General features: G+C 46.4%; 10 protein-coding genes across 19 annotated transcripts in view; 3 read left to right on the forward strand and 7 right to left on the reverse strand.

Moving 5' to 3' along the window:
• Positions 1-2,832: 2,832 nt before the first annotated feature.
• Positions 2,833-48,777, reverse strand: vps13c (vacuolar protein sorting 13 homolog C). Of its 3 annotated transcripts, XM_028402045.1 has the most exons (86): positions 48,667-48,777; positions 48,361-48,563; positions 47,048-47,091; positions 46,725-46,767; positions 46,519-46,614; positions 46,068-46,100; positions 44,077-44,178; positions 43,054-43,163; positions 42,915-42,974; positions 42,777-42,836; positions 42,598-42,678; positions 42,371-42,428; positions 42,081-42,208; positions 41,892-41,998; positions 41,641-41,815; positions 41,461-41,523; positions 41,239-41,374; positions 41,060-41,160; positions 40,816-40,958; positions 40,540-40,732; positions 40,317-40,431; positions 39,883-40,019; positions 39,243-39,372; positions 39,046-39,163; positions 38,201-38,333; positions 38,035-38,107; positions 37,778-37,878; positions 37,504-37,657; positions 37,347-37,426; positions 35,988-36,047; positions 35,717-35,867; positions 35,519-35,635; positions 35,337-35,440; positions 35,081-35,248; positions 30,054-30,358; positions 29,646-29,793; positions 29,455-29,563; positions 29,198-29,328; positions 28,932-29,088; positions 28,717-28,796; positions 28,580-28,639; positions 28,330-28,483; positions 28,140-28,259; positions 27,960-28,063; positions 27,629-27,796; positions 27,147-27,451; positions 26,899-27,046; positions 26,356-26,494; positions 26,122-26,243; positions 25,846-26,012; positions 25,407-25,660; positions 24,880-25,106; positions 24,680-24,772; positions 24,374-24,607; positions 24,141-24,272; positions 23,928-24,017; positions 23,623-23,778; positions 23,199-23,463; positions 22,959-23,119; positions 22,755-22,876; positions 22,043-22,340; positions 20,256-20,645; positions 20,059-20,163; positions 19,803-19,958; positions 19,484-19,609; positions 19,282-19,415; positions 19,068-19,194; positions 18,738-18,973; positions 18,509-18,653; positions 18,259-18,399; positions 18,111-18,192; positions 17,958-18,027; positions 17,750-17,861; positions 10,650-10,763; positions 10,431-10,561; positions 10,251-10,332; positions 10,060-10,173; positions 9,896-9,971; positions 9,652-9,815; positions 9,422-9,467; positions 9,195-9,318; positions 7,735-7,849; positions 3,634-3,725; positions 3,433-3,556; positions 3,252-3,335; positions 2,833-3,175 (listed from the first exon to the last, which is right to left on the reverse strand). In XM_028402045.1, the coding sequence occupies exons 2-86, from the start codon at positions 48,458-48,460 to the stop codon at positions 3,074-3,076; spliced, it is 11,115 nt and encodes a 3,704-aa protein (XP_028257846.1). In that variant the 5' UTR covers positions 48,461-48,563; positions 48,667-48,777; the 3' UTR covers positions 2,833-3,073. The 3 variants fall into 3 exon arrangements, with proteins under 3 accessions (XP_028257846.1, XP_028257848.1, XP_028257849.1); XM_028402047.1 differs by lacking the exons at positions 46,068-46,100; positions 48,667-48,777 and having other exon boundaries at positions 48,361-48,585; XM_028402048.1 differs by lacking the exons at positions 2,833-3,175; positions 3,252-3,335; positions 3,433-3,556; positions 3,634-3,725; positions 48,667-48,777 and adding an exon at positions 5,420-6,791 and having other exon boundaries at positions 48,361-48,585.
• Positions 48,778-53,622: 4,845 nt separating this feature from the next.
• On the forward strand, positions 53,623-54,300 carry agrp (agouti related neuropeptide). Its single transcript, XM_028402049.1, has 3 exons — positions 53,623-53,761; positions 53,942-54,039; positions 54,109-54,300. Exons 1-3 carry the CDS (start codon positions 53,623-53,625, stop codon positions 54,298-54,300), a joined length of 429 nt encoding a protein of 142 aa, XP_028257850.1.
• A 293-nt stretch (positions 54,301-54,593) lies between these two features.
• On the reverse strand, positions 54,594-56,142 carry LOC114433378 (chymotrypsin A-like). Its single transcript, XM_028401910.1, has 7 exons — positions 56,052-56,142; positions 55,755-55,858; positions 55,597-55,676; positions 55,444-55,522; positions 55,184-55,364; positions 54,899-55,032; positions 54,594-54,818 (listed from the first exon to the last, which is right to left on the reverse strand). The coding sequence occupies exons 1-7, from the start codon at positions 56,101-56,103 to the stop codon at positions 54,657-54,659; spliced, it is 792 nt and encodes a 263-aa protein (XP_028257711.1). The 5' UTR covers positions 56,104-56,142; the 3' UTR covers positions 54,594-54,656.
• A 2,977-nt stretch (positions 56,143-59,119) lies between these two features.
• Positions 59,120-60,769, reverse strand: LOC114433377 (chymotrypsin B). Its single transcript, XM_028401909.1, has 6 exons — positions 60,615-60,769; positions 60,348-60,451; positions 60,190-60,269; positions 59,768-60,030; positions 59,492-59,625; positions 59,120-59,408 (listed from the first exon to the last, which is right to left on the reverse strand). Exons 1-6 carry the CDS (start codon positions 60,664-60,666, stop codon positions 59,247-59,249), a joined length of 795 nt encoding a protein of 264 aa, XP_028257710.1. The 5' UTR covers positions 60,667-60,769; the 3' UTR covers positions 59,120-59,246.
• A 2,170-nt stretch (positions 60,770-62,939) lies between these two features.
• On the forward strand, positions 62,940-68,414 carry galr1b (galanin receptor 1b). Its single transcript, XM_028402185.1, has 3 exons — positions 62,940-63,753; positions 64,311-64,376; positions 67,705-68,414. The coding sequence occupies exons 1-3, from the start codon at positions 63,040-63,042 to the stop codon at positions 68,020-68,022; spliced, it is 1,098 nt and encodes a 365-aa protein (XP_028257986.1). The 5' UTR covers positions 62,940-63,039; the 3' UTR covers positions 68,023-68,414.
• A 2,633-nt stretch (positions 68,415-71,047) lies between these two features.
• Positions 71,048-88,260, reverse strand: LOC114433057 (transient receptor potential cation channel subfamily M member 1-like). Of its 3 annotated transcripts, none has more exons than XM_028401333.1 (28): positions 88,177-88,260; positions 85,004-85,080; positions 84,311-84,503; positions 84,022-84,235; positions 83,819-83,943; positions 83,460-83,631; positions 82,333-82,507; positions 82,017-82,140; positions 80,141-80,213; positions 79,447-79,547; positions 79,161-79,331; positions 78,906-79,040; positions 77,968-78,018; positions 76,349-76,489; positions 76,219-76,248; positions 75,841-76,133; positions 75,311-75,539; positions 75,086-75,214; positions 74,863-75,003; positions 74,628-74,756; positions 73,837-74,088; positions 73,523-73,715; positions 73,114-73,134; positions 72,889-73,033; positions 72,610-72,809; positions 72,384-72,516; positions 71,889-72,237; positions 71,048-71,781 (listed from the first exon to the last, which is right to left on the reverse strand). In XM_028401333.1, exons 1-28 carry the CDS (start codon positions 88,258-88,260, stop codon positions 71,137-71,139), a joined length of 4,725 nt encoding a protein of 1,574 aa, XP_028257134.1. In that variant the 3' UTR covers positions 71,048-71,136. The 3 variants fall into 3 exon arrangements, with proteins under 3 accessions (XP_028257134.1, XP_028257133.1, XP_028257135.1); XM_028401332.1 differs by having other exon boundaries at positions 71,874-72,237; XM_028401334.1 differs by lacking the exons at positions 85,004-85,080; positions 88,177-88,260 and having other exon boundaries at positions 73,541-73,715; positions 84,311-84,457.
• A 3,180-nt stretch (positions 88,261-91,440) lies between these two features.
• On the reverse strand, positions 91,441-97,550 carry tppp3 (tubulin polymerization-promoting protein family member 3). Its single transcript, XM_028401950.1, has 4 exons — positions 97,261-97,550; positions 93,372-93,574; positions 92,989-93,142; positions 91,441-92,366 (listed from the first exon to the last, which is right to left on the reverse strand). Exons 1-4 carry the CDS (start codon positions 97,318-97,320, stop codon positions 92,172-92,174), a joined length of 612 nt encoding a protein of 203 aa, XP_028257751.1. The 5' UTR covers positions 97,321-97,550; the 3' UTR covers positions 91,441-92,171.
• Positions 97,551-99,301: 1,751 nt separating this feature from the next.
• zdhhc1 (zDHHC palmitoyltransferase 1) lies at positions 99,302-104,560 on the reverse strand. 3 transcript variants are annotated; one of them, XR_003670356.1, is made up of 11 exons: positions 104,155-104,560; positions 103,371-103,693; positions 103,002-103,177; positions 102,653-102,754; positions 102,239-102,363; positions 101,813-102,159; positions 101,648-101,736; positions 101,236-101,344; positions 101,078-101,156; positions 100,289-100,778; positions 99,302-99,434 (listed from the first exon to the last, which is right to left on the reverse strand). XR_003670356.1 is itself a non-coding variant. In XM_028401997.1 (11 exons), exons 2-11 carry the CDS (start codon positions 103,602-103,604, stop codon positions 100,375-100,377), a joined length of 1,590 nt encoding a protein of 529 aa, XP_028257798.1. In that variant the 5' UTR covers positions 103,605-103,693; positions 104,155-104,560; the 3' UTR covers positions 99,782-100,374. The 3 variants fall into 3 exon arrangements, 2 of the variants coding, with proteins under 2 accessions (XP_028257798.1, XP_028257797.1); XM_028401997.1 differs by lacking the exon at positions 99,302-99,434 and having other exon boundaries at positions 99,782-100,778; positions 101,813-101,928; positions 102,004-102,159; XM_028401996.1 differs by lacking the exon at positions 99,302-99,434 and having other exon boundaries at positions 99,782-100,778.
• A 4,508-nt stretch (positions 104,561-109,068) lies between these two features.
• hsd11b2 (hydroxysteroid (11-beta) dehydrogenase 2) lies at positions 109,069-127,736 on the reverse strand. Its single transcript, XM_028401278.1, has 5 exons — positions 127,463-127,736; positions 116,765-116,977; positions 113,026-113,211; positions 111,719-111,856; positions 109,069-110,503 (listed from the first exon to the last, which is right to left on the reverse strand). The coding sequence occupies exons 1-5, from the start codon at positions 127,734-127,736 to the stop codon at positions 110,097-110,099; spliced, it is 1,218 nt and encodes a 405-aa protein (XP_028257079.1). The 3' UTR covers positions 109,069-110,096.
• A 4,759-nt stretch (positions 127,737-132,495) lies between these two features.
• Positions 132,496-138,744, forward strand: part of LOC114433497 (uncharacterized) — a 22,593-nt gene continuing 16,344 nt past the window's right edge. Inside the window, exon 1 of one of the 4 annotated variants that reach the window (XM_028402099.1) lies at positions 132,496-132,517. The gene's annotated coding sequence lies outside the window, so the exon portion shown is untranslated. The other 3 variants (XM_028402098.1, XM_028402101.1, XM_028402095.1) reach the window with 3 other exon arrangements.

Genomic DNA, 138,744 nt, shown 5'->3' on the forward strand with positions numbered 1-138,744 from the left:
TACACATGACAAACAGCAGGAGAACACCCACTCCAGCCCGAGAAATAAAAACACAAAGTTAGGAAATTAAAAACAGGAAGCAGGCCTGTGTTTCCTCATGTGTGACGTCTACATGTATGTAACATGTATGGCACACTGGACACTGATAAACCGATCCTAGTCACATGACGTCACTGCTGAGAAGGGTACTGAAGATATGGTAGCACCTTCAGTACAGGACGGAGTTTGATCCAATAATCCGAGTGTGTTTTCTAAAAGCTCTGTAACAGTTTGATAAAACTAAAGTGGAAGGTTTAACACGTTGGACTCAGCAGGTCACAGTTTCTCCCTCTGACTGTGTAGAAATCAAACATCCTCCACCGCTCAGCCGCAGGCAGCTGGAAATCATTACCCCCACCCCCCACCTCCACCCTGATGCAGCCAACTGTGTTTTTACCACATTATAAATCCATTCAGGCCTCTGCCAGCAGACTCTCAGCCAGCTGTGCCGACTGCAACAACAACGTTCGGTCAAAGTAGCGACACACACACGTGACAGAAAGCATGCACGACCACTGTTAGAAACACTGACACATCTTGAGGTGTGTGTTACTGATGAACACATAACTCTAACCCTGCAACAATCACACTGAGGGTACAACAAACATGAGGTGTTGCTGCTCGTCTGCTGTTGTCTTCAGCTTCACTCAGTAACACTGCAGAGAACGACGTGTTTCTACAGAGACAAACATTAAATGCTTCAGATGCATTAGAACTGAAAGTAAACCAGTGATCGACAGGTGACCTGACCCCTCTGACCTATTGACCGCTGGGACAGGCTAAGCCCCTCAATGGATGGATGGATGGATGGGTGGATATAATTGAGTTCCCATCACGTCTGTTTTTCTCTGTTGTGAGCTGAATTCTTACAGCCACTCACTAAGTTGCTTCTAGAACTGTAAAGTTGGCACAGAACATGAATGTCAGCAGAAAAAGTCTAAAATAATTGAATCCAGCTGATCCAGGAGCAGATTTAATGAATGAAGCCTCCAGCAGAGAACAAACACCGTGGCTCCTGTTAAAGTTTACACATCAGTTAAAGCAGCAGCAGTCGGAGCGTCTGCAGGATAACATGCTGCTGTTCCACAAGTGGCAGACCGCTTTAAGACCAGTTTAAATGTCAGAAACTGAAGTCATCATTTGGAACAAACAAAAACTTGGAATGAAACCCTGAGATTTGCTGGACCTTCCTCAGAGACAAGAGGTTTGGTAAATCTCTCTCCTCAGTGGCTCCACCCTCATGAAACGGAGCAGTCAGGTGACGTGAGAGGTCACGGCAGGAACAAACACATGATCATAAGAACACAAACAACACATTTACTGTGGACAACAAAGGAGATAAACGGTGTCGTATTCAGAAAACATGCTGGAGCTGATTAATTGAATGAAACTGGATCAAACTGATTGGTTGAGCTGATCATTCAACGCAGCGATAAAAAAAAAAAACAACAATCAATGCATGTTGGTTCATGTGTTCATTCACCGACACCAATCTGATCCGGAATGGAGAGATTTTAACCACAGAACAGCTCAGATGTTTGAGGTGAATGAAGGTTAAAGTAAACAGGAAGATCTTCATCTCCAACATTTAATTACACTCAACACATCTCTGCTGTAAACGGAGGGCGGTGAAGGGCTCACTGTGTGTTAAAAGACTGAAGATCAAAACATTTCACCGTCATCGTCTCCATGCATAAGAACCGGAAGGCATTAAAGAAATCCCTCCTCTCAGCAGAAGGCGTACAGACGCTGAGGATAACAGGAGTTGTCATGGTACAATGACCTGTAGAGATGTGACGAGTCTTCCTGTCTCAGCTGCAGGAACAGGAAGTCATCAAACTGTTGTCATGGAAACCATAAATCAGCTCATGTTCCTGTGGAGACAGGATGACAGACATCCCTACATGTCATCTCACAGAAAATGAACAAACATCACAGAGATTATTGGAAAAAATATCTCACCCTCTGCTGACAACATCGCCCCCTTCAGGAGAAAAGGGCTAACCAGCTGTCCACCGTTGCTCCATACACTTCATGACACGTGCTTCAAGTCTCAGCTGATAACTTTACATAAAAGCAGCTCTCGGTAGTTTTCCTCTTTTGGCTGAGCTCAGGTCCGTCACTGCACTCTGAAGAATCCATTCCAGATGTTTTCACAGCAGCAGAGGTCAGATTACAGAGAGGATATTACCCATGATGCACTGGGAACTCCCTCATCATCTGTCTGTCTTCAGGTTTAACAGAACTGACTCCGGGTCAGGTTGTCCTGCAAACACATGACAACAACAACCTAAGAAACATCCAATCAGATCACAGCTCAGCTTGAAAACACACCAATGAGCAGCAGGAACATCCTCCATCGGGAAATCATCTTTATTCTGTTGTTATTGCCATGACAACAACATAGAGACCTCCAATGGTGTGTAAACAGCTGGTACATACATCACCCTCCATGTTTCTTCTGGAGTGTGAGCTTGTACAGTCCAGTAAACCCCCTAGATGAATGAAACTGATCTCTGCTGCCTCCTTCTGGTCTGACCCAGAATCTCATCTGAAGCAACACGTTTTAAATTTTACAATAATCCTTCATGTATAAAACCAAACCCCCAAAAAAAAATAAAAAATCCACACGCTTTAGATTAAACACACACTTTAACCCAACAGAACAAACACAGACTGTCTGCTTACAGATGAAGTCTGAGCAGATCTGAGTCAAATGTAAACAAACAGTACTTTTCAGCAAAGATCAAGAAGTGAAAAAATATATTAGATAATTAATTAGCTAACTGAAAATAACAGCATTGATCGTTTATTAGCATAAACATTCTTTTAGTGCAACGATTTTTTATGGCTTCATCCTTAAACACAAAGCAGCACAAGCTGAGACTAAAACTAAAGACAGAAGTCATTCTTCCATAATTCATAGGTTTGACAGTTTAACATCATTTCCTTATAAGTGAACACATTTCGCATCTTTAATGACAGGAAGTCATCACAGCTCGTTCCTTGAAGCTGCTGCTGACAGGAAGTGACATCACTGTTTGCTGTTGGATTTCAGGAAACGCTGCGACTTCTGCCGCACCATGCGGTGCTGCTGCTGCGCTACCTGCGCATCATACACAGCCGTCTGCAGCTTCTGTGGGTGATCATAGTAACCAGGTGAGAGCAGGGAACACAGAAACACACACACACACACTGACACTCACACACACCTGAGCAGTGTTCGGATCTCTGAGCTGAATGCTCCTCACCGACTCCTGACCGTCTCTCTTTGGAAGTTTCAACTTCTGCTGCTCCTGAAATACAAACACACAAGCGTAAAAATAAACCAACATCGACACACAGTGAAGCAGCACACGCCGACTGTGGCAGATTCCAGGACTGTGTTGGTACCTTGCAGTAAATCTTCAGCTCACTTCCTACCACAGCTGGAGGACGGAGGAAGTTCTCCAACAAACATTCCCACTCTTTGTTAAAATGGCCCACAAAGCCAATCTCCTTCACGCACAAAACCCTCCTACACAACGACGACAACAACACAATAATTATAAACAGGAACCCTCCTGTTAAACAGCAGGTCTCTGAGAGTCGTACCTGTTGGTGACAATGATGTTGGTCTTCTTGTGTCCAGGGTACTGACAGTGATCTCTGAACACTTCCCCATCCAGCTGTTTGATCTCTGACCGCTGCAAACACAAACACACTCTTTCACTGCGCTGACAGCCTGAGCAGCTGTTACCACATCTTCTTCATATCACTCGCACAGTTTGAAACTGAAAAGAAAACGTTTTTTAAAAGTCAAATCCATTTCATTTTATTAGCATATTTTACCATTGTCTCACGGGGCTTTACAGAGACCCAGAGGGAGGAGGAGGTGGGGGTTTTGTGACAGATGTTAAAATGTTGACTTCACAGCAGAAATAAACATGTTTCCATCCTGGTCCAAAAACGATTCTGGTCTAAATTGATACGTTTACTTCTAGTGTAAGGGTTGTGATTCACTCTTATTTCATTTATACTATGACTTGAAGTTATGCATAGTTATAGGTGTGACTGCTTTGACTGCCAGCCCACGTCACTTGATGGACTGTGACGCTGGGTGTCCCACAGCCTCCAACTGAGCCTTCAAACAGCTCTTCAGAAACCAATGTTGCACGAAAGCTTCGTCCATAGTTTAATACTGTCGATGTTTGTGACTGCTGTCTAAAACTACGTCTATCAGTGCAGCACACTGTGGTTCAGACCAGCTGTAGGCTTTGTTAAACAGAACAGGTCTGGTCTTAAAGGTGGAGGTGGTGTCTTCTGGTCTTAAAGGTGGAGGTGGTGTCTTCTGGTCTTACAGGTGGAGGTGGTGTCTTCTGGTCTTACAGGTGGAGGTGGTGTCTTCTGGTCTTAAAGGTGGAGGTGGTGTCTTCTGGTCTTAAAGGTGGAGGTGGTGTCTTCTGGTCTTAAAGGTGGAGGTGGTGTCTTCTGGTCTTACAGGTGGAGGTGGTGTCTTCTGGTCTTAAAGGTGGAGGTGGTGTCTTCTGGTCTTAAAGGTGGAGGTGGTGTCTTCTGGTCTTACAGGTGGAGGTGGTGTCTTCTGGTCTTAAAGGTGGAGGTGGTGTCTTCTGGTCTTACAGGTGGAGGTGGTGTCTTCTGGTCTTACAGGTGGAGGTGGTGTCTTCTGGTCTTACAGGTGGAGGTGGTGTCTTCTGGTCTTAAAGGTGGAGGTGGTGTCTTCTGGTCTTAAAGGTGGAGGTGGTGTCTTCTGGTCTTACAGGTGGAGGTGGTGTCTTCTGGTCTTAAAGGTGGAGGTGGTGTCTTCTGGTCTTACAGGTGGAGGTGGTGTCTTCTGGTCTTACAGGTGGAGGTGGTGTCTTCTGGTCTTAAAGGTGGAGGTGGTGTCTTCTGGTCTTAAAGCTGGAGGTGGTGTCTTCTGGTCTTAAAGGTGGAGGTGGTGTCTTCTGGTCTTAAAGGTGGAGGTGGTGTCTTCTGGTCTTACAGGTGGAGGTGGTGTCTTCTGGTCTTAAAGCTGGAGGTGGTGTCTGCCTCATGAACTGAAGCTGCTTCCATAGTAGAGCTGCCTGACAGCTAAAGGCTCGTCCTCCATTCTACTGTGATGAATCCTAGGAACTCTGAGTCTGACTGTTCTATCAGGAACATACGGTTCTATCAGGTCCTGCAGACATCATGGAGCTAGTCCATGTAGAGCCTTGTAGAAGGATCTTGAAGTGTATCCTTGAGCCCACTGGGAGCCAGTGTAGAGAAGCTAGAACAGCAGAGATATGATCCTTTGGCTGCTTCCTGTCAGAACTCTAGCTGCTGCTTCTGGACCAGCTGCAGACTGTTCATGCAGTGATGTGGACATCCTGACCATGGTGAGCTGCAGGAGTCCAGTCTTGAAGTGACAAAAGCATGGAGGAGTTTTTCAGCATCACTCTGAGAGGATGCTCCTGATCTTAGTGATATTAGGGAGGTGAAAGTTTAACATGAGGGATAAACCACAGGATCAAGGATAACTCCGAGGTTCCTCAGAGTCGGACTGGAGGCCAAGATGACTTCAGGTTGGTCTGAATTCAACAGTAACCTGTATGTCATCTGTTTTGATGTGGAGGTAGCCATGTCTGACAGAGGACCCACTGATTCATTTTAATGTGTCACTTTGTTTTTTCATTTGATTCTGATTGCTTCATATCATGCCACACACTGGAACTTCTGCATGTTAGACTAGCAGGTCCAAATATCTTTCAGGATGTCAGGCAATAGACTGATTGGTTCTGATGTTGGTCTGATGTTACGGCTCTACTGACACATGGAAGGCTAGCAGCTGCACATCCCCGTGGATCCCAGGACCCTCCTCTACCTTCTGAATATTGAAAAGGAAAGTTTGTAAAGATGTAAAGTACACAGAAGAGTTTTATTACACACACTCTCCGACTCTTAAGTGTTTAACACACAGAGGTCAAAGGTCATGCATCACATCAGAATGACATCACAAAGACAGGTTTTCGAGATCACTCCCTCCTTCCTCCTCCCTATAAGGACGGTTCAGTGTGCAGCACTGTATAGTATCAAAGTGCCAATCTCTGCCAGCTAAACAAGCTGCGTTAATTAATAATAGTTATCATAATAATATGAATAATAATTTGTGCTGTTATAGCATAATCTGATGAGATCATCCTTTAATTACACGGCAACAACTAACAAACGCTACACATCACGTTATATTAGCTCTGCTGTTTAGCTTCTGTGCAATGGAGGATGGTACACATTACTAATGTAGTCAGCAGGTATATGCTACATTTAATGATGCATTGTGGGATACATTGAGGGCACTATATAGGGTTTTGGGACACAGCCACAGGTTAACTCAAATAGAAAAATGCTGGTAGAGTGTTTTAGTGAAATCATTTCTACTCCTCTGGATAATGACAGCCGCTGCTTGATACATGGTTAGAACCAAAACATTTTTCTAAATATCATAAACAATCCTAAACAAATAAAAAACTAAGTGTAGAAAAAGTAAACAAAGTGCTTAAAATGTTTGAGGTATGACAGACTTAGCATGCATAGAAACCTGAATAATATACACTGATTCATATGTATGGATAGACTTATTTAGAGTATATAACAATATTCATAGATCAATGTTTATAGAACAGTCTTTACAGATAAATATAAACCTTAAGTAGACACAATTAATAAAAAGTGTAGATTTAAAAAGCACTTGAACAATAAAGTTGATCAAACCATCATCATTCCTCCCCAGGCTGCATGTGACAAACACCAGAAACAGAAGGAGTGACAGAAGAAGACGAGGAAGAACAAGAAGAAGAAGAGAAGAAGGCAGCGTTAGAGAAACTTCAGACAATCAGCTCCCTGCACTGACATCTAAAAAAGTCAGGTTAGAATGAAGTGTGAAGCTCTGTCTGCAGAGCAGCAAGAACTAATCAGATGAAAGAAGCTTTGTCACTGCTGGACTGAAAGAGTGCTTAAGGCTGTTCCATACTCCGCGAGACAAAGAGCGGAGAATGCGCTCCACGGGTGGTAAGAGATAAAAAAAAAAGGTCCATACTCCGCGAGACGTGTGTGTGCAGAACTCCTCATACGGCCCTCCTACGCAGCGCACGTCACACTAGGGTGACAACACAGTTGTGTTGTAAATTGTGAGCACAGTCGTGGTTACCTGGCTTAACGAGCTGATCATGTTCAGGGCAGAGGGCGCACAGCTGACAACAGATAGAAGATCAGTGCAGCTGACTGTAGCAGACCTCTGGTCTGTGTGAGTTTAACTCTTTTATCGCCACCTTGTGGACAGACGCTCTCCTCTGTGCGCCGTGTTTCTCCTTCCAGGAGCTGTTTGCCAGCTGCTCATCTAAACTGTCCATCGTAGTTGTGCTTCCTCCTTCTGTGTGTTCTGCACCTGAAGCCCTTGCGCTTCTCCACTTTCATCACGCCCACAATAAATTCCGACCAATCACAGCATGGTTGCCGCACAGCCTTGAAAGACAAAGTTCGGCCCGGACCCTGTGCACAAGAGTGCGGAACAGCGGGCGGTCAGAGACAAAAAGTGACGTCATTTTGTGGGCGTAACGTCTGCAGGGGGGAAAAAGTTCTTTGTCTCGCGGAGTATGGATCCAGCTTTAGTCTGCTAATATCTACAGCGACACCGTGTCGTTATGGAAACGAGAAAAACAGTGAATGAGGTCAAACCTGGAACAGGTCGAAACCCTGCGACTCTGTCCGATCATACGGCCGGATGACCCCGTCTTCCCGGATCAGACGCACCGGCCGCAGTTTGGTCACTTCCTCTGTGGACTCCGCCGCCCTGACACAGACAGACACACACACAGGGCTTAGTGTCTGACAGTTATTCTGACTCCACCTGACATGAGACACATGATGTGATTAAAGTGTCACTTCAGTCTCCGCCAAGGTTAAATAAACATTCAGAGAGGAGCAGCAGACGTTCTGATGCACACGATGCTGCGAGCATCAGCTGTGATATCTCACCTGTGGTGACCTCTACAGTGACAGCATGAAACAATAATGGTCAACAGGTTATCATGAACTGGCTGATGTGTCACATGACAGATGGATCCTCCAAACAGAGGAGGAGGAGGAGTATGATGTCACTGCTGGGAAATGTGTAGGGAACAATAGATTTACTGAAGTCAATGTGTTAATAAATGTTTTATATGAATCATTGATAAAATATTCTTCAGGTGTACCAAATTTAAATGGCTGAATGTATTTAAAGTCTATATGAGTGTAACTGTTTGCATATAGTCAGCAGTATTAATCAGCTTTCATAGATTCCCTTATTTACATGTTGTAGTAACACAGGCCTGATGCAGCTGGAGCAACAAACAAACTGTTAATGCTTCTCTGCTGTGCCAAACTCAGCCTGACAAAACCGTGTGACCATTCAGTCAACCAGTACCTGAGGAGAGCAGGGGCCACGGTTTAATGTTAGGATGATTATTTTAAAATGTCTGAGTAGGATCAACACACAACACGGTGTTACAGGTTGTATGGGACATCAGGTGGTAACAGAGGTAAGCCTTCATGTCTGCAGGTCAACTCAGATCACTGGGACAGCAGTGACTGATGAGGATGTATGCCATCTGCAGCTGTGACATGGTGTCTGCATGGAGGTGACTCTCCTCAGGGGCATGGCCTATTAATACCTCAAGTATGCAACAAGCTGAGGGTCTCACAGATGGAAAGAAGCAACGAGCACTGATGGACAGTATGACGAGCTCTGTGGAGGAATTTTGACAAGATGCAGCAACTTACCGGCCGTCTGCTGCAACAGTCAACATGCAAAAACCAAAGTGCTTCTTGTTAAAGCTCAGCTCCTTCAACACTGCTTAGAACAGGTCTGATCATGCTTCAGATCAAAGGAGAATCACAAGCAGAAGTACAGACTGGCTGTGGTTAAAGGAGCTCAACTTTGACACTGGTGTAAAATACTCACACACAAAACACCAAGAAACAGAAAGAAAAAAACTCCCAGCAACATCGACACAAGACAGAAAACAAAAGCAGAGATGTAGAAATTAGAAGAACAGACAACAAACACCTTTTGACACACAGAAAACACACAAAGTCCTGCAAAATACTGGAAACAAAGTAAGGGCAAGGAGAAAACTGCTGCTACACACAAATACCTCTGAATGCCTTGGAAGGTGCTGCTGGCCATGTCAACAATGCCGCCTGTTGGCCGAGCAACCACGCCCACCAGACCTTTACCAATCCCCTTAAAGAAGCCTGCTGCACCCTCCTTCTTTGCTCCTGTGGGGAGGAAGATGAATGTGAGTCAGATGATCTGAGCCTTCAGTCAGCTTGAAGGTCTGGATCCCATGCTCGTGTCAGTGAGTGTTTTAGGAACACGTACCCTCCACAGGTTTGGTGACGATGCCTGTAACTCCACCCACCACGCCCTGTGAAAACAGAAATTGTTACCGAGCATGTTGAGCTGAGCCTAAAAAACCATTTCACTGTAAGAAAATCACCTACATGTAGTGCAGAGTTCAACATAATTGCGTTGTCTAAAGTTGTTTGGCAGCACTTCACTACCTGTTTGTAAAAGAATAAGAGGCGACTGCAACATCCAGCCCTCCTCACCTTCAGCAGGCCTTTTCCTCCTTTAGCCAGACTCTCTCCAAAGTCTTTGGGGGGTCGGTTCATCTCTTCCCGTCTCTTCTGTTGGTACTCTTTATCCATTGTAATGGCTGCCAGACCTTTACCCACTGAACCCGTGATCTTTGAAACCATACCTGCAGCACCCCCTGCAGGAAGAATCAGATGGCTCTTTTCCCTGATCACAGAGATAACCAAATCCATCACTGCTCTGGTCAGAGTTCCTTACCAACTGTGTGACCCAATAAGCTACGGACACCGATTACAAAACCTTCAGCAAACTCCTCCGGGCCCTGAACAGCTCCCTGAGAAAAGACAAAAGGCTGTCAGGGTTCTGACAAAAAGAAATATTCTGGTTCAAAATAACCAGGTCTGGACTGCACGATCTGTTACCTGGAATGGCTCATAGAAGAAGGCCTCCACTCCTTCAGACAGACCTCGGATTAGTCCAAATGGGTTTCCCAGGACATCCAGACCCAAAACCAGAACATACATCTGCTTCAAGAACTGCAGCCAGAAACCAACAGCGTCAGTGGACAGAGGGAGGTCACATGACTGAAAAATAAATGAAGATATAATGTTACCTGCTCACTGTAGTGTCTCACCACTGCCCACATCAGCTTCTCTCTGCGATAGAACTGGTACTTCACCTCAAAGAAGGCCAGCCTGCAGTGAAAGGGCAACAAAACAGTTTTCCTGTGACTGCATGGTTCCGGCAAGATGCAATATCTTTACAGACATCAATGCCTCTCTCTAGCTCTCACTTGAAAATGATATCATCGACGTCAGTCAGCGTGGCTCCAATACTTTTCAGCAACAGGTTCAGAGACTGAATGGCTGCTGTCTCCTGAGCCGAGTCGTCACCACTGGAGCCCAGAGACAGACTGAGGTGGAGCTGAAACACAAACACAACACCCGAAAGTGATCGCTGACTTCGATCACCTACGACCTGAGTTCAGTATATTTTAATAAAGACTCTTCACCTTGATGGGTGAGATGTGGAAATGTTCAAAGAAGTTGAGCCCAGATGTGTCAGTCAGCGATGCCTCCATCAGCTCGGCCTGCAGGAGCTGCAGATCTGACTCTATTAGGCCAGACTGAAACCGAGACATATGAAAGATACGTGAAAAGCTCATCAGTCAGAGAGTGGAACACAACACTTCAATTTTCATAACATCTTTTACATTAATAAGTGGTTGTAGGTGTTTCACAGGAACCCAGAGTCTGACCCTCAAGCAAGCACTTAAAGGCGAACAGTGGCAGCAATAACTCCCCTATCACAGGAAGGAGAGGAGAGGAGAGGAGAGGAGAGGAGAGGAGAGGAGAGGAGAGGAGAGGAGGAGAGGAGGTTTGGTTTTCAAAGTCCTTTTAATGACCACTTACCAAAACTAACAAAATTTCAACATGTGAGTAAAGAAAAAATACAAAAATTTTCAGGGTACACAATCAATCCTGACCATCACAAATGAAACAACTCACAAATCATAACTTAAAGGTTAACTCCCCGTTTTCTGCCACAGCACACAGCACCCCTCCCATAGTCCATACATGTACGAAGTCCTGCAGCTTGTCTAGTGTTTTGTGAAAGGTGTACTCCACCCGAAGGCGAGATTTTAGCAGTCCTTCAAAAACTGGCACTACATCCACACACCCAGAATCCTGGGTTTTGTTCCTGCGTGTCAGCCAGATAGCCAACTTTGCACACCCAGATACAAAATTCACCAATGTACACACAGATTTCAACAATGCCTGATATTTTGGGCCAAAAATAAATAAATCAAAAGAAAACCTCATCTCAAACCCCCGAAACAGCCTTTTCACCAACTCAAAGAGTGGTCCTAGCCTGGGACACTCTACAAACAAATGTGCGAGAGTTTCAGTTTGCATGCAAAAGACACACTCTAATCCCACCCCAGGGTCCATGTGCGCTCTGTATCTGTTCGTAGCTATTGCACCATGTATAACCCTCCATTGGAGATCTGCTGTTCGCTTCTCAATGGGCGGCTTATACAGGGACCGCCAGCTGCCCTTCGGGGAAGCATCTGGGCCAAAGAACTCAGTCCACCTCGACTCCCTGACTTACGAGAGGGACTGGAGATGGAGAACTTTCACACAGGTTGTGTACAGATCCTTTTTCCCTGCATCCTTGAACTTGTCCAGGTGTGGTGTTTTAAAAGACAGCAACCGACCCCCCTCCTCCTGCCACTCCCCCACTGCAGGAGAAACAGACAGAGCAGGGAAGCCGTACTCACTGCCTTCGCTCCATTGCTCACACAGGGTAGAGTCTCTTACAAAAAGTCTTAAAGGGGGTGGAAGAGCCTCACAGACCTCCACCACCCTGTTGAACAAACGAACAGAGGTGAGTTTACTCCTCTCTCTCAGAACGTCCACCGGTAAAGCAGTCAGCTTCATTAAATGACCTACTTTAGTGCAACCGGCACTTCTGAGGTTAGCCCGCAGGCTAGCAGATTCCAGGGATAAAGTCTTTAAAAAAGCACTGCAACACAGTGGCTCTTCAAAAACCCACATGCCCGGAGTCTCACTTCTTGCACGTTGAAATTTAAAAATCCTCCAGACCTGCAGTACAGAGCTGTAGAATGGTGTAAGTCCAGATAAGTCAAGAACCTCGCTCTGTATAAGGAAAAGTTGTTTATCGTAATCCAGCCGGCCAGCTCTTCTCATGAGGAGCCGAGCTGTGTCTAACCAGCTTGGACCACTGTTGTAGAGGATCTGTTGCGCTGTCTGTAGTCTGAAGGCAGCAATTTTGGACTGAATGTCAATTAGACCTTGCCCACCCTCGGCTACAGGTAGGTATAAAACTGCTGCCCGAATCCAGTGCTTTCCAGACCAGAAAAAGTCCAGGATTATCCTCTGGATGTCCTCTACGAAGCCCCTCGGCGGTGTCAGAGGGATGAGTTTGTGCCAGAGAGTCGAGGCAACCAAGTTATTAACAACCAGAACTCTCCCCCTATAAGACAGCTGAGGTAGCAACCATTTCCATTTAGACAACCGAGCGCACACTTTATCCCTGATTCCCTCCCAATTCTTAGCTTTAAAGCCCTCAGTGCCTAAAAACACTCCCAACACCTTCAACCCCTCCCTCTTCCAATTGAGACCTCCTGGTAGAAAGGGCACTGCCTGATCCCTCCACTGGCCTAACAGGAGAGCCTCACTTTTACCCCAGTTCACCCGTGCAGAGTAGGGATGGGGCCGATCCGATCCAGTATCGGTATCGGGTTCCGATACCAGCTTAATTAACGGATCGGAAATTTCCGATCCAACCTGGAGAAATTTCCGATCCAGAGTTAATGACTCACAAGTGATCCCGGGCTAGGTGACGTGTCTGTGCTCCAATGAGACACTGACAGAGATGACACGCCTCCTTTAAGGAAATCCTCTGCAGTTTGCAAGTAGCAGTTTAAGCATTGAGCGCCATACAACATGTCCGCTGTGTGGAAATATTTTACGGTCGAAACGCCACAAAGTAAGACAGCAACGTGCAATGTTTGCAAAGCCATCGTTCCGAGAGGTGGAACCTCCGTTGCGACGTTCAACACTACAAATATAATTAAACACCTGAAAAAGCACCACTCGAGAGAGCACGAGGACTTTTTAACCAGGGGGCAGAAAGAAGAGAAGAGCCGCCAAGAATCACTTCTGGAATCATTCAAAAGGCAAAATAAACTTCCAGCAGACAACGTAAAAGCCAAAGGGATTACAGAGAAGTTGCTCAACTTCATCGTACTTGATGACCAACCCTTATCAGTGGTGGAAAACGAGGGGTTTCGCAGCCTGATTGAACACTTGCAGCCCAGGTATAGTTTACCGTCCAGGAGATATTTGTCAGAGACGGCGCTACCTGAACTGTACAACAGAGTGTCAACCAAGTTAGCCGATAAGCTAAAAGGAGTTCCAGCCCTGAGCTTTACCACAGATATTTGGACTTCAGATGTCTGCCCAATGTCACTGATAAGTCTCACAGTGCATTGGGTTGATTCAGATACACATAGAATTTAAATAAATATCCATTTAAACCCTTAAAGTTGCATATTTGTTTTCAGGATGGGATTTCTGCCGTTTTCTAACCTCATACTTACCTCAAGTTGCTTTTTGGAGAGAAGTTTATTACAGCCTCGTAAAATCAACAATAATGATAATAATCATAGTGATATAAAAGCAAATAGAGCTATGGTATCGGAATACTATCGGTATCGGCAGATATCCAAATTCAGGTATCGGAATCGGATCGAAAGTGAAAAAATGTGGATCGGTGCATCCCTAGTGCAGAGGATGCCTTCTCATAAAGGAGCAGGGCATCTTGCAGACGACGAACATCCTCCTGACTAGACACAAAGACGTTCACATCATCTGCGTAAGCAGACAATACTAATGCACGCTCAAGCCTGCAGGACCCAGGTAAAGAAAAAACCACTGAGCCGATCCCTCAACCTGCACAGCAGAGGTTCAATTGCCAGACTAAAGAGCTGGCCGGAGATGGGGCAACCCTGCCTTATGCCCCGCTGTACAGAGATCGGCCTGCTCAGCCCAGCACCCATTTTTATCAAACACTGTGCATTGCAATAAAGTGTTTTTAACCACCTTACAAACCCTTCACCAAAGCCAAAAGACCTAAGCGTGGAAATCAAATACGAGTGATCCACCCTGTCAAACGCCTTCTCTTGGTCCAAAGAGACGACACCAACATTTACATTAAAACAATCACACACATCTATTACATCTCTAATTAGAAAAATATTGTCCATAATATACCGGTCAGGAACACAATAGCTCTGATCTGTGTGAATAATAATGCCTAGAGTTTCTTTTAGTCTATTAGAGAGTGCTCTAGACAGTATTTTGTAGTCTGAGCAAAGTAAGGCAACTGGTCTCCAGTTCTTTAAAAGTGCCAAGTCCCCCTTTTTTGGCAGCAGGGAGAGGATTGCCCTCTGACAGGACACCGGAAGAGATCCAGATTTAAAACACTCCAAGAAAACTCCGAGAAGATCATGACCAATGATATTCCAAAAAGTTTTAAAAAAGTCCATGGGCAGGCCGTCGATCCCTGGTGCTCGTCCAGACTCCATCTGATTGACGGCAGATGTCAGTTCCTCCAGGGTCAGATCTTTGTCCAGATCAGCCTTTTCCTCTATGTTGAGCTGGGGAAGATCTTTCAGGAGCTCTTCCCGACACTCCAGATCACAAGGTTCCGATCCAAACAGGCCTGCATAGAAGTCCATAGCATGCTTCCTCATCTCAACTGGGTCAGTGGTAGTACTTCCCCCCGGCAGCCTTAGGCATGTCATTAGCTTTCTCTCCGCCACCGATCTCTCAAGATTGAAGAAGAAAGAGCTCGGGGCATCCATGTCCTTTAGCTGGAGAAAACGTGATCGGATAAGGGCTCCCTTAACCCTCTCCTGCAGGAGTGAACTCAGCTCCGACCTTTTCTCCTTCAGCAAAGGGGCAGTGATGTCATCTGCACTCCTATTTAGGCCTTTTTCTATGTTCTTAATATCCAACTCTAGATCATTAATTGCAGCTTTAATCCTGGCAGAAGAGTAGGAGGTGTACTGCTGACAAAAAGCACGTATTTGTGCTTTACCAACCTCCCACCACAACTTAAGGGAACAAAAATTAACCTTTTGAGTTCTCCAATGATCCCAAAAGCGTCCAAAATCCTGACAAAAATTTTTGTCCAGCAGTAATTTATTATTGAAATGCCAATAAGACTTGGGCCGTGCACCTAAAGAAATCACTATTCTCACCGCTACTAAATGATGATCAGTAAAACCAACTGGATGAATACTGGAGGAGAGCAACCTTGGGTTGAGAGACTTAGAAATGTAGATTCTGTCTAATCTAGCTGCACAAACTTGATTATTGCAGACCCTGACCCAGGTGTACTGCTGAGATTGTGGATGTTTGACTCTAAAAGAATCAAGCAGGTCTAGATGTAAAATGACGTTGCTCAGGGACTGAGATGACTGCGGGTGAGGTTCTTCACCAATTCTGTCAATAGTGAAATCTAAGGTGCAGTTAAAATCGCCACCAATAATAATATGCTCCTGTTGATGCATTATCAGCTCATTTTTTAACTGGGTGTAAAAAATAACTCTCTCCGCTCCACTATTTGGGGCATAGATGTTAACAAAGCAGTAGACTACGTCCTCAATGGCTACTCTAACAATGAGCAGACGGCCTTTCACTACTTCAGTGCAAGATAAAAAAGATGTAGCGACAGCTTCTCTAAAAAGAATAGCTACCCCTGCACTAAAATTTGTTCCATGACTTAGTCTAAAAAGACCCTTCCACCATAAACCCCACTCTGTCTCATCGTGTGTGACTGTGTGTGTCTCTTGTAAAAACAACACATCAATCCTGTTTTGATTGGAGACCTCAGAGATTAATGCCCTTTTCTGTCTGTCCCTCCCGCCATTTATGTTAAGAGAACCAATGTTAAGGCTCCTCATAGATAGGTCAAAGAAAGAACAGAGACAGATAAAGACAGTTAAAAAACGGAGGAGCGAAAATAACACCCAGTGCTGCATCATCATTTACATTGTTTTACTCTTCTGGCTTTGCCACCGATTTTCCTCAGAGTAGTGACGTGTTTCTTAAGCCGGAAACGCTTCTTTTCATCTAGTTGGTCGAAACCAACTTGTCTTTTGAGGATGTTAACTGTTCTGATGAATTTATCAGTGTCCCTGAAATAATCCTCCACTCTGACAGACTTTTTGAAAGTTTCATCCAGAAACAGATTTATCTCTTCTAACGAGTAAAGGTCTGTGCTCAAGCTGGAAGAGCCAGAGATGGATGTGTTATCTGACTCATAGTCTTCTTCCATCTCTTCTCTGGTACATGAAGCCTGGCTGGCAGACAGCAGGCCCTCTTCACTGAAGACTGCTTCCTGATCAGTGTGAGGCTTTGCAGGAACTTCCATGTTCCCAACCAGCTCTGCTGCAACGTTATTGTCTGCAGCCTGAGAGGAGCTCATGACACCACCTGCAGGCTGACTTTCACTCCTGCTCAACCCGGTACTGATGAGATCATTGGACCTCTCTGACTCTGTAACAATCACCACGTTATTTACATCAGTCACCGGAGCAAGAACTTTAGCAGAGGCGGCGGCTTCCGCCGCGCCGGGGACAGACCCGCCAGCCGCGGTGTCGGGCGGATCCGCCGCCCCGGCGCGAGCGGGGCCGCCCGCACCCGCTCCCTGCTGCTTATGAGGACATGCAAACCTCTTATGCCCCACATCACCACACTCAAAGCACTTCATCTGTCCTGAGCTCGCGTACACCATGTAGGAAGCGTCACCCTGCTTCACACGGAAAGACACCTCCAGAGTCTGTGTCGGCGAGTCCAGGAACATGAACACCTGTCTCCTCAGAGACTGGACATGCTTCAGTTTGGGGTCCTTACACCCCAGGCTCACCGTCTTAAACCCACTGGCAAACAGAACCTCCTGCCGCCAACAGAACCTCCTCCACGGAGACCGAGCCGTCTGGAGGGACTATCCGCGCACCTTGCCGGATAGTTGGAGGCGGCGTCACAGACGCCATACCTCCCGAAAGCAACCAGACCCCACAGAAAAGTAAAGAAAACCGTCTTACCTGATGATGCAGTAACAGTAGAAACACCAGTTGAAAAACCGACCAGAAAACCAGTTTGAACTCCGCGCCACTCACACACCGCCACCACCACTCACGCTCACACTCACCGGAAACGGAAACGAGAGGAGAGGAGGAGAGAGGAGAGGAGAGGAGAGGAGAGGAGGAGAGGAGGAGAGGAGAGGAGAGGAGAGGAGAGCACAGGAGAGGAGAGGAGAGGAGAGGAGAGGAGCTGGAAATGGCTCACTTGAGCACACTAAAAATATACCTCTAACAGCACAAATAAACAGGTACAGAAACAAAAGTGTGCAATTTGGTATGAAGGTATAAATATAAGCAAGAATTTGAGATGGATAGGTAAGTACAAAACAAAAGTGTAGGTAGGACAGAGGATGAAGGGGAGAGAAAGAGGAGAAGAACAAACGTGCACCATACATCGTAGACCATAGAGCTGGCACCATACACCTGCTGCTCACCTTCTGTCTGTCAGCCTGGGGGTCAGCAGCTGGTGTAAACAGAGCCAAGATGGCTCCCAGGAAGCCCTGATCAACCTTCAGTGCCATCTCCTGAACCAGAGCCATGAAGTACCTACAGCACACACACATTTTAATGACTTTATCTGACTCCAATAACCTCTGACACTCAGGTGTACCAGCTCCTGGTCCACACAGACATTTTACTCACTTAAATTGTAAGACGTTACTGTGCTGGTTGAACCTAGTGATGACAGACACATCAATGAAGGGCTTTGGTTCTGTGGAGGCAGAGTTCGAGAGACCATTCTTATGATATCAGTCAATTTATGAAGGTGCGAATCACTTGAAAAAGATGTAACACCTGAGTCCAGAGCAATAGACTTTGGGGGAGGAACTGGATTGAACACAATGGGGAAGATGGCACCTGGCAGCTGGTTGTCCACCTCCAAAGAAAAAACATGTCAGTCTTTTGGCCTGGTGTGTTTTCAGACACATGTGTTTATGTTTACCTGGAGCCAGTGCAGCTGGGCTCTCAGGCTGCGCTGGTGAACTGACTGCTTGAGTTCCACCTGGATCCCAGATAGGAAGTTCCTTCTCACTGGGCAGGTGAATGGCTGCCGCATCTTCATGATGGCACCGCTGAGGTTCACCTGACAAACGATAACATCACACAGACTCAGACAAATAGCAAAGTGATGGCTGGAATCTAACGCCTGTTTTTTTAAGGGAATCTAAGGATGAAGTTTGGCGATCTCTGACCTCCAGGTTGTTCTCTAGTCTGAGCCAGCCACCTTCTAGCTTCCCACTCAGCAGACTCTGGTAGGTTTTCTCTAACAGGTTGATGTTCTTCTGACTGAAAGGCTTCCACCGATTCTTTGGCTTCATCTCCCAAACCACACCTGAGCTGTAAAACAGACACACCACTGTACAGCGGATGCACCTGAGCTGTAAAACATTCATATTGACCCCGTTGAGTGCTGATGTTTACCTTGTGATGCCAATGTAAGCAATCTCCTGCCGGCTGCTGTTGTTGATCAGCGACAGTCCAAGGTTTTGCAGTGATAATTTAACTTCCTGTTGAAACTGTTCAAGCTCCTCGGCCTGCCGAGCCTTCGTGACGATGCCGACGTCCTCAGTAAACAGCAGAATCCGCTGTCGCCCGTCCAGGAAGGACACCCAGTGGACCTGAGACTGGAGGTCATAGGAAAACTGGCCGACCTCATCCTGAGTTGACAGAGACTGTCTGTGAGCATGCTGAGGGTTTTATCATGGGGGGCAACAGATCATTGAATATTAAAGGAACTGGTGCGCATCAGACCTTCAGCAAGTCGAGCTCCCCTGAATGATCCATGTAGCTCCAGCTGAGCATTCGGACACCTGCTGGATCGTCCCACACAAACCGACGAGCCTCGCTTGGTTTCAACTTATGAACCAACGCTGAGCCGCTAAAAAAGAAACAGCAGGTAGATGTCAGCCAGATAAAACATATCATTTACAAGGAAACTTAAAATGTGTGTGTGTGTTGTTCTGACCTCTGTCTGTAGTTGATGGTGACCCAGGGTGTGTGGTTTATCAGCAGGGCAGGCGCTGCTCCTTCATAATACTCACTGAGACTGATGACGGTTGAGTGATCAGAGATGTTGACATCCACAATGATTCCTCCACACTGTAAACACACACACTCGTGTAAAAGATACATCTGGGCATTACCTGCAACTGTCAGGTGACACTAACCATGTTCAGGCTCAGGAGGGTGCCACTGTCCTGTCGGTTGAAGAAGAAAGACTTGGATGTGGAGTCAGACCCAACCACACGGACACACAACTTTTCTGAGCTGCTCTCTGGCCAGAGTGGAAGGCACTGCAACATGACAGACATGTAAGAACATTATCACTATTTGCTGTTTCATAGAAAAAAGACTCCAGCAACAGTTCAGATCTCAACCTGACAAAGGTCTACTGGAACCATCTGTGGCTGATACTAACATCAACAAATTCTCCAGCTCTACCTGCTGAAGGTGTACTCTGTGTTCTTAGCTCAGAAGTGTCCTTACCTCAGTGGAGGCGATGTAGTGCCATTTGGTGGAGCTCTGGTTGGTGACTTCCCCCACCTCCAGTTCATAGGATGACTTGTTAACCAGAGTGTAGAATGGACTCATGGTGACAATCCTGGTCAAGTTAAAACTACTCATCTGGATACTAACACCCACCTGGGCACAAAGTATGAAAACAAGTCAGACCACAGCAGATGATAGCTAATGAGCCTAAGGTGGTCTAATGCCCAGAGACAACATGAACAAAACCAGGTACCAAGAAGTCATTGTTGTTGGCGGGACAGAGAACGCAGCCATAACTTCCCACTGTGTCCAGAGAGAAGCCTTCAGACCAGGAGCTGGTAGACACGCACAGCTGGAGCTGTAACACCCAACACATGCATCAAAACAACAAAGACTACACAGCACATCGAGGGCCAGATGGTATCATTCAGTTACCAGGTCATTTCTCACCTTATTCTTGCTGAACAGGTTTTTCTTCCTGAAGGAGAACAGGATGACGTCTCGGTAGTCGGCTGGGTGTTTAACACTGACGTCGTCTGCTCTGTACTGCAGCACCCGAGATGTCTTATTGATGATCCAATACGGGCTAAAGAGCGACAGCAGCAGGCGGCTGGCTGTCCTTGTCACATGTAAACTCACATCCACTGTCATGTTGACATCCGAGTCACAGGTGAGACACATGGAGAAGAACTCGGGCATTTCCTGTTCAATCCGAACGTGCCCATGCCAGTCACGTCCCTGATACCTCATCAGCACCAATGACACAATCTCCCCTGTGACGCGAGCGTTCAGGAGGTCAGACGTGCTGCCTTCCAGAAGCTCATAGGAGTCTGCCGAGTTCTGAAGATGAAGAATAGATCTGGTCAGTCACTACCTGAAGTAACAAGTAATCTGACATGACCCTGATTATTCATGGATAACCCTGACCACCCTGTACTAGACAGAGAACGGAGCACCTTTTCCAAAAGGCTCAGACCGCTACAGGAAGTCTTTCCTGCCTCTTGCCATAAGACTCTACGTATAACACCTCGTCTTTGTGTCATTGTCAAAATTCTTGAATGTTGTAACCGACAAGTTTAGTGTATTTGTACATATATTTTCTCATTTTTCCATGTAAATAATGCATGTTCTGTTTTTATTACCTCACAGATCTATGTTTACTATGCTGCGTGCCTGTATGTGAGGATAAGATACTCCCCCACAGGAGAAAGATGCAGTATTACAGCAGCCAGCAAAGACAGAAGCAAAATATCAAAAATATAAAAGACATAAATAAATATAAAAGAATGACTGCTTGTGGTGACTGCATGGTGATGAATAAAGTGACTTCAGTACTGTGAGTGGTTTTTGGACATTATGATCAGGCATGGTGACGATTTACACTACATACATAAAAGCACATGAGACTGCTGTAACAGTCAAATTTCCCAGCTTGGGATAAATAAAGTGCTTCTATTCTATTCTATTCTATTCTATTCTATTCTATTCTATTCTATTCTATTGCCATGTTCAAGAGGTGCCCCTCTTTTAAATCTGATTGTTTGTGTTGAAAAAAACACAAACTCATCTGTTTATGGTAAAGCTCGATGTTATGCAAATACCTCAGACAAACAACAAAAACTTGTTTGTATTATTATTACTTATTTAGAAAAAAGAAGACAAAAAGAATCATGCCGAGTCCCCTGCCATGATTCCAGCTTGTACTTATGGTTTGTGATCCTCAGTCATGTGTCCATGTGGCACCCTTTCACATTAAGAACATCTTCTTAACATAACCATGCTGACTGAGACCTGTGGGCTCTGACGTGTTGCTCATAGATAGTCTGAACTGTAGACCACTGAACTCCACATTGTTTAGAAATGCTTTCATAACCCTTTCCACATCGACTCCACAGCAGCAAACTTCCAAAATATATGCTCTCATAGAGGTCTGCAAACCAGCTGATGATCAATTCACCAAGGGCTGATGATGAGAAGCACCTGCTGCTGCTCACCTTCCTGAATCACATGGCAGCAGTAAGGGAGCATTAGCCACAATTTTTTCTTTGACTTTAGTTTTGTAAAAAAAAAAAAACTAACATGTTGTAAATGTATAGGTTTTATTTGCCTTAAACTAAGACCCACAACGAGATGCTAACTATATGACTTCTATTATGTTTTTCCATGAAAAAGCAGGATTGATGTGGTGTACTAACTCTTGAACATGGCTATATGTAATGAGCTTTAATATGCAGTACCTCCATCATGTAGCGGACTGTGTAGGGCAGCAGGTTGCGTAGTGTGGCGACAGGGTGGAGATGGATGACATATGCAGGGTCCCAGTCTTCCTCTCCGTAGCTGGCAATATGCTGCAGATTGTCTGGGACAGCTAGCGTGCTGACCATCAGGGGCAGCAGGCTGCTGTCAGACGCAGGGCACTGAAGCAATGAACACACCTCTGAGCTGCAGTGTACCTGCTCCTTCCAGGCTACACAGGTGGAGGATGCACCGTACTGTCCATCCAGACAACCCGCTGGACGTACGAAGAGCTGACATCTACAGAACAAAAACACACCTGCTGAGCACCTGGTTGCACCTGCACAACTTTTGACCATAGAAACTTGTGGCTGACACATGTTAATGGTTGTTCAACATCTAATAATTCTTTTGACTTTATTCACCACTCAAAATGAAATTTCATAATCTGCCCATCCACTGGGAATAGCACTGTAGCTATCTATTGGCTGCTGTTTTGTAAACTTGCAATAGCTCATCACATGCTGGCACAAACAATCATTCCACATAAAATAAACATAAACCACATAAACACACGCGCTCCAGATTTGTGAGATTTGTGTGTCTGCAGCTGCATACAACACTGCCATTGACCTCTCCTCTTTTATTTAGTACTAGAGCAGTTTTGGAATGGGATATACCCTAATACATCCATGCTACGAGATGAGAGGCTACCTGTATGTCTCCAAGGAAACATGAAACTCTCTCCCTGGCTCGGCCTGTCCAACACTCTGCAGACTCCGGGACTCTGGACAGTACTTCAGGATGGTGAACCCCACTGAGAAATGATTCATTATCTGAAAGCACAAACAACAGTTAAAGCTGCTGGTGGTTCTTACTAATCACTGCTAGTTAAAGATCAGTGTTTGGCAGTCAGACCTGCAGTGGCGAGCGGACAGTGATGACCTTGTTGCCTTCAGCAGCATCTATCTGCAGCAGCACAGAAACAGCCTCCTGCAGCATCGGGCCCCGGATGTTGTAGAGGCGACGACCCGGTTTGTCCACTGCGATGTTAGAGATCTCACTGTATCCACTGGGCACTGCAAGTTCCGACATATTTATTAAATGTAACAGAAACAATGTGAGCGACCATGGAGCGAGAACACGAGGACTTCTCACCGATGCTAAGGTTGAACAGGCAGCTCTCTTGCCGCTGCAGAGCTGAAAGTTTTCCTCTGGACGATAGCTGGAACACGGAATGTTCCAGGTCCATACTCTGATCCACTGATAGCTCGTGAAGTTTTCCCCGAGCCACAGATCCAACCGACCTCAAGTTAGCGCTGTGCTGTACAATGAGGGGTATCCCAAGAAAGTTTCTGATGGTAAAGGGCGCCTTCTCCTTCAGAGAGTAATCAAAGCTGGAGGCCGTACCCTCAGAGAATGCCTGATTTAAACAGGAATGAATGAGGTTAAAGAGCAGCTGTGCTGACAGTCACTCATGAATGAATCAGCAGATCTCCTAGTCTAAAGATTCATTAAATCTGTTGCTGGAGGATCATTATTGGTTCTACCAAAAGATACTGAACTATGTTGTGTGTGGTACCTTGGTGAGGTTGTGGAAGACGTTGAGGCTGCACTGGGAGATGGTGATGTTCATGGTGTCTTTGGAGCAGATGTTGATGGCAGTGCGAGGTTCAGGAAGAAGAACAAAGTCATCTCCGTGAACAGGACTCCTGTCCTGAACTGGGTTGTTTTTCATCTGGACAAACAAAAAGAGCAACAATCAGCTGATTGCTGACATTTAGACTCAACAGTAGGTCTTTTCTTCAGGAGCAGTGTCCAGTTTAGCAGAAGGAGGGAGTATTACAAAACACATCACAGCTAATAGCTAACTGCTAGTGGCTTTACCTCCAGTTCTAGGTTCCATCTGCGCCGGCCGCTGTCGACTCGTTCGATTAGAGGCTCCCACACTGCGTGGACCTCATTAAAGTAGTTCACCTGAAGACAAATAAATAGGACAGCGCTCATTTTGACGACAGTCTTCTAACATATTTTTTTATATCTTTACGGTTCTGATGATGTGAAAGTGAGTCCTGGTGCTGGTTCAGGTTCACTTCTCACCTCCAGAGTCATGTTGGCTCTCAGCTGCAGAAGAGATGACCAGTTTTTGGCTGATCCATTAAAGGAGGACTCGGCCAGTAATAGAGGGACCGTGCGATGACCCAAACCGGACTCCAGAGTCACCTGGACCACCTGTTTTTTTGTGAGGCAGGGTTTGGGTGGGGGGGCTGAACTCATCAACAGAACACAGACCTGACCGTGTCAATGTAAAGTTTCAAAATTGGATGTGGTACCTTGATCTCAGCGGCAAAGCTCTCGCCCTCATTGCATCCGTCTGGCTCTCTGTAGCTCTCAGTCACCTCGGTAGCCTGATCCACTCCCAGGAACCAGAAGTTACAGGCATAGATGTTCATGACCGACCACAGGTCATTAACATCAACCTTTGTTTCCAGACTCTGCTCACCACGCTGTTTGGCTGTCATTGCTGCTGTTATCGTTATGACTGTGTTGAGGATGAAGGGAGAGATCTAAAGAAAGACACCGAAGATAAGTTCAGTGACACACGCTGCCTCTTTTTGTGGATCTATAAATGAACGGACCTTAACAATGATTTCCTCAACTGTCACTGAGCCACTCAGGGGCCTGTTAGGATGCATTTGGCTTTCCAGTGCAACAGAGCATGGCCTCAGCACCTGTGGAACAAACCCATGATGTCTAATCTCTTCTTAATTCCACTTCCACCATGATACAATACAAGTTAGCAGACTGACAGACCACACATGTGGTCATGTGACCTTACAGTGGTGACGGACTTGTCCTCCTTGCTTCGGATAAAGGGGCAGGCGAGGACTTTCAGCTCCCTTAGGTTGGCTCTCATATTCTGTGTGCCGTCATCCTCCCCCTGCAAGGTGACGTCACACTGAAATGACACCATGAGGGCTGGAGCCTCGGCTTTCATTAGGCTTGCCACAAACACCACCTCTGGGTCCACAATCACCATACGAAGCAGAGTCCTCGTCATGGAGACTGCAAAGGGGAGACACGAGCAGATGGTTTGCTCTGGGTACTGTTTCACAATACTTTACTCACTTCATTTTAAGATACGACTTTATTGATCCCAGGAGATAAACTAAATCGTTACAGCAGCAGAACAAAAAACAAGTTAAAACAAGGTTAAATAAATATATGCAGTTTGTAATTACTGTATACAGAATGACCACAAGATATACAGATTAGAAACGCCCTATCGTGAATGCTTATCATTACTGAATATAATCCTTATTTAAACATCTTAAATATATATTTTAAAATGTATTTTAGTCTTACTGGTCTTGGTGTCAGCACGCGGTTCGGTGGTCTGTCTCAACGGCAGTCCGTCACCTGATGCAGATGATGTAGTCGCAGCTAAACTCTGTGGCAAAGCCTGCAAGAAAAAATCTGCAACGGCCATTAGAAACTCCACGCTTGCACACAGATAGAGTTTTTGGAGAACAGCCACCACGTCCCGCTGTGCAGCACTTTGACGATATGTCACATCGATCATGGCCTCAGACGTGTCCTCTTGTCTCCGTCCAACCATTCTGCAGAAAGTTAGCACAGCTTTTGGTGCACAGTAATGTAATAAAGCCATTGTTTTTTTGTTCTGTGCCTAAAACATAATTACAGAACCCAGGAGTGAGCAGGAGTACCATCAACCCGCAACCAGGTGATCAGGTCATTATCAACAGCTCAGATGGACAGAAATCAGAAGTCATGAGATCTTTACCGTGAGGTCACCCTCTCGACGCCAGTCCTCAGGTCATCCAGTGTGCAGGCAGTCAGGACCACGCTCATCTCCAAGTTGCTGTTGGTCAGGATCTTTCCCGAAGCTTTCAGCAGGTGGAGGGCAAACTCCCCCAGCCTATGGTGAGAGTGGTGCTGGGGATCTGATGGCTGCAGGGACCAGGCACAGCAGTCAGAACCAGAGTCCAACAAACAGAGAGCTTAACTCTTTAACTGTAATGTAGTCAGCCTCACAATACTGCTTTCTTATCTGACTGACCTGTTTTGGGTCATTGAGGTACAGAACCAGGCCAAGAGACTCAATGCTGAAGTTAAACTTCACAGTTTCCAGCCCTTCATCTTCATCTTCATCAAAACTTAAAGTTGACCTCTCAGCATCACCTGAATAGGTACAATGAGGATCAAGAGTCAAGAAAACCCGAGACTAACCTCCATACAGAAACCAGACCAACATCACTGCTTATCTCTGTGTGTGTGTAAAATGTGCTCTGACCTGTTGGCGGGCCTTTGGCCGCTTGGACCTGCAGACTGGCCTCCTGTCTGGGCACAGTGGACTCGGGGCTGCTGGCCTCTCTTAGATTCTCTGTTAAGATCCTGAGCAGGACCTTTAGGTCATCCTGGCTGAGCGTCAGCTGCATAGACACCAACAACACTTGGCTGACCATCTACAGATGTAACTAGAAACAAAACAGTCTTCTCCATCTGTCCCATGTATGTGTCCACAACAAGGACAGGCTAAACTAGCTTTGCTAGACTGCTACTTTAGCCTGAACCTGAAAACTCGAGGGGAGTTCTACACTCAGAAGGTGAAATTAGGTCTACAGGAGGACAGCCCTCAGAGGAAACACTTTGGTTGGTTTTATATCTTAACTGGTTGTAAAAACAAGAACAGAAGTGTCAGTAACATTTTTCAGCTGGGACAGAAAGTTCAATAAGATCTCCCTGAAAATGTATATTTTGTTTCACAGAGAACGGTCACTGTATTTCAAACAACTAAATTATCTATGCTCAGGCTTCTTCTGCCTCCTCCTCATACCTTCATTGGCTTCAGATCTCCATCAATCTCCACAGTGGCCATCTTTTTGTACCAGGAAGCTGCCAGGTTCCTTTTTATGTTCAAGTGCAGGTTGACAGGTTCTAGCAGCTCAGTGCTGGGTCCTTCGGAGACTGGGTCCATATAGATCCTGGTGGTCAACGGGAAACAAAGGTTTATTTTAATTTGGTTTGAATAAACTCAGTCTTCCGTGAGCTTCATCTGGATATTTGAGGTTCAGGCTGACTGACCTTGAGAGTTTCAGCTTCGTCAGCTGAATGTCCATGCTGTCAATGACAGCGGGAAGTGGACATCCAGGGATGGGCAGAAGAGAGAAGCTGTTTCCCACTGTGATTAGACCCAGGTCCATTACCAGTGCATCATGGGAGGTAGAGGACTGGGGGATGATAATAAGTGGAGCTTTCAGCTTGATGTCCATGGTTAGACGAAAACTCTTTTGGGCAAAGTCTCGAACACTGGACGCTGCCTTCTCTGCCGCCTGGGCCGTGGCAGCGCTCAAAGCATCTTTGCCACTCTGGAAGTTATTGGTGAAGTTCTGCAAAAAGGTAAAATAAGATTTATTTATTTACGAGTTTATTTATACGAGACAAAATTTAAAATTCTGATAATTTGTTTATTGAAAAAAATGAACTGAATCTAATACATCAACATGAGAACGTAATGACTTAAACACATAAACAGCAACTTCTGAGACCTTCTTGCTGTGACTCACCAGCAGAGACATGATGAACTTGTGCAAGTAAACCACCTGGATACAGCCTACACGCAGCTTCACCCTACCATCCGTCTTTGAGGTGTCAGTGTAGCCAGCGCCCTCTGTGGCATTGGGAGTCAGACTCATGGTGAAGTTGAATACCTCATTCCCTACAATGGAGATGGCCTGAAGGACAGAGATGCTGTTAATTTACACAAGAAAGGGGCAATCCAGCCCAAAGTCTTGCTAGACTTTCAACCAGGAAACCTTGGTTTGTTGCTACAATTGGTAGCTGAAGGGGTCCATGACAGCTGATGCTACCAAATTCGCATAAATACAACTGACTAACCTTCTGGTGGATGGTTTTGGGATCAACATTGAGAACAATGAAATCTCGTAGACTGGCTGATATGTGTGTCTGCGGTCCCTGCATCAGCAAAGAACCATGAATACCTGGGGAACAAATCAGACTGGTTAGACCGGGTTTTTGGCAGGACATTTACAGAATATTAAAGCTTTCATTGGATACCTTGGATCTTGATGTCAGCCATGTTGCAGGTCTGATCACACATCAGGACATTGAAGGCTCCCAGTGTCATCATCACCTTCAGGTCTATGACCTCACTGTCTGCATGTGACACCAGGGTGGCTGACAGAGAACAATAGTTTCATTTTTAGTTAAGTTTTTTCTGTATTTGTTTTTATCTCAGGGTACTTACTGGACATGGCAGACACCGTCTTGTCCTCCGTCTTCAGTTGCACATCCATGTCTGTAGATGGCATACTGCTGGACGACAGCACCGTGGACAGGAAGTTGATGGCTGACAGCAGAGCCTCGGTGTGGAGCATGAGGTCGAGGGAGGTGAAGGTCACCTGCAGGCAGAAAGAATCACCAAATAGGTGCTTCACATGACAAACCGTTTGTGTGTATGTGTGTGTGTGTGTGGAAATGGGTGCGCATAAACTCACATTGATCATCTGCTCAGTGTTCTTGTATACAGTTGAGAAGTTTGGTCCAGAGCGGTCAGCCTTATCAACACAGACAGGAAGTTCAGCACTTTGATAATTCTAGATCGCACACAGGTTACAACATTACGCCTGCTCACCTTGAAATACTGCACTTTGAGCAGTTCAGATCCAGACTCCACTGAGGAGTTGATGAGACACAGCGGCTCGCCATTTGGGTCTGAAAAAAAACAATATAATAACTTAATTGAGATGTTTGTTTGACAGGACACACATGAAAACCACCAGCATCACAGAAACCCTGACAGGTGAGCACAGAAACCAGTGTAGTACAGTCATTAGTGAACCTTCTGACCTTTGAACTCGTGGCATTTCATGCTGATCTTGCTGATGTATGTTGTGGCGCATACGTCATACTTCCTGACTTTAGTGTTGATGCCCAGGTGAGCAACGTGAAAGGCCAGGAAGGGCAACTCCCTCTGCTCCATGGGCTTCTTCAGGATTAGAAGCACCTGACAAGGAAACAGGAAACAGAATCAGCTGACAGCAGAGTAGTGCCATGTTGAAGGATTGGAATCCACAGGTACAGAGTCCTGCATGGGGTTTCTGGTGCTTCTGTACCTCTTTGACTTCAAAATCCAGCAGAACATTGATGACGTTTTCAGTCAGGCCTCCACTGGGGACAGCTACACCATCAGACGTGGTTTGTGTTGATACCATCTCTACTAGCTGCTCAGAGATTTCAGCCTTCTCTGTGGAAGCAGTGAAATAATTTTGACTTGTTTAGTGGTAACAGCTTATTAACAATGGGAAAAACACAATGTTGGGTCTTTAGTCTGGGCATCACATGTTCTATCATGCACTGAGAGCATATTTACCTTGAACAACTCGTGTCTCAATATCCATACTGTGCCCTTTACTTCCTTCTTTGATGTTCTCAACCAGTATCTTCATCAACACTCCGAGGTCTTCCTCACCAAGGCTCATCTGACAGATTGACAGCACAGGTTTAAATCTAAACGTGAAAAAATGGAGCCTCAGATCAAACCCCAGTACAGATGGCACCTACTTTAAGGGACTGGAGAACACCCTGGACCTGAACCCCTGGGATCTCGGAAAACCAGGAAGCAGCCAGGTTTCGAGTGACGAGCAGCTCTAAGTTGATCGGTTGAAGGATCTCAATGTCTGGCTGAGAGGAGTCTTGTTTCAGTGTTGTCCTGAAAAAATAGATATGTTAAGATGCTAATAACAGAAAAAGAAACAGGGCCCAGTTTTCCATTTTGTGTTTGGATACCTCAACATTAATTATTTTTCATGATGAACTGTTGCTACTGGACACCTGAGCTAATGACTAACAGTGGTGGTCACATCATCCAAGGGTTCTGGAACACATTGCAATGATTTCTAACAAACACTTTAATGACCATCCACAAAGTCTGCTTTGTCTCTAGACAGAGTTTCAACTGTGTCTCTATACCTGGAGAGTTTCAGCTGTGTCAGATGGACGCGCATCTTCTCCACTACAGCTGGTAATGGGAAGCCTTCAGCGGGCAGCAGGGAGAAGTTGTTTCCCACAGTGATCAGGCCCAGATCCACAACCACAGCATTGTGGGAGGTGGAGGACTGGGGAATGATGATGAGAGGAGCCTTCAGCTTGATGTCCATGGACAGCCGGAAACTCTTCTGGGCAAAATCTCGAACACTGGATGCCGCCTTCTCTGCTGCCTGAGCCGTGGCAGCGCTCAGAGCCTCTTTGGCACTCTGGAAGTTGTTGATGAACAACTGAAGGGCAGAATGAAGGAGGAACATCACATGAAGAATCAACATAGTGACACCATGAGGGCAAAGAAGGGAGGGAAGACGATATGAGACATTCACTGTGCAGCTTCATTTCTGTATCATAATATGAACCTCACACTGTCAGTCATGAAACTTTTTCTACATTTAAACATCAGCTGCCTCTGATTCAGAATTTAAACAGTTTCTGAACCCTTTAGAATTTTCTCTCTGCAAATGATAAAAAACTTCAGCCGATTTTCACACATTTCCTGAAAGTAAAAATAGAGGACCCAATCGAACAGTGGAAACAGACATATTTCGGTTTCTCATTTATTTGTTCAGGAAAGTACATGGACCATAAGTTTATTTGAAGGCTAAATGGGAATCCATTTATTCAGAGGTGTTTTCAATCCATAGAAGATGTCAGTGAGTGCCCTGTTTTCAGTGATCTATCAAAGTCAACATGTTTGGAGAAGTGTACCAAGCATCTTCAACTGGAAGGAGGCTCTGGGGCAGACTTAGGTCTTTACAGCTAAGAGGTATAATCCCAAAGAGAAATTAAAGCTGCAAGCAGCGATGACAGGCCCTCGCAGTCCGCGGGACAACTCCGTCCAGCCTGTAGGTGGCACAGTGACTGTAGCCTATGAGCATATCAATGTGTGCAGAGTCAGATGTTCAGCATGACTTTAAAGTTTCATCCACATAGGATGAAGTATGTGGGATACAGCCACAAAAACACCATTTTTCTGTGCGTTGGCGAAGGGTCAACTTCGTGGCGGTGCTACAGCCAGGCCGTTTGATGAAGTGCTGCGTTTTTGATAACTTTTGGTCCCTAATGCCTTAAGAGTGACCAGACCAATTTTCAGGTGGAATGGACAAATCCTCTAGGAGGAGTTTGTGAAAGTGTGGGGAGTGAAAAATGCAAAATGGCGTAGGTTTTTCAAAATGGTGGCGTTCCTGTGCGTTTTAGAGGATGCCTCCAAGTGACTGTTTTTCTCGTCTAGAGGTGATACATATGTGTACCGATTTTCGTCTGTATAGGTCAAACGGGGACTCAGATCTTAATCTAGGGTGCGCTGCTGAGCCATGTGGCCACGCCCACATATAATGATGAGGGGATATTAAAAGGTGCACAGGGGCTGATGTCATGATAGAGTAAGAGGCAGGTAGGATTAATAAATCAAGAAACACAGCAGCTTTCTCTATAATGGCGAAGGGTCACCTTCGTGGTGTTGTCCCACCCACACGGTGTAACATCGATCTGCGTTTTTGAACTTTTGCTCAGCCATGTCTTCAGAACCATGTGACAAAATCTTAGGTCTGTCAGAGTATTTCCCTAGGAGGAGTACGTTCAAATACGAGGTGTGGAACATGGAAAATCAGCCTGAACACAATTCATACTGCCAGTAGGTGGCGCTATGAGTGTATCAGCTCATTAGCATCTGTTCATCAATCTGTTCAGAATGACAGGCTCAGCATGCCTGATTTTTTTCATCCACATTGGATGAAGTATGTGAGAGATACAGCCACAAACACATGTATTTCCTGTGCGTTGGCGAAGGGTCAAATTCATGGTCACAGCCATACAGTATGACGACGTGCTGCGTTTTTGATAACTTTTGGTCCCTGACCCCTTAAGGGCGAGTGCACCAATTTTTAGCCGTATCAAGCAATTGCTCACCCCGCACTTTTGCGAGAGGTTCGCAAAAGTGCGGGGTGAGCAAATTGGAACATGGCGGGGTTTTTCAAAATGCCCGACTTCCTGTACATCATGGAATTTTCGGCCAAGAGGCTTTTTTTTCTTGTCACAAGGCGATACATCAGTGTACAAAGTTTCAGGTCTGTAGCATTTGCGGTGAATATTTTTACACTTTAGGGGGCGCTACAGAGCCATGCAGACACGCCCGCCAATGGCGACAATGTCAAGTCGCGATTTTCGCCAGGGGACAATTTTGTGCCAAATTTGGTGAGTTTTTGAGCACGTCCAGGGGGTCAAAATGGCGATACCGGAGCCGGAACAAGAATAGTGAATAATAATAATAAGAAACGCTTGCATTTCAATAGGGCTCTCGCACGTTTGTGCTCGGGCCGTAATCATAACTCTCAGCTGGGCTGGGAACACTGTGGTCACCCAGATGAGCTGGAGGAGGTGGCTAGGGAAAGGGAGGCCTGGGTTTTCCTGCTTAGGCAGTCTGACCCAAAGAATGGATAGATGGATCTGTTCAGCTGGATTCTCTTTTTCTACATTCAGAACTTGTGTGAAAATGGGCTGATGTTTTAATTATACAGAAATATAGACCATTTTAAAGGCAGCACTGCATCAATGAGTCCAAATGAATATTAAGAAATTAGAGTGGTTGCAATGTTACGGGACATTTTTAATTTTAAAACAATACGGGTTCAAATGATGGAGTTCACACAGTGAGAAGCCGTGTGGTCGACAGGGGCGTGGCAGTGGGGAGATGGTGGTTAATGATGGCAGCTGAGTGAGTTGCATAGCACATATGGGGGGAGCGAGCTCGCCCTGTCAAATCATATAACATCCAGAATGTAAATTCAAACTCATGTGATGTATTTGAGTCACAGCTTGGGTCATATTAAGCTGGAACGTTACGTCGGCTCTTCTGCACCACTCCCTGAAAGCAGTTTCTAATGGTACAGAAATCTAGAGAGAGTTAGTGTTCACTGCAGACAATGATTATTTAGTACTGAGAATTTCACAGCTACTCATCAACAGAACCAGGATGTATTTTTTTTCTTCATTTCTAAACAGTGAAACATCGATAAAGCTGCTGAGACCTTGCTGACTTCTGATCCTGCTGCACAGGCAGGCCTCACTGTTTGTGAGTCAAACATCATCACACTGAGTCAGCCTCATCAGATCAACTCAAATTTATACCTAACAACCAGAGGTGGAGGCAGAGACGCACTGCAGTGTTTCCCCCCACAGCAGAAGTTAAAATGTGAGGTGAACCCTACTGTGGAACAGACACAGGGAAACACTGCAGAGGGATCTTAAACCAGGGGATGTTTAAGGTGGACAGAAGGTGCAGTGAAGCCAAAGCAGAAGGTTGGATGCAGTTTGAAACCGCATTGTGGACGCTGTACCTCATCAGCAGATGCATATTGAAAGCTAAAAGAGGCCTGGAAGAACAAAACACATTAACAGGAACAAAAACATGAGAGGGACAAACACACAACGTAACAGTCACAAGCACATCACATCACGTCATCATGTTTAAAATGAAGCAAATCACTAATTAGGCCATTCCTCTTTTGAAGAGGAAAAAATGAACTGCTGGAGTTTTAACTTTGCACTTATAAAAATAAATTAAATTCTACAGGTGATGAGCAGCAGTCACATGACCAACACTCAGAGAGTCTGTCTGACCTGCAGCTGATCTCTGTCTGAATACCTGAGTGATTCTGCACACACACACTGACTGCTCTCTGACTTCAGACACACACACACTCTTCCTGCTCTCTGACTGCAGACACACACACACACACTGACTGCTCTCTGACTTCAGACACACACACACACTGACTGCTCTCTGACTTCAGACACACACACACACTGCCTGCTCTCTGACTGCAGACACACACTCTGCCTGCTCTGACTGCAGACAGGATGGAGCTGACCAATCAGAGCACACTGACTGATCATGTGACAGGAGGAGCTCAGAGGTTTAAACTACAGATTTAACAAGCTTCTGTTTGAATGTGTGCGCTGCCACGGTTAACAGAGATGAAGGTAGAGAGTCACATCAGACTGCTGCGGTGAAGGGTTCTGCTTTCAGTGACTGCATGTTTATAGAGAACACAGAACACACAGAGCTGACGGAACACTTTTAACTAAAAGATTAAACACAAATGGACCAGGCTGATAGGTGCTCTTATATAAATAGGTGTATTTCTGTATGTGAGCATGTGTGTTAATATGAACCTTCAGAGACATGGGGGTGTAACACAAAGCAAGCTGTACACAGCCTGGCATTCTTTGAGTGAGCCAGCTTGACAAACCAGAGATAACTGGTATCATGATGTGGATAGAAATCGGTTTTGTAGATCCAAATCCTCGAGTCCAGTTGTCTCAACTTAGACTCTTGAAAATGACTATGACCTTGACCACAGACATATAATGAAGAAACGACAATACAGCTCTAGCAAATGATGAAAGGAAAAAGCTTGTAATGTGGATCATATGCTAATTCATTCATGTACCATGCCTCTTAACATTTAAACCACTGCTGCAATTAAAATATTAAAATGTGTTTTCAGGCAGATATCAATTTAAATGTTTTTGATGATCTACGATCTATTTCATTAACATTATATTCCACATGAGACTGACGTAAAATAAAAAATGATTTTTTTCTCTCAGTCTCACACAAGAAATCTAATGCAGGCAAGAATACTGAAAAATCACTGTGATCTCCAAACTAAACCTGGTACAGTCCAGGCCCCTTTAGGTCCACTGCATCAGCTGTGAGTGGTGATGACATATTGTCCTGAAAGTAGCGGGGCCTTTTTTGGCTGATTTAAGCCAAGGTAAAGTTGCAGCGGAACTCCATCCTAACGTAGCTGCTACCTCTGACTTTAGAGTCAACAGAACTCGCAGTCTCTTAATCTTGCTGTGTGGCACCCCCATGAGGAACCCGTCATGTGACTGTATGTGTGCACCTAGGTGTATATTTGACTGTGTTTGTATGTGAAGCTCCTGACCAGCAAAGATATGAGGAACTTGTGCAGGTAGACGATTTGGATGCAGCCTAGGCGCATCGTGACCTTCCCGTCCACCTTTGACATGTCACGGTAGCCTTCACCCTCTGTTGACCCTGGAAACAGAGACAGTTTGAAGCTGAACACCTCCTCGCCCACGATGGACACTGCCTGCAGGATGAAGAAGAGGGGGGATTCGTTCTATGAACACCATTCACAGAGAAGGACGGACAGTGAAACCATCAGATCTGTGGCAGACCTTTCTGTGAACGGTTTTGGGGTCGACATCTGTGACCACAATGTCTCGTAGTCTGGTGAACACCTCAGTCTCCTTCGCCTGCACCAATACAGACGCATCAATTCCTGCAGAGAGTCCAGTGTGATTTATCCTGCATGTATTCAAAATGTGTGTCTCGGTTTAGCTCAAATATGTATTCGTACCTTGGACGAGGATGTCAGCGATGCTGCAGTGGTCATCACACACCTCCACGTGGAAGCAACCCAGCATGGCAAACAGCTTAAAGCTGAAGATGTTGACATCTTTGGCTCCTTTAGACACTGCAAAGAACCAGAGACGCGTCCTGTGAACATCTCCTACTATGGTAAAGGCATATCTGTGATCAGCCGATCAGGACTCACCGGTCCAGCCCTGTCCTGTCTTCTCCACCTGTTTTCTAGCATCTCTCTCTTGGGCTGAGAGGAGCTGCGGAGGCATGGCGCTGTTCAAATAGCTGATGGTTGACAGCAAAGCTTTGGTGTGAAGGAGGAAGTCCAGAGAGGAAAACTCGACCTGAAAGATCCACAGCAGATAAACAAGGAAGGACACATAGAACATTTTGTCAGCTGTGGTATCTCTTTACACATGAACCACTCTCCCATCTGTTAGTATAGAAACCACTTCTCCACCCACCTTCAGTGTCTGCTCCGTGTTATCGAACACAGTCTGGAAGCTGGGACCGGCGGGGTCGGCCTGCAGGACCACAGGTGGACACAAAGCTCATGCTAGGGTTTGTTGTTGTCTCATCAATGCAGTTAAACATAAGTACTTGAAGTGCTGAGAGCAAAAAGAATGTTCTCTGTTCTCGTGGAGTATGAAACAGCCTTAACAGACAGCAGAGCTGCTATCTGAACACATTTCCTTTGATTCATGCCGATATTCTTCTGACACTTTTCTCCACCCACTCCATTGCCTGCACTCACTTCTTCACCTCTTTTCTACACTCCCTGTCGTGATGGACTTCTGATGCCGAGTAGTGACTCAAGTACTTCTGCACCCGTTTTACAGATTACAATGTCATCTGCAAACATCATTGTCCACAGACAGTTGTGACTGATCCTCATCTGTCCATCACCATAGCAACCAAGAAGGGACTCAAAGCCCCTTCATGTAGCCCCACCTTCACCTTGAACTCCTCTGTCTGATCTACAGCACATCTCACTCTCATACATATTCTGAACTACTCTGAATCAGTCCTCTCTGACTATGTGACTTGCAGACCACCGACCTAGAGCGCTGTATGTCAGACAGAGGGATCAGCAACACTGGGGCTCCACAGGGGACCATCCTCTTTACCTTCCTCTTCTCTCTCTACAGACCTCTCTCTTCGACTTCCAACAACTGCACAGAGACCTGCTACCTTTAGAAACTTTCTGATGACTCCACAGTGGTTGGATTTATTATTGGTGGTGATGAGAGTAAGTGTGACAAAGACAAAGGAACAGGCGGTGGACCTGAGGAGGAAGAAGGCTCCAGTGACCACAAACTGGACTGGTACAAGAACGTGGACACTGATTTCAGAAAGTGCCAGAGCTGTCTCTATTCTCTGAGGCAATTGAGGACCTTCAACATGTGTAGGACGATGTTGAGGATGTTTTATGAGTCTGTGGCAGCCAGTACAATCAAGAACGCTGTTGTCCACTGGACAGCAGCTTATCAACAAAATCATCAAGAAGGGCAGCCATTTGTGGGAGAGGGACTGGACTCTCTGACAGTGGTGCCTGAGAGGAGGACGTAAAATAAGGCATATACTGGACTCGCACCCTCTCCACAATGTACTCAGCTACAGTAACAGACTCCTCCTCCCACACAGCACCACAGAGACACACAGAAAATCATTCATTGTGACTTCACAAAATATATTTTTTTTCAAGAACTCACTGTGATGTCTTAAAGTTCGAGGATGGCAGTGTGATATCCCACCCACTTTAGTTCCAGTTTCCTGTAAGTGCAAAGACCTACCAGGTGACAAGTGGGTGTGTTTGGACTCACCTTAATGAACTCCACCCTCAGCAGGTTGGACCCCTGCAGCTCAGATGATCTAATCAGATGGAGTGGATGATTGGTGCCGTCTGAAACACAGAATCAAAACATTTCTAACACAAAGATGCACCCGAACAGGTACACTCATACAAACATAACATTTTACCTGGCATGTCGCAGTAGTTGAGTGTGACTCGTCGCAGGTATGAGGTGAGGCTCAAGTCAAAGCTCCGCTTCTTCCCTTCAGCTCCAAGCTGGCAGACACTAAAAGACAGAACTGTTTTCTCCTGGTCCACCTGTCGGGTCAGCTCCAACAGCACCTACACACAGCAGTTGTACAGCTGCCTCAGAGATGGACAGTGAAACCCCCCGCCCCCCTCTATCATCTAACAAGATGTGTTACATGACAACCTGATCTACAGACAGAGAAACAAACAAACCTCTCTGACTTCAAACTTGAAGTGAACGTCAGTAAGTTCCTCCTGAATTGAGCGCTGGTGGTCTTCATCTGTGGACTTCTCACTGGTTTCTTCATCTGAGTCTGAGCAGGATGTCACAACAACAACCAATCCAAACAGGACACAGATGTGTTAAAAGGACTTGTGTGATTTGTTGTTTTGTATCAGAAATAAGAGATCTGATACAAGTTTAAAGGAAATTGTTTAACAGAGCCAATCAGAACACGCAAGGTGCTGACCTGTTTCCATGGTGCTGAGGAGGGTGGAGGGAAGGCGGACTGCACGTGGCCTGGACTCACCCAGTGGCAGAACCTGCAGTGAGAAAAAAAATGTCAGACCTGCTGTCAGAGCTGAAAGGCGGCTGAGTTTTTACATCAGTGTGAGACTCAAATGTTCCAACGGCACCTTCACCGTGGGTGTGGAGGGAGAGGAGTCCAGGTTGGGCACCGGGATGCTGTTGAAAAGCTGCAGGACGTTCTGGATCTTCTGGTCAGAGATCTTCACATGCAGCAGTGGCAGCTCGCCTGAAACCTTGAACCTAGAACATTAAGAGAACATGTGGCATGTTGGTAACATGTTACCATCTTAAAATGGGTTATTTTTGGTCTGCCAAATCATCCAAATTCAACAATTCTGAGCAGACCACTGTCAGCTCGCTGTCCGCGTCACACGGTGCCGTAAGACTTGGGACATTGGTTACAGCAACGAAGAGGACACCAGTTCAGCACTTCAACACAATTAAAAAATACTCTGCTGTATTTCAGTTGTAAGGCACGTCATTACATCTCGTTCACATGCACTGCAAACCTTTGTAAACATGACAGACAAATCAAATTAAACATGAGCCGCTTGAGATCAGCACTAAATGACTCCAACGTATAACAGTGTGTGACCTTTTTACTGTCTGCTGCTGCTCTCAAACCAGACCTGACTTATATGATCAGCTCTCACCTTCACAGCAGTATCAACAGCTCAATTATCCCAATCACAGTTTCTGAATGTTTTACATTTATGCTGCAAATTAAGCTCACTTGTGTGTCCATCTGTTCATCTGAATGCTTAAATGTTGGTCTTTTGATTGCTGTGTGAATTGAAGGCATACACATCTTTGTTTAATATTATGTCATCAGGGACTGTTTTGGCCCCTTGGACACTTTGGCTTTATCAAATCCCTGAAAAAAGTCTGGACACCCCTGGTTTAGGTAATGCAAAGTTGAATAGGCAGGTGAGTTGGCAGGTATGAGCTGTACCTGGGCATGCGGGCATCCTTCTCCACCATACACTTGGCTAGGTGGAGAGTGAAATCCATCGGCTGGAGGATGTGTTGGACAGATGAACTCTGCAGCCGAGAAGACTTCCAGGCTTCACCTAGAGTTTACAACAGATTTAATGAAAAAAGGAAACGATACTGTGTGGACTGTCAAGTTATTGTCTAGCATTTGTGTACCTGACTTGCTGTAGAGTAGCTGAACTCGTCTCAGCTCCACGTCGTATCTCTCATAGGCTCGATCCATTATCTCTTCCAGAGACGAGAAGGACGAGGGTGAACTGAGGCTGCTCTGCTCAACACTGTTCAACTACAGACACACAAATGAGGACAACAAATTCAAACGTTGGATTAAGGAGGCAATCGAAATCAGGAAGCAGGCCAACGGGACAGTGAACCTGGACGAGGGGACATTTACACTGCCCCACACCTGGGACACTGTACTGAGGAGACTGGACGCTGTCCCACACCTGGGACACAGTGCTGAAGAAGCCGGACTACAGGTGGCGCTGTTCCCCTACTACCTGGAGTAGTGGAAGAATGGCGCCACAACCTGCATAAAATCAGCTGGCAGACACGTCACCGGTAACATCACGTGACTTCTGAAGAAGACTGCAGGAAGCAGTCGAAACATGTCAAGGTACAAACACAAAACACTGGTCTGATCGAAGGAATACTCTGATGGTTTAAAAGGTGAAGACCAAATGAATCTTGTTGAAAAACACTAGGAAAAGTCACATTGCCATTGTCTGTGTTTAATTAAAAATCTGTCCAGAATCAGAATGTTTGTAAAATTTAAAGATAAAGAAGATGAGCTGACCTGTAAGCTGCCAAAGTCCACAATGATGAGGTCTGACATGTTGCTGTAGAAGCCAGACTTTGGTACCAGGAGATAGGAAGGCTTCAGGTCGATCCTCAGGTCCAGGACCTTTCTGGTCTCAATGATGTGAGACAAACCTGCAAAGACCAGAAACCACCAGACATCCCTATTTTGACCTCCTCAGTCTCTGTCTCCATTTTGGAGATGGTTGTTCAGCTATGAGACTGAAAAAGCTCCTGTGAACCTCTCCAGCTCCTCCCTCAACCTCCTTAGTGAGCTGTTTTAGAACGCTTTGTCAATCAAACCCTCCACAATCAGAGGTCCTCCATTAATTAGAAACTGTTTTAGTAATTGTTAAAAGTGTGTAACGGAAAGAATACAACAATGACCTGCTACGTGCTGTATACACATATGACTGTTGTAACTGAACTGACCTGTGGCCGTTTTCTCTTTGATCTCCTCCAGTTTGGAGAGAGTGGCCGAGGTAAGGACCTCCAGATCAACACCCTTCCCAGTCTTAAAGAATTCAACCATACTGTTGACCGTCAGCTGAAGGATCAAGGAGACCGAGAAGAAACATCAGACACACCTTCAGCTATAAGGCTCAACGTGTGGTGATGGAAATGTAGAATCAGTTGAGGATGAAAACAGCATTACAGCATCATAGATGATCTCGACAGGCTGTGAGTGGACTCTAAGCAGCTGGTCGGCAGCACTCTCCTCAGGGTTCAACTCAAACACAACGCTGAGCAGAGACGAAGACAAATCCCCCACTGAAGCGATGAGCGATGGCACCGCCCCCTGCTGCTGCAAACCAGTAACATACCAGTGTTCCAGTGCCACCTCGACCCTGCAAAGCGGTGGTTTGTAAGTTTCTTTGTCATTGAAAAGTCAACTGACAATCAAAAATCAATCCAAAAAAACATCACTGACCTTATGGCCTGAGCTCCAGGCCTCTGAGATATTTTAGTGCTGAGGTCGATCATCTGGACCTTGAGAATCTCTGGAATGTTTGGCTGCTCTCTGATTGTCACTGAAGTTCTGAGCAGCTGGAAGGTGATGACCATGGCTACATACTGAAACACCAGTGCTGCATTAATAGCCAGGCTGAATAAAACTAAACCCAGGAATCTGAACCTCAATCTCATGATGACTACAAACATGCTGGTGGACCTACCTGTCTGGGTAAAGCCAGGTTGTGGGAGCTGCCACTGTAGCCGATGGCTGTGTAAAGTTTTTCCTTCTCTTCAGCTGTCATCAGCTGTTCTAGACCTGAACCTGAACCAAAGCAGAAAGGCCATCAGTTCTCAGGAAACACTGATGGGACTTTGTCAGAGGAGTCTGAACATCACTTACTCTCTGCCTCCTTGCTCTCCTCATGCTCCTGCTCCTCCTTCTTAGCTTTGCTCCCAAACCAGCTGCTGAAGAAACCTCCTCCCTGCTTTGACCCACCAACCTTCTTCCCCACCACCTTCTGTCCCGATCGGATCACCTGTGAGCAAGCACCAGTGAAAGGTCTACAGAGTGTCAAACTGGACACTACACTTAGGTCATTGAAAGTAGTTTTATCATGTCTACCTCCATCTGGGCTTGCTGTCGGGCCAAAGTGATGTTGAACACGTCTAGAACTTTCTCCAGATCCTGGAGGGATAGCAGTAAACACACATTAGTCAGCAGGTCACAGGAGTAAGCCGTCAGAGTTTAGTTAGTAGAGTGTGTTTGTTGTAGGAGGAGGTGAAGACCCATTTCAGCACTCACCTGTATTTGTTGTTCAGTGTCTGGGCCTGGCTTGCCCTGGGTCAAGAGTTTGGTCTTGTAGGCAGTCTTGTATGCCTTCAGGTTCTCCCGATGCCGTCTGATGTTGGACCAGGACCACATGTGAGTGAGGCGCCGTATGTGTACCTCCATGATGCTGTTAAAGCCATACCTCCACCTGACAGAAACGAAACCCACCAATCAAACATTACATGTTCGGACTCACTCCAAACAACCTGTTTTAACACACTCACCAGAGATTGGCATTCTTATGGACAGGGACATCAGGCCTAAACTTCCTGTAGGGGGCATTTTTCACCATGCAGTCGACAGACTCCAGCAGCTCCACCATGGTAAGGTACTACAGAAGACAGACACAGAGGACATCAAACTGAGACATCACTTGTGTCATTGTCCATCCTTTGATCTGTTGAACAGGTTACCTGAGGCTTAGTCATCTCAATGGCAATGTTCTGGACCTCCAGATGAAGGTTTGTCTTCGGAGTTTTCAACTCCACCTCAGCGCTTGGATTTAGGCAGATTTTAGCAGAAGCAAAGATTGGCTTGAAAACTTCAAGAAGAAACAGATAAGCACTAAAGTCATGTGGAGGTTACTGAGGCAGAAACATGTGAAAGCACACGCTTATACAGGGTCCTTTTACTAAAATGTTTTGACAATCAAACATCATGAAGAATGATCACAACATTGCTACAGTGTGAGCAATGAACTCACTGTATTGATAGTGAGGCAGCTCCTGGTCTTTAGTGCTGATCCCACGTTTCAGCTGGTCCTGCAGAAGGGAAAATAGAATAGAATAGAATATACTTTTTTAATCCTTTAAGAAGGTCCCTCAGGGAAAGAGGAGGAGGGTGACGAGAACTGAGAGGTTTTCTTATAGAATCTGATCAAAAAAATCTTTACAGATTGAAGAGTCAGAGAATTAGAAGTGATCTACTCACTACGATATCCTGCCATGACCCTTTGTAGAAGATGGGACTGTTAACATTCCAGTAGGCACAGAGACACTCCAGACTGCCGAGCTGACGAAAACCAGCACACAGACGTAAATAACAACAACATTCAAAGGTAACCAGGTGACTCACTGAGGTGTACACAGTTCGAGCAGAACATCTGTCACCTTGTAGATAATCTTTGCGGCTTCGTTCAAGATACAGGGTTTCCAGTTTTCATCAGTGGTCTGAAAATAAAGACAGTGGGAGAGCAAATTTAACAGGACCTGTGCAGATATGTGTTGAGGTGTGTGCATGTGTGTTACCTGCAGGCTGAGTTCTGACAGGGTCACTCCCATAGACAAGGGGTGCTGAGGGTCAGACAGCTGAAACACAGACAAGACATTAGCAGAGAGCACAGATGACATGATGTTCAACAGCACCAGGACTTGGGTGAGGACTCACATCGTCTTCATAGCGCAGGTGAATACTGCTGACCTTCACCTGCAGGTTTTTGATCACCTGAGTTGCCAGTTTCTCCGCAAAGGTGTCCTTCTTCACCTCTTGAGGTTTCTCTGAAACAACCAGAGACCAGAGACCAGATCATACACACCCGAGACCAGGATCAGACACACCTGGAACTGAACAGAGACCTTAGACTAGAATCAGATACACCTGACATGAACAGAGACAGAGACCAGGATCAGACACACCTACACCTGAACAGAGACCTGACGCCAGTCCGTCAACCTATAAGCTGACCTGGTGAGCGCAGATAAAAAAGGTTTGGTCCAGTTTATGGCTTAGGTTAATCTAAAGTGTATTATCATGACTGACACATGCATGAGCATGCCAGTTAGTACGCTAACGTCAGGTGCATTACACATTTTAAAGCTCATAGAACTTACCTGCTTTGTTGTTGTGTCTTTTCAGCTTCTTCAAGCCTTTTTTATGCTTTTTAATTTTTTTACGTCCTTTTGGGACTTTGGCAGCATTAAAGACAAAGATGTAGGAAGTTAGTGAGAGAAAAGCGAACCTGCACATAGATAGACAGCAAGGGGGCAGCATTCACAGAGTGAGGGTTTCATATGGTCACATTCAGTGGAGGGGAAAGGAGAGCAGCAGAGTGGTGCTGTGTGATGTGTCTCATGTGTCACTGTGTGTTACCATTGAGTGGCTCTTTGTAAACGACGCTCTCCAGACTAAAGAGCAGATCTCCAGTCTGAGGTGCTAACACAGCAAACGCAGCATGAACAGGACAGACAGCATGTTAGCACAGCCACCTGCAGTCATCCTTTACATTCATGCACATGTAAAGTTTTTTTTTACTAATACTATAGTGGGTCAGCTGTTGAATCTGTAAACTGGTTAGTGTGAACCTGAACTCTGGAGGAGCAGAAATCAGCAGAAATGTATAAACCAGCAGCAGAGAAAAGACAGTAGGAGTACTGGGTCAGAGCTTAGAGGACAGAGGTCCCGCTGTCTCACCTCTGCGTGCAGCCATCTGCAGCGCCTCCTCGATGCGCTGCAGCTCCCTCTGTTTCCCCTCCTGCTGGTAATGCTCCTCCTTCGCTGCATCGTACTTTATGGCTGAAAAACAGACAAAACATCCATAGTTTGAGTCATAGATGTTTTTTAACCAGCTGAGTGTACTGCACCAACAATCTGTCCTACAGGTGAAACCCTAACCCTAACCATGTGCTGTCCCTGTTTTCACTCTTCCAGGTGTCTCTCCATGGTTAAACTAAACTCAGATCAGAAACTGTAGCTCAAACGTCTTCTTAAAGTGACATCACGTCCTGTTGTACAAAAAAACAAAAAATAAAACCAAAGGGCAAAATAAGACACAGAGGCAAACAGCTGTTTGATGATTATGAAGGCCTAAATTCACTTCAATTTAATTCTATTCATACAGCTCATTTTACAGTCAGAACTGTCTCTAGGAGCTTCACAGAGAGAGGGGGAGGAGAAGACGGAGACAGGACAGAGAGGATGAAGGAGAGAGAGAGGAGAAGAAGAGGGAGACAGGACAGAGAGGATGAAGGAGAGAGAGAGAGGAGAAGAGGGAGACAGGACAGAGGATGAAGGAGAGAGAGAGAGGAGAAGAAGAGGGAGACAGGACAGAGAGGATGAAGGAGAGAGAGAGGAGAAGAAGAGGGAGACAGGACAGAGAGGATGAAGGAGAGAGAGAGAGGAGAAGAAGAGGGAGACAGGACAAAGAGGATGAAGGAGAGAGAGAGAGGAGAAGAGGGAGACAGGACAGAGGATGAAGGAGAGAGAGAGAGAGAGAGGAAGAGGGAGACAGGACAGAGAGGATGAAGGAGAGAGAGAGAGAGAGAGAGGAAGAGGGAGACAGGACAGAGAGGATGAAGGAGAGAGAGAGGAGAAGAAGAGGGAGACAGGACAGAGAGGATGAAGGAGAGAGAGAGAGGAGAAGAAGAGGGAGACAGGACAGAGAGGATGAAGGAGAGAGAGGAGAAGAAGAGGGAGACAGGACAGAGAGGATGAAGGAGAGAGAGAGGAGGAGAGGAACAAACATGTAGCAAACATACATAACAGAGAAAAAACAGGACAGGTACCTGTGGTATTCTTGAACCCACTGGGAGCCAGTGAAGAGGAGCTGGAACAGGAGAGCTATGATCCAGACCCCTCCTATGAAGGTGGTCATTTAACCCACTTACATCCACTCTTTCAAGTTTTTTAGAAATAAAGGTTGGCGATCGGCCTGTAGTTTCACAAGGTGTCTGGGTCCAGTGAAGGTTTTTAAGGACAGGATAGGAACGATGACAGCAGTTTTAAAAGCCTGTGGTACATATCCTGTTGCCAGAGACAGGTTGACCTGGTCTAATATGGAGTCTCCTATCAGAGGAGTAACATCCTTGAAGAGCCGAGATGGGACGGGCTCTAAAAGGCGTGTAGTAGGTTTAGATTTACTGCTCGGGGAGGTCTGTGGGCTGTAACCTTAGTTCAGATGAAGTGCATCAGTGCTGGGCTCTGCTGCTTCCAACCAGACATTCGGACTATTTGCACTCTATTACCAGTAAATGTCCTCCCTGCTAATGTGTGCTACATTTTTGCTTCTACAAAATTAGCATCATTAGAGAAGTCCCAGGATCAGTGTGTAGAAACCAAGAAATCCCAGGATCAGAGACCAGAAGCTAAACGAAGAGCTGCATCTAATGTCCACTGAAAGGTCTGAGCTGCAATGAGTGCTTCAGTCAGAACGAAGACATCAGAGCCCAATATGTGGCTCCTTCACATAAAAGCTCTCTTTAACCTGGCAGCAAAGAGGCTTTTATTGTGAAAAACATATTTCCCATCATAATCTATTCTATTCTATTCCATCACACAAAAACGTTTTCTGCAGACATACAAGCAGACAGGCGGCCCAGATAGATCCGATGAGATAAGACTTCATTAATCCCAGAGGAAATGCTTTTGAAGATACCAAATCAGATCCACCACCTCTGACAGCTTACCGTTATATGGACACATTGTCAGTTTAGATCCAACTGTAACACACACACACACAACTTAGAACACACTTTCCTCTTACAAGCAGCACCTGGTCTAGCTCCACCTTAAAGATTCAAGACTCAAAGCGTTTGTCATGTGCACTTAAGGAAACACGTCTCCTGCACAATGACATTCTTTTCTTGCTATTGTCCATGAACGCTGCCAGAGTAAATACATAAATAAGTAAAAAGAATAAAACAGAAATGAACTATAGAAATAAAAAGTACGCTCCTTTTAGGGAACAAAATTTCTATATCTCTGAACCTGTGATGACAGAAGACTGAAAATGACTAGTTATCCAAGATTCCTGAAGAAACCTCTCTTCCTGAAGAAGAGATCTGTGCTCAGGGCGGCTCTGCCAGGTGAGGGTAGAAGAACACAGAGTTAACAACATAAGGGTGAACCATCACTTACTGGCTCCAGGAACAACCAGCAGGTACAGACCCTCCAACGTGGCGACCACTGCATCATTGTACAAGTTCTTCCAGGGAATCTTCAATGTCAGCTTCCCTGAAACACACACAGGAAGTCTGTCCGATGACCAGGCGGGACAAACGCTCTCCATGTCATCCCCATGTAAACCCCACATGTTCCCCTCATGTTCAAACATCTGTACTCACCTATCTGTCCTGCCTTGACTTTGAAGGGAACATCAAGGTCACTCTGAACACAAACACACACACTGTTAGCCAGACGCTGATGTGAGCAGACACACAGGACGTTGTGATTGCATCACTGCAGTGATCATGTGATTTGTTCATGTTTGTAGCTGCTGTTATTTAACACATAATGGTGATGATCAGTGACTATAAGACGGCCTGAGGCTTCATGGCACTACCAGCCAAGCAGAGGCAGCAGCAACACACGGGCTACTATGACCGAAGGAAAGCTCTGTGTAACTGGTTCACACTGAAACCACAGCACAAGGTGAGTCAGGACCTACCAGTGCGTTCTCCTTCACCTTCAGGTTCTCCAGGACCACATTTCCTGCAAAGACACAGAACATCCAAAGTCATTCAAGTCATCAATACTATCACTCCGGTGATAATGGCCTCAGTACACTGTACAGTTTTTACCAATCTTATAAGACCATGCATGACACACTATGCGACGTGAATCTAATAAAATTTGGTACGCCTTCAAGTTTGATGCATGCAGACTGCAGTGAATCGCAGACGGTCACAGGTTACGACATACGTCAGCATGCGAGGAGGAGGAGGATGTGGGACGACAGGTCGTAGCAGCTGTCACACTGTGAGACAGTCGTCCTAAATTTCTGACACCGCTAGAAATTTATCTCAGCTTATCTTTGGTCGCAAGACGCTGACAACGGCCACCGTGGAACCTGCCTGTATGACCTCCCTACAACGCCTGGGCATGCTCCTGATGAGGCGGGGGATGTTCTCCTGAGGGATCTCCTCCCAGACCTGGATTAAAGCATCAGCTCCTGGACAGTCTGTGCTGCAGCGTGCTGTTGGTGGATGGAACGAGACATGATGCCCCAGATGTGCTGGATTGGATTCAGGTCTGGGGAACTGGCAGGCCAGTTCATAGCATCAATGCCTTCATCATGCAGGACCTGCTGACACATGCGGCCTAGCATTGTCATCATCAGAAGGAACCCAGGGCCCACTGCACCAGCATGTGGTCTCACAGTGGGTCTGAGGATCTCATCCTGGTACCTGATGGCAGTCAGGGTACCTCTGGCTAGCACATGGAGGGCTGTGCCTCCAAAGAAATGCCTCCCCACACCATCACTGACCCACCACCAAACCGGTCCTGCTGGAGGAGGCTGCAGGCAGCAGAAGGTTCTGCACGGCGTCTCCAGACTGTCACGTCTGTCACGTGTGCTGAGCGTGAACCTGCTCCCATCTGAAGAGAATCTGCCAATCACCCTGCTCCAAGTTGGGCTGTCACACAACAACACGGAAGTAATGGTTCCGAACACTCAACATGTAATCAGCCGACAGCCCCTTTAATGAACAGAATAATGATTTACTGAACTCTGCGGCGCAGTCACTTCCGGGAGCGTCGCTGTGTTGTGGTGAAGAAGCTTTAACAGTCAGAGCCCCGACAATAACCCGTTCATTAGAAAAACGCTGATGTGATTTCATGCTTTTAATCTTTTATACATGACTCTGTGGGTTAGCATGAAGCATGTCGACGTGTTTCGCCGCGGTTGTATGTGTGCAGGACGACGTTAATCTGTGTGTTTATCTGTCAGAGCGGTAGCCACTAGCTAACAGCTGAGCTCACCTCCCCATATCCCAATCTTGAGCTGGGACTTGTCCAGGTTCTCCACGTAGTCTCCGATGAACCTGTTCAGTAGGTCGCTGACTAACGCCTCGAAGACCATGGCTGGAAGCCCCGGCACGGACCCTGGTGGGGTTCACGTCTCAGACGAGTAAAATCAGGTTCGAGTATCTCCGTGATCGACAGACGGTCCTGACCGATCAGCACTGTGCGTGTGTGTGTGAGAGAGAGAGAGAGAAAAGGAGAGTGAGAGAGCATCGATCAGTCAGGTGACAGTGAGTCAGACCAACACTTCACTTTCACTCTGACCTGGTTCTGGTTGAAGCACAAAGATGAAGGATGTTTACAGTGGTGTTGCAGATACCATCAGATGCTTACGAGAGGTTCATCTAGGCAAGGCAAGCTGTGATCTATGAAAGATTCTGCTGCCACAAACCAACCAAACAAACACATAAACAAACCCGTGGCGCAGGTCAGACCCGTGTTTCCTGGAGGGCATGGTCCAACGCTCCTGCTGGACTGTTTATCATATTACAGTTTTTTCTGAATGCTTAAACACTATCAATGATTCTTATAGCACAATTTCTAAAACTATTAATAGTTATATTAAAATCTCTCACTGAGTTTACAAAGCTAAAAGCAGCTTTACACTCAGTTTGCACTTTTGTAACACACAATTTGCAATTGTATAAATATAATCCACTTCACAGCATCTTTGTGCTGAACTGTAAACACAACTCACTGCTTTACACACAACTTCTGATCAACACACTCCTAGTCAAACTACACACATTCATGGCTGGTATTTACACTGCTTTGCCAACTGTCTGGCTACACTGTCACATGTGAGAACTGTTTTACATCATTAGTTCACTTTGCAATCAGCACGAGCTGTAAATAAGCCACAGGTAAGCTTCAGTGTGGAGAACAATGGAGGGAGGAGGAGACTGAGAAGAGAGAGAATTAGAGGAGGAAGGGGACATGAGGAAGCAGGAGGAAGAGGAGGAGGACGAAGACGAGGAGGTGGATTTAGAGGAAGAGGACGAGGAGGTGAAGAGGAAGGAGGAAGGGTAAGAAAAAATAGAATTACTGATGTCATCAGAGCTACAATAGTGGATCATGTGATCAACCACTGAGGGAAGCTGGACAACGGGTTCAGCCTGAGCCGCTACACTGTAGCAAGAATCATAAGGACATATTGATGAGAATGGGTTAGTACAGTTCCCTCACACTGAGTTTTGTAGGTGTACCATACTCTAATGAGAAAAACAACAATACTGTACATGTAAAACTGAAACTGCTACTCCACAGAATTACTAGACATCCAGCATCTGGAAGGAGGCAGGCGAGGATATGGACCAGGCATCATGTCAGGCCTGGATACAGCACTCCAGGAGACATGTTCCCCGGTGCCTTGGACTAGAAGACATTGCATTTGGTGGCCGGACCCAGAGAGACAATGAGACTGATTTTCTCTCTCTCTCTCTCTCTCTCTCTCTCTCTTTCAGTGAAATTGTATGTTTTCTTGTGTTTGTTTTGATGTGAGTGAATAAACATTCATACTTGAAATCTGAATCCCTGTGTTTATAGAACTATTTATGACAAAGGTTTGACCTCACATGGACAGACCTTGTGCACAGAGAAAGCAGAAGCCAGATGTGTTTTCAGTTAATACCATCAGTGTGTAGTTGGCACATTGTGTGCTTAGTAATATGATGGTTTGTGTTAACTGTGTGGTACAAAAATACCATTTTTACAAAGGTTTGAAGAGTTAAGCAAGATGTATTAGCTTTTGCAAGAGATCTACAATGTTTTTCTGTAAGGTTTTTTTATTTGTGTGTAGAGTTTTGCACAAATAGCCAATAGTTACAAAATGTGCTTAAGCAATCAGAAAAAACTGTAAGGAGGAACCTTCCTGCTGCCAGTCGGCCGAGTAGAGGAGGAGAAGAAGAGGGAGACAGGACAGAGAGGATGAAGGAGAGAGAGAGGAGAAGAAGAGGGAGACAGGACAGAGAGGATGAAGGAGAGAGAGAGGAGAAGAAGAGGGAGACAGGACAGAGAGGATGAAGGAGAGAGAGAGGAGAAGAAGAGGGAGACAGGACAGAGAGGATGAAGGAGAGAGAGAGGAGAAGAAGAGGGAGACAGGACAGAGAGGATGAAGGAGAGAGAGAGAGGAAGAAGAGGGAGACAGGACAGAGAGGATGAAGGAGAGAGAGAGAGGAGAAGAGGGAGACAGGACAGAGAGGATGAAGGAGAGAGAGAGGAGAAGAAGAGGGAGACAGGACAGAGAGGATGAAGGAGAGAGAGAGGAGAAGAAGAGGGAGACAGGACAGAGAGGATGAAGGAGAGAGAGAGGAGCAAACATGCAGCAAGATGAAACAGTGATTATATTATAATGGACGACTATATATATCGTCAGTCCATAGTACTCATGTGTCTTTATGAAAAACAATTGATGATGATGATGATGATGATGATGATGATGATGATGATGATGATGATGTATGTTGTTTGTCATTAAAGGTGTCATTGATTTGTTTTTGTCCACTTCACCCACATGAATTTTAAAAACAACATGATTTACTTTCAGGTTGTTTTTAATTCAGTTCAATTCAGTTTTATTTATACAGCACATTTCACAATCAGAAATTGTCTCAAAGCGCTTCACAGAAACTCAGAGCGTGAGACCCTGAACCTGAACCCCTCTAAGAGCACTGTGGCAAGGAAACACTCCCTTTAAGAGGAAGAAACCTTGAGCAGGGCCCGTCAGCCTGTTAGGCAGATAATCTTAAAAACAAACAAACAAACCACCGTGGTAACAGTTCGGCCCTAAAACAGGAAGTGTGTGAGGGCATCTGGCAGGACAAACATGTCAATTAAAGTCATTTCCTGCTGATAGGTCATAATCAGAGTTCATATTAAAGCAGCATCTGAGCTCATTTACACAAAGTGCAGAGATGATGTCATTGGCGTGTCACTGTTCAGGGAATAGGCGCCATGTTTGTAGATAGAGGAAGTGGCAGATTGACAGTAATGGAAGAAATGACAAGCAAGCAGCTGACCTAATGTTCTCCAATCGAGGGCTTATTGAGGAGTGTACGGTGCTCTAATGAACACTCAGGTCACACCATTCACCTTTATTGATCAGCTGACCACAGAACATGTGACTCATAAAAGCCCTTCCACTAACTAGCACTGTCAGTGGTAGGAGGTAACCATGGCAATGTGTTCCCGTCAAATCCTACATCTGCCTCTCTGAGAGGGTACAGAGCCACATAGCTCCTGTCTTCCCGGAGCCCAGGTCTTTGGCTCCGATCGACTTGATGTGGTCACCTGTGGCTCACGTTGACTGTCACATCAGACACCTGAAGTAAACACATCTCATGTCCTCAGGAACGAAAAGGGCTTTTTAGGAGAGGAGAGGAGAGGAGGAGAGGAGGAGAGGAGGAGAGGAGAGGAGAGAGGAGAGGAGAGGAGAGGAGAGGAGAGGAGAGGAGAGGAGAGGAGAGGAGAGGAGAGGAGGAGAGGAGAGGAGAGGAGAGGAGAGGAGAGGAGAGGAGAGGAGAGGAGAGGAGAGGAGGAGAGAGGAGAGGAGGAGAGGAGGAGAGGAGGAGAGGAGAGGAGAGGAGGAGAGGAGAGGAGAGGAGAGGAGAGGAGAGGAGAGGAGAGGAGAGGAGAGGAGAGGAGAGGAGAGGAGAGGAGGAGAGGAGAGGAGAGGAGAGGAGAGGAGAGGAGAGGAGAGGAGAGGAGGAGAGGAGAGGAGAGGAGGAGAGGAGGAGAGGAGAGGAGAGGAGAGGAGAGGAGAGGAGAGGAGAGGAGAGGAGAGGAGGAGAGGAGAGGAGGAGAGGAGAGGAGAGGAGAGGAGAGGAGAGGAGAGGAGAGGAGGAGAGAGGAGAGGAGGAGAGGAGGAGAGGAGGAGAGGAGAGGAGAGGAGGAGAGGAGAGGAGAGGAGAGGAGAGGAGAGGAGAGGAGAGGAGAGGAGGAGAGGAGAGGAGAGGAGAGGAGAGGAGGAGAGGAGGAGAGGAGAGGAGGAGAGGAGGAGAGGAGGAGAGGAGGAGAGGAGAGGAGGAGAGGAGAGGGAGAGGAGAGGAGAGGAGAGGAGATGGGGGTGCTGCTCAGTAGATCATGTTGGGAGAAAATGTGAAAATTAACATGAATAACCAGGAATCCATCGAATAAGTTCGATTCAAAGCACATTCTCTGTGTGTGATAAAACAATGTGATCCTAGAGTGAAAGGCAGCACTCAGATCCAACAGAACATGGACAGGGACTAGTCTGAAGCTTGGGGAGTCATTTGGAACTTTAACCAGTCCTGTTTCTGTGCTGTGAGGGAAAACCTCCTTTAAAACTGTCCATGGCGGTGTCTGTGTTTGTGTATTAAACTAGTAAGACATCCTCCTGTGACATTAAAAAATCCAAAAAGTCTTCATTTACAGTGTTCATGGCTATTATTTTTTTTTCTATATAAAAAGACCCTGACATCTTGACTTTACCTTATAACGGCTTCTCTTTCATGAATATGGATCACAGCGTCAAGGTCACTGTGTTTGTGATGATGATGATGATGATGATGTCAGGAGGGGTCCAATCCATGTCAAACCCACCAGTCATGTGACCTCCTTCCTGTCCAGCAGCCTTTAAATCACCTTCGTCCCCTGAGAGAGAGAGAAACAGAGCAAGGAGTCACAGAAACAGGTGAGTGTCCATCTCTTCCTCTCTCGGTCTCCTGCAGTGTTTTCTCTGTACATGTATATTACATGTAAAGAGTTCATATAGATATTATCTATGTAGATATTGACTTTCCTTTGTACAAACTGCTGCCTTTTATAATATATATTATTACCCTGTACATTTCTGATGTGATCTGAACCAGAGTGCAGTGTTTTATGAATTTCTAATGATGAAGGTCTTAAAGGTTGCTTTTCTTTTTTCATATCATCCTGACATCCTCTTGTTCTCATATTGACTATATAGTCTGTGTAAAAGAAATTCCATCATTCTAAAATAATTAGATTTCAATTGTTGAGTTTATGAACCATGCTGATCCACAAATCCATACAAAGTTCATGTATTCAGACGGATTCAGTTCCTCAGCACTGAAGGTGTCAATGCACTGACAGAAAATCACTAAGTGGATGGTAACATGTTTAAACTGATGACCTGAAATACAAGAGCTCCACCACCGCTGCTTAGATAAACTCCCATCCTCTCTCCTCTCAGAGGCGTTCATCTGGAGAAGCTGAGGATTCTGTGACAGCAGCAAGATGTTTGGCTCGGTGCTGCTCTGCTGTTGGTCCTTTAGTCTGCTGCGTCTCTCCTCCTCTCTGGTTCATGGGAACATTCAGACAGATGAAGGTTTGGTCACCGGCCATCGCAGCGAAACCTCCTACCTGTCTGACATCGGTCAGTAACACCTGTCCAGTCTTTTTAGAATGGTGACTTCCTGTTTGAGGCTGGATTGTAAAACATGGCTTCACTTCAGTGCAGCTCTGTCTTGATTTTCACTCTTTGGGTACCACAGATCATATACATATTATTATATTATAGTCATATTTGACACTGTTAATTAAATGATGGTTGCAGAGAGAAGCCACGCCAGTGACCCTGTGCACGACCCCACCCTGCTGCAAGTTGACTCTGTGGAGGATCACTTCCTGATGGATGCAGGGTCCTATGACGAGGTATTGCAATCAGCTGTCCATCACTGTGCTCAAGGTCCACTGCTCTGAATTCCTCCATGCTTTTTTCAGGACATGTCGGCAGCATTACAGCTCCAGGGTCGCGCCATGCGGTCACCTCGGCGCTGCATCCCTCACCAGCAGTCTTGTTTGGGTTACCAGCTGCCGTGCTGTGACCTCTGTGACACCTGCTACTGTCGCTTCTTCAACGCCATCTGCTACTGCCGCCGTGTGGGCCATGCCTGTCCACCCAGACGCACATGATGGTGAGATGCTGTGGCCCAAGAAACGCTGAAACATGTTTGTGTTACATGTTGCATTGATCTTGCTCTTTGTGTAATAAAATGCTGCTGAAGAGAAGATGTGCTCAAATGTTTGTGTCAGACTTTCCAACATTATTTACAAAATAAAAAAGTTACTTTTCATTACTTTACTGCCAGCTTCAGTTGTATGTTAGGCTATGCTAAAGCTAACTGCAGTTCTGAGCTGAGCATAAAGTTTCACACTCAGCTGGCATCGTTGGTCTGCATCAACAAACAAAAGCACCAAGAGGCTCGTTTCAGGGTTTAGAGTTTTATTGAACATCAGTTACAAACAGGAAGTGCTCCTGAGGGACACGTTCAGTTGGCAGCAATGGTCTGGTCCACCCAGGCGCGCAGCTCGGTGACACGGGCATAGACGCCAGGCGTTGTGGGAGTGCAGGTGCCACTCCCCCAGGACACAATACCAACCAGAGTCCAGGCTCCAGCCTTCTGGCAGACCAGAGGACCACCGGAGTCACCCTGAGAAACAAACATCAACACATGACCAACAGGACAACACAACAGGCCTGCCCTTAGAGGTAGACCAAGCTCCCACCCACCATGCAAGAGGAAGCTCCAGAGGCTCCAGCGCAAATCATCAGGTTGGTGATCTTGTTGCCCCAGTAACGACGGCAGTCATCATTGGTCAACAGGGGCAGAGCGGCCTGCTGCAGCCGGGCAGGGGTGTCAGGAGCTGCAACACACATCAGACAGGTTCATATACACACTTCATACTACAAGTGCTACAAGTGTTTCCTCTGCTCTATCTGCTGGTCTGAACACACACAAAAAACATTGACGTGAACATTTGTCTTCGATTGGCCCTGTACTGCTGCTGCTCGCACCGTTGTAGCGGGTCAGGCCCCAGCCTGAGGTCACACACTTCATGCCTCCAGGGAAGTTGTCTCCAGTTTCAGCAACACACACAGGGGAAACACGCATGTTGAGTTGGGCGGGGCTGGCCAGCTTGATGAGCAGGATGTCGTTGTTGATGGTAAAGCCATTGTAATTGGGGTGCTTGAACACCTGGGAGAAGACACATCGTTATGGCTTTTGGACAAAGCGATCAAACGATGTGATGGGAAGTTTATCCAGCTCCACCCACCTTGCCGACCTTCATGACCTGGATGTTCTCGGCATTGGAGGAGCGGTCATGTTCTCCGAGGATCACACGATGGGAGGTCCTGCTCAGAACAGAAACAGGTGTGAGCATCATCACATCAAACACCTGACAGGAAGTGCAGCTCGGGGTATTTACTTGACGTTGCAGTGAGCAGCTGTCACCACCCAGTTCTCATTGATGAGAGAGCCACCACAGAAGTGGAAGCCGGTGTAATCCTGAAAGCAACAACAGTGAACCCTCATTCATAACACATCCGTGTGTGTGTGTGTGTGTGTGTGGGCACGTGCATTTACCTGCAGGGACACCTGCCAGGGCCAGGAGTGAGGCACTGCCTCCTCACCGTTCACGATACGAGAGTACCCAGTGATGACAGGAGGGATTGCGGGAATGCCGCAACCTGTTGACACCATCATTACATCATCAATAAGCAAGCAACAACACAAGTGTGGGCTTCAGCCCGTCCCTGATATTGATCCATAATTTCATGTCTCAATTATGGATGCAAAATAATAAGTCGATCAGTAAAATGAAGCAGGCAGGGAACTCCAATCCTGCTTCGCTCTCTCTCAGCTGGGACTCTGAGGTCTCACCGTAGGCAGCGCCAGCAAAGGCGAAGCAGGAGAGGATCCACAGGAAGGCCATGGCTCGATCATGCTGGGTCTGTCTGAGCGAGGAGCTTTTATACACTGTGGAGCACGTGGGCGAGACTGGAGGGGACAGCTTATCAGGAGACAGTGTGAGTTTTGACAGCTGATGCTGACACAAGTTTCCAGGAGGCAAACTTTCCTTTTGTGTCACTGCACATACATAAAAAATCTTTAAACCAACCGAAGCAAATTATTCCATTCTAAGTTCTGTATGAATATATTATATAAATAAAATATATTTTTATTTAGTTTGTATTAATGACAAATATGTTTTAAATTATTTATGTTGTTATTGTTTTAGTAATTTTAATGAAAACAGTGTGAAGTATGTTAAAATGACATAAATCTGTGGTTTCACTGAGGAAATGTGTATATTCACACTATTACATTGGATCATAATTGATCATTTGATAACACCATATAAGGTGTGCTAACAGGCTGGACAGACTGACCAGGCGGACCGGCTCTGTGGTCGGCATGAAGCTGGACTCCCTGGTGACAGTGGCAGAGAGGAGGACACTAAGAAAACTCCTGGCTGTTGTGTCCCCCGGTCCATCAAACTCTACAACTCTGCGTTTGGCAGGAGGGGGAGAAGGAGGGAGGAGTGCAGCCCGCCTGATACAACACACGTGCAATAATTTATATGTGCAATAATCCATCTGTACCATCTGTGCTGTGCAACGTTTGTACATAATCCCTCTCATCATTTATTTTTACTGTACTATGTTCTATTTTATTCTATTTAACTCTTGCTCTGACTGTCGGGGTTCTATTGCTGCTGGTACCAGAACTTCCCTGAGGGACCTTCCCAGGGGATTAATAAAGTCTATTCTATTCTATTCTATTCTATTCTATTCTATTCTATTCTATTCTATTCTATTCTATTCTATATATAATTGAAAATGTCATGCACATATGAATGGACAGTTGGTGCTCAGTTGAAGGTCAGCAGGCTGAAACATGTGTGTGTTTCCCAGCAGAAGTGAGTTTATCAGCAGTGACCTGAACATCAACATGTTGTGAGAACCAGGGCAGCGTCCTGTTGGCGTGTGTCTTCAGATTGAGGAGAATAAACATCAACAAGGTTTCTGTCATTTCATATCATGTGGTCCTGTCTACTGAAGAGAAGCAACATACAAATATGATGTTTGTGTGACAATGAATGGGCCAGACCAAGCTGGACTCACAGGGCACTCTGTGTGTTCTCTCAGGATCAATAAAGTATGTTGATGAAGATTCTCAGTCATCCAGGTCATCATACGTAGAGAAGATTGAAGCAAGGCGTCTGGACTTGTAGAGTTTTCTTGAAGACGTTTCGCTGCTCATCCAAGCAGCTTCATCAGTTCTGACTGTTTGGTGGGAAACATGGTTTATATGTGGTTACAGACCTCAGTGGGTGGGTCTGGGTAAAACTTAAAAACTGAAAAAACAATAGCACTAAATGTTTCCATACTTACCTGTGATGTTCTGGCTGACTGGGCCAGGTGTGTCTAACGACTGGCTAACGACTATGAAACTGCCGGAGGGGGACTGATTGACAGCCCTTTGTTCTTACTGTGAGTATGTGCAAACTTCCTGGGAATGGATGGAATCACTGCATTGTATGTGGTAGAAAGATGATGTCTGAGGCCACCACCTCTGTTAAGGGAAGGTTTTTCCAGCTTAACATAGATGGCTTCCTTGACTCCTCTTTCATACCACCTTTCCTCCCTGTCTAAAATGTGAATGTTGTTGTCCTCAAAGGAGTGTCCTTTGTCTTTGAGGTGGAGGTGAACAGCTGAGTCTTGTCCTGAAGATCAATAAAGTATCTATCTGTCATCTGCCTGTTTTATTACAACATAAATACCAATCAGTGTATTCATATGAATGATCAGAAATAACTAATGAGGTCTGTGAGCAGAACTGTCAATGATCGGTCTGGCCTTTGGAACACTGTGCCCACAATGTTGTATTCATTGTTTTTATTCTCATTTTCATGCCAACATGTTTAGATATCAAAGAGAACCACACTCTGAGGGGTTCACAGGTGGCAACAGGCAGCGACACGTGTAATCACAGTCACACCAACAGTAACGCTTCCTGTTAGCGCTGCAGTATTGAACAGTGATCAGGATGTTTGACAGTGGATGTTCTTTCTCCTCCTCCATCAGCCATTTTATTGACAACCCTTAAAGTGATACAGACACAGGGCTAAGGTACTCTAAACTCCAACTCCCAGAATGCACTGGGCTGAAACTTCTAAAGTGAGATGTATAACAAACAGTGTCACAGCTGTGCTATGAGACAGAATATAAAGTGTGTTCACAGACACTTTGTGGGGGATCATGAGGTCCTGTCCATGTGTGGACCAAAGCTGTCCTGTCAAATGTTCGTGGACGCTGCAGACAGAGACTCCAGCAGCTGTCCCTGCTGTGCACCACTCTCTTCCTGCTACTGATGTCTGACTCCTCTGAACTGTCTGTTGCTTCTATAAGCAGCTCTGAGTCCAACACTAAGCTGTGAAGTCCACTGTGTGAACAATGAGAAGTCGTGTTTTTAGTGAGAGCAGCAGATGAAGCATGTTGGACGTAAACAAACTCCACAAGCGGACTGCATGGTGGGAGGCGTTTATTAACAACGGCAGAGCTGATTCTGACAAGCTTGACTAGAACCTGGTATGGACCAAAAGCAGAGGGTTACACCTATACACACACAGGGTTTTATTTCTGTTCTGGATCCTGGATGTTTGTCAGGTTTTATGAGTGCTCTAGTGTAAAAGGAACAGACGAGTTAGACGTGAGCACTGAGCAGTCTGTCAGATGACCCTTGGTGTGTTCACACATGGTGCTGAACGGGGCACAAACGGGGCAGATATGAAGACCAGCAGGTGTGTGATGGTGAGCATTTTCTCTTTATGTTGTTTCTATTCCTGTTGTATCTGATCACTCTGATTTCATTTCTCTGACTTGTATGCTTAGCCAACGTGTGTTGTGTCAATACAAAGCACTGAAGCTGATTCAGAACACAAACTCTTTTTGTACATGTTAATGTTTTTATTGTCACTCAGTGTCCTCATATTGTGGAACTACCAGACATAATCATGGCTAAGGTTCAGGGGTCAGGGGAATTCCCGGTGACAGCACATCTTCATCCGAGTGTTTAGTTGGCGGCGAGGATCTGATCAACCCACCCACGGAGTTCAGTGACACGGGCATAGACAGCGGGAGTGGAGGTGGAGCAACGGCTGCTTCCCCAGGACACGATACCAACCAGGGTCCAGACGTTGTCCTTCTCACAGACCAGAGGGCCGCCAGAGTCGCCCTAGACATGAACAAAAACAAGACGATGTGAACGACAAGGACTGTGGCGCTCATCAATGTGAAAGGTTAAAAATGGGACCTCACCATGCAGGAAGTGGCTCCAGCTCCTCCGGCACAGATCATGACACTGGAGATGTTGCTGCCCCAGTGTTTCTTACACTGCTCGTTGGACAGAAGGGGCAGAGCGGCCTGCTGCAGCTTGTTGGGAGTGCTGGGAGCTGTGGGAGACAAACATAGCATCATGACCTGTGTCTGTGTTCACACAGTAACGGACTGTGTGTCTGTGGTTAACTAACCCTAACCCTAACCCTGGGGATCATGAAGTCTGGATCCAGCATGTGTCTGTTTGAAGGTCCTCACCATTGTAGCGGGTCAGACCCCAGCCGGATGTGACGCAGGTCATGCCTGCGGCGAAGTTGTCAGTGGACTCGGCGAGGCAGACAGGGGACACATTGGTTCCCAGGCGGGCAGGGGTGGCCAGCTTGATGAGGGTGATGTCGTTGTTGATGGTACTGGGGTTCCACTTGGGGTGGGTGAACACTTGTGCAGGCTTCAGCACCTGGACGTCCTCGCTGGAGCCGTAGCCCTTGTCGTGTTCTCCAGCAATCACACGGTGGTAGGTCCTGAGGGGAAACAGGAAACAAGGATTTAATGGCTCAGTTATCCCTCCATATCTACCCATTTGTTGCTGAAGCTGCACATCAAAGAGCGTCTCAATGAATCTGAGGTGACATCTCATATCAGCACTGCCTCTGATCACGTTTCTGTAGCATCACACCTACTTGACGTTGCAGTGAGCAGCAGTGACCACCCAGTTCTCGTTGATCAGAGATCCTCCACAGAAGTGGAAGCCATTGGATTGCTAGGAGGAAAACCAACACGAGTCAGTCACTGATGATGATGCTGATGATGAAGATGAAGAAGGCGTCAGCTGACCCACCTGCAGAGACACCTGCCAGGGCCAGGAGTGAGGCACGGCCTCTTCACCGTTGACAATGCGGGCATAGCCAGTCACCTGGGGGGGAATGGCGGGGGTGCCGCAGCCTGACAGGAGGAGACGGAGCAAATTTCACTGGACATTGTCCTCACATTAGAACAACATCAACCAAGTTGTTTTGAGTTTTAAGACTGTTTACTGTTTTAGAAAGTTTCAATTAGGTCCAGAAGCAGAAAATGAAAACTTTTAAATTTGTGGAAGTTGACTCACCATAGGCAGCGCTGACAAAGGCAAGGCAGGGGACGATCCAGAGGAAAGCCATTGTGACGATGATGGGGACGGACAGACGAACTGCTGTTTTATCCTCGGAGCCAGCTGGACCTCAGCCAATCGGAGCGGCCAGAGGTTTATCAGCTCAGCTGTCAGCTGGTTATCACGGCTGAGGCGTTGGTGGTGTTCTCACAGGCCACACGCCCAAACACGCAGCTCTCTGATTGGCTGAATAACATGAAAACATGGAGACGAGTTCATAATGTTTTATTGAACTCAAACCAACTCAGCAGAGCTATAACTAAACGTAACACGGCATGATTCCATTCTTTCTCTCGTTTTAGAAGAGCTGCCTACACAACAATAGATTTGATCAATATTAATCAATACATAATGAAATAGCTTATTTATGGTGAATATAGAAAAATGTTCAGACCCTCATTATTCATCAATCCAAACTCAGAGAGTTTAAAAACAGTTTAAATATTAAAGTCTGAACATCATCACACGTTAATGAACAGATGTTTAGAGCACAGTGACCGACAGGAAGCGGACAGTAGTCAGTTAATGTGTGACATGCTGATAAAACCTGCACACTCAGCTCAGCTAAAAACTCCTGCTGACAAATTATTAACAACAAAACTTTACAAATAATAACCTGTTATCAACAAAACATCATTTCACACTAAAGAGTGCTTAGTTTGTAGTTTACTGTGTGAGCTCTCTGACTCAGAGATCATGTGTAAATCTGTGAAAGCTCTGCACACTTCAGAACAAACAGCAGATGTAGTGTTTATGGTGATAACATGCTCATACACAGGAGGCCCTTGTTGTCTTCAGTCTGTTTGGATTTTGGATAAATTGCAGATTGCAGTTTACTCTTTTCACCACAATGAACACATTGTATAAAGCAGAAACTCTCTCTCAGCTGCAGCAAAAGTCCAGAGATAAGCCCTGAAAGGCAGCCGTTTGAAATCTTCGTGAGGATGGACTGTTGGACTACAGATTCAGTCACACATCTGAAAACAATTTGTCTAAATTATAGGCTGATAAATCATTTCTGTCCCCCAGCTGTGTTTCCTCACATTAGGGCGACTGAAGATGCAGGTACAGACACTGGGTCCTTATGTAAAACATTCTGGTAAAGGTAGGGTAGGAGGTTTTAAAACTCAGTGAGAGTCAGCCAGATTTAAAGTAAACACACGCCCCTTTCTCTTGGACCTCACCCCGAAGCCACGCCTCCAATCACATGGACGCATCACCTGAAGACGAGCTGCGGTCTGTGACTTCGGCCATCATGCACGTACCTCTCTGGTGCACAGAGCAGGAAGAGAGTGACAACCAGCCAATCCTCCTACAGGGTCCACCCGGAGGATTGATGATGTTTTTATGTTTTATAGCTTCAGATGATTCATATTCTTCATTTTAATGAGAAACTGATGAACTAATCGGTTGCTGTCGGATTGTAAATAGAAGTTACACTGATTTAACACAAAGTGCATCAGAAGGAAACCTCCTACCCGACCTTTAACATTTATCACCCCGCAGAGCATTGGAAGTTTTAAACTCATCTGTCTGCCAATACAATCACTACATCAGCTGCTGATGTCTCTAACTGAAACAGGACAAATGTCAAAGTTCCTCTGGTTGTCTCTATGGTAACCACTCTGGAGCTTGTGCTTCTGAAAGGTTTCTGCTCTATCAGCTGCAACTCTGAGACGGATCCTCTGACTTTGAACTGACAGAGCAACACACGTTATTAAATGTGTGATATCATAAACTATCAGACCGGAAATGAACTGTGTTGACTGGGAACACATTGTCTTGTCACCTTCTGTCCTCCTGATCATGCCTCATTTTATCACGTTTACCTTCTGATGGTTATATCAACAGGAAGAGTGTGAAGTCAAACCTTCAGCCAGCTCAGTCCTCCTGAGAGCATCAAAGTGTCCTAGAGCAGCCGGGGGTCTGTGTGTAGTGTCTGTGTCAGAAAAACTTTTTATAGAACTCTTTAAAATTACTGTGAAAAATCTCCCACATCTCAAAAAACTCAGAAACGTCTGTGCTGATGTGAAACAGGAAGTGACATCATCGTGAATCCTCTCATTGTGTCTCTGATTTATATCATTTATAACACTGTTGTGTTTGTCTGGACTCTTAATAAGCTTCCTTATAAATAATTATAAAACTATCAACATAACAAACTAAGAAATCAACTTCTGCCTGTCTGGATGTTTTCTTTCATTGACCGTGGTTTTACTTTGAAAGTCCCTGAAAGGAAGCAGTCAGTGGGGCTTTGCGCGAACCTGCCATGTTTCCAGCAGTTTGCTGCTGGACGTGTCTGATCCGGATCATGGATTTGGTCTTTCGCTCAGTCTGCCAACGACTTCATCTCTAACCCTCCGGGCTGCCGGGAGCTTCCAGCATGCTACTGGCGGCAAACGACTCCTCCGGCTGGGCTGACCTCCCGGTGTCAAACCGGTCAGCGGCGCCGGCCGGCGGCACAGCGGTGGCAGGCGGCGGACCCGGGCCGGAGGCGGTGATCGTGCCGGTGGTCTTCGGGCTGATCTTCGTGGTGGGGATGGTGGGCAACTCTCTGGTGATGGTGGTGATCGGGAAGGTGCGGTTCAGCAGCGGAGGAAGCGGTAGGGGAGGAATGGGGAGGCGCGCCCTCAGTCCGACCAACATCTTCATCCTGAATCTGAGCGTCGCGGACCTCAGTTTCCTCCTCTTCTGCGTCCCCATCCACGCAACCATCTACTCTCTGCCCGAGTGGGTATTCGGGGCCTTCCTCTGCAAGTTCGGACACTACTTCTCTACCGTCAGCATGCTGGTCAGTATCTTCACACTCGTGGCCATGTCCGTGGACCGCTACATAGCCGTGGTGCGCTCCAAGAACTCCCCATGCGTAAGGAGCCGCAAGAACGTCCTGTTCGGGCTGTGCGTCATCTGGACGCTTTCCTTAGTATGCTCGGTTCCGGTGGCCCAGCATCAGGTCGTCACCAACCACCCTACGGCCCCAAACAGCACATTCTGCTGGGAGAACTGGACCGGGATGTCCAAGCGCGCCTACAAGGTGACGATCCTGCTGCTGGGATACCTGCTGCCGCTGCTGCTCATCAGCTGCTGCTACGCCAAGGTTAGTGAAAAAGGCAAAATGTAAGGGCGCCATTTCTTCCTGCAGTAAAAGAAGCATTAATAACAGAGCAAAGGGCGCGCACAAAGTCCTGCTGATCGTAAAACCTGTGCGTAAAATCCTGCGGCGGTGCGCGCTCAGGCGTTTCAAAATAAAGCCCAGTGAAGCGGGTCACTGCAGAGTTGTGTTGTACATTCATATAATCTGAAGTGAATGAGGTGTTTCAGAGGGTTTATACACAAGACAACTGCTCAGTTCATTCCGTTTATAATGTCTCTACCTACACGTGTTTTCTATCTGAACAAATGATTCATTCATATTCTCCTTCAGTTCCGTGTCCATGGCAACAGTATACATCAGGATCAAAACAAAAAGATGTGTTACCTGATTAGCACCTGTTAGCTGATGAATAACCAATAGTGTTGAAATAATAGTATCAGGGGTGTATGTATAAAATCAGGAGTGTATTTAAAGACCTTTGTCTGCAGATCAGATTCTGATCACTGAAATGATTGATTACATTTTTAAAAATTAATCAGATCTCTTGTTTTTCCTTTCAGGTTTTATTTCATCTTCATAAGAAAATGAAGAACATGTCAAAGAAGTCGGAGCGCTCCAAAAGAAAGGTGGCCTTCCTCCTCCTCCTTCTCCTCCTGTGTGTTCACTGTCACAGCGTTTATCTGTCAGACGCTGTCTGTTCATGATTCTTCTGCTCTGCCTCTGTTTCCGTGGAAGCACTTAAACGTTAAATCGTCACTATAAACTTTAGTCGTTTCCTGTCAGAAACAGCTGCTACAGGGTGTGTTTCCAGTTGGAGCTGTGGGTGGTGATGGTGATGATGATGATGGATGCAGTGTGACACTGTCAGGATTATGGAGCTGCTCTGGCTGGGTTTAAAATATTTGAATCTGCTTTGATAACGGCGTGTTTTTCACATTTATATATGTATGTCTATGTTATAGAGCTGAACATTGAACAGCTCAGCATCAGCCTGCAGAGTTCTGGAGGGGTTTGGACCGGCGGGTCAGAAGCAGTTTTGTTCACATGATTACACCATATTTAGGATTTACTCTGAGCAGACTGTGCTGGCAGCAGTTCTCTGGTGTGTCCCAAGGGTCCAGAGTGTGACGTCACAATCAGATGACATGTGACATCACAGGTGTGTGGATTAGCAGGTGACGTGACATCACAGCCATGAACGACCAGGCAAAGACATCAGAGGCAAGAAGTGTTTCCTCTTCCTGTTGGCAGGCGACAGTGTGCAGGCGTGCTGCAGCGCGGCAGAAATCTGTCGCCTCGGACAGTCTGCAGCAGCAGATCTGTGGCTGCTCAGGTCAGCGGAGCGGGAACAAAGGCAGCTGGTAAATATTTAGACAGCAGGCCAAGAATAGAGGAGATTCCCTCTGAAGAGAAACTTTATTCACAGCAGGGGGGCATTAATAACACTCATGTTTGTCCTCATTCATCAGGCGTGTCGTCTCTCTATCAACACAATGAGGAAATGTTGACACGGCCCTTCATTAGTTTTCCTGCAGCGATATCTAACATTAAATCAAACTAAAGGCTTTTATGGTGCCGAGACCGATAAACCTTAATAAAGTGTTACAGCCAGCAGTCAACAACACACAAGGAAGAACGTCGGTAACAGAGGAATCCGAACTGTCCCCGGTTCATTTCAATCAGAAGAGACTAGATGTTTAGATGAGAAAGTATTTATTGAAGTACAATGAATGAATGAATTGTGCTTTGGCGTTCTAGACCCCGATGCGATGACCGACATCCGAAGGGGGAAAGGACAGGAGATGAGGCCGCTTAGACAGGAATCCCCCCGGGTCTAGACCTGGTGGTGGTGAAGGAGCAGAAGAGCAGGAGATAAGAGGCCTTGTCCTGATGAGGAACTGATGGTGCTTGGGGTGGAGGAGGGTTGCCAAAATCGATCTGAAAGACAGCTGGAGAGGAGACGGAGAAATTTTAAATGATTTGCTGAGCAGTGATAGGGCAGGAGAGGGACGGCTCGGCCGCTGATTGGTGGGGGAGTTGCTCTATATTAACCAGCTGATTAAGTGGGAGGCAGAGAGAGAGAAAAGGGGCGAGGGAGAAGGAGAGATAAGTGCGAGGAGGATGATGAGGGAGAGGTGGTTGGAAGAAGTGATGAAAGAGTGAAGATAGTCTTCCTGATTGAACTTGCGCTAAGAGCTTCATTACACAGTAGAATACGTTGAGGACAAAATAACATAAATGATCAATGATCAATGTAAATCAAAGTTATTAACCCATGGAGGTTTGGATTTGGAACCATGCTCAAAATAAAAGTGGACAATCAGGCTGATCCAGCTTGAGTGGAAATTCTCAAGACAAGTCAGAATGAGCCCTCCAAAGAAATGCCGCCCCACACCATCACTGACCCACCACCAAACCAGTCATGATGGGGAGGAGGCTGCAGGCAGCAGAACGTTCTCCACGGCGTCTTCAGACTCTGTCACGTCTGTCACCCTGCACGGTGTTGGGCTGTAAGCACAAGCCCCACTTGTGGACATCGGGCCCTCATACCACCCTCATGGAGTCTGTTTCTGACAGTCTGAGCAGAAACATGCATGTCAGTGGCCTGCTGGAGGTCCTGTTGCAGGGCTCTGGCTCCTCCTGCTCCTCCTGTTCCTCTTTGCACAAAGGAGAAGGTAGCGGTCCTGCTGCTGGGTTGTTGCCCTCCTACGGCCCCTTCACGTCTCCTGGTGTACTGGCCTGTCTCCTCCATGCTCTCCATCTCCATCCTGGATGAGCTACACTACCTGAGCAGCTTCTGTGGTTGTAGACACCACCTCATGCTACCTCTAGGGCTGAGAGAACTGACAAAATGCAAAAGTGATCAAACATCAGGCAGAAAGGATGAGAGCAGAGAACTGGTCTGTGGTCAGCACCTGCAGAACCTCTCCTTTATAGGTCTGTCTGTCAACAGCAGCTGGAACTGATCCACAATCAGTGTTGATCCTAACTGGACGGGCTGGTTTCACAGAAGTGGGACTGACTTGCAGTCACAGTGTGTTCTTTAAGTGCTCAGTGTACATATTAGACACAACTTTACACACACAGAAACAGTGAATCACACAGATACACATATAGACACATTGACAGTGAGACATCAGAACAGAGACAGCACTGCCACCATCAGGTCAGCCTGGGAATCACCTGAACAAATCTTTGAACATGTTTCAGATGAAAACATGAGGAAAACGCTGCCTTTCAAATTAAGACATATCTGGTAAGGGGGGATTTAGAAGGCTCCATGTTTCGATGAACACAGGGAGGTTTAGCATGAAGCTCCAGCTGCTCGTGTGGGAGAAGAGTCTCTTTAAACTGGATTCAATTTAGACATGAACTCATCCTGTATAAACACATAAGGGCTGTGGGCGGCTCATGGGGCATGGGTGGAAATGTGATTGTGTAAAAGTTGAATGTTGTGAGTTTGGAGATGAGTTCTGATACTGATATAATGCTAAATATACTGCCATATAGAATTGAGAGTCTAAATGGAGACAGCTGGACTCAAGAATTGCATTTTGAAGATGTTTCGTCCCCCGAATGGCTTCTTCCTACATCTGGAACTCACATGACTGAGATCCCTGTTGTTAGTTAATGGTCAGTTAAGGACCAGAAACTGCACCCGGGCCCTGTGCAGGACTAGCTGATCCAGAAGGCAGCAGCTAGAGTTCTGACAGGAATCAGACAGATGGTTCATGTCTCTCCTGTTCTAGCTTGTCTTCACTGGCTCCCAGTAACATTTAGAATAGACTTTAAAGTTCTCCTTACATATAAAGCTCTGAATGTCCCAGCTCCATCATAGGAGAACACGATCTGTTTCTGTTTCATTGCAGCAGAACAGTCACCGTTAGCTGTAAGAGAACCAAAGGAGTCTGTTTGATGCTGTTTCTGACTTAACTAATGTGTGTAACCCTACAGACGGCTCAGACGGTCCTCCTGGTCGTTGCTGCCTTCACCATCTGCTGGATGCCCCACCACATCATTGTCATGTGGGTGGAGTTCGGCACTTTCCCCCTGAACGACGCCTCCTTTGCCTTCCGTATTGTGTCACACTGCCTGTCCTATGGAAACTCCTGTGTGAACCCAATCCTCTATGCTTTCCTCTCTGAGAACTTTCGCAAGGCCTGCCGCCAGGTCTTCAGCTGCCAGTTCCTGTACCCACCACCACCCAAAGGCGAGGGGGTTCGATTTCGCATGGATAACTTCTCCACCACGCACTCCACCACCAACATATGACAGGCCAGTGACAGTGGTCTGATAAAGGACCTCCAGTGATCAGGAGAGCTGGATCATATGACAGCAGGTGTTGTGATTGGCTGTTGTGGTCAGTCTGCACAGAGAAGGGAGGTTTATTACAGAGGTTGACAACCAACAGACTCAACCAAAAGCTACAGGAAACACAGACTGTCCCTTGAAAACCGTCCGGTCAACCCTGTCTACAGTTTGTGATTTTTCAGATCTTGCTAATATTAACATACAATCAGCAACAGTTTTATTATATTTCATAAGTTTTAAAATCAGGAGTATTTTTACAAATACTGACTAAAGTTAAAGGTCAGGTAGGAGGTTTCCTTCTGATGCTCTTTTTGTTAAATTAGTATAACTTCTCTTTACAGTCCAATAGCAACCGATTAGTTCGGCAGTTTCGCTTTAAAACGTTTAAAACCTTTAAAACATCAGCCAATCCTCCAGGTGGACCCTGCTCGGAGTATTGGCTGGTTGTCACTCTCTTCCTGCTCTGAGCACCAGAGAGGTACGTGCATGATGGCCGACACAGACTGGTTGGGAGGCGTGGCTTCGGGGTGAGCTCCGAGAGAAAGGGGCGTGTGTTTACTTTCAAAATCTGGCTGACTCTCGCTGAGCTTTCAAAACCTCCTACCCTACCTTGAAGTAGCTCACACTACAGGACATTCAACTGCAGTCTTTGTTTGGATCATTAAAGAGATACCTTTATTTAAATGCAGGCAATAACAGAAACATATAACACACCAAATATCTAAAATACATTATTACTGTGTACAGTGTATGGTCCATTTTAAATGTAATTTTAACCAATGCATGCTGACTGTTGAAACAGTAACAGGTATGATATGCTTATGGCTAAGGCACTGAGAGACCGAAAGAGACAGAAAAGAGACTGTACACAAAGTCATCATGGAAAAGAACAGAAGGACTTCTGTTGCAGTTGTGAACGGCACAGAGTCTAAAACAGAAATAACTGCCAGCAGGTTAACATGGGAAGAAGCGAGGAGCGATCTGAGCATGCAGTCGTTCCCCTTTCTGGTTCTGGTTCTGGTTCCCCTTGAAGTCGCTGTAAACAGAACCCAACAGACTGGGTCTGTCTGCTTGCTCGGGGGTCAGGCTCTGTAAAGCACCACCTGTAAAAGGTGCTGTATAAATACAACTGAACATTGAATTGATTTCTACACACACTGGACCTTTCTCTTCCATCAGCACGTAGCAGCTCTCAGAGAGAAACCCGGCACAGCCACCGCAAGAGAAGAGTGAGAGGAGCACACAGGTGACCCACATATCCTGGCTTCGATTAGCGGGAGGAGCCGGCTTCAGGGCTGCACCCAAGATAACCTCATTAGGAAGTGATCAGTTTCCAGTTCTGTGACCTTGTTTGGCAGTTGATTGAGAGAATGGTAAGCGTACTTTGTGGGAGTAATTCTAATTTATTTAGATGAAACGTGCATAGCTCAGGCCAGTGTGGTTTCTGATATTGATCTTTATTTGCAGGCGATGGGGCCTTGATGAAAGGGGAAAAGAATAACAGTTGTTAAGCAAACAGGTGATGAAAAGTGGTCTCATTCATGGGATTTGGTTTGTAACTGTGTATATGACAATAAACTTCTTTAAACAGTGTGTTCAATTCAGAAAGCAGTAGCACCATAAGACCAGCAGAAAGCAGCACAAGAAAAGGACCTGGGGACCTGTCCAAGGTGTACCCCGCCTCCTGCTGTTAATTGCTGGGACAGCTTCCCTGTTATGTCCCAGAGGGGACATGCCACATGACAGTCAGAGCCAGCAGGTCAAGGTCTCCCCTCCACAACACAACACTGTTAGGCAGCACGGCGCAGAGGCTATGAAACAGACCAAGTGACAAAAGACAGGCAGTGGGCGAGAGCCACCGAAGGTGATTGGCCTGATGCCTCCACAGCAGAGCAGCCACTCCTCTACATAGCTGGACCCAATCTGTTGATTGCTACCTGCAACTTAGAAGAAAGGGGGAGGGAAGGAGGAGAGAGAAAATACAAAACATGCAGGCCAAGGCCGGCACGTCACACCCGAGTTCAGGACATGGACGGATGGATGGCAAACATCCATCTCGTGTGTGTGAGACTTGTCATCTAATGGAGTCTGTTCATCACATCTCATATCAGTGTCCAATGCATGTCCAATCCATTTCAGGAGGAACTGTAGCCACAGAGTTCACTCCTCCCTCCACACAAAAAGAAAACCTTGGAAAGGAAAATACATACACATGACAGTTCACGTCACTGCTTGAAAGCTTTCTGTTCTCCGTCACATATACCACCCCTCACAGGTTGTTCTTCTTGTTTTGCTACGTTTGGGGACCAGCTGAGGTAAATCCAGACCTCGCAGACATCACAGATATGGAGACAACACAGAACTGAACAATGACAGATCTTTAATTTTCAGCAGCTGTCACAGAGGTAGAGTTCATTCCCTTTAATCCATGTTAGTGTTCAGTTTGAATCTGGGGTTAAACCTTAGATCAGAGTCAGAGGGAAGAAATGGCATTTAGGCTGAATGTTACAGTCAAGAACAGCGAGTTAAAACAAAAAAACACTGAACAGAAAACATAGACTATATTCTAAATAATGCTACATTAGACATATGGTGATGTCTCAAACATCCAGAAAGCACTGAGCTCATCTGTAACAGCACGCCCCTGTCCAGGTTCGGCCTGAAGCACTCCTGTAAAACGTCTGTCATCCAAAAGAAACCGGACGCTGCAGAGAGAGGCTCCTCCTCCTCCCACTGATGTCTGACTCCTCTGACTTGTCTGCTGCTCATGTAACGGGCCTGAGAGTCAAACAAATGAGGAAGTAGTGTTTGTATTTTGAGCTCTGGAGTCCAGACCAGGTGTTTTATTGCCCTTATAATAAAAGTTTGCTGTGGTGAAGTATTAACAGTCGCATGGTTTAATGTGTTTAATACATTTAAGTACATTTAAAACAAACACTTGAATAAATGCATTCTTAACATGTAACTTAAAGAATAAAAAGTCTCTGTTTTCTGACTGTTTAGGGTCAATAAAGATGTGAACCATTATTGGTAAAGGGGTATGGAGCATTGCAGTTGCTTCAGTGATCCCTCAGCTCAGAGCTCGCCTCTGTCAGACTCTCTGGACTTTGGGCTGGCAGTCTCCCGGCTGAATGCTGACACCAAGTCTTTGACGCTGCCGGCCAAGCGTAGCGTTTCCTCCTCTTTCTTCTTCATCCTTGTCTTCCTCGGATTGGTGTTGAGACTCTTCGAGCGCAGTGTTGGATACAACCTGTCCTCTCCCACAAGTAGCTCTTCCGCCTCACTGTTGCCATGGTTACCATCCACAGTCTCAGCCTCATGTTCCTCAGCAGTCAACATGGACTTATCTACTTCTTTCTGTTTAGACTCCTCAACTCCACCTGTCTCCACCGTCACAATGGGTGCAGTGCTGAATGACAAAGTGGTGGCCCCTTGTTGGTGCTGTTGGGTGGGGCTGTAGAGGACTCTGCTGATTGACTTCGTCTTGGTGGAGTGAGAGCTGCTGAGGTTTGAAGAGGATAAATATTGTGTGACCTTCGACCTCTCCAGGGGAAAGGATGCTGTCGACTTCAGTCGGCTTTTCTCTAATGTGTCTGTGTCTAGTGGGTCAGCCTCAAATGGACCGACATGGGTGGAGTCACAGGGAGAGATCAGGATGTCAACATTGGACAGAGACTGGGTCCTGTCCTTCAGTCCTTGAACCTCCAGAGTTGATCCAAACTCCTTCACATCATCTGAAAACACACATTTTAATTCTGTATGAATATATACTGATACACACACCACAGCACAGTAGCTGTTGTACCTGCTGCGTTTTCTCCCTCGACATTCCCACCATGTTTCTCTGGACTCAGCTGGACTTTCTTGTCAGTTCCCTCAGTGTCTCCGATAGACATTCTGTCATCGTGGTCCAGCTGGTACCGGTACAGGCTGTACCCATCAGTACTGTTGATGCTGCCGTGCCGCAGCAGAGTAGACTCGCACACCGACGACCCTCTGGAGCGTGTGCGGACAAGCTCGGCCCGGTCAATGCCCGCCAGCTTCTCCAGAGCATTCATCATCCGGCCTGAGAACTCCTCCAGCTGAGCCAGGCGAAGGTCCACTGTCTGCAGGGACGCCTTCATCGAGTGCTCCCTCTCATTCACCTCCTCGAGACGCATGAACATGTTTTCCACCCTGAAACACGTGGCAGAGTCTTAACATCAGGATTCTACACCCACTTTTGTTGTCCTACTCTTGCACCAGTAAAAGAACCCAGCATTTAGTGTTTTTATTACACCGTTTTGTCTGAGTGTTAGCTTGATGAACATGTGTGTCCTGACCTCTCGGATGTGACTTTTATTCGTTCGTTGTTGGACGACTGCTTCTCGTCCTCTTTCTCTCTAAAGTATTCCTCCACACACTGTGCCTCAAACTCATGCAGAGTTTTCAGCTCCTCTGTGTTAAGGACCAGTTCTGATGAAACACAAAGATTACACTCAGCACACACACATATGGCTGTTCTCTGGCTAAAAGACTGAACTGGATGCTACACTTTGGTGAACTTACGAAGGCCTCTCTCCTCGTCACGTTCTCCCTCTGGCCTTCGTCTGCAGCGGCAGCACAGCCTCTTCAGGATGATGTAGACATGAGGGAAGATGATGAGCGGAGGGGGCAGGATGGGGCGGTCATGGAAGGTCATGATCAGCTGGTATCGTTGGAACTTCCACACTTGGTTAGAGATGGACTTCACCTCGAAGAAGGTGTTGCTGTGAAGGAAGAGGAGGGAGCTTTCATTGGGGCAACTCAGCGCTGGAAAGGATCTGTGGATTCTATGACTGTACTGACTTGAAGACAGCAATGAGCAGGTTGACCAGCAGGATGTTCGCCACCAGCAGGTAACAGGCCATGATGGCAGGGGTGAGCCAGGCTCCAGGGATACAGGGAGGGAGCTTCTTCCCATCCTCATCATACAAATTGTCTCCACATGGAGCTGATAAACAAACATGTTCAGTAAAGCATCTGTGCTTCTGTTGGACCAGTACAATGACATCACTGTGTCGGGATACTCACGGTTGATCTCCATTGCATAAACTGTCCATTAGCAGAGGACAATAAAGAGGGACAGAAAACAATCGAGCAATCATCATCAAGAGTGATGAACACTGAAGAAAATCATGTTTAACAAAAGTCTTGACTAACAACATAAAATAAAAGAATATTTAGTTTTTGTGTGTATAATTCTAGGTGAAGAAATTCTGGATGCACATGAATACAAATAAAATAAGAACATCTACTGAGTGTCTGAAAGGTCAGCTGGTCTGTGGAGGGTGAGGACAGGATGAGGGACAGCATGTCTCACAGCATGGATGGTGAGGATTACCAGGTGGAAGTTGAGGACAGGGTGAGAACAGGATGAGGGCCTGCAGGTGTCACACAGTGTAGATGGTGAGGGCAGGGTAAGGACCAACAGGTGTCTTACTATGGACTCTAGTCTTACGGTCTATGGAGTCTGCAAACACCTCTCCGTAGATCATCCAGTACGGCATATAGAAGATGTTCCGGGCCAGACGCCATGTGGGCTCTTCGTCCGGGTGGAGGATGGCCTGTCGAGCTACACCAAAACTCATCAACACCACCAGCATGATGACCACGAAGTACAACATGTCAATCATCTGGAGACACATGTAATGAATAATTTAAACATAAACAGTAATTAACACATGCACCTCTGATAGCATGAAGCTGAATGCAGTGATGTAGCATTGCAAACTGAGTGACTGCATGTTTTCCTACCATCTTTCCAATCATCATGACGTAGGGGCCCAGGTACTTGTTGACTCCAAAGATGTCGAGGACTCGAATGTACCAGAAGATGATGTCGACACAGTAAATGACGCGTCCATAGCCCATGTATGGCTCATTCTGCAGCCGCAGCAGGAGGCCCAGCAGGAAGACTGAGATGGCCACCAGGTCTGTGATATTCCAGTAGTCCTCCAACCAGACGTTGATCTTCTGCTTCAGCTTCCCTGGCTCGGACATCAGGATCTATCAAAGTGCATACACACTGGCCTTTACATTTATTCTTTATACCACTGGGAACCTGGTCTCAGTGCTGAGGTCAATCCATGTTTTCTGCCATTTTTAAAGGGTCAGTAGCTAAAAATCTAAATCAGTTCAGGGCCTGCAACCTTTGAGCAATGGGACAAGGCAGTCCCATTTCAAATGTTACTTCAAATGCCAAGGATGCATCAGGCAGAGTCTTCATGGTCTGTGCCAGGATTCATGGCACACATGGAATTCTTCTTATTATAAAAATAATGATGTTTAGAATACAGCAGTCAAAATCATGTCTAATGGTTAAAGAGTGAACTTAAGTGTTACTATCATCTGCAGGTTGCTGGACAATAAAAGCAGCATTATGATGAACAACAAGTTTTCCAGGACTTCTCATTTGACAACCAGGGGATGGATGAAGCGAATATCGGAGTTTTAAATATGCCTGTAATATCAATTCAGTCCAGGAAGGTGAGCAGGTTCATCTGTGACTATAGAATTTTATTTTGAAAGTCTGCCATTCTATATACCTGTCTGACTTTCTCCAGTCCCAGAGTGATGATGTAGGAGATGACAATCCACTCCTGCAGAGATGGCCACCGCTCCATCTTCACCAGGATGATGTAGTTATATAACATCAGGTACACCAGGTACGAGATCTGACACAAACCACAGTCCATGTTCTGATCAGGACTCAGAATACAAACACCCTTTGTTAACTTTAAAACAGTTTTAAGATATTAATGTATTGCTCTCTTGACTTACTGTGTTGAACCAGAACTTGGTGAAGGGTGCATTGTAGAACTCGTAGATCTTCCTCCCGATGGGAATCCTGGTGTGGTGGTTCTTCTGGTTTTCTTCTTCATCACCTTTCTTTGAAGTAGTCTCGATGTTAGAAGCACCATCCTGGAACAAATTGACAATTTGAAACTTGAAACTGATACCTGATACCAAAACAGTGCTTATGCTGCTCAGATTGTTGTCATACTTTGTTTGATTTGTCATCGTCTTTAGTTTTTCCAGTGTTGCTCTCTTTGGACGAATGAAGTGAAGCTTCATCTCCAAGCCGAAAGTCCAGCAACAGAATGGCAGGTGGAAAAATGATGCCTAAAATCACCTGGAGACAGGCACAGCAGGACACGAGAAGGGTTTAATAAGCAATCAGCATGTCCATATGTGACCTGTTGGGTCAGAGGCTCAGGGCTGTTGATACCTTCAGACTGTTGCTTTTGGCCATCCTCAGACAGCCCATCCACATGTCGGTCAGCAGCATCTGGCTGCAGGTGTGGGCAATGAAGTCTCTGTGTTTGGCAGCAACAGCCAGCTTTAGACAGGTGGAGTTGCTCCAGTTCTTCAATTCATATGTCAGCAGCTTCATAGCCACCTGCTCATCATGTTTGTATGATTGATCCAACAGCTCATAGGCCAGCTGACCAAACTCCCTGCATACAGACACAAGACCACCCCATCAGGCCACCATGTTCAAGCTAGAAAACCTCACAATCCTTACAGTGTGCTCAAAATTGACACTTTAATGTGACAGCATCAAAAACTAATAAACACATTTTAACAGAGCGTGAGGCAGAACTGAATGAACAAAGCCTAATCTTCACAAGAGAAGCCAAAGAGAAGAGCCAGACAGAACACAAAGACAACCTCAACAGAGCCCACTGCCCATCAGGAACCTGAAGAGAACCTCAGGTCCAGGTGTCCTGGACAGGTCCTTTTTTGTGTTGGACTCACTTGGAGTTATTCTCCAGATCCTGGTAGATGTCATCCACCAGCTCACTCTGGGATGATTCGTGGGCCATGGCCTTGTACAGTTTACAGGCCACAAGAGCCTTGGCCATGGCTTCCTCCCCACGCTGCCACAGGAACAGTGCCATTTTCTGGCGCTTCATTAGCACTGCCCACACCATCAGCTCATGGAAGGGGTACTGGAACCTGCTGACTTCTGGATCGTCCACGTCGATGTCCACCTCTTCTTCCTTCTTCTTGTTCTTCTTTCCCTTCCCTTTTGGGCGAGGCTCATCGTCCTGCAGAAACCACACCAGAACACGTTGGCAAGTCTTCCTCTAAGAACACATCGCCTGCACTTTCAAAACAGTAATCCATACCTACCTCCATGCCAAGAAGCTTCAGAGCTTTGGGCTGTGAGACACAGGACCACAAGACCAGTTAGTGCATCACAAACTTCCAGATTGTATTTTCTATTAAACCACAGTGCATTTACTTCTCACTCTTTACTCACTCTCTTGAGGCCATACAGGTTGTTGTACAGTGTCCTGAAGCTCTTCCTGGTGTAGTTGCAGCGGTACGCTCCACCCATCAGGAACTCCAGCACCAAACCAATATCAATCAGAGTGATCTGGTAATCTGGAGGAAGATTCCCCTGAAACACACATCAGTTTATTTTCTTGGAGCTGCTGGATTTTCCTGCTGTAAGGCTGAAATGTTTGGTCCTGTCTGACAGACTGTACAAAGCTCCAATCACCATCCAAAGGATGCTATTCCTCTGATCGGAGACTCTATATTAGGACAGATCAACCTGTCTCTGGAAACAGGATATGTACCTCAGGCTTTTAAAACTGCTGTGATCATTCCGATACTTAAAAAACCTTCACTGGACCCAGACGTCTCTGTCCTGTCTCCCTCTTCTTCTCCTCTCTCTCCTTCATCCTCTCTGTCCTGTCTCCCTCTTCTTCTCCTCTCTCTCTCCTTCATCCTCTCTGTCCTGTCTCCCTCTTCTTCTCCTCTCTCTCTCCTTCATCCTCTCTGTCCTGTCTCCCTCTTCTCCTCTCTCTCTCCTTCATCCTCTCTGTCCTGTCTCCCTCTTCTTCTCCTCTCTCTCCTTCATCCTCTCTGTCCTGTCTCCTTCTTCTTCTCCTCTCTCTCTCCTTCATCCTCTCTGTCCTGTCTCCCTATTCTTCTCCTCTCTCTCTCTCCTTCATCCTCTCTGTCCTGTCTCCCTCTTCTTCTCCTCTCTCTCCTTCATCCTCTCTGTCCTGTCTCCTTCTTCTTCTCCTCTCTCTCTCCTTCATCCTCTCTGTCCTGTCTCCTTCTTCTTCTCCTCTCTCTCTCCTTCATCCTCTCTGTCCTGTCTCCCTCTTCTTCTCCTCTCTCTCCCCTTCATCCTCTCTGTCCTGTCTCCCTCTTCTTCTCCTCTCTCTCTCCTTCATCCTCTCTGTCCTGTCTCCCTCTTCTTCTCCTCTCTCTCTCCTTCATCCTCTCTGTCCTGTCTTCCTCTTCTCCTCTCTCTCTCCTTCATCCTCTCTGTCCTGTCTCCCTATTCTTCTCCTCTCTCTCCTTCATCCTCTCTGTCCTGTCTCCCTCTTCTCCTCCTCTACCCGGCCGACTGGCAGCAGGACTGGTTCTCCCTTAAGTTGAGGTCCTGCTCAAGGTTTCTTCCTCTTAAAGGGAGTGTTTCCTTGCCACAGTGCTCTTAGGGGGGTTTTGTTGATGAAGATTCTCAGTCATCCAGGTCATCATACGTAGAGAAGATTGAAGCAAGGCGTGACTTGTAGAGTTTTCTAGAAGACGTTTTCGCTGCTCATCCAAGCAGCTTCATCAGTTCTAACTGTTTGGTGGGGAAACATGGTTTATACAGTTAGAACTGATGAAGCTGCTTGGATGAGCAGCGAAACGTCTTCTAGAAAACTCTACAAGTCCAGACGCCTTGCTTCAATCTTCTCTACGTCTTAGGGGGGTTCGGGTTCTGGGTCTCACACTCTGAGATTCTGTGAAGCGCTTTGAGACAATTTCTGATTGTAAAATGCTCTATATAAATAAAACTGAATAGAATAGAATAGAATAGAATAACATGACACAGTGTGAGGGTAGATGTTTGCTACCTGCAAACCCAGCACTCACCTTTTTGACATCTCGGACCACAAAGTGCAGCGTGTTGGCTGGTCCCAACTTCTGCAGAAACAAACCACAAAGACAAAGTGAGGAAGACTGAAAGAGCTTCCAAGTCTGGTTAACAGGGTTTTACTGACCAAGGGACAGATTGATTGTGTGACCAGTGGTCGTGATGAGGCAGCAGAGAGCTGCTCAGTAATCTGACAATAATGTTGTTTTAAGAGCTTTTTATGTCATTGAATCAGATTAAGATTAAAGACAAGAGCAGTGATATAACATTAGATGGAGTGCTGATGGATGATAAGCCACAGATGTCAGTGAGAATATAGATTTTAAAGCACAGAGCTTTTGTTTCATAACCTGCACAACAGACTTGTATCAAATCAAATGCAATGTATGCTGCTGCACAAGGCCATGAGTTCAGAACACACAAAACTGAGCAGCACCACCAGAGGTGGAGCTGCCAAAGACAGTGTCCTCCTGTTTCCTCATCCACAGCAATAAAAATGGGAAAAGCTCTGTGTTATCATTGATGGCAGGTCAGGCTGATTCTGGACATGGCTTCAGAAATAATTAGTCAAAATGACTGCAGCTGTGAGAATCAATCAGAATAACAGAAAACTGACAAAGTGAAATGTTTGTTAGTTTGATTGGGTTTTCTTTTTCTTTCAGAATTTAGTGTAAGAATTAGCTGATTTTTTGGGTCATATTTATGAAATATAGAAAATTCTACAGGGTTCACAAAGTGTCCAGCAGCACTATATTTGGATCCTGGATGACTTTTCTTGTTCACTGTTCCCTGATAACTGGAGATTCAGTCCATAGAAATCATCCAGACAAATGATATATGAAGCAGATAATTTGGATTTTATCTATCAGACACTGGGATGGAGGCAGGACCTGTAACTTAACGTAGCACCAAAATGGTAAATGGTTCTAGGCCTCACCGTGTTGTAGAGCTCTTCCAGACGGGGGATTGTGAGGAAGTGATGGATGTTGACACCATTCTCAAGCAGCAGCTTGACAAAGTCCACCCTGTCCAACACCAGAGCGTCCATCATGGCCTGTTCCAGAGAGTTCACCTGTCCAACACCAAGATCTGTGTCATCATCATCACTATTATCATCATCATTATCAGCGGTTCTTGTAGTGGTGGTCAAAAATCATACTACATGTCATGGTCTGGTCCCAGGGGTTCTTACCCAGATCAGCAGCTCCAGTTTGCGGGGATCTGTCTCTTCAGGTGGCTCTGGTTTGTTTTTTCCCCCTTTCCCCTTCTTCCCCCGGGCTTTACCTTTAGCTCCACCTCCTGACCCTGCTGGTCGCTGAGCTGTTGGACTTTTAGGACGATCACTGGGTGAGGAGCTCACCGGCTGAACAGAGAGACACCAACAAAAGCTGTGATGTGCATATCAGAGTGATGCAACCACCTAGTCCAGGATCACTGACTAACAGATTATTAAATTGATTGATGGATTCTAAACTCACAGGCCAGTGGTGTCCGTAGACAAAGATCTGACTTCGAGCAATGTCCACTCTGTTCCAGGCCAGAGCCAAACTCAGCTGATCAGACGCCGACGCATTTGTGCCTAAATCATAAACAACAATAGAAACCAATCAATAACGGTGATGGCGTCTGTTCCAGGAATACAGGACACACCTGTGACTGTATTCTACTCAATGACGCCACCACCACAAATAAGTTTGGGGACGACACAACAGTAGTGAAGCTGATCACCAACAGGGAGGATGTACAGAGGCTGTCCAACCAAAAATCACCAGAAGAAGTCACCACTGATAATTTAGGAAGACACAAGATGTCCATTCACTACTACACATCAACAAATGAAATACAATTATATCAAAAACAATCAGACACACCGAGAATTTAACAGAAAACAGATCATAGGATCACAGAACTATAACCGACAAAAGGCGCCAAGGGGCTCAACTGGGGGGGGCGGAACCAATGACCCTCCAGAGTCCACACTGGAAACCACCCAGGGCCGAGGCAAAGGTCAGGGCAGAAAGACGCCACTTTCACAATAAAACAGGAAACACAGGACACCACTACGCATATACAGATCTACCGATTTATTAACTGCCCACATTAGTAATAAGTGTATGAGTGTACACTTTCATTGTATGCTTGTATAATAAGAATAAAGAATTTTAATTTTACCTTTTAGGAGAGCTGTGAGGATGGACATCTCAATGTCCTGCTGCCCCTCTGAGCCCATCCGGAACACTGTGATCTACAAACAAGCCAACAAACAATACAGCAATCTACAAAAAACAACCACTCTGACCTACACATGTGTTCGAGTGTATAAACAGTGTGACAGTGCTTAAATTCTGATTCATTGGTTCAGACATCTTTCAGATGGTTTGGTTGGTTCTGGTTCTTGGCCTCAGATCTTTAGAATATGAGTGCACTTATCCAACTTATGCTGCTACTACGTACTAAAAGTTATAATTAGTTAATACAACACTTTTTCAGGTTGCCACAGCATTACTGTGTGACATGGTTTGTTTCTGTCCATGTATGATGTTTGCTGCTGTTCTGTTTTTTCTGTTTCTAGCTTCCTGTTAAAGGGGAGTTTTCCTGACACTGCTTGCTCAGTGACAGGCTCTGGGTTTATTGTAAAAGACACATTACTAATTGCAATTGATTTTCTTTATGAACAAAGAGACAGTGTCTGTTCTCTCATTCAGAGGAACAGCAGACGTACTACACAGGTCGTGATTTTTTGTGGAAACATTTTTTCCACAAAGTTAAATGTGTTTAAATAAACCTTTGACCATCCATGTTATACCGTGTTTATAACTGGCAGTGGCATGTTCACCCTACTCACTGCACCTTGCACACGTTTAAAATAAAGACATAAACATCTGAACCTGTGTTGTTATTTGATTGATAAGTGTAAGGCACAATAACCATATATGTTTATGGCAGTTGGCCCAGTTTAATACAAAACCCAATTATATACAGGGGGTCCATCTCCATCCATCCTGCTCCATCTCTCTGTCAGTTCCTCTGCTCTAACTTATGGAGTTAATTCCCTCTGAAACGGAACTCACCTTTTTCCTGCCCGTGAAGTCAGAACTGAGCTCTGACAGTTCATTTGTTTCAGTTTAGTGCAGAAACACTTGAACCCGTTTCAATCCAATGATAGATTGGTTTAAGTGAATTGATGTTCACATTTTTTATTTAAATTTATAGGCAGTCTGCTGCCACAGCTGTTCTCTGGAAGAACCGAGGATTGTAGGATTAAATAAACGGTGGATGGTCAGAGAACAATCTCCATTAAGTGCTGCGGTTTTGGGTCAAAGGTCAAACCTTCATCATTATGTTAATGTCACAGTGAGCAGGTTCCTTTCTGTGTGCTCAACCCAAGCCTGATATGACAGATAATCTGCAGTGATACGGAGACATATGGAAGGATGTCCTCCCCCATGTCCAACCCATACAACAGGTGGTACCGTACCATTTCATTTACACAAGCTGAATACAGCTGACTAGTCTACAGAGGAAATCATTCAAAAGAAACTGTGATCTAATGTACATGATAAAATTAAGAAAAATAATAATAGTGGCTCACGAGGTTCCCAGTGCACACATCAAATATGACATCATTACATCACATGATGACGTACAGTATGCTTGCAGTGTGATAATGACTCTACAGGAAAGGCTGCGTGTTCATTCAGGGAAACAATTTTTAGTCAGAAAGAGCTGAGCAGTATCAGTATATCAAAACAGCATAAATTCAATATTGTGCCTCACCAACAATAAAAAGACAAACATCAGAGAACCAGACAAAAGCCACAATAAATACTAATAATATACAAAATAAACTATATATAATATATATATAATAACAAACTAGATCATGAGATGAAAACAATGAGAATGAAACATCTTCCTTCTGACTCAGCAAACATTGTAAGGATGAACGTAAAATGATGAGGCAAAGCTGAGCACACAGGTGACAGGGCCACTTATCAATGAACATGTTTATTGACGTGAAAACGGGATCACTTCCTGTCAGGCCTACCAGAGTTTTCTTCTTCATGCACTCCATCACCATAAGAAAGATCTGCAGCGCCTGGCTGCGGCTATAGTTGAAGGTCTTCTGGATGGTAACAAGCAGCTGGTCTTTGACGCTGTCACTCACCAGTCTGTGGAAGACAAACTGGATGCTGACCAAAGTCATAGAGACAGTCAGAGGCACAGTGACACATTTACAGAGAACAGGCCAGTTATATCTATAGAAATACAGACCATTTATCATTTCAGTCTGCTCAAAGACTGGAGCTGACACCACAAACACTGACAGCATCAAAAACATGTCTAACTGAGACGTGTCTCACCCGTCCTCCTCGCAGTATCTGTGAGCAAATGAGATGATGTCAGAGGCTCGACCGCTGCCATCGCAGACCACAACTGGGACAGGGGGATCCTCCTTCAGACTTTCCAGGACAATAGAGATGATGTTAGGACCACCCTCCAGGATCAGACACACCACTGGGACTCCCTGACCCAGACCTGGCAACCATGCAGATACAGGACCTGTTAGGCTGAGAACTTGACCCCTGATCCCAGACGGTTACAAAAATAATACTAATCATCAACACGACCGCCTTGGTGCATAAGGACGCTTGCTCAGCTTCCTTTGGATGGTAGCTGTGATTTCAGAGAGCCAGGTAGTACACCTCCTGACATGCAGAGGTCAGCCCAACGCCACCATAACGTCCTGGCTAGAGGAAGGAAGACATTTTGGACTTTCATCCAGGAGACCTGAGATTCTTATGAAGAGCTGTGTGGTTTTAACACACAAGTTCAGTTTTTAGCCACTGCTTGTGGTAACTGTGTTTCAGGGTTATGCACAAAAATGACTTGACCCCATGACTGACTACACAATGCTTTCTTCAGCCTCATAAGGTGGCGCTGTAAGGTTAGGGTGAGGTGTTCTGGGTGAGGATTCATGCCTGATTTCATCTGGGATATATTTTGATTGTTCCAGGGTTGCTAAGCTGAAAATCTTCTTGTTTCCCCTTGTTGAGGATATATTTTTTTAGATACTTTAGTAATCCCAGAGGGAAATTGTTTAAGGCTCCTGCTAAGCAGTGTCATACAATGACAAGCAAGGTGCGCCACAGGCACAGGTGAAGTGACTTAGGGAGGAGTTGGGATTGAACCACCAACCTTCCAGTTATAGGACAACCCTGCTATCTTTTTTGCTGTTTTTTATTGGTTCTTTTGGTCCTGTTGCTTAATTTTTTATGGTTGGGTCACACTGCGACTTAGCTGGCTCCTCTGGTGTTGAAGTCAGAGGTGACGGCTGAGCCTCCCTTTGCTGTCCCTGCCTTACAGACAGGTCCAGGCATAGGATGACAAAGGGAAACCCACAGGTCACATGATTGGTCACATGGACTGCTGCTCCTTGAATGGTCTGAATACTGACAGTGATTGGCTAGTTTTTGGATCGGTCACTCACGTGTGTTGATCTTCTGCAGAGCGATGTGCTTCTCTAGCTGCCGACGGAGGCGGACTTCAGCGCCATACTTTCCGGTGGTCCCATTATCAGCCAGAATGAAGTGGGAATGGCTGCTGTTCAGGACCGAGAGTTTGCTAAGTGGGTTGGACATGGTTTGATATGGCCGGGTCACCTGAAACACAGCATTTTGATTGGTCCAGTCAGAGGTAGGAGGAGAAAGTCCGTGCTCAAAGTCACAGGTGAGTTTGATTTTGGGAAAGTTTCTCTCTAAAGAGTTCTGCATGTCGAGCAGGCTGACTGGTTTATCTTTTTTTAGAAGGACAAATGTTATGTGATCCCTTTAATCTGGTTAGTCTTACATCTTTCCCAATCAGATCTTCTTTGTTCTCAACGATCCCCCAAGGTGCGATGCCAATTGCACAGACTTTCCCTCTGGACTTTGATGAATGGTCTTTGAGTGCATCTCCAACATGGCGGATCACTCCTGAAACAGCAGAGACGAGGTAAGGACCATAGCACACCCTACAAATTTGTGATGAAGGAGGAGGAAAGAGTGCACTACCTGTACTGACTCCTCCTGTGAAGATCCAAGCCCCAGTGGTGACGGCAGCTTTGATCAGTCCTTTCCCAAAGACCTGCTTCAGTTTGGGAGGTAGGTCAAAATTCTGGAGGCCTCCATGGACAGAGATGAGCAGTGTGGGAAGCTCCAACTGCCAGTCCTTCACCATCAGGTGAAGCAGGGAATCTGGTTTGGAGTCGTAGGAGACCCTGATGTACTACAGGAAAAGAAGGAAGAATTAGTGCTGAAGACCTCTTTTATGAACCTCTAAAAGCAGCTGTTTCCTCTGTACCATGGCCTTATTGACATGTCCTCCTCCCTGGAACTCCAAGACCCCATAGGCGTCAGTGGGGGACATCTGGGTGTGTTTGAGGGGATTCCATCTCTCTGCAGGTTGGACCTCCAGTTGAACCAGTGGGGCTCCTTCTTCTTTGGCCCCCGGAGGAATGGTGGTGTGCTGCGTCACCAGCTGTCCACAGCTGCACCTAAAAACAATCAGAAGCAGGGCAGAGCTGCTGAATTAATTCCTGAACAAGTGAAAGAAAACAAATCTGTTTCCATGGCAACAGCACTCCCCGTGTGATAGACTGTCAGCAGACATAGAAGAAAACCTTTGGCCCTCTAAACATGAAGTGCCTTCTTTAAGTAAAGTATGACATGCATAGGGTAGTCCAATAACTGGAAGGTTGGTGGTTCGATCCCAACTCCTCCCTAGTCTTACTGTACTTACTGGTGTGGCGCTCCTTGCTGGTCATTGTATGACACTGCTTGGCAGCAGCCTTAAGCAATTTCCCACTGGGATTATTAAAGTATTTAATAAAAAACAAAAAAAACATTACATTACTTCATTACATGAAGACAATTAGCTCTGATCAGGTCACATGATCTGAAGAAGACGGGGAGCTAATGTCTTTTAATTTAGCAAAAAACAACTACTGCTCTTTAAGGTTAACCACAGACTGAACAGGTAACGCTGTGTCTGTACCTGGTGGCGTCTTTCCCAGGAATAATCTGGATACACTCTCTCCTCTGGAAGGTTCTCTCGACCCATGCTCTGTGGACCTGAAATACACAAGAACACACTTCACATGCTGCTGGTCGTTTTTATCAGCAGAATACCAAAGATGTTCCTATTTCCTTTGAGGTTTAATATTCATCTGACACATTTAACTAAAACATGTCTTCATCCTTTAGAGGGAAGTTACAGAGCAGCAGGAAGTGAAACAACAGGAATTCAGTAGAAAGAAAAAGTGAAAAAGCTACTGAGGGGTGGACAAACAGAAACAGGTGGTGCAGAAAGAAAAGCAGTAAAATAAAAAGTGACACTCCACAGTAAAGAATGAATCATATGTTCCAATGTTTTGTTGTTCACATTTAGCTGCAGCTCAGCGTGGAACAGCTGGAAGCCTCAAACTTCTCATGCCTGAATGGGCCTGGCTAATTACTGGGACAGCGGAGCTTTCCATTTCTTTATGCACCAAATCCTCTTATCCTCCACCCTAATCCTACTGCAGCACATAAAAACACACAGAACTGCCCTTTAAATCTCCGTTTCCTGTGTGTGTTCAAATCCATGCTGCACTAATGACTGTGTGTTATTGTGTGTTATTGTGCGTCTGCACTTTGTGAAATTCCTGCACTCTGGATGATGGAGGATTAACGTCTGAACGGCACGAGCCTCAGTGTTATTGTCTTTTTTACATGAATGGTGAGGCTCCTTCATCATCATCATCATCATCCTCCTGTCAGCTCTTGAAAAGGTTGAATCATGGAAAACCTGATCAGGCTGCTGAGAAAAAACAAAGATGCACCGACAGCACCGCAACCTTACAAATGTGTATCCTGAGCAGAGAGCATGAAATAAAGCCATGACCTTCCTGTCAGACTGAGCTCAGCCCCCTAACAAAGAAGGAAAAGCCTTTTTAAAATAAATAAACAAGTCATCATTTCTGCAGTTTAGTCCTCGTCACAGTTTTCACATTCTGGATGTCCAATAGAGAAGCTCTCAGCCAAACCTCCACGATGCATCAGCTCAGATGAAGAAGGATCAGAAAGCCGCTGCAGCGCCATCAGCACTTCTCGTGTCTACCTGAAGGTCCAAAGATCCCGCCCTAGACTGAAGCTGATCTGATGATCCAGCAGCTCCGAGGGAACAGCTCCAACCCAGCAGATCAGATTCTGGGGCGTCTTTCAGACCGGAGCGGCTCTATGAGGACCAGGTGTCTGAGGCTGCGGTGGGTTTGCAGCTCAGCAGATAAGAAAAGAGTTGATTTTATGCAGCTTAGTGGGTTCATGTGACAAGCATGTGAGGCAGCAGGCCTCTTTGTTGGAGCCAGTCTCATGACTCCTGTCTGAGGTAATCCTTCTGGGAGTCTCATGACCCATCTGGCTGCAACACAAGAGCATTTTCATCCATCGCTTAAGAAATCTGCAAAACTCAGCCAAAAACTGCCGAACCACAATCAGTCCTCCCTCCACCCATCTGTAGCAGCCACGGGGTCCCTCTGGACCCAGAAGCCTTCACTGCAGACCAACAGCCCGGGCCCAGCAGTTTGCATTGAGTTTACCAAAGTTAACTTCAGTTGAAAGTGGAGATGAATCCTGTTCAACACCAGTTCAAAAACTGAACCGGGATTCAGTCGACCACATCTGGATTTACACGTTATACTAAGTCACTACACACAGAGGACACATTTAACCTGTGTCCAACACACAGAGGACACATTTAACCTGTGTTCAACACACAGAGGACACATTTAACCTGTGTTCAACACACAGAGGACACATTTAACCTGTGTCCAACACACAGAGGACACATTTAACCTGTGTCCAACACACAGAGGACACATTTAACCTGTGTCCAACACACATTTAACCTGTGTCTAACACACAGAGGACACATTTAACCTGTGTCCAACACACATTTAACCTGTGTCTAACACACAGAGGACACATTTAACCTGTGTCCAACACACATTTAACCTGTGTCTAACACACAGAGGACACATTTAACCTGTGTCCAACACACAGAGGACATATTTAACCTGTGTCCAACACACAGAGGACCTGTTTCCAACACACAGAGGACATATTTAAACTGTGTCCAACACACAGAGGACACATTTAACCTGTTTCCAACACACAGAGGACACAATGATTAAAGGTAAAATCTCAGGTTTCCACCAATCTGAATGTCTCCTCACCACATCTGTTAATTTGACTGCTGACCACCGCTGCTCATATTGCTGCACTCTGACTGTACTTCAATTTACTTCAGCAACACTCGGGACTTTGTAAAGTTGGATGTTCGAGTTCTCAGTTCATAGTTCACACTATATCATGAATGTGTATCGTATTGTGTGTTGTGTAAATGAACCTTTGAATGAAAGTGAGACTGATTAAATAAAGAGCGGACTCAGCAGCAGCGAGCGCAGCGTGTGAGTGAGGGCAGCAGGATTTGGATTATCATGGTTTAAATGAGATTAATGCTGTTCAGAGGAACCACTTGTTTGCATAATGAGCTGTTTTCTTTTGTACAGACACAAGCAGTGCAGCTTTGGACCAGCGGGTCAAGGTTTGAGAAATCAAACTGTCACACATAGGAACGAGTTTTTACTACAAACTGTACTTGAGTGTGTTTTTGACTCCTGACCTGTACAGAACACTTTATTGACAGGTGTGCTGAGAAACTACATGAAGACAATTAGCCCTGATCAGTTCATATGATCTGAGGTAGACGGAGCTGATGTCTGAGCACCAATCAATCAATCAATCAATCAATCATGTTATCTGTTGCTGCCTTTCTGGACACTCAGGATCACCCTACATCATTGTTTAGTTCAGTATTCTCTGAATTGTTTCAAGGATTTCACAGAGACCCAGAGCCTGAACCCCCCTTTCACAGCAGGAAACCTTAGAGGACCCGGCTCATAAAGGGGGACCCTGCTGCTGAAGACCGGCCAGGTAGAAGAGAAGAGGAAGAGGTAGACAGGACAGAGAGACATCACACATTACAATAAAATAAATAAGATCACTTTAACTTTGCTCTGTCCTCTACATCTGTTTCACCACCTTCATCTGTCACATTAGGACGTACGGAGACACAGAGACAGACACAGGTCTTAGATGAAGCTGTGCCTTCTCAGGTCTCTGTCTTACCTTCTGTGATCCAGAGGACGCGCTGCGTTTGATGGACGAGCGTTTGAATGATCCGTCAGTCCCTCTCCTTCCTCTGCTGTCCATGATGACTCCGTTCAGCTGTCCTCCAATTGCATCGTCTTATCTCCTCTGTCTCTTCTGTCTCCAGTCTCCTTTTTGGCTTCTCAGTTTTTCTCTGTCTCTGGTCCCATATGTCTCTGTGTCTTCACTTTCCTCTGCCTTCTGCTTCTGGTCTCCTCTACCTGCTGTCTCCTGTCTCCTCAGTGTACTGTTGTTATCCAGGTGCTCAGTCTCTGCAGCGTTCAGGCATCTCTTGGTGGGATGTGTCAGACATAGACCCCGTCCTCTCCCCTTGTGTGTAATCAGGATTAGTGGACGCTACACAGGACGAAGGGCGGTGCTCTTTAATGGATGCAGATTTAACAAATGATGATTGAAGGTAAATCTACTATAAACACACAGAGGACACATTTAAACTGTGTCCATTACACAGAGGACACATTTAACCTGTGTCCAACACACAGAGGACACATTTAACCTGTGTCCAACACACAGAGGACACATTTAACCTGTGTCCAACACACAGAGGACACATTTAACCTGTGTCCAACACAGTCTTATGGATCGGCTCACTAAACAGAGCCGGTTCTTTTGGCTCCCACGTGGCTCCTCAGATGTTATTTATTTCACAAAGGGTTAAACTAATGTAAACTTATTAAGTAAATAACTAGTGTACAAAACATACATGATATCAACTGTATTATTTCTATGGCTTCATTTACTCAACAGAAGGCTTCAAAGATACATTTTAGAGCAGAACTTAATTTGACCGAAAGCTCCGACGTCTGACTGCATGTAGCCTGGATTACGTATAAACTTTAACTATTTGTTCGCTGCAACAACAGAGATGCAGGATCACACAGGATGGTGCAGGTGAACTGGCCTGTTTGATGTGAGTCCTGCTCATGTCCTCACCTTTCCATCGTGCTGTCTCTGTGCGGCTGTTGTCTCATTTCCTTTGCTCATTTGAGTGTGTGTGTGTTGTTTCCGTACCCCCCCCCCCCTCCTCCTGCTCGGTGCAGACACAGTTGACCAATCATGTGCAGCTCAAACAGCTCGGTCCTGTTCGAACAGACGCTTCGGTCGCGACCGACACGTTCACCTGATTATGTGATGGCTGCAATTTATGTGAAATGATTTGACTGCAGGATTAAAATAAACGTTTAACAAAATAAAAACTGATTCAGATTATAAACAGGATTACTGTTGTTCTGTCACAGTGCAGCCTCTTTATGTTCTGATCTAGAAAGTCTGATTCTGGTTCAATGACCTCTGGGTCAGTAAACACAAACATATGTGTTTATCATGATAAATGTGTCTTAAGTGTCTAACATTTAAAAGAAACCTTTAGGAGAAAGACATCAGTAAATCCATCCATCTTCAACCGCTTATCCGGGGCCGGGTCGCGGGGGCAGCAGTCTAAGCAGGGACACCCAGACCTCCCTCTCACCGGACACTTCCTCCAGCTCCTCTGGGGGGACCCCGAGGCATTCCCAGGCCAGCCGAGAGACAGCCTCTCCACCGCGTCCTGGTACTTCCCCGGGGTCTCCTCCCAGTGGGACATGCCCAGAACACCTCCCCAGGGAGGCCCACACATCAGTAAATACTGCCCTCACATCCTGGAAACAGTGATCAGTCGGAACGTTCAAGGCTTCATTCTAAGCAAACTTTTCTTTTTTGTTCTTCACTTTTTATTGATTCAAATGTGAAGTTTGGCTAAAATAAAACAAGCAAAACAATGAAAGTACGCCTATCAAAGCTACACAGGACTCAAAGACAGGGAACCAGAGCAGGGGCACACATACACTGTGAGGACAGGATGTGGAGGAGGAGACGGGGCGTAGCTCAGACCACTCTGGGAAGCATCACCATGTTGGCAGCCTCCAAATTCTGACGAGGGGGGCCGTGAGTGGAGGCAGAGGGCAACCATGGAAGCAGGAAGCCCATGCCTGTCAATCAAAGTGGTCATGCCCAAAGCTATGTGTCATTTTATTCTAAAATTCTGAAAGGATGAATGAGTGCATTAGTAAAGAATTCACCCATCAACAGAGAGCAGAATCATTTATTTCTGCTGTCAGATGACCATACTGGAGAGGATCCGTCTACAGGCTGGCAGCAGCTTGACTCCTGAGCCTCTGGATGACCACAGCCCAGGGCTGAGGCCGGAGACGCAGGCTTCCTCTGCGATCGGACAGCACACACAGCCTCTGAACGTCCGCGTGATGATGCTTTGACATTGACTAAATATGTTGCCGTTGTATACAGGAGAGTCTTTGCATCGTCTTTGTCCTCCAGCTGCTCTGCTGGCTACGAACCTGCACATTGAAAATAAACTCTATTCTATTTGCAAGAACAGTATGGCTAACATCACACTGTAATATGAAGACAGCAGCTGTCTGGGCTCCTAATTAGAGGTTCAGTGCTGAGCTCTAACCATAAGAGGAGTCGCAGAGAACGTGTTCTAAAGGCCTGACTGCTCTAAGTGAAAACACTGCCCACTCACATAGATCTGAGTCCTTTACCGCTGATGACCTGAACTCTGTTTACATCAAAGTGCTGCAGGTCCTCACAGAATCACACAAACAGGGAAAACAAACGATTAGCTCCAGAACAGAACCTTAGCATAATGCCGATCCAGACATGATCCAGACAGCAGGACTCTACTGATCACACAGTTCTCTGGTTATGCTCCACCGTCTATCAGTTATTTACTTTCTGTTCCTATGTCTTTCTGTTTCCTGACTGAGCAGCACAAACACACCTGATGTGTGGTAAGAAGCGTAAAGCAGGAAGGAGGGGGATGAGGAGGAGAACCAGTTTAAGTCTCCCGAGGAGAAAAGTGGCAGGTTTACTGCATGAGGTGAACATGGACCATGTGAACACATCACAGAACAATGATGATGTACTGCCTGGTCGTCTCTGCTGCACTTTTTGGGCGCTCAAGTGAATTTTCTGGCAGTGGACTCTCTTTAGTCTCAGACTTCATTCTGTTTGGAAACTGCGCTGCAGCATCAGAAGCATCAGCTGAGTGTTTGGCTCCAAGAATCTATAGAACAGGAAATAAGAACACCCCTATGACATCACTTCCATCAATGATCCAACAGCTAAATGTTTCTGAAACTTAACCCTCCAATCAGCTGAATCCAAATATAAACCAGAGATACAGTCTTACCTGCAGCAGACAGAACATCACAGACCATGAAGCACTTTTTTAAGCTTTTATTATTTCACACTTCACTTTCAGCTGAGTCCAGTTTCTGCATCATTTCCCTCATAAAGAGCCACAGAGGAGCAGTTTGAACTGCAGAAGAATATGAAGAAATAAAGATGTTGCACATCGTCTTTGACTTCAGGATCAAAAGAAGTGACTGAACATAAGACTGAGGTTTTATTCCTGAAACCTTCACCAGGCAGGTGGGCGTGGCAGCAGCAGGTGGAGTAACCATTCATTTTCCCTTATAAGGGAACTATTTCAACTGTAATAGCCAAATGCTCCACTAAAGGGTGCTAAAGAGCTAAAGAGGACACACACATCCAGACACTGTGAGACTGTAGGTGTCCTTTAGTCTGACAGTGGACAAACACAGCCCGTCAGGTAAAGGGCCGTGCAGCTGCTGTGCGTCATGTTTTAAAGAATCATTATTAATAAGACTCAAACTCACAGACTGTGGACAGGAGGTTAGAATGATGAACAACCTGGGGGGGGTGCTGCTGAGCCTTCCTTCACCTGGTGCTTCACTTTGCATCTCCATGTTTAATGTCAGCTCATCAGACTGAACATGAAGCTGTGTCCAATGACACACACACACGCATGCTCGCTCACACACATACAAACATCTCTGAGGGTCAAAGTTCAAGGTTTGGTCCAGACTAAGTGCTGTAGCAGGGCTGTACATCCTGTCAGCTGCCAGCAGGGGGCCCTTTCGCCTACCTCCTCACTTCTCAGCTTTCATCTTAGTGTCGTATGTCCCAGCGTTCTTGTACGCTCCCACATAGCCTGTGTTCTCTACAAGCTCTTCGCGGCCCTCACGACCTTTGCCCCTGCCGCTCTCATCAAAGCGCTCCTTATGAGACCCAGTGTAGCGGGACGTGTCAGTCAGACGGTCAACTGTGGCCGTCTTCGCCACTTTCTGATGGAGACAAAAACCAGGAAATAAATTAGACCGATGCTGTTGCCAGGCTGCGCACTGCAGAGCCTGCAGAGAGAGCATTTCAGAAGATTTTGATCTTAAGAATAAGAAAAGGATTGATTGAAGAATGTAGAAGGAACTAAAGTCTACTTTTTAAGGTGGCGCATCACATACACATCTAAGTGTTCCATTATACATCGCAGGTAACACTTCTTATGAGTTTTTAATTAAACTGCTAACAAAAATACGAACAAGTATCAGCTCAGGTCTGACCTGAAGCAGCAGGAACCAGTCGATATATCTACATGTGTTAATATGTGTTATTATGTGTTAATATATGTTTATTATGTGTTATGTGTTAATATGTGTTTATTATGTGTTAATATGTGTTTATTATGTGTTGTTACTTGTTAAAATATCTACATGTGTTAATGTGTGTTATGTGTTAATACGTCTATATGTTGTTATGCAGACGATGCAGTGTTATATTCTTTAATCTCAAACTGAAACGTGGATCTAATCTCATATGTCTTTATGTCTGTATTGTTTCATTTTTTGGAACCATTTCCTGTCTGTAAACAAACACAGGATGGAGGATTGGATCTGAGGCGTCGTGTCTCACTGTCACTCCGATGTTGGTGGGCTCCCGGCCTTCCACCAGTTTAAAGATGGACTGCAGCGCCGCCTCCTTGCTTTGGTCTTTGAACCTCTTTGGAGCCAACTCCTCCAGTGCTCTCTGAAACTCCTCATATGTGATGACCCGAGACGTCTTCTGTCTGCACGACACACACAAAAAAGTAGGACTTAAAAATGAATCGATCGGGTCTGCGGCTGCAGCTCTGCCAGCTAAAAACTAATCTGAAAGTTCAATTGATCAAATAGGAGCTCAATCAAACAATCAGTTCATCCTTTCTGTGACCTCATTATTGAAAGCATCTACTCCAGCAAGCCACTCGGACTGCTACAGAGGGAGACCAGCTGCTCTCATAAACCCAGCACACTTACTTGACTTTGGAGAAGATGATGTCGACATCGGTACCGGTGACATTCTTGCCGTCAATGATCTTGCAGTCTTTGCATAGTTTGGCCCAGTTCTTCCCATTCAGTTCCTTCCCACTCGCCTTTGTGTCTCCATGGATGGCAAACTTGCTAAAAGCCATGAGGAGCTGCTCCATGTCTGTGCTTCCTGCCATGATTGGAGAAGATTCCTACATCAAACCAGACAGAGAAGAAGATTTGTGTGGAGTTAGAATGTTTCATCTGACTTCACACTGGGCACTCATCAAAGTCACAAAATCAGCAGCAAGAAAAAGGACAACAACCAGCTGAGACAGAACAGTCATCCATACTTGTCAGGAGTATCAGAGAAACTCCACAGAGTCTTCAACAACCACCACATCCCATGACAACGCCGAGACAGAAACTGGTCCACCTGAATGCTCTGATCTGTACATTGGAGAAACTAAACAACCACTCCACAGAAGAATGGCTCAGCTCAGGAGAGCCACCTCCTCAGGACAAGACTCAGCTGTTCACCTCCAGCTCAAAGACAAAGGACACTCCTGTGAGGACAACAATGTTCACATCCTAGACAGAGAGGAAAGGTGGTTTGAAAGAGGAGTCAAGGAAGCCATCTATGTTAAGCTGGAAGAACCTTCCCTTAACAGAGGTGGTGGCCTCAGGCATCATCTTTCTACCACATACAGCAGCTTCCATCCGTCCCAGGAAGCTTCACTCCAAGTCACATGATCACAGCAAGAACAATGGACTGTCCACCTGTCCCCCACCACAGCCCCCCTGTAGTCTCATAGGTGTTAGACACAGCAGACACAGTCAGACCAACACAGGTCAGTGTGGAGACATTTAGAGCTATTGTTTGTGTGTGTAAAATGTGTGTGTGTAAAGCAGCTTAAATGTCTTTGAGCAGGTAAAAAACACTGTATGAATGCAGACTATTTAACAGCTGCAGCTGTCGGACATGGAGAGCCGCAACTGTGTGAGCATCAGCGTGTGAGACATGAGCTCACTCTGGTTTCTCAGACTTGTGCGATTACACACATTGATGCAATCCCTAACAGTGGTTGGCATGGTGACAGAGTGGCAGATTTTCTGTCCAAACAAAAATGTGTTTTCAGTGAAGCTGCTGGAAGCAGTTTCACACTCGCTGCTTAAGGACTGAGCCAATCAGAGTGGCTGTGAGTCACGGTAGGTGGAACGAAAGTCCTGTTGTGACATGAGGGCTCTGGTTCTGAACTGTCTCTTTCTGTTCATACTGGGGAGAGGAGGTATAAATAAAAACTGTATTAATCCTGGAGCAAGTGTGGACCGTCAGTCCTGATGGTGTGAGGACATCTGGTGTGTTTTTATGGTTCCTCTGCCCACAGATGACCTTAGAGACAACTCAACCGTCTCTCAGTTCAGGGGCTGCATGCCTGAAGGACACACTTACAGACCTGTAACCTGAGTTATAGCAGTGAGACAAGGCCATTCCATTCAAAGGCTCCTTTTGGATCAAGGTATCCCAGGATTCATTTCATGATGACTGTCCAGATTTACTCTTCGTTAGTCTCCCCTCTGGATGGGTTGTCGGAACAAGCACGGCGGATACAACTCGTAGTTTCCACACCCTTTATTTCACATGCACACGTACTACATAAACTGTGAGCTGGGTGAACTTCCAACTGAACATTTAGTGACTCTTAGGACCATTAGGAACTTTCAGTGGTCCATTATGACCTTTCAGTAATGTTCCGAAACCTAGGAACTGACTGTAACATTTAAAAACTAAAAAATGCCCACTCACCGACGAGTCGTGCCGGTACCGACAGGCAATCACAAATAATAAACAAACTGTTGCTATAGCTGCACTTCAATGCAACAAGCGTTGCTATGGCTACACTACAAACATCGTTGCCATAGCTGCACTACAACTGCGCTTACTCCGCAGTTGCGCCATTCATGCGTACGTCTAACAGTCATGAACATCTATTACAGTCAAACAGTCTCTTTAACTTCCCACACCCATATCAGGAAATAAAGTTTTCTACTGGAAAATCCTACAATGACAGAATACAGTAAATTCAACATACAAGACTAGAAAACCTTCAAATGTTAGCATCAAGTTTACATCACTACATGACAGGACGCGGGTTTCCTTCTCTGTCCTCTGACAGATGCATGGAGCTGGTGTGCGGTAAGTCTGAAGTTCTCTGCAGCCACACAGTCTCTGAAAGGTGCGTGTGTGTTATTAGTATGGAGCTGTGAGATTCCAGACAGTGAAGACAGTTTCAGTTAAGCAAGCTCTCGAGTAAACCTGCTGCTGATTGGATGGATCTTCTGTCAGTCACTGCCTGGTTGAACACACATGAAACCTTCAGGTCGTGTTTAGTCCGTTAAGTGACCACATGAGGTGACTTTAAATGCAGAGACACACTGCTCAACAAAAACACTGCTACTCTGAAGAAAACACAGAACTGTGCTGTACCAGGTCCCCAACCAGAACCAGTGACGTCATTCAGAAAGGAGCCCCATTAACGGCCCATGCTCATTAACACCGTCGTGTTAAACACACTCTGCCCAAACACACACATAATCATTTAGGCGATTTTAATGGAAACTGGGGCGACAAACTAGCCAGACAACACCTCCCAATCACAGAAATGACAACCTCAAACAGTTTGCTTGAAATACGACAACCCCTTTAAACTTTGATTAATGAGGAACAGTTTTTTCTATTTTCTTTTTTCTATACAGAGGCAGAAGTATTAAAGTCCAACAAAGCACTTTGATACAAACACACGCTGATGCATTAACACAACTCATTACTCATCTGGTTAAAACAGTTCCCTCCTCTGTCGAACAGAACACAATGTGTTCATGTCGACAGGGTCAAACAGGGCTCCACCCTCCGTGGGCCAGATTACTTTCACTCTATTTGAATGACCTCACAGATGTATGTCCTGATGTTCGCAGATGATGCATTCATTTCCACCCACTGTGCACTGACATCACCTCATCCAACCGTACCAATGCACAAAACACTGCATGACATTCACTGAAAGGCCAGCAGAGCAGAACCCATCCAACGTGGCGAGGAGGAGAGGAACTCCAATAGCTGTTGCAATTCAAGTATTTTGGAAAGATACTGGACTCCAATCTAACCATTAAACAAACACGTGGCACGCACTATAAAATTAACCTGCAAAATCTCAGTGCCAAATCATACCTCCATTGGGGGTGGGGCAGTCTCAGCCTCTAGAGGGGGCTGTGAGGTGGACTACATACGAACTACCATGGGTCAAAACCACATGTCTGTTAGAGGTTGTATGAGTTGGAACACAGCCTCCATTACTGTTTGAGGAACTTCCAGTCACTGCTTTTACAAACACCTCAAGAAATGCAGTCAGACCTGTGAAGGCAGCACTTCTTTACAGCACTCTAAAGTCTTAAACAGACTTTTAATTATTGCACAGATATATTTGTTGCTCTTATATAATGCTGCATATGCTGTTAGTTGTTGTCTATCAGTGGATAAAATGAGCTTCTAGGTAAAGCTGACATATTTACAGCCCAGTATATACTGTATGTAAGTGTTCAGTAATGTGCACTGTCCTCCCCAAATGACCAAATACATGAAATGAGTTAATCTATAATCAATGAAGCTCATGTATGTTCAGGTTTCCTGCTGCGGTTTCATTAGTGTGTCACTGTGTGAACTGTATGGGTGTGTCACTGTGTGTGCATTGGTATGCATGCAAGCGGTCCTGAATATAAACTGCTTTCATGCATACTGCTGTAGACTGAGTCACATCAACACTTCACATGAAATCAGACCAAAACATCAAGAACAAACTTTGCTCTCCAAACGTTTTTCTAAATGTCTGCAATGTCTTACCTGTCCGTCTTCAGTCTGCCTCTGCTCTCCTCTTCTGGACCTGAGCAGTGACTGCAGCATTTAAATAAGCTCTCAAGAGCTGAGGGCTTGTTATCATCTGTTTACTCTGTCACCATGACGACACCTTTTCCAGCATGAGAGGAGTGGAGTTCAGCAGAGAAGGGGAGAGAGAGAGGAGGGGAGGACCGGTCCCACAGTGGGGCGTCCATGTTGACTCCTGTTGGCTCCACAGTTGCAGATCAAAGGGAGAACTTTTCAGTTTTTAGTCATGTTGCTGTTATTGATGGCAAAATGTATAGTGACATGTTGAGAGTAGCAGCTAAGGGCTGCTGTTTCCACATGTTCACATGACATGAAGCGAAGCATTAAATCCAGCAGGTCCGCTTCCGCTTCACAACAAAGTAACAAACAAAAATGTCATTAGTGACTGCCGCTAACCATGCTAGCCTGCTACATCTGAGAAACAACAGGTGGAGTTCCTGCTCCAGGAGGAATTGGCTAGATGACCAAGCACCTGCCCCCTTAGTGGAGCTGAAACGTGAATGGTCCCAGAGCCATGTAGCTCCTCCTCTTCAGTCAGCGTGGTTATGAGGGTTCAGAGGTTCGGGAAAGTCATGCTGGACTTGATTCCTGCCTGACATCAGACTCACAGAAATGTCTGAGGTCAACCTGATCTCTATTGTTCTCCTCTGATAAACACTGCAATGAACAAACAACACACTGTGTGTGTGTGTGTGAGCAGCAGGAAGTGACCTCATGTCAGCGAGCGTGTCAACAGGAAGCAGCTGTCCAATGACATCATGTTGACCAGCGTCTTCAGGATGTTCTGCAAGAACAATCGTGTGACTGCAGTGGGATTTACTGATGTTCATATTAACACTAGTCAACAGACTCACACTAATTATTAACCCTTCATGTCTTTGAAAACAACACACTGATGTACGTATTAGTTTGACTGCTGCAAACATACTAACTATCACACATAAATTTCCCCTCATACAGGTGTATAGTTATGGGTGGATATTGGAACAATATGAAAAACTAGCTTCTGTACCAAATGCAGTGTGATCAGTTTGTATGGATTTGACTGCTCTGGGTATTATTAGGAGGTCATCGGAATAAGATGACATGATGTACATGTCTGTGTTACCCTAATCCTCATCAATGATCCTGATAAAAACACGTCAGCTGATCATTATTCACTCCACAAACGTGCCTGATAAGGACTGAACGTGCATGAAGGAGGAAGTGAAACGGAGTGTCTGTAAAGGGGGGGAGTCAGAGCTGCTCCAGAGCAGGTTATGTTCACAGACTCGGTTCCTGTGGTATTTACTGAGCTCGCTCAGGTTTAACTGACCGCTCTATTGAAACGGTTCATTAGAGATTTTCCTCAGCTCCATGAAACAGGCACTGGTGTCACGCGAGGATAAATGTGTGTGTGAGCTAATGTCTGTGTCACATACTTCTCAGTGCCACTCCTTTTTGATTGACGTTGTTTTGATGTTGTCGCAGCTGGTTGTCGGGGCAACACGGCCGCACATCGTGGAGAGCTGATGGCATGAATATGCGTACACACACACACACGCAGATGTTAGGAGCCTGTCAAAATAAAAGCTGGTGGGGACACAGCTAATAATCATTTTGCTGTTTCATTAATAAAATACTAGAAAACTAACCATTTAAAACTTCTCTTCACAATAACAACAGGAGTTTTTGTCCCCGACACTCTGGCATCACGGATATCAGTGGTACCAGTGGGAACCTGCTCACCTGCCAAAGATCACTCAATGAAACACCCATGGACAGATCATGCAGTCAGCAGTGTCACTTTTAAATGGTGGCACAAGGAGGCGAGGCTCAACACAGGACTGTCTGCTGCCTGGACTGTTAGGAAACCATGCAGCCCTGCAGAGGGAGGAGCTGGGGAATCCAATCGAGACAAGACGTGTCTCATCAGTTACAGGATGAAGGTCACATTGGTTTGCATCGCTAGGGGTTCTGGTGTGCTGCTCTTACTTAGCAACCTCACTTCTATGGAAGGGTGTCCCTCTGACTGCATCACGGCCTTTGCAAGCGACACCCCATACCACTGTGTCTGTGCAGGGGGACAGCCTGGTCCCACTGCTGAGAAGTCCTCAGTCAGTCCTCAGTGCTGGAACACCAGCCACAACCATCTGTACAAACATGAAGAGGAGCAACAGTGAAGGTGGAGCCTTCAACGCGCACACAGACTCACTGTTAGTGTTTCAGGCCCCGCTCCACCACGGAGAGAACATCACCTGACTGCAGTTCAACATCTGGACACATCAACCATCAGAGTGCATCATTTATTGTTAAATGGTGAAAAACATGTGAACATGACTACATGTGATGAGATGAGACACTTAAAGGAACATTTCAACATTTTCAACATCCACATGACATCCCTGACACTTCACATGATGCTGTGATGTCATCCGACCAGTCACCAGGCACACAGAGCTCTGTGACCTCACTTTCAGGTAAGTCGATGTCGCACTGACATAACTGAACACTATAATGTTGATGTGCCCCTGTAAGATGCAGGACCCTGTGGGTGGGAAGGTGCTACATATACACACAGGATGATGGGTCTCAAAGTCACAGCAACATGAAGTCCGATCAATTATTATCAGTTCATTCATTGAACAGTTACTGTTTGGAGTTCCGTGTGTTCTCAGGGTAGTGTTAGCATTAGCATTATTTAATGATTCAGAGCTTTAGTCCTCTGTAAACCACCCAGCCCCGTTACCATGGAGACCAGGTGACACAGTAAAGCAACTGAAACTCACTCACTCACTCACTCACTCACTCACTCACTCACTCACTCACTCACTCACTCACTCACTCACTCACTCACTCACTCACTCACTCACTCACTCACTCACTCACTCAGTTAAGGTTTGCGGGTTTAGTAACAGATATAAACGCCTCATTTAGAGACAAACAGGAAGTCCACTTTGGCTTTTCAAAATAAACAGTCACAATAAATAGTCACAGAAATACAAACCTTTCAGATTAAAAGTTGTGCCTGATTGTGTGAACATTAACCTGCTCAGGTTAGGGCTCCATCCGGGTCTGGAGCCGGCCGGCCTCCTAAGGCTTAGCCGGCTCCGCACTGGCCCGACTGACAAACACAGAGGGAGGCTGTGTGGACGCCATCTCAAACTGGAGCTCGGCTCCCCCCTTACTGGCTCGGGAGGAAAACTTCCTTTTAGTCCTTGGCAGGGGGGAGGGCAGGGGGAACGCCGGGATGGGCCGATGTAAAGACACTGCGGCGTCTGCGGTGCCAGCTGACGATGCAGTAGAGCCCAGCTTGGCGAGCACCACGGGGATCTCCTCCAGAGACTCGGCAGAGTCCGAGTGGTACTCAGCAGGAGGGGCGGCAGCCTGGACAAGGCCAGAGGGCGGGGCCAAGGGGGGGAGGGAAGCCCGCAGTGGAAATGCCGGGAAGGGCAGCCGCTGACCCAGAGACACAGTGGACAGGTTGCTGGGCTCTGCTGTAGGACGCACACACAAACACAGTCAGGACCAGTTCAACACACATTCAGGCTCCCTGACCAGCTGACAACACAAACCAGCTCCACAAACTCAACAGATTAAACACAGGAGCTGCAGATTCAGAGCGAAGGCCCTGCTGATCCTGGATTGGACTGAAACTATATTAGATATGTAGATATTTCCCTGGTGACTGCTCATGGCTTCCTGTATGCAGAATGTTTGTGTTTTTACAGAATCCTGCATTTTCAACTCGTGTAGATTTCACATGATGCACTGAGACAGACAGGCGAGTGTGTACCGAGGGGCAGGGCTGCTGTTGGGATGCGCTCTCTGGTGACCTCTGCTGGTACTTTACACACCTTCTTCTTCTTCTTCTTCTGTGAAACACAAACAGGCTCTTCAAGGACACACACCTCAACAGCCCATACGTTCTCAGCCTGTGTCAGGCGAGCTTACCTGTGTGTGTCGTGGTGCTGCTGGTTTCAGCTCTGTTGAAACAGTGGGCGGAGGATCCTCCTCCATGACAGGACTGGACACACTCCTCAATCTGCCATTAGTCAGAAACCTGACAGACACACACATGATGAGGGGCTCTGTACCAACACTGTGAACAGTTTCTTCTGACAGATGAGGTTCAGATACGCTGAGTGCAGTTACTCATGAAGGCCACACACACACTGTTTGCTTCCTGGAAGTTACAGGCAAGGAATGTCATGTTTTCTGCAGAGTAAACTGTGTCCATGGCAACGAGGTCCAGCCTCACTGTGTTATGAAAGGACCGTGCTGTGATGTGTCAGTCCACCTCAGCCAATCACAGCAGGTCATGGGCCATTAACAGGATGAGATCAGAACACAGGCAGATACTTACTCTGCCTCCCCCTGCACAGCCACCATGGTTGGTTCCTCCACACCCAGCTGTGGGTTGGTATAACCCAGAGACCCTGAGTAGTTCACATCCTGAGGAAAGATGGAGGCAGCAGTCAGAAGCAGGACGCCACCCTAACACACCATCACTGGGTCGGCAGGTAGTTACCTTGAGGACTGAAGGAGCAGCTGCCTCCTTCACTGATCCTGGTTTCCTCGAGTCTCTGCTGTCCAGGCGGTGGCGCTGCCGCACAATGTACTCATAGGTACTGAGTCTGTTCCACACTGCACACACACACAACTTAACATCAGCTGCGGCTGACCAAAACGATACACAGACAGTGTGTGTGCGTGTCTCACTCAGGTAGATGTGGAAGCAGAGCAGGTGGCAGAGCAGCACAGAGGACAGCAGGCCCAGTGCGATGGTGACGGCAGCCAGACCAGGAATGACTGTAGCTGCTGACCTGAGCGGGGCCACAGGCAGGAAGACGAACCACACGGTCGTCTCGTTCTTCACTGCACGACACAAACAGAACATCAGACAGGAACAAACCGCAATCATGTCTCTGACAGAAGGTCACAGGTCAGATTTTACCCTGGAAGTGCTTGTCAGTGCGCAGTTTGGAAGGGTCCAGAAAGAACTCGATGAAGACGTAGGAGGCAACGATCAGAACCAGGCAGACCCCCAACAGAGCTGAAACCACGCTGTGGAGAAACAACCTGCAGACAGCAGACACACACACTGTGACACACACAGAACTGCTGAGATGAGATAAGATTAAACTTTATTAATCCCGAAGGAAATTCTTCTGCCAGATTAAATGCAGTTAGTACAGAGTATAAGAGTAACTATAATCCAATCAGAGTACAGTACTGAACGAGAACAGTGATAGGAAGTATCACACACACACACAGACACACACACACACACAGACACACACACACAGACACACACAGACACACACAGACACACACAGACACACACACAGACACACACAGGGTCACTCACTTGTAGTTCCTGCTGCCCACACAGTTGTTCAGCCAGCGACAGTGATGGTCGAAGTTTGCTACACACTTGTTGCAGGCGCTGCAGTGCTTTGACTTGGGCCCTCTGTAACAACACACAACCCGTCTGTATGTTTTCATGAAAATCTTGACTGATCGTGGTATTCACATGTGCTACTCAAGCAGGGTTTACAGTCAGCTGACCCACTTCTGAGGCCTCCTGGGAGAACCGGCCCTGACCTGCTTTTCTGAGCAGACCTCCATTATTGAAGGAGGCGGGGAGCTCTCTGCTTTACATCACCCCACTGCAGGCTGAATCTATAAAGTCTGTGTAATGAAGGTGTGTTACTCACACGTCCACCTGGCACAGGTAGCAGTGGCAGTTCTCGATCACGTGTGCGTGTTTGGAGCGGTCGAACACGGGGACTGGACCTGTGTTGCTCTTGGTTCTGACATTGTAGTCAGCTGGGTCAATGGACACAGCCATGATGTGGACACACAGGTGACACACGAAGGTGACGCCTGTACACTGAGGCAGAGTTCAGGAGTATCTGTTTGTCTATATTAGTCCTGTCAGAATGTTGAAGATCCTCAGAGCTTGGAGCAGAGCAGCTGGACATGTAGAGTCCAGCTGCTCTGCTCCAAGCTCTACAAGGTCCTCTCAGAATCATCAACTGCATATTTAACCACGAGGTCTCGCTGTGACAGCAGAGGAAGGATACGATGTAGCCAGCTGGGATCCAGTGAGTGGGCAGCAGAGGGACAAACACCCCAAAGCCGGTGATGGCGAAGTAGGCGTACAGCAGCCAGGCCAGCAGCTGAAAGGGGTGCGGCGGCCAGCTCCAGCCATTGGTTCGGGAGCAGAGCGGCACATCGGCCCGGCGTGGCCCATCCTCGCCAACTGGTGCTGTGCGGTTCAGGTTCCTAGTGCACACATCCATCCCACGCAAACACATCCAAAACTAAAGAGCCGCTACTGGTTCTCAAGCAGAGAGCAGGGACTTCATCACATGATCCCGCACGAGCTGTGGATGGAAGCCACGTCCTTCAGAAGGAAAGAAGCAAAGCAAACAGCATCATCCACAGAGTGCTGTTCACTGTGTGTCATAAAGACATCATTAACCTGCCAGCTGCTTCAAAGAGAAACATTCATGATGTAATCAAATGACTCCTCAAACCTCTTTACACATCTGAATAACCGAGCTATTCTGCACACACACGTCTGACTGCAGCTGACCAATCAGAACACACTGACTGATCATGTGATGGGGAGAACCTGATCAGAGGGTTAACTGATGATTAGTAAAGCAGACAACAATTGATTACAAGCTCACTGCAGGAAACATTAGGGATGTGAGTCACTGGTGGATTTAAAGGCTCTGAACTGTGAGAATCTGCTGACATGTCGGCGTCAGCCACAGCTGAGGACGTTAGTGTTGACATTAATGCGCTGGTTGCCGTGCAGCGCACAGCGGCAGCAGCTCAGGCCCGGGCGCACATGCCTACCAGGTAAACAGGGTGACGGTCCTCCGAACCTCATCTCGCACGGCAGTCCAGCGCCGAGGAGCACTGGCGTGGCTTTGTCCGGGAACAATGGAGTGCTGAGAACCCCGGGCCTGACCGTCTCACCTCGGCTGTTAGCTCACGCCCATCTCGGCAGCAGACCTGAGCTGCTGTGGAATAACGGAGATACTATTGAGATTAGCTGTTAGCGTGCTAAGCTGCCAACAACCGCAGCTAGCCGAACACCGCTGCCCTGCTGGCTCTTCAGCACCGACACACAGCGGGTCTGATGCCGCGGACAGTGAATCAAAACCCGGCGAGACGCTTCATTTTCAGCATTATGTCAAACAATAAACGGCTCGGAGGGCTCACTGCTGTTAGCTGTTAGCTTCTGCTGCCCCCACCGCCCCTTTCATAGCCCTGTACGCCGTTTCCCTGGTTACGCTCCAGGTTCGCCCTTATTGGTCTGTGAGTTGGCCCCGCCCACTGGCCCTGGCAGCTGTGTGAATGCGATACGTCCGGCAGGGGGCGGCAGAGATCCAGCACACAGGATCCTCTTCTAGATAAAACAGCGTCAGACCAAGCGGCAGCCTCCGGGGCTCAGACCTGAAGCCCATGCGGAAGTGTCAAAACTTGTAATTCACGCTGCAACCGCTGGGGGTTGGCTCCAAAAGCGAGTAATTTCCCATAGACTCCCATGTTAAAATGGCCGACTTCACAGCAGAAATTAACATGTTTACAGCCTGGTACAAAAAACCACTCTGGTCTCAGATGATAGGTTCTCTTCTAGTGTCAATTGTAGGGGGGGTGAATTTTTTTACAACCCACTCGTTTCAATTGTATTCGGACTTAAAATTACGCCTAATTATGGGCGTTGCCGCTTGAGTGACAGACAGTTGACGTATCACAGCGTGAGTTTCCTGCTTCCACGATCGCCCGCCCCCCTAAACCCCGCTCGTGCTCCCCCTCTTTGTCCATATTTGAGAGTTTTGGCGGACGTGACGCTGCCAACATGGCGGCGGTCATCACGTCCTGGAACCTCCCACCGAGCCTCAGAACGGCTCTTCAGAAACAAACGGGTGACGTCACGGAAGCTCTGTCCATAGTTTTACTGTCAATGCGTCAGACACGTCACTAACACAACAGATGTAAACATTAAGGTCAATACATTCAGGTCAACAGTTAAATACATTCACACCCGTGTGTGTGTGTGTGTGTGTGTGTGTGTGTCAGAGAGAGCGAGAGAGAGAGAGTTCAGGACAATTAGACTGTGAACACTAATGTACAGGAACCCTCCAGTGGTTCGGACCAGGCTGCTGATTATATAACAGGGGAAGAGTCTGATGGAGGACAGCCAACATGAGCGCACACACACACACACACACACACACACTCACTGATACAGCCACCACACACACTGTGATAGAAGAAGTTCTAAGACAAAAGCTTTAAGTTCAGTGAATGTTTCTTATGAGTGTGACTTACAGGTCACAATAACCATGTTTTTATTTAAACATCTATTTATTCTTTTATTAAATTGTGTGTGTGTGTGTGTGTGTGTGTGTGTGTGGCAAACCTCTTTGCTCATCAGCATCCTCATTAAACCTCCTTCATTAGTGCCACTCTGGCAGACGGTTCGGGTCGTGCTGACCCTCCTGTTCCCTGGAAGCGTGAATGCTTCAGCAGCTCTCTTAAGCCTCAAACACACTGGGCCATTTTAGGGACGTTTGTGTTTGACACCGACTCACACAGTACGAAGAAAACGCAGCGATGTCAGGTCCAAGCTCACGACGTGCTCGCACGGTGTCTGAAGTCACTCCCTCATCACTACATATGGCTCTATATAGAGCCTGGTCATGTTTTAGTGCTGTCTGAATTCTTTTTTTTTGCTTTATTAATGTTTGCCATAAAACCTTTATTGGGCTATAACGGCACACGTTATAACTTTATAGCTTTATTAGGAATAACAAAGCACAGTGCCAGGGGGTTACATACATTAAGACATTCTTAACTTTACATTATAAAAAAAATATTGTAGAGAGCGCTGTCCTACTTCTTAGTGAGAAATTATAGACCCCATGTAGCGCCCTGGTGTAGGGTTGTTTCGTTCCATGTCTCGTCCATGCCATGCCACGCCATGCCTAGATCCATGTACTTCTGCCTGACCTCGGGGTGCTCCAGGTAGTTTCTTTGTTCATGTTTTGTTTTTGTTCCTGCCTTTTTACGCCATGTGCCTGTTTTCCTTAGTCCTATTCTGCCACGCAAAGTGTGATTTTTAGTTAGTTATTTTGTACTTTTCTTTTTGACCACGCTGTGAAAGATTCTTTGGTTTTTGTATTGTTTTGCTCTCCTGGCTTGAAATAAGACTGTTTTTTGAACTTTTAACCGCTCTGCGTCCTGCATCTGTGTCCGCTCCTCTGACCAACCTTGACATTGTGATGTTCCCTCGCACTGGCCAGGGACTTCAATAATGGCACGCTGGTCATTCCTTCCCCTCTTTTGTCTTTTTGTGAGGTTGAACCCAACCTCATCAATGAAGATGAACTGGTGCTCCACTGCAGCCCCCTCTAGCTCGAGGACTCTCTGAAACACACATGACAGTATCAGAAACAGACATGGAGTGGTCAGTATTGAAGCACAATCATAATGATTTCAATACTGAAATATGTATAGTTTACTGTATACAGTGTTGCATCAATTGTCGGACTCACTTGCACGTAGTTATATCGCAATTCTTTGACTAGTTCTGAATTGCGTTCAAATGGCACCATGAGATGAAGCAGGCGAAACAGAGGAGCTCACCTGTGAAGCTCTGATTGCTGATTGTAAAACTGTGTGATGGGTGTTTGCCCTTGTGATGAGTCATGGTGGTGTGGTCCTTGTGAGAATAAGATATGTTCTGCATGAAAATTGTGCCAAAAGCAGAGAATTGTGTGTACTGATTTGAAATAAGTGTGTTTTAGAATGTGAGTGTAAAGCAGGAACTGTGCTTGTAGTTTAGCAGAGTTGGTTCAGGGGGTTGGTAAATGAGCTACATGTTGTGGTCAGTGTGTCCCAGGTAACAGAATGTGTGTGTAAACAACTGAGAAAAACTGTAAGCGTGATTTTACACCTTTGAATGTAGTAGCCTGACTTACTGGAATATCTAATGTGTATAGTTGTAGTTGTTATGTGTGCTCTGACTGAGTTCACAGAAATGCACAGAGTCCTGAGTTTGAGTGATGTAGAGCCGTGTGTACGCTCCCAGAGATCCAGACCAGGACACAGCTCAGATCGTTCCCTCGACGCGACATGCGCGGCTAACTGCAGTAAGTGAACGGCAGCGCGTGAGACCAGTCAGCATCACAGGGTTCTCCTTCCTGTTTCCTCTCTCCCTCTTCATCCACATGACTCACAAGCTGCGTACCAACTGACCGAGGAAGACTGTGAGTACACATGATTGATTTGGTTTTTTCCTGGGTTTGTTAAGTGAAGTGGTCACCAAGTTTAAGACCCCCATGCTCACCAGCCACGAGTCAGGCCTGCACCATTTTTTGGGGGGGGTTTGTGTGCACACAAGGTTTATATGGGACATGGAAAACTGTGTTGCAATGTGTGACAAAGCTTCTGTAAGCAGACCACAGGAGAGATCATTTGTTTGTGTTATCGTAAAAAGACACGTTACACATAAAACAGTTGATGTTTATTCTCGGTAGGTTTTAGTATTCTATTCCATCATATTCCCTACTGTGGAGTGGGGGTGTCAGGATCAAGGTGAGGACACGAGTGCGAGACAGGAGCGGTTCACAGTTTAACAGTCTTTTATTTCACCTGACAAGGTCAGGGATCAAAAGCAAAGAGTCTCCCAAAGTTAGGGATAACTACAAAAACACAAAAACCTGCATGGCAAACCCAAAGGCTGGCAAGGAATACACACGAGACCACATGAATCCAAAACACTCAACACACAAGATATACAGAGGAGACAATGAGGCACAGGTGAGACACATTAGGGAGGAGCAGGTAATCCAGGAGCAGGAGGGAGCACACGAGGAAGGGGTCAAGACACCTGAAACCAGAGGAGGTTCAGTCACTTAAAACAGGCGAAACAACAAAATACCACAACAAAATACCCTGGCTCAACCATGACTCCTGAGGATGAAGGAGAGAGAGAGGAGAAGAAGAGGGAGACAGGACAGAGAGGATGAAGGAGAGAGAGAGAGAGAGAGAGTTAAGATTTTATTGGCCCTATGACTCCTGTTCCACCTGTGGCTGAGGTCTAAGGCTAACTGTACGCCTTACTAAACAGAAAAGTTTTAAGTCTAGTCTTAAAGGTGGAGGCAGTGTCTGCCTCTCGGACCCAGATTGGTAACTGGTTCCATAATAGCGGTGCCTGATAGCTGAAAGCTCGTCCTCCCATTCTGCTTCTATGAATCCTAGGAACGACAAGTAAACCTGCACTCAGAGATCTGAGTGTCCTATTAGGAACATATGGTACAATCAGGTCCTGCAGATACAATGGAGCAAGTCCAGGAGGTGGGTGCTACAAATGTTTACCATAAACCCTGAAGCAGCTTAGTCTGTGTGGTGGTCCAGGTGATGTCACAACCTTGTATCTGATTTTGATGCAGCAGCAACTTCATCAGGCCTCCGTGTGACAGGAAAGAAACCAACAGGAAAAACATCTGCAAAAGTCTGCTTTATTTCTATCAAACAATGAACCGAGTGAACATTTTACACCATGTTTTTGTTGTTGTTGTTTTTACATTTTATATAAAATTCACAGTTTAAGTGATGATACAAGAAAACACCATAAATAGTTTGATTTACATCCAAAACAACACGTGGGCAGAGAAACAAGAAAGAACAAGGACTCCAGACACACAGCGCACACTGAGCTCGGTAACCATGGAGGAATAAAGGTCTGGACAAAATGACGTGCTTTAAATCTTTTTATACATTAGATCATAAAAAACCCAGGATGGAGAACATTCAGACAGCAGAGTGTTTCTGTTTTTAATTTAAACATTCAAAGTGCAACAGATGTTTTTCTATGGGCCAAACTTTCAAAATAAAAGCAGTTTGAAAATTCATTATTGCTTCCATATAAAAATAATTTGATGTGGATATTTAAGGAAATGTAGATTTCTGAAGCAGAGGTAACGTCATTTCAAACAGTTCTACATTTCGGTGCTTCTGTTGTGAAAGCTTAAATGGCGAACAGGAAGTCTGATGACCATATTTGGCTCTGAGACTGTCCGACTGAAAATCAAACAATAACAGTATACTTATTGCATTTTGGCTTGCTGGGCGTACATTAAACATGTGCTTTTTGCTGAAATGTTTCAGACACACAGGTCAGATCACAGGTTTCAACCTAAAGTCCGACATGAAGTCAAGATTAACACGCTGAAGGATTTATACATCTGTAATATAAACAGTCAGAAATAATGTTCAGTTCACGTAGTGGAATCCCACTTAATCATGACTTAATCTGGATTTAAGCCTGATCTGGCTTAATCTTGACATTTTAATCCTGACTTGACTTTATGCTTACAATTTAATCTTGACAGCAAACGGAGGCCCCAGGGTCAGGACTGATGCTGACCAGTAGAAGCAGAGACAGTGTGAGCTCGCTGGCATGGATGGGTAACAAACCTGCTGTGATGTCACATCCGCCATCTTTCCCTGTGTGTGATGAAGGCACATGGAGTCAGTGTGAGTCTTTCTGTGTGTGGACAGTACAGCTGATCACTGACAGAGGTCAAGTGTTCTCTGATCGGCCTGTGGATGCATCTGTATTCAGACCCCTCTGGCCTCCTGTGGGGCCAGACGGCATAAACAGAAAGCATTTTGGTGCCTCACTATGATCCCTTCAACAGTTAACAAACATACAAACAGGATACAGCTCTATAAGTGCGTTACAGAAGTGGTCCTCTATGTGCAGCCTGATTAGCCCCTCGCAGCTACTTGAGCTTCTCCTCGTTGTTGTTGTTGTTGTTGTTGTGGAGGCTGAGGTGGAGGTCGAAGCCTGACTGCTTTCTCAGAGCGCGCGGCATCAGCTTCTTCTTCACAAACAGTTTCTGGAGGAAGCGGTTGCTGATGCTGAAGGGGCAGTAGCTGTGGATAAAGTACATGAGCCCAATGCCAGGCCCTGCATAATAACGCGCCTGCGGCTGCGGCGCCAACAGCGCCTGGACGATCGCGTGGACAACAGGGCTGAGGTCGGGGTTGGCCTGGCTGGCAAAGCTCTGGAACAGGTCCTTGGTCTCAGTGACGTAGTCCTCGCCGTACTCTTCGAGCAGTGCCGGAGGCAGACTCTGCAGCAGCTCTTTGTGCTGCTGCTCCCAGTAGGCGTGGTTACTGGACTGACCTGTGGACAGAGGAACTCACTGTTACCATGGCAACAACCACACACTTATTCCTATAACTGGTTTCAGATGACATTTTTCTCCTCTTCAGCCACCAACACCAAACTGAGCTGGGTCAAACTGTTTTTCTTAATCCAACATCGAACTGGACTGAATCCTCAGCCTTTCATCGAGTCTTTTTATTGGTTATTTTATTGGTTGATCTCTGGAAATGTGCTCATCACTCTTAATGTTTATTTTATTATTATTTTTAAGTTGGGCAGCAGTGGCTCAGTGGTGTAGCAGGAAGATTGGTGGTTCACTGTTGTGTGTCCTTGGGCAAGGCACTTTAGCTGCACTGCCTCCAGTGTACTCACTGGTGTATGGCGCTCTTTGCTGGGCTGCCTTGAGCAACTTCCCCATTGTGGGACTAATAAAGGTTTCTTAAACACAAACCTCTTCTTGGAGGATTAGAGGGTAAAAGATCAATTGTGCTGAGCCATTTATGACCAACCAGGATTCACTACAGTCTGCGTCCCTGTACTCCCTGCAGGTCTTCTCCTGCTCCAGGTTTACTGAAGTGTTCCTCAGACCACCTCAACCAGAAACTAAAGCCTGTGTAGCACAAATGCAGCAATCCGAGTGTAAAGCTAATTTGAGCCACTAGATGGAGCTGTGAGTCAGTTGGTCCACAGTCCATTCAGAGAGTTACCCTGGATTTACAGCGTGCTACGCTACGTAGCTTCTATTATAATGAGAGTATCTCTCTGTGTGAGGAAGAGGAGGCTCCGTGCTCGCTCTGATGTCTCCTCCCTGAATAAATGTCTCCTGTCTGGACTCGGTGGTGGGAGTTCAGAGGCCGCTGCGTCTTTGTCCTCACAGAGACGTGGCTCAGAGACAGAGTTCTGGACGCCTCCGTCCAGCTGGACCGGCTGGTTCGGTGCTGACAGACGTGCAGCTCTGTGCGGTGAGGCTCACCGTGGTGGCTGCTGTGGCGGCTCCACTCCACAGACCAGCTCCATCCCTGACCCTCACTCTGTTCTACTCTGATTTAATCTGCAAGCAGAGAATGACTAACTTTCTGTTTTAAAATCATGAGTCAGAAATCTGTAGCAACAACAGCAGGAGGTCTGCTCGGAGTACCAGGTCTGCGGGACATTTCAGAAATGGATCTGAAAAGATCGAATGTCTCAGCTCACTGTGATTCATGATAAACTGACAGGCAGAGGTGGAGTTACCTGTCTTGTAGGAAGATGGCAGGATGGTGGACACTCTGACACCCCACGGCTCCAGCTCATGTCGCAGAGTGTTTGTGAAGAGGTTCAGAGCTGCTTTAGATGCACCATATGCTGCCAGGCTAGGGAATGGCTGGTCACCTGTTGACACAGGCAGAGCGTTGTCATGACGATACACAGACATGACATACAGTTAGAAACTGAAACTTATTTTGCTGCTTTGATAAAACTCCTGTGTCGTGTGATACTTGTTTAGTTTAGCTGCACACAAAGACGACAAGGACACATTAGAAGGTCGAGTCAGTGAAAGCTCTTATCGCTCCAGCTCTCAGCTGGACACGGACAATGGAAACTCAGCTGCACACAAGTCGACTCAGTCACTCACTAATTAGTAACAGCTGGTTTTACAACATGCATTCACATCATGAACATCTGTGTGGTCGCACTCATTGTCAAGTCTGGAAGTCTGGGCCTGTCTTCATGTGTCTTTATCCGTTACAGGTCACAGCTCCCAGGCCTCTGCACTTATCTGAACACAGCGCAGATGAGATCTGCTGGGCTCGTTTATCGTGTCCGGAGACGACCTTCTGGGACTGATTTGGTTGCTCTGTGTTGTTTTGGCTGAGCGTCAGTTGTACAAACAGAGACGAGCAGCGGCAGCTCTGAGTGTTTGCTTTGGCACTTTGAAGGCAGCAGTCGGTTCATGTGCAGCTCCGTCCTTCTGGAACATTCAGTTACCATTTATGTGTGTGTGTGTGTGTGTGTTTGTTTTTTGTGTTGTTCATGTGGTGTTTGTTTGTTCGTTTTTGTGTGTGTTTTTTGTGTTGTGCATGTGGTGTGTTTGTTTGTTTGTTTTTGTGTTGTGCGTGTGGTGTGTTTGTTCGTTTGTTTTCGTGTTGTGCGTGTGGTGTGTTTGTTCGTTTTTTTTCCTTGTTGTGCGTGTGGTGTGTTTGTTTGTTTTTTGTGTTGTTTATGTGGTGTTTGTGTGTGTGTTTTTTGTGTTGTTCATGTGGTGTGTTTGTTTTTGTGTGTGTGTGTTTTTTGTGTTGTTCCTATGGTGTGTTTGTTTGTTTGTTTGTGTGTGTGTTTTTTGTGTTGTGCGTGTGGTGTGTTTGTTTGTTTTTGTGTGTGTGTTTGTTTTTTGTGTTGTGCGTGTGGTGTGTGTTTGTTTGTTTTGTGTGTTTTTTGTGTTGTGCGTGTGGTGTGTTTGTTTGTTTTTTGTGTTGTGCATGTGGTGTGTTTGTTTGTTTGTTTTTGTGTGTTTGTTTGTTTTTTGTGTTGTGTGTGTATGTGTGTGTGGGAACACACACCGGCGGGGCTGGAGATGGTGACGATGCGTCCTTTGGCCTGTCGCAGCAGCGGCAGGAAGCTCTTTGTGACGTTGAGCGTGCCGAAGAAGTTGACCTCCATGCAACCACGGAAATTGGACATCAGCGACAGCTCGGCGTCTCCGAAGTTGACACACACGCCAGCGTTGTTCACCAAACCCCACAGACCTTCAGAACACACACACAGCAGAGATGAGTGTTTTGACTGTAGCCTGGTTCATGCTGACAGGCTGTAAGTGTGTAGCTGCTGTTTGTGATGAAGTACATCCAGAGTGTAACTTAGAGGCTCGGGGAACATGCAGGAACCTGCTCTGTTTACAGACCACCAGAGCAGATAGCACTGTAATCATCACACACACTCCGCTGTACCATGAGCTTCACCTCTCTCTCTCGAATGTAAACACGCTCGCCCTGATCTAAGGTGGCGGCCTTTGTTTGAGGGGCCCGCTGTGGGAGCTTTGTTTTGTTCAGAGCCGATGACAGATAAGTGGGAAAACAGCGTTCCGGCTGGCCGGCAGTCAAACATCTCAAAGACCCACCCAGATGACTTCCTGTCTACAGGGTCGCTGGTGAGAAGGCACATTTTTAAGGCTTCAACGCAAAGGTAACCAAGACACCAGTGGAAACATGTGACCCAGGAACGAATGCTTATTGGACTCAGACATTCATGGGTTTTTCTGAGCCTGAGCACTGATCTGTGAAGCATGGCTTCTATTTGTCTCTTATTACACACTGGAGTGATGTTGAAATACTTTCTAAAACGTGTATGTGTGGATGCTCTCGGTCATCCAGCGCATGTCATGTCCACGAGTTTAAATCCAAGCACCTGGACTCATGGATGTTTCTGAGTTAAACTCTTGAACATAAATCATGTGTACATTTATTCGTCAGTAAGTTCAAACCTCAACCCCACTGTTTGTGTTACGAGGATATCTGCTGTTTGTCCTCAGAAGACAGCCATGTCCTCATATGTCTCTGAAAACAGATTTATGTCCCCACAACATGAGTAGAACAAGTGTACACTTATGCAAACACATAAAAGCACACACACACTCGCTGCTCTGTGTGTCTAGTGACCTTTCCCTGCAGTTTCCAGTTCTTTTATTGCACACACACACACAGTGTATCCTTAAATGACTGGGAGGTGCAGCCAGCAGTCTGAGCTGTCTAATTACAAAGCCAGTGGGAGCTGCAGGTCTGAGCCAATCACAGAGTGACCCAGGAGACTCTGATTTCTGGGAGTGAAACATGAGACACCACCTCTGCAACCCATCTGAACTCTTCACAGTTATTTTGGTGTTTACTGTGTGATTTACTAGAAGGCTGCTGGACCCATTCCACCACATCCCAGATCATTGTGAAGAAACACACACAGAGTGCCGAGTCAGCAGAACCTCGCAGTGTTTAAGGCAACAGTCCAACATTTCAGCCTACACCTGCTCACATAGAACCTTCTCAGAGTCCTCCTCTGTCCCTGTCTTTAACCATCTGAGCCTGTATTCCTGAGAATCCTCTCAGGGACCTCTTAATTAGGTCAAGTTATTTCTAACTAGGAATCTTAGCTTGAGTGATTTTGGACCAATGGTAGAGCAGCATGGAGTGCTATGACCTCATTGTTCCCTGTGTGACCGTTTATTGATGAGTGTGTGTAAGATCCTATTGGACAGAGGAATAATGTTCACCTTTAGCCCAGTTGTCTGCTGAGCATGAGGCCACCCTTAAAGGAAAGCTTGGCTCAGGAAACAAAAACAAGCTGGCCTCCAAATTATAATCTGGATTGATGGATGTTTTCCCTTTTTGCTGCACAAAGACTTTGGCAGAGGAGCGGAAACCATGGGACCTCTCCCTTGCCTTCTGCTGCCCTCCCTTGTGGAGGGTCATCTTCATCACCCTCTCCAGCAGCCTGATTGACTGTGACCCTTTATGACCTCAGGGCATCAGTTGCACGCTAGTCAAACAACACCTCACTCAACTACAGCCTGTGTTCTCTTATAAGCTCTTCAAGTCATTGAAACGCTCGGTTGACATTTTCATTACATAACAATATACTGTTTATGGGAAATAGCAGCAGTAGCTGCCTGTATATACACTATGACTATAACTCTATGACATCAGCTGTTGTAACGTTGAGCTGCAGACAGAGGTAAGGCGTGAGGAGCCATGCTTTACAGGGATAACTCCGCCCCCTGACGGTTGTCAGGTTCCTGGAACCGGACATTTTCCAACAATGGCAGAAATACGAAGACATGTCGAGGACATGTCGAGGACATGTTGATCAAGACGTGTGGTTTGTCTCTCATATTAAGCAGGTCTCCAAGACCGCTTTCTTTCACCTGTGTAATATTACTAAGATCAGGAGCATCCTCTCTCAGAGTGATGCTGAAAAGCTCATCCATGCTTTTGTCACTTCAAGACTGGACTACTGCAACTCTCTCTCTCTCTCTCCTTCATCCTCTCTGTCCTGTCTCCCTCTTCTCCTCTCTCTCTCCTTCATCCTCTCTGTCCTGTCTCCCTCTTCTTCTCCTCTCTCTCTCTCCTTCATCCTCTCTGTCCTGTCTCCCTCTTCTCCTCTCTCTCTCCTTCATCCTCTCTGTCCTGTCTCCCTCTTCTTCTTCTCCTCTCTCTCCTTCATCCTCTCTGTCCTGTCTCCCTCTTCTTCTCCTCTCTCTCTCCTTCATCCTCTCTGTCCTGTCTCCCTCTTCTTCTCCTCTCTCTCTCCTTCATCCTCTCTGTCCTGTCTCCTTCTTCTTCTCCTCTCTCTCCTTCATCCTCTCTGTCCTGTCTCCCTCTTCTTCTCCTCTCTCTCCTTCATCCTCTCTGTCCTGTCTCCCTCTTCTTCTCCTCCTCTACCCGGCCGACTGGCAGCAGGACTGGTTCCTCCTTAAGAGACGGGTCCTGCTCAAGGTTTCTTCCTCTTAAAGGGAGTGTTTCCTTGCCACAGTGCTCTTAGGGGGGTTCAGGTTCTGGGTCTCACGCACAATTTCTGATTGAAAAATGCGCTGTATAAATAAAACTGAATTGAATTGAATCGAATGTCTCAGCTCACTGCACTGTCATGTATTGCACCAGGGCAATGTGATTGTCTCTCTTTCTGGTCAAATCATCACATTCACCTTCTGATGGTGCAATGATTAGGACATGAGTTTATCCATTACCCTGACAACACCATGGCCATGGATTGCACCACCCTATCTGTCAGCTGCCTGATGATCACTCCACCGTCACAAAAGATAAACGGCTTTGTTTTTCTGACAGTGGCTACACGACGGAGCTGCAGCTGCTTTTGGGTTCAGAGCTACAGCCCTGAGGATGAAGATGAGTTCAGCCATGTCAAATCAAAACATCTTCACTCCAAAAACATCTGGACGGTCTTTGAACCTCCTCACTGACAGACAGCGTACAGAACTGTGGACACCTGTGACGGTTTTCTTTAAAAGCAGAAGAATTAAATTAGTTTCACAGAACCATGCCTGTCCTGTTGAGAAGGGCAGGTGCAACAAAAGCTAGCTGATTGGTTGAGCCATCTGTCAGTCATCATTAGCTAAAGAGGAAACACTTAACCACTGGAGGGTCATCACCATGAAGATAACACAATGTTTCACAATGTCTCGTAGCTCCGCACCTCCTGTTTGTTTTCTGATGTCTCTTCTGTCATCCACATGTTCATCAGCAGCACTACAGCTGCACGTTTATTTTAGCAGAAGATTGGTTTGTTGCTTACCTTTCAGGCCCAGCTTGGCCTTGGTGTCCAGCAGCGCTTGCTGGACTTGCTGTGGCTGTGTGATGTCCACCTGGAGGAGGGTGAGGCGGGGAGAGCAGGTCCTCTGCAGCTCTCTGGCTCCATCTCCTTTCAGATCCAGCACTGTGGCGAAGACATCGAAGCCAAGGGAGTCCAGATGCTTCACCGTCACATTCCCAAAACCAGAGTCACAACCTGCAAGGACAGAGTGGGTTATTAGCTTCTGTTCGTAAAGGTCCTTGGAACATGCAGGTTATCAAACATTTTGATCACAGACAGCCTGACACCTGCTGGCAGCTTTGATATCAGTCCACAGTCTCAGCTAGACCTTCAGTGTCTCATAAATGTGAGACAGACACATAAAACATGTCAACAAAAGATTAATTTCATGCAGCACACAGTGGTTCGTGCTCCGGGGTTTATAGAGCCTGTCGCCCAGCTTCTAACTGAACCAAAACCAGCATCTGACCTGATCCAAAGAAAGTCTGATGGCAGGAGTCTGGAAGTGACTCTGTCCCATACGTCCCCTGTCCACCCCCACCAGCAAGACCTACTGACAGATTTATTTGTGAAGCCACACGCTGTGAGGTAACCAAGACAACCTGTGAGGCTGTGACTGAGAGAATGTGCCTCCTCTGTGCTGAAAGGAACGTGGACTAAAGGTGGACTCAAAGTGGGAAACAGGAACAGCCTGTGTGCACATGTGTCCACCAGCGAGGAACATCCAGACAAACTGCTCTTAGTGTGTCTGCTTATCACTGCAGGCTCACTGAATCTCAATCAGGTGTCTCTCTGGTCTTCTGACCAGACACACACACATATGTTTCCAGAAGGACCGCAGAGTCCCTCACACACAGCCACTCTGGGGACGTGTCACGTACCTCACAGCTCACCCACTTTCCCAGAAGTCCCGGCTCCTACAACCTGATCCTCGGCGGTACTGGCTGTTCTGTTTGTTCTTTTGTGCAGCGGGAGTCTGAAAAAGCTCTGCTGGCGAGTGTTGAGGCATTGGCACACTGCTTCCCTCCATGTCCCTGGAGGATTTCCAGAAACACGTCCCGAGGAAAAAAGCCGCTGAGTGGGAGTGAAATAAAAATACGGCTCAGCTCCACGCTGCAGAAATACCTGATTCATAGCTGCACACGCTCATAAAGAATCTGCCCTGCAGCCAGGATATTTTAAACTGTGTGTGTTGTTGTTAGCAGCTGATAACAGAGTGTGACAGAGCGGAGACAGGGTGTCCTGTCCAGCTTCATGCTGTCAGGTTTCTCAGACTCAACAAGTCAGAGGAGCAGCTTTTTAAAGGGAAGAGTCCCAGCAGAGCTGAGAGCGTCTTTCAAAGATCCTTTCAATCCTCACAGATTGCTGCGTCCCAGAGGTGCAGCTTTGAGGGACCCAAACCGCAAGGCCACATAAACCTGTCCTCAGGGGACGATAATGGGACAGAGAAAAAGAAAAAAGAATCCCACAAAACATCCGACGTCAGCAGTTCACCGACAAAAGTCTGTGTCAAAACACATTTAAGTTACACTTATAAATAAACAAATAATACAATACAAATAATACAAATACAAGAAAAAAAACCTTGTCTCGTTACGTCTCGTGTCTTATTGTGTCTCCTTGTGTCTCCTTGTGTCTCGTGTCTCTTTGTGTGTTGCTGTGTCTCATGCCTCGCTGTCTCGTGTCTCTTTGTGTGTTGCTGTGTCTCATGCCTCGCTGTGTCTCATGTCTCTTTGTGTGTTGCTGTGTCTCATGCCTCGCTGTGTCTCATGCCTCGCTGTGTCTCATGTCTCTTTGTGTGTTGCTGTGTCTCATGCCTCGCTGTGTCTTGTTTCTCATGTTTCGCTGTGTCTCATGTCTCTTTGTGTGTTGCTGTGTCTCATGCCTCGCTGTGTCTCATGCCTCGCTGTGTCTCATGTCTCTTTGTGTGTTGCTGTGTCTCATGCCTCGCTGTGTCTTGTTTCTCATGTTTCGCTGTGTCTCATGTCTCTTTGTGTGTTGCTGTGTCTCATGCCTCGCTGTCTCGTTGTGTCTTGTGTCTTGTCTTTCGTTGTGTCTTGTTGTGTCTTGTGTCTCGTTGTGTCTCGTGTCTTGTTGTGTCTCGTGTCTCATTGTGTCTCTTTCTGTCTCGTGTCTTGTTATGTCTTGTGTCTTGTTATGTCTCGCTGTCTTGTTGTGTCTCGTGTCTCATTCTGTCTCCTGTCTCGTTGTGTCTTGTGTCTCGTTGTGTCTTGTGTCTTGTGTCTCGTGTCTTGTTATGTCTTGTGTCTTGTCGTGTCTTGTTATGTCTTGTGTCTCGTTGTGTCTCGTTGTGTCTTGTTATGTCTTGTGTCTCGTTGTGTCTCGTTGTGTCTTGTTATGTCTTGTGTTTCGTTGTGTCTCGTTGTGTCTTGTTATGTCTTGTGTCTCGTTGTGTCTAGTTGTCTTGTTATGTCGTGTGTCTCGTGTCTCGTTGTGTCTTGTTATGTCTTGTGTCTCGTTGTGTCTAGTTGTCTTGTTATGTCGTGTGTCTCGTTGTGTCTTGTTATGTCTTGTTATGTCTTGTGTCTTGTTGTGTCTCGTTGTGTCTTGTCTCATTGTGTCTCTTTGTGTCTCGTTGTGTCTGCCTGATGGTGCATATTGCCAGTGTGGTGACCCCTGTGTGTTCCAACGTGCTCTGTGCACTGCACAGTGTGCAGGCTTTAATACTTCTCACATGTTTCACACACTTTGATGGACGGACAGGAATTTACTGTTGTTTTCAGCACAGTGGTATGAATTTAAAATCCGACTGTGTGTTTACAAAAGGATTCTTTGAGATGGTTTGTTTTGTTGTCAATTAGAGGAAAGATTCCGAGGAACATCACATGATCATCACACAGCATTATGTAATGAAGAGAAGTCATCTTGACAGCAGTCAATGATGGCACATACCGAAGCTGAACACTCCATATGTGCTGACTGAAGTGCGGATCAAAGGCAGCTGGTGTTTTCATGTATTTTGTCAGTGGTGACACGGGACAAACAAACACGGGCCTCATTTGTCAGGCTGTGAGCGGAAAGAGCTCCAGATCTGGTACCAAAGAAGCAGCAGAGTGCACAAACATCTGTACATGATCAGCAGCCATGAAACCATCGTAGATCAAAAGCTACGAGGAGAACAGGCCTGACTTGACGAGGACACATCTGTGGTGAGTGCAGCAAGTCTGCTAAATCCAAGGGTTCACCTGTAAAGGTCCCATTAATAAGGACAGAAATGTCTTCATGAATGGTTAATATTCGACCAAAATGTTTGGGTGCACAGAGTTGGAGGCCATCCACACAACAGCAAACGGCAGCCAAATGGATCTGAATTTCAGCCGCTGACAAAGGAGGGGCAGTCCCTGGTAGAACAGGAAGCACAGCAGAATCCACAGGCTCGACGTCTCCTGAAGGGCTGGAGGAAACCAACAGGATGCTGGAGGACCAGAGAAATGGCAGGGATGCTGGGGGACCTGATGGTACCCCCGGCTCAGTGAAGCACCAGCCCTTCAGACCACACACTGTCCCGCATGCCTCACTCCGCTGACCTCTCAGCAAGCCCCCATTTTTGCCCTGAGAATGACCGGAGGTGTGGACTCAAGTTTCAGAGTGACTGACAGAGACAGAATCTCTACTGGACGCCGGTTCCTTGCAGCTGTCCAGAGCTTTGGGCCCCTGTAAGGACAGGTGGGGGCTTTGCTCTGAAACTCAAGCCCACAGGAACGTTGCCAGAGTAAACGGGCTGTTGGAGCTAAAGATTCATCTTTATGTAGTCGACAGTTTGAGGTCACAGCCGAACACGTGGTTGTGTTATCGCGCTGAGATGATGTGGCTCTAAAGCAGGAGCTGCGTTATGTAAGGGTGCCGAGGGTTCCGAGGGGCCCCTCAGATGAAGACAGAAACTGGATCTAAGCAGAGCAGATGAGTGCTGAGAGATGAACGGGGTCAAAGAAACACATGTGTCTGTGGGGGGGAGGCCTCAACATCTGCACACATGCTGGCAATATTCACAGGGGCTTCAGTAATCACTGTTTATAGAGAACATAATGAGGATCAATGAGCCTTCATATCAAGTCTGATCATTTTCATTAGAGCATTTTCAGAAGGTTGTCTGTGGAGTGTTCAGATCTGAGAACCAGCCAGCAGCTGTCTGTGTTTTCTGACAGGACGTCCCAGCTGTGCAACCCTCCAGGAGTCTTGAAGGGTCTTCATCAGTGCTATCAGAGGATAAATTCATCCGCTTCACTGCAAGAATCCAAGGAATGTGACCAGAGAGGAGACACACAGAGTTCAGCTGTCTGGAGGAGGATCAGTGCACTCCTGGTAAGATGCTTGCATGTTCTGGATGAGACGTAAATTCATGGAAAGCTGCACTGAAGAGGTTTCAGGGGTCTTAAAGATGTTCTTCCAGATGTGGTTTGGGTCCTGAGAGAAGGCTCTGAAAAGGTCTGATGAGGTTGGAGGGACTCCTGTGAAGGTTCTGTGGGCCTAATACAGATCAAGTACCCTTCAGTGGAGGCCTCTAAAGAGTCTTTAAGTGTCAACTGGTGATAATGGAAGTTCTAGGTCAGGTCAACATCTGAGGTTCTTAACATCATTAAACATTAACACAAAAGATCTTCAGCATACTGCTGAGGTTCTTTCTGCCCTGGTAAAATAATTCAACGAATAAACACACATGAAACAAACAAACAAATCAATAAATGTTCTCTGAAGGTAAAAAGAAAGAAACTTCTCTGCTGTTAACGTTTACCTTCAAGTCCAAAAAAAACATCTCCAAAAACAGATCAAAGCCTGGGTCAGCCTGTCTCATCGTCTCAGCCTGTCTCATCATGTCTCAGCCTGTCTCATCAAGTCTCATCATGTCTTAGCCTGTCTCATCGTCTCAGCCTGTCTCATCATGTCTCATCATGTCTCAGCCTGTCTCATCAAGTCTCATCATGTCTTAGCCTGTCTTATCGTCTCAGCCTGTCTCATCATGTCTCATCATGTCTCAGCCTGTCTCATCATGTCTCATCAAGTCTCAGCCCGTCTCATCGTCTCAGCCTGTCTCATCATGTCTCATCATGTCTCAGCCTGTCTCATCGTCTCAGCCTGTCTCATCAAGTCTCATCATCTCTTAGCCTGTCTTATCGTCTCAGCCTGTCTCATTGTGTCTCATCATGTCTTAGCCTGTCTCATCGTCTCAGCCTGTCTCATCATGTCTTAGCCTGTCTCATCAAGTCTCATCATGTCTCAGCCTGTCTCATCAAGTCTCATCATGTCTCAGCCTGTCTCATCGTCTCAGCCTCTCATTGTGTCTCATCATGTCTCATCATGTCTCATCAATTCTCAGCCTGTCTCATCAAGTCTCATCATGTCTTAGCCTGTCTCATCGTCTCAGCCTGTCTCATTGTGTCTCAGCCTGTCTCATCGAGTCTCATCCTGTCTCAGCCTGTCTCGTTTTTCATGGTGTCCCATCGTGTGTCACTGTGTCTTAGGCTGTCTCATCATGTCTCAGCCTGTCTCACCATGTCTCATCCTGTCTCAGCCTGTCTCATGAAGTCTCAGCCTGTCTCATCGTGTCTCAGCCTGTCTCACCATGTCTCATTGAGTCTCAGCCTGTCTCATCGTATCTCAGCCTGTCTGGTTTTTCATCGTGTCTCATCATGTCTCATCATGTCTTAGCCTGTCTCATCGTCTCAGCCTGTCTCATCATGTCTCAGCCTGTCTCATCATGTCTCATCAATTCTCAGCCTGTCTCATCAAGTCTCATCATGTCTCAGCCTGTCTCATCGTCTCAGCCTGTCTCATTGTGTCTCATCATGTCTCAGCCTGTCTCATCATGTCTCATCAATTCTCAGCCTGTCTCATCAAGTCTCATCATGTCTTAGCCTGTCTCATCGTCTCAGCCTGTCTCATTGTGTCTCAGCCTGTCTCATCATGTCTCATCGAGTCTCATCCTGTCTCATTGTGTCTCATCATGTCTTAGCCTGTCTCATCGTCTCAGCCTGTCTCATCATGTCTTAGCCTGTCTCATCATGTCTCAGCCTGTCTCATCAAGTCTCATCATGTCTCAGCCTGTCTCATCGTCTCAGCCTGTCTCATTGTGTCTCATCATGTCTCATCAATTCTCAGCCTGTCTCATCAAGTCTCATCATGTCTTAGCCTGTCTCATCGTCTCAGCCTGTCTCATTGTGTCTCAGCCTGTCTCATCATGTCTCATCAAGTCTCATCATGTCTCAGCCTGTCTCATCGTCTCAGCCTGTCTCATTGTGTCTCATCATGTCTCAGCCTGTCTCATCGTGTCTCATCAATTCTCAGCCTGTCTCATCAAGTCTCATCATGTCTTAGCCTGTCTCATTGTGTCTCAGCCTGTCTCATCAAGTCTCATCATGTCTTAGCCTGTCTCATCGTCTCAGCCTGTCTCATCATGTCTTAGCCATGTCTCATCAATTCTCAGCCTGTCTCATCAAGTCTCATCATGTCTTAGCCTGTCTCATTGTGTCTCATCATGTCTCATCAATTCTCAGCCTGTCTCATCAAGTCTCATCATGTCTTAGCCTGTCTCATTGTGTCTCATCATGTCTCATCATGTCTTAGCCTGTCTCATCGTCTCAGCCTGTCTCATCATGTCTTAGCCTGTCTCATCAAGTCTCATCATGTCTCAGCCTGTCTCATCAAGTCTCATCATGTCTCAGCCCGTCTCATCGTCTCAGCCTGTCTCATTGTCTCATCATGTCTCATCAATTCTCAGCCTGTCTCATCAAGTCTCATCATGTCTTAGCCTGTCTCATCGTCTCAGCCTGTCTCATTGTGTCTCAGCCTGTCTCATCATGTCTCATCGAGTCTCATCCTGTCTCAGCCTGTCTCGTTTTTCATCGTGTCCCATCGTGTGTGTCACTGTGTCTTAGGCTGTCTCACCATGTCTCACCATGTCTCAGCCTGTCTCACCATGTCTCATCATGTCTCAGCCTGTCTCATGAAGTCTCAGCCTGTCTCACCATGTCTCATCATGTCTCATTGAGTCTCAGTCTGTCTCATCATGTCTTAGCCTGTCTCATTAAGTCTCATCATGTCTCAGCCTGTCTCATCAAGTCTCATCATGTCTCAGCCTGTCTCATCGTCTCAGCCTGTCTCATTGTGTCTCATCATGTCTCAGCCTGTCTCATCATGTCTCATCAATTCTCAGCCTGTCTCATCAAGTCTCATCATGTCTTAGCCTGTCTCATCGTCTCAGCCTGTCTCATTGTGTCTCAGCCTGTCTCATCATGTCTCATCGAGTCTCAGCCTGTCTCGTTTTTCATCGTGTCCCATCGTGTGTGTCACTGTGTCTTAGGCTGTCTGATCATGTCTCACCATGTCTCAGCCTGTCTCACCTGTCTCATGAAGTCTCAGCCTGTCTCATCGTGTCTCAGCCTGTCTCACCATGTCTCATCATGTCTCATTGAGTCTCAGCCTGTCTCATCGTATCTCAGCCTGTCTGGTTTTTCATCGTGTCTCATCGTGTGTGTCATCGTGTCTCAGCCTGTCTCAGCCTACCTAGTCTCATTAATAACTTACAGCAGGAGTGTTTGGACATGTTGGAATTGCTGCTCTTGGGTTTGAAGGCAGTTTGGAGGCTCGGCCTGAGCAGGCGGAGCGTAGAGAAGGTCAGAGGAGGTCATGTGACTATGTTAGATGTTGATTAAAATGTTTCAGTGCTTTTCTCAGTGTGTGAACACAACATGGTGACTCATCTGTAACACACCGGCATCCAACTGTGAGCAGAGGTCACAAAGCTAGCACACACACAGACCTACAGACACACACACACATACACAAACACACACACAGCACACACACGCACACACACACACACAGACATACACACACACACACACACAGACCTACAGACACACACACACATACACAAACACACACACAGCACACACACGCACACACACACACCACACATACCACACACAGCACACACACACAGACACACACACGGCACACAGCACACATACACACGGCACACAGCACACATACACAGACACACACAGCACACACACACACACGGCACACAGCACACACACACATCACACATTTAATGCCTCACATTATGTAACAATGATACAAAACCAAACTTGTGTGTCTGTGTGTGTCTGTGTGTTCAGAAGGTTGAAGCGAGGCAGCTGGACCTGTAGAGTTCTCTTGAAGATGTTCCGCTGCCCCTCCAAGCAGCTTCATCAGCTCTGAGTGTATATTTGTTGTTTCCTCATCAGTCGTCGTCGGCTCAGCTGTTTTATGGTTGTGGCTGTTGGAGTGTTTGGGTATGAAACACAGTTCACAAACCTGTCGCCACTAGCTTGAGATGCCACGCTGACAGGGCTCCACCCCATCAACACTCATGATGTTTTTACAGCACAGCTGGACACATGGACCTCCTGTTAGTTTTCCCTGTGATGATGGGCCAGCCTGACGAGCTCGGCAGTTTTCTTTGTGATGTAGGCGATTGGCCGTCCCCTCGCGGTGCAGCCGCCTGCAGCGCTGCTCGGTCAGAGAGCTCTGTGGCTTCAACCCTCATCCGTCGAGGAATGTGCCTCTTTGTAGAACAAATCAATTAGCTTTCTAAGAGGTTTACTGGGGCCGTTTTTTCCACCCTCTGCTCTTATTTCCAGCTTGACCCCATGCTGACCTTTACCAGCTTTCGGCAGAGCCAATTAAGAACGAGCTGTTGATTGAGATCTGGGCTCTGGACAGGCTTTAAATCTCCTCTTAGATATTGCCTGTTTCACTGCGATGGAGCCAGAGCTCATGGGCCACGAGGGCAGGACAGCTTCCAGACAGTAATCACACCTCACACAAAGGCTGCTACTGTTCGCACTGATGCATGAATTCATGGCAGGGGGAAGTGGAGCCGGGGCACCGATGCTTCTGGTTTGTATACATGTGGAGACCTTGGAGGCTGCAGCTTGCAAAGGCCACGTGTGGGGAAGTGACGTTCGGATGCAGTCGTGTACGAGTCTCAGGGGTTTCATCTGTGTTGCCATGACACCAGACGACCTCCTGAAGCGCTCCTTGGCCAATAGACTGCTTAGTCTGCAGTATACGTTGATCTGGTGTCGGATTAGCTCGCACAGTGCCAAGACTGACATTCACCATCAGAAATTAAGACGAGGTGTAGCAGGACAATCTTTTTCTTCTTTTGAAGGTTTGCTGAACAAATGGCCGACTTTGAAACAGTTATCACCTTAAACTATGTCAGTGCCATGACTCTAACATCCAGGATATGATCTGTGTAACCAGACTTTCCTTTGGATCAAAGCAGCGCTGCTTCCTGTGTGGACACACCTTTGTTCAAAGTCTAAAGATGTTTGCACACAAGCCGAGCTGCCCTAAAGATACAGCACACAAACATTGTCTTTGATTTGGATGAAAATGTAACTACCAGCCCGCTAGCTGCTCCTGGTCGCTTCTGACTGGGTTGTTCCCACAAAGGGCAGCGCACACACAGCAGATGATACCAGGCAAACAAAACTCTGTGAAGACGTCCGTCTGTTCACAGCTGCACAAACTGATGCCTCTTCATTCCACACACAAAATAATTATGAACACACACACTTATCAGACTGGCTCAGTAAAGATGCTGCTGCTATTTAAACATAAACTGCTTTTAGAACCATGAAGCAAACAGTTTAAGAACAGTCCCTCAATGCTTGAATGTAGACCAGATCTAAGCCGGAACCACAGCCAGCTGTCACAACAACTGCAGGTACGGTCAGTCGGCAGCTGAGCGTTCATCCATCTCCATAGCGACGGCTGTTTTCTACCCTTTGGGTTAGCTGAGACCAGTTTGGGTTAGGGTTAGCGTTTTCACCCTGTGAGTGCACTCACACAAAGGCAGAGCGTGTTATTAAACCGTCACATTAATCTGAAGATCTGATTATCTCGTTAACCACCACACACAAAACTGCAGCCAGCTGGCTGCAAGGCCGCAAAAAATGTGATTAAGCCTGCATGGACACAGCCCAAACACACACACCTACCTACACACACACACAGATCCATAAACTAATCAGTGTCTTATCATGCTCATTTCCACGATGCTCAGATAACAGAAAGTAGGACAAAAACTGCCGTCAGTGACCTGCGAACACAACACACACTGATGTTTCCCCACACTCCTGACTTTTATTGTGAAAGGACCCCCCCCCCCTCGCTTCCCTGCTGGCATCTATTGTCCATAAAGTTTATTCCGTGTGACACACACACACACACACACACACTCTTTCCTGTGTTAGAGGTCTCTGTGGGATCGGATCGTGTCCCTGATTGAGCAGTTTTTAAAGTGGGCTCGGAACACCGTGACCTCGTCTCTGATCATTTACACAAAAGCTTACAAAACTTCTCCTTTTAACCTTTTAAAGCCCGGTCGCCCCTCAGACGCTCTGTTCAAAGCTCCAGCTGCAGTTGACAGTAAACAGGACCACAAGCTCATGTTAGAGCAAATGTGGCAGACAGACTGAACAGCTGATGAAACAAACACACAATGACAGTGTTGTTGTAATTTCACAGACCCACTGCCAGTTAAACCTAAAGGTAGTTCCAGACTCACAAATCCAACACAAACTCCCACATCCACCTGCTAAGCTGGGAAAAACACCCTACAACCACAGAGCTGCACCACCTGAGGACATGGGCGGAGCCTGGTCTTACCTGTGATGAAGACGGCTTTGCCGTGTGCCGGCAGGGCAGAGGGCAGCGGGCTGCTCCGGGTGGCGTAATAAAGGCAGACGGCCAGCAGCACCAGCAGCACGGCCGGCAGGCAGAATGGCCACAGCCGCTCCACCAGCACTGTAGCCCCCAGCCAGGCCACCAGGGTGGAGGCAGCACTCAGGTGGGATGCCAGAATCTTCTTCATGGCCCCACCAACAAACACAGTGAGGACGCCCAGGTAAATCCAGAAAGGCAGAGTGTAGTCGTCCATCATGAGAGGGTCTGCCAAACTCTGCAGAAAGAGAAGAGTGTGTTGTCCTCCTTCAGTCAGCCTGGGGTTCTCTGCCTCTCTCTGCTGCACACACACACTTTCACACACTGTGTCTGGTCGGAGGAGTGCAGCCGGTGCAGAGTGCGTCCCCTGCCTCTCTCTCCGTCTCACTGCGAGTATATATAGAGGAGAGCTGCAGAGGGAGGAGGGACTACAGGGACTACAGGCTGCAGCCCTGCATCTAATCTGAAGCCAACACACACACACACACAGACACACACTCACAGAGACACACACACACTCTTACAGGGACGCACAGACTGTTGTCATGTGTATTATGTGAGGAACCTGCTGGTGTCAAGTTTCTGTGTAATAAAGTGTGACCTCGGCTCGTACACAAAATCCTTCAGTCCAGATCCTTCACCTCACTGAGCAGACACACAGTGGTGGGAGAGCACCTTCAGTGTGGTCCGGACCAGTGCACAGAGACTCCTCTGATGATTACTTGATGTGATTGAACCTGATGATTGCGTCACCATGGAGCACTGAGAGCTCAGTCAGGGTTTGAGTGGGTTTTTACAGCGTCTCCTGGATTCTCTTCACACTGTTATCAGAGATCACAGACCTGTTTCCTGTGTGCTCTGGATGTTAGCACGTCCTGTCCCCTCAGTGTGTGCTCTGGATGTTAGCATGTTAGCACGTCCTGTCCCCTCAGTGTGTTCTGAATGTAAGCATGTTAGCACGTCCTGTCCCCTCAGTGTGTGCTCTGGATGTTAGCATGTTAGCACGTCCTGTCCCCTCAGTGTGTGCTCTGGATGTTAGCATGTTAGCACGTCCTGTCCCCTCAGTGTGTGCTCTGGATGTTAGCATGTTAGCACGTCCTGTCCCCTCAGTGTGTGCTCTGGATGTTAGCATGTTAGCACGTCCTGTCCCCTCAGTGTGTGCTCTGGATGTTAGCATGTTAGCACGTCCTGTCCCCTCAGTGTGTCTTCTGAATGTTAGCATGTTAGCACGTCCTGTCCCCTCAGTGTGTCTTCTGAATGTTGTTTACTGTCTGAAAAAAGGCTACATGCTAACAAGTGGCTAAACGATGTCATTAAAGGTCATCAAGGTGTCAGAGGTCAGAGGTCAGACTTCTGCAGAATAAAAAGCCATGTGATCATTTTGAATGTCTTCCTTGATGGCGGAGGCACAGAGGGTGTAAGCGTAGCTCTCAGCAGATCAAACCCTCCTTTCCATCATTCACATGCTGAATTCTAATGATTCCTATCTCGGAGTTTTACAGTAAAAGTGATGCTGCAGTGTCCGCTCTGTCACAGGAAGCCTGAACAAAAACCATGAAAAAGAGCATGTGAAGGCCGACAGCACGTCGTGTTTGTGGAGTAAACACGTCCTTTGTTGACCTTCACACAAAGTCTGGGAAGCAGCAGTGAAGGTCTCTGACACATGTTCTGGTAAGTATTTACCTGCTTCAGCGTTGAAATAATAAACTTTATTCATAAAGAGGTACAACGTGCTTTCAGGGAAACCCACCTAAAACAATGCAGCACAATGGACCTCATTATTACACACAGGCTCACACACAGTCCATGTCCCAGGGACCAGGTGGTGGTGTCCCCACCAACGTCCTGTCCTCTTCAGGTCATTTTCAAGAACCCATTGTGTTTTGTTTGAAGTGCAGGGCTGATGAGATACTCCAGTAGAAATACATCTAATTTTCAAACAAAGACTCGCCTCACTGTTGATAGCGCAGCATTTTATCAACAGTACAGCTGCCCTGAAACGGGTTTGGCTGCTGTGACAGACCAGGAACCAGACTCACTAAGCAGGTCAGATCCTTCAGACGTCAGACACTGGTCTGTCACACAGCAACAGTGAACATCGCTGAGGGGGGCCTCGTTCACCACCGAATGAAGGCCTTTGTGTTTGGAGGGATTTGAACGCTCCCTCACTGGGCTCTGAAACGGAGCTCATGGAAGATCCTCCCCCCTGACTTTAGACAGCTGAAGATGGAAAGTGTGTCCCCTCTGATGAACACATGACACAATCTGACTACATGTAACAATAAATCCTTCAGGAAGAAGAGAACATCCTGGACTGAGCTCTGCAGAGTGGAGACCTTCATGCTGGAAAATCCGTGACTTTGACCTGAGCAGCCATCGGGGTCAGGTCAGCAGCACAGAGCGTGTTGTCTGACACGATTACCTGCTGCTGTGAACACACCTGCTGAGCTGCACACACACTGCGGCTCTAACCCCTTTCCCCTAATCCCACTCCTGTTTGACATGCATCATGTCCCTCCTCACGTGTCTCAGATCAGCTTTACAACTCGCACCGTGACCCCCGCCTCACCTGGATGTCCCACAGCCTGCAGATTAGGGTCGGGTCATCTCGGAGACACCGCAGCTCGTTTCATCAGCAGTCCGGAAGCAGCGTTACATGTGAACATTTCAACTCCACTGACATCCTGGGACGTTTGTTTAGACGTACGATCACACAACAGACCGAGCCTTCAGGTGCATACAACCATGACAACACATCCATTCAAACATCTGGTCACATCTGGGCCCTCTGGGTTCCCTTTGCCTCATACTGGACCACACGTGTCCAGTTTTCAAGCAGCCTGGTGGTGAGAGGGGTCGTACCAAGACTGCCACAAAGTTCTCGACAGCAGTTGTTGGATTCAAGAGGTTTATTGTCAAATGCACAGCAGAGGTCACACTGAGCAATGACATTCTTACTTTGCGAGTTCCCTTCACATGACTTTGTACAACTAAACTAAGACAAAAGACAATAGACTTATTTTAGGCATAGTAAGAATACATAAAATAAGAATAAGCAAAAAGCAAAAATAAATCCTGCTAATGTGCAGCTCTGTGTACAGAGGGTGACGTGTGACCAGTGTTTAAGGAGCATTGTTTCTGTGTTCTTGTCAGAGGGAGGACGTTCAGAGTGCAGATATGTGAACAGAGTGTACAGCAAAAACAAATATGTGCAGTGTTTGCATGGTGGCAGTGATGCTCCATGATAAATGTTCAGTCAGTGTTCAGCAGCCTGTGGCCTGTGGGCACAGACTGTTTTCAGTCTGGTTCTTCCTGTGTTCTCTCCTGGAGCTGTGGGTGAGTGCGGTCCTTGATGATGTTGTGGGCCCTCTTTGTGACCCGGGCTTTGTAGATGTCCTGTAGAGCTGGGAAGGCTGCTCCACAGATGAACTGAGCCATTTTAAAGACACGCTGCAAAGCCTTCCTGTCCTGAACGCTGCAGGGAGATCAAAGCTCCACTTCCTCTTACTTCCAGTCAGAACTCGGCTGGGCTGAATCCTGAACACCTCTCCATCATCACACCGTTTGTTTGTTTATTGTTCCCAAATCAATCGGATTCATTTTGCACTGGTTCCGCTGCATGTTGTTCTGCTGCAGCAGCTCCAAACCCCCACTGACTCTGCTGTTCCTACAAAAACACTGGAGGTCCGGGAAATCATAATCTTTCCCTGGAAACCTGTCAATTAATCAGCCGGCCAGAACCAGCCTCCCTCTTCACACATCAGCACTTTTCTGTGTCAGAGTTACTGAGTTACTGAGTTACTGGACACAAAAACCCTGATCAGCAGCCTCTGGTCTGGACCACTCACATTCCAACCTTAACTTGAACTGCAGGCCTCCTCCTGTCAGACGGAACTGGGACTGATGCAGCTTCACCGATCAGGATGATAAGCTGAGGGCTCCATGTTCCATAGACTGTGTCCAGCCCTTCATACAGTGAGGACACACAGTGAGGACACACCGTGTGTCCTCACTGTGTGTGTTGAACGCTGCATAGGCTGCAGAGGGCGCCGCTCCCAGTCAGCCCAGTCGATGAAGATCGGTCTGTCTGTGGCTCTGAAGGTAGCAAAGCTTCACCTGCCATCAGAGGTCGAAGGGTTAATTCCACCTCAGGATGAATCTAAATATGAAAGCACAACAGGAAGTGATGGAAACATTCCGTCGAGTGACCTGATGCAGCCTGTCGTCTGCCTTGTCACTCTGATTGGAGCCGGTGGCCTCCAGCTCAGTGAATAGAGCAGCGGGCCATTACAGGCTGCAGACCGAGCCAGGAGCGGCTGGCAGCCACAGAAGGCTTCAGGTCTTCAGGCGGCCGCCGCTCCAAGAATCCAGTGTGCTGCCTTTTCGGAGAATTGCCTAAATACAAACAGTGATACTATTGACTGTTTGTTTTGGCACACATGTTGGCTGCTGCACAGCTCCCAGACTCCCACACAGGTTAATACCTGATCCCGACTGCAGAGGGCGACGAAGCAGCTGTTGCTGCAGAGCCACATTAATCTGACAGGTGACCTAAGGAGAGGCCCCGGGCCCCCGTGAGTCTCTCTATGGGATCTGATATTCACCCACTGATAGATAGGCATGTTTCTGTTTGGGCAGCTGTATAAGTTAGTTAGTTAGTTAGTTTGTGTGTTAGTTTGTTTGTTTGTTTGGTGCACTCACACTGTCAAGTGCTTTGGGTCTTAAATAAGCGCTTAAAGAGCGTTTGTAGGCGCTTTGCAAATGTACGTTATTATTAATAACTGCTCCTGGGTCGTACACACTGTGGAGAGTTATGGTAGCAGGATGAGTTGTCTCATGCCTGAGACGGTTGTTTGGGTTCCTAGCGGCACATGGCCACTAGAGGGCAGCCTATCAACAGGGAGACAGCAGCTGTCCTTCCCTCTCTTGTCTCTTTGGCACTCAGGGCCACCCCCCCCCCCCCCGGTTGCCTCACTTCCTCTTCTGCTGTCACCAGTGCAGGTAGGCTGATTGTGGTCACTGGCTGTGTTTTTGTGATTTGTTGTGTTTGGTTGGTTGGTGGGTCGCTGCTAAGTATCGAGCTCCTGCGTGGTAACTCCACTCATAGGTCCACTGTACAAGAGTAGTAGTGCCAGCCTCACTGGTATGTAGCCTATATTAGCATGTAGCCTATGTTAGCATGTAGCCTATGTTTGTATGTAGTCTATGTTAGCATGTAGCCTATGTTTGTATGTAGTCTATGTTAGCATGTAGCCTATGGTTGTTTGTAGCCTATGGTTGTTTGTAGCCTATGTTAGTATGTAGGCTATGTTAGCATGTAGCCTATGTTTGTATGTAGTCTATGTTAGCATGTAGCCTATGTTTGTATGTAGTCTATGTTAGCATGTAGCCTATGGTTGTTTGTAGCCTATGGTTGTTTGTAGCCTATGTTAGTATGTAGCCTATGTTAGCATGTAGCCTATGTTTGTATGTAGTCTATGTTAGCATGTAGCCTATGTTTGTATGTAGTCTATGTTAGCATGTAGCCTATGGTTGTTTGTAGCCTATGTTAGCATGTAGCCTATGGTTGTATGTAGCCTATGTTAGCATGTAGCCTATGGTTGTATGTAGCCTATGTTAGCATGTAGCCTATGGTTGTATATAGCCCATGTGTGAACTTTTTTTAAATTAACTGTGGAGACACAACAGTGACGGAGACAATGGTTCTGTAAGACTCACATGTTCTTCTCGCACTGTATGGCTGACGTCTGGTTAATTTGGGTTTTCTTCCCTCTTTGGGATTTGTGTGTTTTTGCTTGTTTTGTTGAAATGTTGTCATTGTTATCATAGTTTATTTGTGTAGTCGAAGGTCCCTTTGATGTTACTGCATGACAGTTGGTTCAGTTTATGTAGTTGTAGCTGTCAATGAATGTAGTTTATTTAAATTAGGGCCCGAGCCTGAAACGTGCAAGAGCCCTATTGAAATGCAAGGAATGATTCTTTATTACACACTCTGCCTGTGGCGCCACCACAAAGTTGACCCTTCGCCAACGCACAGTAAATGGATGTTTTTGTGGCTGTACCTCCCTCATACTTCATCCTATGTGGACGAAACTTTACAGTCATGCTGAACATCTGACTCTGCACATATTGATATGCTGAGATGCTACAGTCACTGCGCCACCTACTGGCCGGAGGACCTGTCTTTTGTATATGTGTATTTTGGTGCACTCTTCTGCCCTGCAGACCACAGCCTTTGCCAATAACGGGGAAGAGAGGATGCGGGGCGATAGGGGAGGCGGCAGCTGCAAGTCCTGCGAACCACAAGGCGTGCGAGGGCCCGTCCTTGCCACTTGCAGCTTTAATTTTTCTTGGAATTTACTATTTTTTTTATTTTTTCAGTTGCTTGTGGGATTTTGATGGTTTCTTTGGGGAGGCGATTGATTCATTTGTTTTGTGGTGGTGTGGTCTGGGCGGGGGTGGGCCCCCTTCACATCTGTGTGTGTTTTTGCTAAGTTGGGTTAATTTTCACTACAGTGGGTGTGTTTTCCCTTGTGTCTGGGGTGATGTGATCGTGTCGGGATTATCCCTCCCACCTCTGCCCTGCCTGGGAAAGCTCATAACAGAATAGACTAGTACTTCTCTGTTTGTTCATATTTATACCGGCAAACTAGCCAACTTAGCATTCAGATGGCGTTATTATGGAGGTGACGGAGAGGAGGATGCTGAGGAAACTCCTCAGTATTCGTAACAACACGTCTCACCCCCTGCACGACACACTGCTGTCCTACAGGAGCACATTCAGTGGTAGACTGAGACTACAAGGAGCAGCACAGAACGCCACAGGAGGTCCTTCCTGCCAGAGGCCATCAGACTGTATAACTCCTCCCCTTTCTGTAGGAGAGGAGCTAATGATCATGTCAGGCATCACTGTCATTCCCTCCACTGGTCTCTATCTGTATCCATGTATCATATATTGTGCTCATACTGTGTACTGTACTCTGATTGGATTATAGTTACACTTATACTCTGATACTCTGTTCTTAACTGCATTTAATGTAACTTGATACCTCTGGCACAAGTCTTATCTTATCTTATCTTATCTTATCTTATCATGGCTGCAGTCCCATCAGATCCCACTGTATACTCATGGTCAGGCAGGAAGTGAGGGGGGGGTCAGGGTCATGTGACCAGCTGAACGTGAGGACAAAGTGGTGGGAGCAGCTCTGTAGGGTCTACTTAGCAGCTCAGACTCAACAGAGAAGCTGCAGATTGAGGTCAGTGTGTCGCACGTTTCCTTTGACTTCAGGTGTAGGAGCTGGTTACCGTGGAAACAAGTGGGCTTCATGGGGCTGCACCCACTCAGATGTGTCTTATCTTCTGCACATGAACCTCCATCCAGTTAGTTCACTGGGCCTCCTTTCCTAGTGTGTGCTGTCCAAACCCAAATGATCTGATGGTCCGAGCGGGCGGGATGGTTCTTAGTGATGCAGACAGAATCACTGATACATGGCTGCAGAAAAGTGAGCCAATCAGCTGATGAGAAGACCCACAACAGGTCCTCTGTTCAAACTGCAGAATATCCGTCTCTGATCACATAAACATGCTGTTTTAGGAGGGACACCACAGTCTGTCCTCTGATCTGTCCTCCGATCTGTCCCCAATAGGACACACAGTCAGTCACACACACTGTGACACATTAAGACACACAGTGACACAGTAAGACACACAGAGTCAGTCACAGACACAGTAAGACACAGTAAGACACACAGTCGGTCACACACACTGTGACACAGTAATGCAAGCTTTATTTATATAGCACCATTCATACACAAGGCAATTCAGAGTGCTTTACATAAGATTAAATCACAGAATAAAAACATTTTAAAACATTAAATTAAGAAGGAAATTAAAATCATAAAAAGAATAAAATCATAAAAACATCAAATAAAATCAGGATGATTAAATGAGAAGAGTGCAGTCAAGTAATTAGGAGAACGCTGCAGTAAACAAATGAGTTTTCAGGCCTGACTTAAATGAAGTGACTGTCTGTCAGACCTCAGGTGTTCAGGAAGGCTGTTCCACAGGTGAGGGGCAGAGTAACTGAATCCTGCTTCACTCTGTCTGGTTCTGACCCTGGGTCCACACAGTAGGCCTGTCCCTGATGATCTCAGGGGTCTGAATGGTTCATAGGGAACCAATAAGTCCAGGATGTATTTTGGTCCAAGACCATTCAGTGCTTTGTAGACCAGGAGTAAAGTTTTGAAATGGATCCTCTGACTCACAGGAAGCCAGTGCAGTGATTTGAGGACCGGTGTGATGTGGTCCATTTTCCTGGTGTTACTCAGAACTCTAGCAGCAGCATTTTGGACCAGCTGCAGCTGCCTGACTGATTTTTTGCTAAGACCTGTGAGGACACCGTTACAATAATCTAGCCTACTGAAAATAAATGCATGAATAAGTTTCTCTGTGTCTTGTTTGGACAGAAAGCCCTTGATCCTAGCAATGTTTTTCAGGTGGTAATAGGCAGACTTAGTAATGGCTTTTACATGGGTGTTAAAATTCAGGTCTGAGTCGAATATTACACCAAGATTTCTGGCTTGGTTTGTGACCTTCAGTGACATGGAGTCAAGGTAAGCACTGATCTTAGCTCTTTCATTTTTGGGGCCAAAAACAATCATCTCTGTTTTGTCAGCATTGAGCTGGAGAAAGTTCTGGCTCATCCACTCATTGATTTGTTGAGTACACTTACTTAGTGAGTGTAAGGGACTGTAGTCATGTGATGACACTGATATATAAAGCTGTGTGTCGTCTGCATAGGTGTGGTAGGAGATGTTCTATGATCTGAGCTAAGGGCAGCATGTAGATGTTGAACAGAAGTGGTCCAAGAATGGACCCTTGAGGAACCCCGCATGTGATTTTAGTTCGGTCAGACTCATAGTTACCAGTTGACACAAAGTAGTCCCTATCATGTAAGTAAGATTTGAACCAGTTTAACACAGTGCCAGTAAATCCCACCCACTGCTCCAGCCTGTCGAGCAGCATGCTGTGATCGACTGATCGAATGCAGCACTAAGGTCCAGCAGTACTAAGACGGAGACTTTGGATGCATTATTATTCTGGTGTATGTCATTTAAGACCTTAATAAGTGCAGTCTCAGTGCTGTGGTGCGCTCGAAATCCAGACTGAAATTCATTAAAAAGATTGTTTTGCACCAAAAATGCATGAATTTGTTGAAAAACAGCCTTTTCAATGACCTTTCCCAGAAAAGGAAGGTTAGATATTGGCCTGTAGTTATTTATTGCTGAAGCATCCAGATTTGATTTTTTGAGCAGAGGTTTGATTACTGCAGTTTTCAGGGCCTGGGGAAACTGCCCTGACTGAAGAGAGCTGTTAACTATCTGCAACACATCTGACGATATGCAGTGGAAAACGTTTTTAAGAAAATGTGTAGGCAGATTGTCAAGAGAGCATGTTGTGGGTTTTAACTGTTTAACAGTTTCTGTCAGTGCTGTATTATCTAGAAGGTTCAAATGTGCCAGCTTAACTGCTGGATGAGAAGGCACAAGTTACATTATGGTTTTGCCAGAGCTAGAGCTACAGACTGTTTGTCTTATTTTTAACACTTTATCTGTGAAAAAAGATGCAAAGTCATTGCATGACTTTTTAGACAGCAGTTCAGGTGGGACTGAGACTCCTGGGTTTGTCAGTCTGTCTATAACAGAGAATAATGTGCGAGCATTGTTGCTGTTCCTGTCGATGATCTCTGAAAAATAGGATTGTCTTGCATTTTTCAGTTCCTGGTTATAGTTCTGTAGGCTCTCTTTGTAAATGTTATAATGAACCTGGAGTTTAGTTTTTCTCCATCTGCATTCTGCCTGTCTGCAGACTCTTTTTTGAGCTTTAACCAGTGTGGCATTTCTCCAAGGTGACTTTTTCTTTCCTGACAGAACTTTGGTTCTGATTGGGGCAATTGAATCAATAACAGTCATAACTTTGGAACTGAAACTGTTTTCAAGGTCGTCAACTGGAGCTGTGGGCAGGGTTGGTGATGGTACAAAAGCCTGTGTGAACAGTGCACAGGTGTTATCATTAATGTGACGCTTTCTGATCACCTTTCCTTCTACCTCCTCCTTTCTTGTGCAATCTTGCTTCACTCATGAAGCCAAAGTTAGGAGGAGTAGACTCAATAAGAACTGCTGCACTATTGTCTTGCCCCAACCAAGTTTCAGTTAAAAACATAAAATCCAGATGGTGCTTTTGAATAAAATCATTAATTAAGAATGATTTGCCTGCCAAAGACCTAACATTTAAGAGAGCTAAATTTAATGTATTAAAACCTGTGTCCTGTCTATGTTCAGGGACAGACTGTGGTTGACATTGAATAGATTTTAAATTTGATAGTACATTTCTTGGATGATGGAGCTTTCTTTTCCTTTTTCTTATCAAAACATGAATTAATGAATCTGCGCTGTGGGAGAGTGCTCTCTCCCTGGGCCTCAGGTTGGTAGTGGGATTATTATGGGTACAAGTCCTCAAACAGCAGAGGCCCTGGGTGTCCTAGTCCCTGATTGCAGCCTTGGTGTAGTTAAAGGCCTTAGAGGCCAGTGCTCTGGGTGGTGGCCGGGGAGGCTTAGATGGTGTGCTTAGGGGAGTGGAAGAGGGAGGGGTGGGTTGGGTTGACCTGAGCTGCATAATCTGGGGGGAGGACGGAGGGGAGATACTGCATCTTGGAGGCCTTGAGGGAGGTGTCTGGGGGGATGCTGGTGGATGTTTCAGTGTTGAGGATAGGACCCTTGATCTGGCTAGATTGGGGGTGAGGGGGACCATTTTGATCCCAGACTTCACCAAACTCTCCATGTGACTTGGAAACCCAAGAGGTGAAGCAGGGGGGGAGATGGATATCGAGGAGTTGGAAGAGGATGCAGCTGACGGGGTGCAGGGCTGTAGTGGAGGAGGTGAGGTGGGGAGTGGTGGTGAAGCGGTCCTGCTGTTGTCCCCATGCAGCTGGTGTTCAATTCAATTCAATTCAGTTTTATTTATATAGCGCATATTACAATCTGACATTGTCTCAAAGCGCTTCACAGGAACCCCCCTAAGAGCACTGTGGCAAGGAAACACTCCCTTTAAGAGGAAGAAACCTTGAGCAGGACCCGTCAACTTAAGGGGGAACCAGTCCTGCTGCTAGTCAGAGAGGATGAGGGAGAGAGAGAGAGAGAGAGAGGATGAGGGAGAGAGAGAGAGAGAGA

Source organism: Parambassis ranga, chromosome 3, assembly GCF_900634625.1.
Source record: "Parambassis ranga chromosome 3, fParRan2.1, whole genome shotgun sequence".
NCBI classification, from domain to species: Eukaryota; Metazoa; Chordata; class Actinopteri; family Ambassidae; genus Parambassis; species Parambassis ranga.

What these genes read in the sequence shown, in the direction of transcription:
- galr1b (XM_028402185.1), top strand. Translation starts at nt 63,040, where the DNA reads ATGCTACTGGCGGCAAACGACTCCTCCGGCTGGGCTGACCTCCCGGTG. An exon ending in TCAGCTGCTGCTACGCCAAG is followed by an intron (nt 63,754 to 64,310) that starts GTTAGTGAAAAA and finishes TTTTCCTTTCAG; the next exon opens with GTTTTATTTCATCTTCATAA. An exon ending in CGGAGCGCTCCAAAAGAAAG is followed by an intron (nt 64,377 to 67,704) that starts GTGGCCTTCCTC and finishes GTAACCCTACAG; the next exon opens with ACGGCTCAGACGGTCCTCCT.
- vps13c (XM_028402045.1), bottom strand. Translation starts at nt 48,460, where the DNA reads ATGGTCTTCGAGGCGTTAGTCAGCGACCTACTGAACAGGTTCATCGGA. An exon ending in GGTCATGGCAGGATATCGTA is followed by an intron (nt 42,429 to 42,597) that starts GTGAGTAGATCA and finishes TCCCTTCTGCAG; the next exon opens with GACCAGCTGAAACGTGGGAT. An exon ending in GTCTATTGCTCTGGACTCAG is followed by an intron (nt 18,028 to 18,110) that starts GTGTTACATCTT and finishes CTGCCTCCACAG; the next exon opens with AACCAAAGCCCTTCATTGAT.
- tppp3 (XM_028401950.1), bottom strand. Translation starts at nt 97,320, where the DNA reads ATGCTGCAGTCACTGCTCAGGTCCAGAAGAGGAGAGCAGAGGCAGACT. An exon ending in ATCATCTTCTCCAAAGTCAA is followed by an intron (nt 93,143 to 93,371) that starts GTAAGTGTGCTG and finishes TGTGTCGTGCAG; the next exon opens with ACAGAAGACGTCTCGGGTCA. An exon ending in CCACCAACATCGGAGTGACA is followed by an intron (nt 92,367 to 92,988) that starts GTGAGACACGAC and finishes TGTCTCCATCAG; the next exon opens with AAAGTGGCGAAGACGGCCAC.
- LOC114433378 (XM_028401910.1), bottom strand. Translation starts at nt 56,103, where the DNA reads ATGGCCTTCCTGTGGATCCTCTCCTGCTTCGCCTTTGCTGGCGCTGCC. An exon ending in CCTGGCAGGTGTCCCTGCAG is followed by an intron (nt 55,677 to 55,754) that starts GTAAATGCACGT and finishes TGTTGCTTTCAG; the next exon opens with GATTACACCGGCTTCCACTT. An exon ending in AGGTCATGAAGGTCGGCAAG is followed by an intron (nt 55,365 to 55,443) that starts GTGGGTGGAGCT and finishes GTCTTCTCCCAG; the next exon opens with GTGTTCAAGCACCCCAATTA.
- agrp (XM_028402049.1), top strand. Translation starts at nt 53,623, where the DNA reads ATGTTTGGCTCGGTGCTGCTCTGCTGTTGGTCCTTTAGTCTGCTGCGT. An exon ending in CTCCTACCTGTCTGACATCG is followed by an intron (nt 53,762 to 53,941) that starts GTCAGTAACACC and finishes TGATGGTTGCAG; the next exon opens with AGAGAAGCCACGCCAGTGAC. An exon ending in ATGCAGGGTCCTATGACGAG is followed by an intron (nt 54,040 to 54,108) that starts GTATTGCAATCA and finishes TGCTTTTTTCAG; the next exon opens with GACATGTCGGCAGCATTACA.
- hsd11b2 (XM_028401278.1), bottom strand. Translation starts at nt 127,736, where the DNA reads ATGATGGACGACTACACTCTGCCTTTCTGGATTTACCTGGGCGTCCTC. An exon ending in CACCATCTCCAGCCCCGCCG is followed by an intron (nt 111,857 to 113,025) that starts GTGTGTGTTCCC and finishes CTGTGTCAACAG; the next exon opens with GTGACCAGCCATTCCCTAGC. An exon ending in GCCATCTTCCTACAAGACAG is followed by an intron (nt 110,504 to 111,718) that starts GTAACTCCACCT and finishes CTCTGTCCACAG; the next exon opens with GTCAGTCCAGTAACCACGCC.
- LOC114433377 (XM_028401909.1), bottom strand. Translation starts at nt 60,666, where the DNA reads ATGGCTTTCCTCTGGATCGTCCCCTGCCTTGCCTTTGTCAGCGCTGCC. An exon ending in CCTGGCAGGTGTCTCTGCAG is followed by an intron (nt 60,270 to 60,347) that starts GTGGGTCAGCTG and finishes TTTTCCTCCTAG; the next exon opens with CAATCCAATGGCTTCCACTT. An exon ending in CTGGAGCCACTTCCTGCATG is followed by an intron (nt 59,409 to 59,491) that starts GTGAGGTCCCAT and finishes GTTCATGTCTAG; the next exon opens with GGCGACTCTGGCGGCCCTCT.
- zdhhc1 (XM_028401996.1), bottom strand. Translation starts at nt 103,604, where the DNA reads ATGTGTTTGCGTGGGATGGATGTGTGCACTAGGAACCTGAACCGCACA. An exon ending in CTGCTCCTTCAGTCCTCAAG is followed by an intron (nt 101,737 to 101,812) that starts GTAACTACCTGC and finishes ATCTTTCCTCAG; the next exon opens with GATGTGAACTACTCAGGGTC. An exon ending in CAGCACCACGACACACACAG is followed by an intron (nt 101,157 to 101,235) that starts GTAAGCTCGCCT and finishes TGTGTTTCACAG; the next exon opens with AAGAAGAAGAAGAAGAAGGT.
- LOC114433057 (XM_028401332.1), bottom strand. Translation starts at nt 88,260, where the DNA reads ATGGACAGCAGAGGAAGGAGAGGGACTGACGGATCATTCAAACGCTCG. An exon ending in CACAGGAGGAGTCAGTACAG is followed by an intron (nt 83,944 to 84,021) that starts GTAGTGCACTCT and finishes CTGCTGTTTCAG; the next exon opens with GAGTGATCCGCCATGTTGGA. An exon ending in AAGATCTGATTGGGAAAGAT is followed by an intron (nt 83,632 to 83,818) that starts GTAAGACTAACC and finishes GCTGTGTTTCAG; the next exon opens with GTGACCCGGCCATATCAAAC.